This window comes from Pleurodeles waltl, chromosome 5, assembly GCF_031143425.1.
Source record: "Pleurodeles waltl isolate 20211129_DDA chromosome 5, aPleWal1.hap1.20221129, whole genome shotgun sequence".
NCBI lineage: Eukaryota > Metazoa > Chordata > Amphibia > Caudata > Salamandridae > Pleurodeles > Pleurodeles waltl.
In genome coordinates this window covers 327,326,417-327,470,595 of record NC_090444.1, presented here as the reverse complement: position 1 = coordinate 327,470,595, position 144,179 = coordinate 327,326,417, and positions in this window count along the sequence as shown.

Here is a 144,179-nt window from a genome sequence, read left to right as displayed (position 1 = left end):
GAAAGAGCATTTTGGCACTATAATTGCTAGTACACTATTTTGAATTCTAAGACAGATTCCAGATTGTTTTGTGCTGCAAGGGTGTTTATTTAAGTGCTCAATATTGGAGGTGGTTGTAAAATGGTGAGGGGTGATGGTGGAGGAATGTCCATGGCAGAGTCCAGTCTATTAGTCTCACAGGTGCATTGTCCAAAGGGGCACAGGAAGTGGAGCTGGGGCAGTTTAAGCATGGACAGGGTGACAAGGTGGGACAAAACGATGACAATCAGGGTGGTCTCAATTCTTGGCGGTGGTCTTGTCATCGTTCTCTGTCTTTGTCTTGGATCTCAGGGACCGTTTGCGGGGTGGTTCCTCCTGTCCACTAGCGCCGGCAGAGGTGGTGGGCAGCTCATCATCCAGGCTAGTGTCAGGGGCCCCTTGTTGTGCCAAAGTGTCCCTCCTGGTGTTGATGAGTTCCTTCAGCACCCCTACAATGGCGCCCAGGGTGGAATTGATGGATTTGATTTCCTCCCTGAAGCCCAGATACTGTTCCTCCTGCAGCCACTGGGTCTCCTGAAACTTGGCCAGTACTGTTGCCATCGTCTCCTGGGAATGGTGGTAGGCTCCCATGATGTTGGAGAGGGCCTTGTAGTGAGTGGGTTCCCTGGACCTGTCCTCCCCCTGTCACACAGCAGCCCTCCCAGTCCCCCTGTGTTCCTGTGCCTCTGTCCCCTGAACCTTGTGCCTACTGCCACTGCCCCCAGGTCCCTGTTGTTGTTGGGGTGGTGGGTTATCCTGGGTTCCCTGTAGTGGTGGACACACTGCTGATTGACGTGCCCTGGGGACAGAGGTATGGGCCTGCTGGGTGGGTGCTGTGCTGGTGTTTCCAGAGGGGGGAAGCCCTGTAGTGGCTTGTGCCAGTGTGAGGGGAACCGACTGTCCGGAGGTCCCAGATGGGCCGGGCTGGTCGTCTAGATCCAGTTGGATAGAGCTGCTGTCATCACTGTGGGCCTCTTCTGTGGGTGGAGTGGACATGTCTGGACCTGCCTGTCCGATGACGTTGGATAGGAGTCCTGCAGGGGGTTAAAGGCATGATTATTGCATCTGTGTATACCATGGTGTGTACTGCCAATGGAATACCGTGGTTGAAAGACCACTGTGTGGATTCGTGGGTCGGGATAGTGTGGGGTGGCGTGACGGTGGAGGATTTTGTATTGCCAGTTTATCACTGACCTTTGGTGTGGCGGACTTGTGTGGGTGTCCAGATTTTGGCGGATTCCGGCCTTTGGGTCATAATGGGCGTGGTGTAATTCCATGGCCGCTGCGGTGTGTTGGCGGTCGTCTGCACAGCGGTAAGCGGCTTTTACCGCCAATGTTGTAATGACCACCTATGTGCCTTGTTACTTTAGTAGTGGCACAAAAAGTGATTCAGTCCACCACTGACATTTAACTTACAAGTGCTATGTAGATTAAAAATGCCAATCAGCTTTTAGCCAATTATACAAATGATTTAGGGATCAGGGCACATACGCTGGGGCCTGGTAAGAAAGGCTCCATTGAATAGTCTAAAAAAAACAGCAGCATCATTCCAAATATTGGCGTAAGGGCTGATCAATCAAGAAGAGGCCTTTTTTTCTTACAGATCACAATTTCTAATTCTGGAACCAAGAAAATATTCACTTTTACATTTATTGATTTTTGTTATAAAATGTTAATTGAGTTACTATCTGCAGTTTAAATTTCATTGTCAGCACCTCACATATTTTATCCTAAACCCTTTGGGTTGGGTTTATGATTGGATCAGCCTGCCAATATAAACCATGTGAAAATGCTAGCTAAATAACAGGACAGGCTGATTTTGATGCAGAGTAGTAAAATCTACTCATATGCCCCATTTTAAAGGCATACAATTATAACAACCACCCAATAAATTACAATCTTGGTAGTATCACAAATAATTGGGAGTGATAATTATTCCCAGAAATTCCAGGGGACTCCAATCCAGGGTTCAACAGTTTTACAAACTTAGTTGATAGCTTCCATTTGGAAGCTATTTTATAAGCCTAAATATTGCTTTCAATACTAAGCCTGAGCCCGGGAAGGAAACCATCTGCCGTTTTGTCAAAGACTACTTGCCCATATTAAAATATATAACTCAAACCATATTGTATACATTTTCCTAACTGTTGGGCCATTGTAATAAGGGACAATGACCACCTATGAACTTGTACTCATCTAACATTTACCAATAAGTCCAAGATTCAACCCTTGTGAATAGTAGTTTCTATTACAGAGGTAGTTTACTGTACAGACTGTGGTACTGTGGCATACAATTCAGAATTGATTGTATTTTGTCATGTGAAAGAGAATGAAAAGCATTTATAAATTACTATTAGGCTGTGTTAATGGCTTCCTAAAGGACATCTCACATCTTAGAATATCCAGAGCTTAAATTGATGATCTGAAATGTTGAATTCTTCTGATATGCTGTATTCAAGAAGCGTTTTAGGTAAATGGTGGATAACCCTTTAGTAACCATGGAGTGAACAGTTTTATATCTTAAGAGAGACTACCTGTTAGGTTATGGATACTGTAACAATTGACAGAATGTGTCTTAGAATAGCCTAATGATTTCTGTGTGAGGCTTGGCGTGTAATAATTGAACCTTATTTTTCCTATTTAAAAATAGGTAAAAAATGTTATTGGTATTCTTCTTGCAAATGACTAAAGCCTCTTTAAAGTCAGAGTTGAATTTCCCCATGTAGGTTTGCACCTATTGAGCTGCTGAGTTTCGAGACATACTACAAGTCACTTCTTCATTGGTAGTTTTCCATCTCTTTTGATATCATGTAAGCATTACAGCATTAATACTAGAAAATGCTATTATATATTCAAATTTGCAAATTGGAAATACAAACATTTGGGTAACAAAGTTTGTGATTTTGAGACTTAAGGGGACACTTAGGGCCTGATTACAATTTTAGCGGTCATGGGACCACCATTGCTGCAGGGACATTCAGTCCGTTGCAGGGTTAGCAGTTGGACCACAGTATTATGATGCATGCGGTTACATAGATGAAAGACTGCAGTGGTCCCTCCAACACTGCCAGCAAACCTAGACCACAGTATTGGTGAGGTAGGCCAATGCACCTGTTGGAGGGGGGACCACTAGTGCAAGCACCGGTCCAATTATGATGTGTGTTCCACTGAGGTGACTGTGGTGGTCCAACCACCATGTCTGAGCAGGCAGAAAGGGAGGCATATAGAGCCGGAACTCACCTGTACTCAGATTTGCATATCCAGTGCTGCCATGCTGCTGATCACACATGCACTTCCACTGCTCGTGCTGCTAGATGATGCCAAAGCAGTAAGCCAAACACTTACCCATTGCCAACAACTCCACAGCAAATCAATGCCCCACCATGGACCTGGCATGGGGTGCGTGGTCCATGGGCCAAACATATTTTGTGTGCCCCTGTTCAGAGTACTACACAATGTATGACCCAATCGCAGCCCTATGATGCTCCCTTTGGCCAGATCACTGACAATGCACAGGCACACTCTTCCAACTTTTAAATGTGTGTACAACAAATATTCTGGGAAAGTCATGTGCCTGTAACATTGTGTCACACTACAGAAACTCATCATACAATATCATACCTACAAATCTAAGTGACATCCTCACATTTCCATGACCAGTTGTGATATAAAAGATACATTTATATGGATGTGTCATGAAACTGAATCCCATCTTCTCTGCTAGATCGCTGATATGGACTTCCACACATCACTCACATTTCATGATAATGTATGTTTAATGGGATGCCAAATATTCAGTGTGAGAAACATTCACACGACATGCAGAATAGGAATGCATCTAGGCCCCATACCACTTTGCACATCCACAAAACTACTATGTGCACAGGAACCTGGCTAGATGTATGTCAGGCACCGCCAATAGTACAAACAAGTGCCACATGTATGTGAGGAATGTGTTAGTGCAAGTCATGAAACCAAATACAGCAGTAACAGAATGGGTCACACGTTTAGATCATATAGGTGTAAGGTAAACACATGAAAATGGACACATGTACATTAAAATGTATACAAAGGTATGAAAATAGAACACCCTGAATTTGTGAGCAAACAAATCTCTAGCTTGCACACATTAAACAAATGTCCAACCTATTATAGCGAGAAAGGGAACCCAACTGATTTTGACATTGGCCAAGATATAATACTTATCATGTGAAATACCACCCAATAAAATTTCAGCCCCAATAAGATTACATCCCACATATCCATCATTGGGCATCTCCACTGTCCTGGGTAACTCCAGCACTGGTTCCAAGGTTACATCATAGCAACCACATCAAATGAGTCATCAATTAGGGTGAAACAAACATAGTCACACATCGCAAAATATCCATGACCATCAAAATGGTAGAAAAGTAATGGCAGGCCTATTGTGTAAGAAATTTAGCATTTTATTTTTATTACCAACAAATAAACAAATGTATGTGTGGCCAATGGCCTGTCACGCTTTAATTCTGGTTGTCCAGCACAATTATGTGCTACTTGACTGCCATGGGAATCTCACCATCAAAGGACATCTAGTGGGTAGTCCAGGTAGCTCAATAATGTCCTTTGGGGGGTCTGGTTTGGGATGGGTGGGTTTGGGAGTGGTGGGCCTGGGTGGAGGGATCAGGGGTCACAAAGGAAGACTTGAATGTGTAAGGGATGGGTTAGGGTGAACAATGCCCCTTTTGCTTTGGGAGGGGATGGTTTTTACAAGGGTAAGGCAAGGGCAAACAAAAAACTCTCTGTAGAGAAATGGGTTGGGTGTCAAGGAGGGATTGGGGTTAGGAGGTTGAGGAAGTTGAAGTGTCAAGTGTGTTTTGTTGATACTGATATCTGTGTGTCTGATGTATGATGTTTGCAGTTTTTAGGTGCATGTTGTGTGGGTGAGGTGCATGTTGTGTGGGTGTGAGTGTTTGCGTTTCTTTGTGGGGTGTGATGTGGATGTGCTGGGCATGCTGTCAGTGGGGGATGTGTCTGTTGGTGTGTGTGTGTGGTGTCTGTAGTATGGTGGGAGTGGTCAATGTGTCTGTGGGTTTGGTGTCTGGGGATATGGTGGGAGTGGTGCCTGTCTCTGTTGGTATGGGTGTAGTGTCTAGGAGTATGGCAGGAGTGGTAGATATATCTGTTAGTGTGGGTAGTGTCTGACAAAATTTTGGCGGTTGGTGGATGGGTCTGTGGGTGTGGTTTGGTAACTTAGGGTATGGTGGAGTGGTGGTGGTTCTGAGTGGGGTGAGTGTCTTTTGAGTGGTTGTGAGCTTGTGTGTTTTGTGGTGTTTTTATTTACATGTGCTGTGTGGGGCTGCTGAGGTGTGTGCATGATTGTGTATGAGTGTGCTTGGGACAGGTATGGGAATAGCAAAAGTGGATGGGGTAGAAGTGGGTGGTGAGATGTAGTATGGGATGGGTGGAAGCCTGTCATGAGGGAGGAGACCAGAGGCTGAAAAGTTCTCTGTAGGCCAGACATGGAACTGTGGATACCTTCCAGGTAGGCCACCTTCTATTGCAAATGGCTGCCCTGCCCCTGGATGGCATTCAGTGGTGTCATCTGACCCAGGGAGATATTGATCAGGAGGTCAATAGCCTCTTCACTCGGGGCAGTGGGGGGAATGGGGCAGAAGGTAGGGTACCTGGGGCAAAGGAGACAGCTATCCTCTAGGGAGAGCAGCCCCTTAGGAGCAACAGAGAGGGTGGAGATGGTAGTGGGGTGGCAGACAAGGATGGAGCAGACCTGATCCTGCATATACCACCACCAGTAGGACATGTCCACTGGATTTGGAGAATGATGATGTTGAGTCAGTCTCCTCTGTGGCACTCCCATCACCCTCTGGGCCACTGGGTCACTCAGTGTCTGTGGTGTCCCAACCGGAGGTACCGTGGCCAGCTGCTTCCTCACTGATATTGACCATGTCTCCTCCACTTACCTGGGATGAGGCTGAAATTACAATTATAAACAGGTTTATTGCATGTGCCAGAAAACACTTGACAAACAATAAGGATCATAGAACAATACTATAATTTACAGTAGATCCCAGCTACAAGGCCCACCAAAGTTGTTTCAACATTCGCAAGGCTACATGCATGCATGCTACATGAACTGTAAACAGTTGCACACTGACAAGTCAGAATCACAGACAACTCTGATTACATTAGTGAAGTTGTGCAATTACAATACCCATGTATCGAGCAGGATACCTTGTCACCTTGAATTTTCTGGGTCTTACAGCGTATCTCAGTAACCTGTTGTCATCAAATAGTATGGCAATGCAAAATATATTTCCACTGAATCCACACAAGGTCCTGCAATCTGCAAATTTACATATACCTTATACCACATCATGATGAAATGATGATGAACTAATACAGCTATGTTGCAGCAAGATGTAAAGTAGCTTGAAGAAGGAGACATGGATAAAATTGTGTCACACTGTAGAAACTTCCCAATGGTAACTTCTTAATATGTCCATTGTCAAAATAGTGTTATGAAGGAAATACTGATGTATCTTTGCAATTTACACTGGAGACAATCTGCTTAAACTGTTTGGAAGATTTGCCTACAAATATCTCCAACACAATGTATCAGCTAGGCCTAGGCTAATCACCAGTTGTGACAGGTACTAGTAGTTGTGTTAAGTCCATTCTAACATTGTGTAACTGAAAGCCAATAGTCAATTTAATGATTATGAGGCTCAGAGAAACTCCATTACCTGAAGAGGTGGTAGAATCTGTTTCACAATGGGAAGGAACATCACTGTACCTTATTTTCATGAAAACACAAATTCCAATGTATTACTGAGTGTACACACTCACATATGATTCACATATTTCTGCATGTCACTCCTTGATGCATGTCAACAGTCAGTTAATGATCTTTCATCAATAAAGATGTGCAAATCACAACACTTAATAATTTCACAATGGCATAGAAATGCACCCTGTGAATAAGTACTGTGGTCTACCTGTCATGTACTTCATTGCTTCAGCAATTAGATGTAGGAAAGTACCATCTTCCTTGGAATGTTACCCCCATTTTTACCTGTATGTCAGCATGTTTTTGCCTGTCTCACTGGGATCCCGCTGGTCAGGACCTCAGTGTTCATAGTTTATGGCCTAATGTGTGTATCTGTATGGTGCTTGACTGTGTCACTGAGGCTCTGCTAACATCAGTTCTTATGCTCTCTCTGCTTTTAAATTTGTCACTATAGGCTAGTGACTTAATTTACAAATTTTAATTGGTACACTGGACTCCCTTTATAAGTCCCTAGTATATGGTACCTAGGTACCCAGGGCATTGGGGTTCCAGGAGATCAATATGGGCTGCAGCTTTTCTTTTGCCACACATAGGGAGCTCAGACAAACCCTTGCACAGGCCTGCCTTTGCAGCCTTTGTGAAATAATGCACACATTATTTCACAGCCATTTTCACTGCACTTAAGTAACTTTTAGGTCACCTATATGTCTAAACTTCACTTGCTGAGGGTTAGGTGCAAAGTTACTAAGTGTGAGGGCACCCTTGCACTAGCAAAGGTGCCCCTACATAGTTCAGGGCCATTTCCCAGGACTTTGTGAGTGCGTGGACGCCATTACATGTGTGCACTACATTTAGGTCAATACCTTTATGTAGCTACACTATGGTAACTCTGAATAAGGCCATGTAACATGTCTAAGATCATGGAATTGTCCCCCCATTTCAAATCTGGTATTGGGGAGCCAATTCCATGCATTCTGCGGGCTCCATTATGGACCCACAGTACTGCCAAACCAGCTCTCTGAGGCTTGCACTGCAGCAACAGTTGCTGCCACTTCACAGTTAGGATTCTGCGCTCCTGGGGTCTGGGCAGCCCAGTCTCAGGAAGGTAGAGCAAAGCATTTCCTCTGAGAGAAGGGTGTTACACCCTCTCCCTTTGGTAATAGGTGTTACAGGCTGGGGAGGGGTTGCTTCCCCAAGCCTCTGGAAATGCTTTGAAGGGCACTGATGGTGCCCTCCTTGCATAAGCCAGTCTACACCGGTTCAGGGACCCCTTGTCCCCTGCTCTGGTGTGAAACTGGACAAAGGAAAGGGGAGTGATCACTTCCCCGTCCATCACCACCCTAGGGGTGGTGCCCAGAGCTCCTCCAGTGTGTCTCAGACTTCAGCCATATTGCTTTGCAAGTTGTGGGGGCACTATGGAGGCCTCTGAGTGGCCAGTGCCAGCAGGTGACATCAGAGACACCTCCTGATAGGTCCATACTTGATAAGGTAGCCAATCCCCCTCTCAGGACTATTTAGGGTCTCTCCTGTGGGTTCTCTTCAGATTATGCTTACAAGTTTCCTTCAGGAATCCTCTGCAACTACTTCATCATCCTCCGGCCTCCGTTCAACCGCAGCCTGCTCCAAGAACCGCTGTAACAGCAACAAAGTATCCACAAGGGATACTTTTCCTCTGCAACTTCAGCTCAAGCCAGCAACTGCCACAGTTTCCATGGTGTGCACGCTCTGAGGACTCCCTGTCTTCATCCTGCACCAGAAGGACTGAAGAAATCTCTCGTGGGGTGACGGAGTCACTCCCCTGCTCCAGCAGCCACCTTCAAAGATGGCAACTGATACCCTTGGACTGCTCTCACAGCGACAAGCGTGCTCCTAAGGGCACAGAGGGTAGACATCATCGATATAAACTGTCCTTAGGTCCCGCCGATGCAATTTGGAGGAGGTAAGACCTTGCCTTCCCAGAAAGCTATGGTACCCCTGTGTACTGCGTCTTCTTCAGTTCCTGAGGTCTCTGTGCACTATTTGCAAAATTCCTACATGAAAAGCCTGGCCCAGGTCTCCAGCACTTCATCCTACGACGCTCATCTTGGTGAGTTGTTCTCCGGCGGTGTGGGACCTTCCTTTGTTGTGCTGCACCAACCGCATTTTGCACCACTTTTGTCCCCGTGTCCTGGGACTCCCGTGGGTGCTGTCTGGCATCCTGAGGGCTCTCTAAAGTGAGGAGTGCCTCCTCTTCCTCCTCACACAGAGTTAAGGCCCCCAGATCCCTCCAGGGTCCATCCAGCGCCATTTTGATGCAAAACCCACTTTTGTTGTATCCAAGGGTTGTTGGTGACTTCCAACACAAAATCACATCTGGATCCATCTTCATACTGTGGGACATCCTTTGCATTATACAGGAACCTGCTGGCATCTTTCTAGTGTGCACTCCTGCAGTCTTTGGCTAACCAGGCACTCTTCTTTTGCACATCTTCTGGGTTGGCAGGGGTCCTGTCCTTCCTGGAACTTCTTTCGACTTCTGGACTTGGTCCCCTTCTTTTGCAGGTCTTCAGGTCCAGGAATCAGGCAGTTGTTGTTCGCAGACTTGGTTGGTTGCTGCAAAATCCCAATCACGAGGTGTAGTGTGACCTAAGGAAACTTGCAGTACTTTACTCCTGCTTTTCTGGGCTCTGGTCTTGGGTAATTTACTTACCTTTACTGTATTTTTACTCTCTCAGTGATTCTGCACATACTACAATTATCTAGGGGGGAATTTGTGATTCGCATTCCACTTTCTTAGTATCTGGTTTGTGTTTGTCAGGAATAAGGCTGTGCGCGGTCCAGGTCCCGCCCGAAACTCCGCTGCGCGTATTTGCAGCACTTCATGTGCACCACTTGTCATCCCCTCTTGTTCTAGAAGTGGCTATCAGCGTCGCCTGCCCTGTGGTAAAGCTCATGGAGCTGCAGGGTCAGGACATTGGTGGACAAGATGCACTTATAAGTGCTATTCTATGAATGGACTACAATTCCCAGGTTTTCAGAGGCAGCGGCCATCTTGGGGTGTGGCAGGCCTATAAAGCCCAGCCACACCCAAGCACATTGCTTACTATTTTGAAGACTTCGATGCAGTCAGATCTCATGGGGGTTCCTCGGAAGAAGAGCAGATTTCCTGCATGGCAGATTGACAGCAAATCGGAGTATCCTTGTTTCCAAGGTGAATTCAGATACGAGTAGGTCATACTCGTAGCGATAAGGTCTTCATGAGCCCAATCTTGTAGGGAGTCATTACTTCCAAAAGTCAAGCGCCCCTTAGCACAATGAGCAAAGCTCTTTCAGTCCAAAGGGTAAAGCGCTCCTGGCACGACAATAAAAGCACTTCAGGCCAAACGAGTAAAGAGGCCTTGGCGCGATGATCAAAGCGTTTCGGATCACATGAGTAAAGTGCCCCTAAGCACAACGAGCAAAGCGTTTCAGGCCACACGTGTAAAGCGCCCTTGGCATGACAATCAAAAGCGTTTCAGGCCACATTAGTAAAGCGACCTTGGCACAACGGTCAATGCGCTTCATACCACATGAGTAAAGCGCCCCCTAAGCACAACGAACAAAGCGCTTTCAGTCCAAAGAGTAAAGGACTCCTGGCACAACGATAAAAGCGCGTCAGGCCAAACGAGTAAAGCGGCTTTGGCGCGATGATCAAATCGCCTCGGATCACATGAGTAAAGCGCCCCTAAGCACAACGAGCAAAGCGCTTCAGGCCACATGTGTAAAACGCCCTTGGCAAGACAATCAAAAGCGTTTCAGGCCACACTAGTAAAGCGACCTTGGAACAACGGTCAAAGCGCTTCATGCCACATGAGTAAAGCACCCCCTTAGCACAACAAGGAAAGCGCTTCAGGTCACAAGAGTAAAGTGCCCTTGGCAGGACAATCAAATCGTTTCAGGCCACATGATTAACGCGGTCTTGGCACGAGGATCAAAACGCTTCAGGCCACATGAGTAAAGCACCCCTTAGCACAACGAGCATAGCGCTTCAGACAAAGCAAGTAAAAGCACTCTCTGGCATAATGAATAAAGCGCTTCTTGTATGATGATCAAAGAGCTTTATGAACAACAAACAAGGCGCTTCTTCCCAACGAACAAGCTCTTCAAGTTCAATGAGTAAAACTTTCAGGCCTTAGTGGTAAATGTGAAAACGTTTTGGAGATAAGCAAATTATAGTTTCATTGTTTTTTGGGAAGCATAATATGTGAGATACATATTTAAGTCTTTGAGAATTTCTAGGCTGAGATCAAACATTTATGTTATGAATGCATAATTGTTACATGATTGATATTCAGAGTATGACCATAGTCCAAAGCTCTTGCCATCTCTAGGTTAAGAGGTTGCAGTTTGTTCTTGTTCCATAATTCAAAGAAGGGGCTACGCCCAATTCACAAAGGGTCTCAATCTGATACCACGGAGACACCTTTATTCAAGAGTCTATTGGTGAGTTTATACTGTTATGAATGAGTATATGTGTTAGAAATGGGGTTTTTGGTTGGCAGTCAGGTTGCCCTCTGTCCAAGCAAGAACCCTCACTCTAGTAAGGGTAAGTCACACACAATCCAAAATCAGCCTGTGCCCACCCTCTGGTAGCTTGGAACGATCAGTCAGGCTTAACTTAGAAGGCAATATGTAAAGTATTTGTGCAATAAATCATACAATACCACAATATAGCACCACAAAAATACACCACACAGTGTTTAGAAAAATATATAATATTTATCAGGATAATTGCAGGTCAAAACGAATAAAGTTGCAATGTGAAATTGTAGTGATATCACTGGAAAGTGATATAAAAGGTCTTAAGTCTTTAAAAAGCAAACAAAGTCTCTTTCAAGCACAAAGTACCTGGTTTGGAGTGGAAAATCTCCGCAAAGGGCAACAGAAGAAGAGATACATGGAAAAATGGTGTGCGCGTCGATTTCTCCCCAGCACACACAGACTTGCGTCGTTATTTTTCACACGTGGAAGTCGTGCATCGTTTTCCGGTGCGCGGACAGTCTCTTTCTGTGGGTCGCGGGGATTACCAGATGTCCCGGGTATGTGCGTGGATTCTCCTGCTTGTTTTCCAGCTGCGTGTTGTTCTGCGGGGCTGCACGTCGAAGTTTCGCTCTCACGGCAGGCGTTGCGTCGATTTCTCCTCTCGAGGTCGGGCGGCGTTGTCCCTGCGAGGCCATGCGGCGAAGTTCTGGTCGTCCCGAAGGTGTCGCGTCGATCAGAGTCGGTGTGCAGCGTTTTGTTCGCCACGGAACAAGCTGTGCGTCGAAAATTTTGGCGCACAAAGCATCCAAGTGAAAAAGAGAAGTCTTTTTAGTCCTGGGAACAGGAGGCAAGCTCTATCCAAGCCCTTGGAGAGCACTTTCACAGCCAGACAAGAGTTCAGCAAGGCAGCAGGCCAACAGCAAGGCAGCAGTCCTTTGTAGAGAGCAGCCAGGTGAGTCCTTTGAGCAGCCAGGCAGTTCTTCTTGGCAGGATGTAGTTTCTGGTTCAGGTTTCTTCTCCAGCAAGTGTCTGATGAGGTAGGGCAGAGGCCCTGTTTTATACCCAAATGTGCCTTTGAAGTGGGGGAGACTTCAAAGAGTGGCTAAGAAGTGCACCAGGTCCCCTTTCAGTTCAATCCTGTCTGCCAGGGTCCCAGTAGGGGGTGTGGCAGTCCTTTGTGTGAGAGCAGGCCCTCCACCCTCCCAGCTCAGGAAGACCCATTCAAAATGCAGATGTATGCAAGTGAGGCTGAGTACCCTGTGTTTGGGGTGTGTCTGAGTGAATGCACAAGGAGCTGTCAACCAAGCCCAGCCAGACGTGGATTGTAAGGCACAGAAAGATTTAAGTGCAAAGAAATGCTCACTTTCTAAAAGTGGCATTTCTAGAATAGTAATGTTAAATCCAACTTCACCAGTCAGCAGGATTTGCTATTACCATTCTGGACATACTAAATATGACCCTCCTACTCCTTTCAGATCAGCAGCTACCACTTCAATACTGTATGAAGGCAGCCACAATGTTAGCCTATGAAGGGAGCAGGCCTCACAGTAGTGCAAAAACTATTTTAGGAGTTTTACACTACCAGGACATGTAAACTACACAGGTACATGTCCTGCCTTTCCCCCACACAGCACCCTGCTCTAGAAGTTACCTAGGGCACACATTAGAGGTGACTTATATGTGGAGAAAGGGGAGGTTTAGGCTTGGCAAGTACTTTTAAATGCCAAGTCGAGGTGACAGTGAACTGCACACACAGGCCTTGCAATGGCAGGCCTCATACAAGAAAAAGGGGCTACTTAAGTGGGTGGCACAACCAGTGCTGCAGGCCCACTTGTAGCATTGAATCTACAGGCCCTAGGCACATATAGTGCACATTACTAGGGACTTATAAGTAAATTAAATAGTCCAATCAGGTATGATTCAAGGTTACCATGTTTAAAGGGAGAGAGCATATGCACTTTAGCACTGGTTAGCAGTGGTAAAGTGCGCAGAGTCTAAAAGCCAGCAAAAACAGTGTCCAAAAAGTGGAGGGAGGCAGGCAAAAAGTTAGGGGTGACGACCGTAAGGCTGTCAAGTCTAACAATATGCATATTTGTTCTAACCGTTTCTTTTCAGATCAATCTCCCTGCAGTTGCCTACCCTAATTCCCTTCCTCCCGCCTGGCTTCATCATAACTCTGTGCTCTGATAGTTTTCTGAGTTGGTGACGCCGGGAGGAGGGCCTTTTGTTCAACAGCGTGCAGATCCTGAGGAAAGAGCACTGTGACAGTGTTGCCCCTAGACCTATTTTCTCCCATTGCATTCTGAAGCATTTCCTATTGTTTGCATTGTTCTCTGACTATTTACTTGTCTAATTTTGGTGTCTAGTGTATATATTGCTTATAATACGTACCTCCAGAAGGAATATTGTCTCTAAGATATTTTTGGTACTATGTCACCCAAATTAATACCTTTATTTTTGGTAATACTGAGGATTGCCTTTACTTGTGTATAAGTACTGTGTAACTATAAGTGGTATTGCATGAGCTTTGCATATCTCACAGTTCAGCCTAAGCTGTTCTGCCATAGCTACCTCTATCAGCCTAAGCTGCTAGAACAGTACTTCATTTCACTAATAAGGGATAACTGGACCTGGTATAAGGTGTAAGTACCAAAGGTACCCACTACAAACCAGGCCAGCCTCCTACATTGCTGGTGCAGCGGTGGGATAAGTACTTGCAATTGCTTTACCACTTCGTTACCTGTGCTTTTCACAAGAAAAGGTTGCTCCAATACGTAAAGCATATATAATATATACCTAGAACACTTTTCTAACTTTCTAAAAAGTTCCTTAAACTTTGCAAAAGTTTGTACAAAGTCTTGAAATGTTTTCTTCTTTTTTCTAAAAAGTTATCTCTGTTATTCTACTAACTTTTTACTCACTTTCCTAAACTTTTTTCTTTCAATATGTCTTCTGTAGAAGCTACCCCAAGAGCTGTGATAACAACAGATGAAAATCTTAACTTTAAAAGTTGGAGGGGTCTCTGTATTGAAAGAAGTTTAGGGATTTGGAAGAACCCCAAGAAGGAGTACCTCTTAAATCTTCTTCTCCAAGATGACCATGGACTCAGCACTGGTCCAGATCAGACAGGGGAAGAGGTAGAGGATGACTCCAACCAGGAAGGCTCAGAGAAGCAAGATGACAATCCTGGGGAGGGTACTTCCACAAACCTATCTATCAAGAAGCCACCTAGTATAACTGGTAGTGGGAAGGGTTCACACACAAGTAGGGCTCCCTTCACCCCTAGAGGTCAGGACACGAGAGTGGCCCCTGTTGGCGATAGGTCTGCCTCTGCACACTCTCATGTTACCTCTGTTTCAGAGGCTTCACATAATTCTAACCCTGAGGACCAGTCCCTAGATAGGGAACTCAGAAAGCTGAGGTTAGAGGAGGCCAGACTGAGGCTAATGCAGCACCAGTTAGCCTTAGACAGGGAATCCCTGGCTGTGGAGAAAGAGAGGCAGAGTTTGGGCTAAGTTCCCTGTGGTGGCATCAGCAGTTTTAGAAATACAAATGTTAGGGAACCTTCATTTGATTCTAGAAATCTGCACAAAGTTGTCCCTACTTACAAGGATGGTGATGACATCTATAAGTGGTTTGCTGCACTTGAGAGGGCCTGTAAAGTTCAGAGGGTCCCTTGTGTACAGTGGTCTGCTTTCCTTTGGTTATCCTTCTCTGACAAGGGGAGAGACAGACTTCTTATTGTCAAAGAGGATGATGTAGATAATTACCAAATTCTTGAAGGTGCACTCTTAGATGGTCTGGGCTTAACCACTGAACAGTACAGACCTAAGGTCAAAGAGACCAGAAAGGAGTCATCACAGGACTGGACAGTTTTTGTAAACTGTTATGTGAAGGCCCTAGAAGGTTGGTGAAATGGCAGTAAGGTGACTGATAATGAAAGCTTATATAACTTGATTCTCAGAGAGCATATCTTGAATAATTGTGTGTCTGACTTGTTATATCAGTATCTTGTGGACTCAGATCTGACCTCTCCCCAAGAATTGGGAAAGAAGGCAGACAAATGGGTCAGAACAAGGGTGAGTAGAAAAGCTCATACAGGGGGTGACGAGGATGGCAAGAAGAAAGATGGTGAAAAATCTCAGGACAAGCATGGGGATAAAAGTAAACACAAGGATCCTTCTTCTGGTCCAAAACACTCCGCGGGGGTCAGGGTCCAGCAGGTGTCACATCCATGTTAGAAGGACAGCCCCAGTTGGATCTCTGTTATATTCCGGGCCCAGCGTCTCAGGCCCTCCTAACTCTTCCAAAAATAGATGCAGCAATAGGTCTGCACCTTACAAGCGATGGCTCTTCAAATGGCTTGCTTCTGATGGCCATTGACCTGTATTGATAAAATAGATGAATGATGACAGCCTAATTCAATAATTTAGGATATTTGTTTGGCTAACACACATTTTGTAGACACCTAGCACAAGCATTTCAGATTTGTTAACACACTTCATGTGGAAATTGCACATGTTGATCAATACAGGTATATACATACACACCAGTGTAGTCACCTGTAACTCTCAACAACCCTTCTTATGACCTACACTAACTAACCAACCCATTAATATAATGTAGCCCAGGGACAACTAACATGTAGTGTGATGTGAGCCACTATAAAACACAACACACCATTGTGACTTTCTGAAGGGTAACCTCTTTGTGCATGGCTGTGCAGACACATTTACATTCAGGCACATTGACTTGTTGTATATGGTCCATACAGGCTACTACCAAAGTCAAGAATTTACCTTAATACTTAGGTCACAAAGAAAGTGCTGGCATGGGTGTCAATGAGAGCTTCTTCTCTGTGGAATTGTGGACATGTAAACTATATAATGGAATCTAATGCTACATCTGATTTTGTGTGGTAGGTACTAGTATCACAGGATACACCATTTACTATGTGTAACACTCTTACAGAGATGACTTTCAACATATCAAGGTATGCTCAGTCTGTTTGGTTTAATATAACAAGGCTAGTGATTCACAAGAAAGGATCTCTCCCTCCAGAACTAACCAACAATGTGCACTGCACATATGTCACTCTTGCAGGATGCCAGTACATTGCAAACATGACGTAGGGAAAAATGACAGTAGACCTGTGGGTGTAAGGTGACTGTCAATAGTATATGTCACACGTTGACAGTGTGGGTCAGTGGGCAGATGTAGCAAGTCAGGGGCTCACTTCAGTCACCATTCCAAATCTAGTCAATCTAAAAACATTCAGGCCTACTATTAGTTCTGAAGACTATTTTTGGAAACATCCAAGGATCTGCAGGTCTACAGGAAGTTTACCATCTGTATCAGCTGTATTGCCACAGTAACTCTGCCCCAGCCTGGGCTATTGTTCCTAATGGGAAAAACTTTGACTGGCATTGTTCTCTGCCGGCTGAACCAGCATGAACATCACACTTTCTTCATTTCAATGCATAGCTGTCATCTTGTGGCCATCCTATATGTGAACTCAATGTTGTGTGGCACTCTGAAGCGGTCATAATGGCTTACCTAGCTCTCAGACAACAGTTTGCCAAGGCCTGATCAAGGCAGTGTGATATGTGGGACTGACACATTGCTATCATCCCCCTCACATGCCTCTAACAGCATACTTACACACTCAATTTTCTCATTTATCATCATCTGATCATCATATATATCATTGTTACCCTGGCACGTTTACTTGCATAGGCATGTGAATGCTACAGAAGGAGGATCTGTGGCTTATCACTCATTACACAACACAATGGGCATTTGAAATTCACAAAGTACAGATCTCCATAATACATGACATATACGTCCTATGTATGGACCACAAAATGTAAATACAGTCACCCAAAAACATTTGGGACTCAGAGGTACATTGTAGCTTGTAGGAATGGAAAGGAAAGGAAAGGATGGTGTTGAACAGTGTAATCTGTGAGATACTTTCCTGTTTCTCTGGTGAGCCATAAAGCTGACCCTACAGGAGAAGGACCTCATCAACAAGTTTCTCCAGTGACTCTGGAGAAAAGGCAGAGGCCCTTTCACATGACTGGCCTGGCATGATTGCTCCCAGAGGTGGCACACAGCAGCGTAAGTGGTAGAGGTATTGATGGCAGCAGTGTCAGGAGGGAAGTGAGGTATTTTTCAAACCACGCATAAATGTACACCACATATGCAGTCATCAGCATTGATGGGCACAACCAATGATCCATGACTGTCAACATTAATAATACTAGTCTGTGGCTGGGATTACCATGGATGAAACTGCCCACCGTGCAGTCAACTTCCGCCAGCAGGGATAGCTGCCAAATGTCCCATATACGAGGTCAGGCATGCGTCATTTTAGCGGTTGAAACTACAGTATTTCTGACTGATAAATGCACTACTACCACTGCAAATGTGTTGTAACATGTACACATATGTGATACTCCATTGATGTGTAATTTCTAGTACACAATCATCAGTGTAGTGCCAGAAAAAGGTCCTCATGGTAGTTGTACTCATGTCAGTCTGGACTCCCAACACATGGCGAACTCCATGATGAGTGAACATCAGTTGTGACATGGCTAACAAGTGTTTTTTGCGCAAGTGCTCAATGGCCTCTTTATTTGAGATACAGAAAGAGTGCCTCATGGCAGTTGTAATAATGTCAATCACAGGCTCCCAAAACTGGAAAAATGGTGAACTCCACAATGAGTGAACATCAGTTGTGACATGGCTAACAAGCGTTTGTCCTTCTTCACGGCTAACAAAGACTCTTATTTTGAGTTACGGAAAGACGTCTTCATGTCAGTTGTAGTCAAGCCACTCTCTCTACGTCCCAACACTTGACAAACATTTACCCTGACATACTTTTTGCGGTTAGGTTGGATCATACATTTACATGTTGATACTCACCATGGGTCCTGGGATGATCTTTTGATATTAAAACACTTACAGACTCCATTCCAACATATGACGTGTGATGGGGATTGATACATGTGATCTTATGTATGACAATACACATTGACAATCTACCATCTGTGAAACTTTAGGAAATGCAGGTTATGAAAGTTGATGAACAACACTATGCCAAAATCTGAGATGTGTGCTTACAGGACATTGAATTTTTGTGACATGTTTTATGGTGCTACTTACAAAAATACCCTCCCCTAGCTCTTTCTCTCAATCCCTCATGATGCATGATGGCCATAACCTTCTCCTCCCATGGAAAGGGTTGTAATGGGGTGCTAGGAGAACCACCGCCGGTCTTCAGAGACTCCAGGTGTTAACTGGAGGCCAAGGAATGCACCTTCCTCCTCAGGTCATTCCAACACTTACTAATATCCTCCTTTTAGGAGCATGGTGGTGCCTACAGCATTCACTCTGTTGACCATCCTTTGCTACATTTCCATTTTCCTACTGAGAGGAGTCTGTTGGACTTGTGCTCCAAATAATTGTGGCTCTACTCTTATGATTTTATCCACCATGACTCTCAACTCACCATCTGAAAAACATGGATTTTTTACTGAAAATAAAGTCGGTGACAGTGACAAACTAAATAAGACAAGTGATATTTGGTACAAAAACTAAAAAACTAAAAGAAAGGTTAAAAATTGGGGTGGAAAGAAGGGCTACGTTATATGACAAAAATTGCTAAAATTAGTGTGGTCTCTGTCTTGCTGTGCTGCAGTGGACAGGCAAAGGATCATGGACTGGGATGAGTTGCTTTTTATAGTGTGATTTACAGATATGTCCACTTGTCCAATGGTTTTCAGCTGTGTTGTTTTTGAATCCATCCAATGGCCACTGTCCTGGTGCTTTGCTGTGAGCAGTCTGCTAGGGCGAATTGCCGTCAGATAACCACTGCAAGAGGGCCACCATGTCAACTGTGTTTTTGTAATAGGCTTGGCAGTTGGACGCTGCCATGACAGTGATGAACTATGCTCTGCCAACATTGCAGCCCACCATGCCCTTGGTGGTCAACCAAATGTCTAGGCGGACTGTGGGTCAACTTGCTTACATCGTAATACGGTGGGCATGAAACCCCTGGTGCAGCGGTCTTCTTGGGACAGCTCCTATGGCGGGCTGGTGGTCTGACCCCCAAACTCATAATCAGGCCCTTAAACTCTGTCAGATGGTCATTCAATACACTATGGACCTCTGTTACCTTGCTGAAGGACTTTCAATTCTATTTAGAGAGCCTCCCTCAACCAGGTGGTATCTCTTTGATTTGAAAGGAGCTACTGTTCTGCATTTTCCCTCACAGAGCTAAAGGTTGGGACACGATGTTTAAAGCACCGACCTGGCCAACAAGAGACTTTCTTTTTTTTAAACAAAAAACAAGTGGCCAAATGCACAAGGCATTCTATGTTTCCTATCCCATTTCCATTATGCATTCTATGCAAACAATAGCTTGGAAAAGTAGTTATAGTTATTCATCCCTTAACAGGACAGATAGACCATCATTGTGACCTGGCAGTCTTTTTGTCAACAGTTTGCCAGGACTGAGGTTTTCCCAGGCAGAGCTAGCACAACAAAATCTAAGAGGCCTCTAGTTTGGAAAAAGCCAACTCTTTTCTAAGGTTGACCTTCTATTTTACATTTACATTTGTTGTAGTACTACAATGTTCTTTTTATTAAAACTCTGAATAAGATTACCTTTGTGACTTGGCCATGTTACATGCTTAGAAATAAAGAAAGGAGTATTATGTGAATGTACTTGTCTCGTATCAGATATCCCTCCATGCATGCTTTTCATTTCCCCAAAATATTCAGTTCTTCAAAAACAGATATTTTCAGGTTCTTACTTTGGAGTATGCAACTGAACTTTCAATCTTTATTCACACAGCCACAGTCTCCTCAAAGTACAATACTTTTATTTTATGCATGCATCTACAATTTGATGCAATAGTTACTATTAGACCTTGCATCATCGGTGTGGTTGCCCCCTAATATTTTGCCTTCTGACCTCCTGTTTTTGCTGACATTGTTTTTGCTGGACTTAGGATTCTGCACACTTCCCCAATAGCTAGTGTTAATGGACTTGATCTCCTTCCCTAGAACCTGGTGACATTGGTGTATACCCAATTGGTATAATTAATTTACTTACATGTCCCTAGTACAGTTCATTGCAAGTGTCCAGGGCCTGTATATGTAATGGTACTAGTGGGCCTACAGCACTAATTGTGCCACCCACTTAAGTAGCCCATTAAACCCGTAGGAAATTAACTATTGAGGGCCCCTGGTATGATCAGTAGCCCATCCAGGGAAATATACTTGAGAACAAGAAAAGAGAAAATGAGCTACAACCAATATTCAACACTATCAAAATAATATGCAGAACAAAGAAACAATAAAATAAATTCAAAAATGATATTTATTACATGTGTATGTACATGAAAACCAGCAAAAATACCTAGATTATACGAATATACAAATATTACACAGGGAAGTAAACAAATACCAATCAAAATTATCTATAAATACATAAACATATAAAAACACTAGTTGACAAAAATGAAGTGCCACACAAGACAAGACAGTGAAATAGTAAAACCATAACAGTTAACAAATATACAACTCTAAATTTCATAACTACATTTAAATACAATAGAATAGTACAACTCACAGTGATATCATCCTATTATTCCAATCATAACTATGTCTTGATCTTGTTTCATAATAACTCAGAGGAAAAAGAAATTTTGACACCATAAGTTCATAAATCATCAATACAAACAGAAGTAGGAACCAAGCCTACGTGCGTTTCGGCGGTAACCCTCTGATTTATGAGGCCACCTTCATCAGGGCAATTCCTTTTCAGTGCTTAACAATATAAAATGCTGCAGATTTTATCAATTCTATTATCCTTCCCAATGGTATACGTCCTAATACAAACAAAATATAACAAAGATAATTAATTCAATCTATACTCTTGAGATACGGTCAACCACCAGTGCCTACACCCATGTCAAAACCAATACCCAAAAATGAAAATAAAAATGAAAATGAAAAAATTGTGAATTAACTAAACAAAAAAAATCCATAAAGATGTGTTAAAAAAATACATGCATACATACAGACACTAGGTAAATATAAGATACCAACGTTCACTTCACTAGAAGTAAGTAACTGCATACCAGGGACAGATGTAAATGAGTTCCCAAGACATGATGAAAAAACTCAACTTTCTAGTTCCAATGTCGATTCACGGAAACTCCTTATACAAAGACACAACCAAATGTCCAGAATTACCACTCCACATTTTTACACAAAAGATTAAGCATTAAATAATCTCAGTCAAACCATAATTGAAAGAAAAAATGTAAAACACAATCTTCTATCAATGAGCACAGTAACTTTCTGCTTCACCTACCGTGCTAATCTTTACGGCAAGGAATACATCAGGGCATCCTTCATATAACTTTCATACATCATAGCCCTTCCATCTATAAAGAGAAGAGGAGAGACAGCAAGGAAAAAACATAATCCATAAGAACTTATTATCAATAATATTTTAACAAACTATCTATTAGCCCACCTTCTTTTCAATCAGTAAGTCTGCACAATTTAAACAAAAAGCGTCCTCCAAAAACTTAGGAACCCCATTCTCTCACAGTTAGACTAATTAGCCAAAGTGCTAAAGGGTAAACAACTTCATGAAAAGACTGTCACCCACTTTTCACGAAATAAAAACCAAATGCAGCAATATTGGTCTTTCCTGATACCGTAACACAAAAACGAACTCAATCTATTAACTGAACACACTTGGGAATATATGGCTTGCTGCAAATAAGAACACGGAAGCCTCAATAACAACACCAAATCTCAACATCTCAGCTTCACCACTCATCAGAACCAGCTCATTGCCTCTACTGCGCAATGCATCCCTGACACCAGCCTTCACATTGCAAGCCCCTTCGATGGGATCCTCAACTTTGTCACAACAGGACCTCGCACCGCAGCCTTGCCACATCTCAGAACCGACACATCACACCAGCTGCTCAACGCATGTTTGGCTCAGATCCTCGCAATGCTCTGCAACCAGGATTTTAAGTACTTTGTCAAACTGGCATAACTGAGTCCCTGTAGTGGACCCACTATCAATTGTAGTCGGCCTGAACTTTTGACTTTGTCCTGGGCTAGCGGTACCAGATTTCCCTGGTTGACGCGTTTTGCTTTTAGGTGCTATTCTACAATGTTTTAAAAAAAAATTAATAACTCAAGTTCTACTGATTGGATTTGTGCCTTTTTGGGCGTACTTAATATATTAAGTTCTATTGTTCTAACATGGTGTGGGATCCCCTTTGGGTGGTGTTTTAACTGAGTTACTCTTTGAAATGTTGCACAAATACTTTACACATTACCTTCATGTTAAGCCTGTCTGCTCTGTGCCAAGCTACCAGAGGGTGAGCACGGGTTAATTTGGGGTTTGCTGGTGCCTTAGCCTGACAAGAATTGTGGTTGTTGCTTGACCAGGGCTCACACCACAGTCAACCAACAACCCAATTTCTCACAGTTACTGATTGTGTTGCATTAGTAACTAAAAAGCAAAAACATACAAAAGCACTTTAAAGTGTGTAAGGGGGTAAAAGCAACAGGGACCATGGCTATGGGGGTGGAAAGAGAGAATGTGACAGAACCATCATGCATGGCTGGAGCAAAATGGTTAATGGGGTGGCGAAAGCCACACAAAGGTCACAGATAGATCAACCAAAATAGAGGACATGGGTCAGGGAAGCAGATAAGGCAACAGAGAGAAACTTAGAGCTGGTAGGAAAAGCACACATGTGAGAAAGCAAAGTCAGGGGAGTGGAGGTGAAGCACACTGGTAATAGGAGCAAGAAGAGCACCAGAGGATTAAGAGAAGTACATGTGGGAGACATCTGGAAACACATGCACACTAATAGAATGCTTATAAAAAAGTAGCATTTGAAAAGCTAGTGGTGGAAGGAAACTAGAAACTGCATCCAAGCTACAGACGAAGGACAAACGCTTGAGGAGAAAGTGAAGCCCACATGGTTTAGCAAAGAAGAAGCATGCAAATGAGACTGACAATGAAGCCAACCAATGGAAGGTAATGGGGAGCTATAATCCTACTGTAAGCTGACATTAAGCCTTGAAACAGACAGTGCATGCACTGTGTAGTTGGCTCAGCTGGAAAAGACCTTGCCACACATGCTAGTTTTATTCTTAGGAGGAATCTGCAAAAGGACCATATTGAAAGAGCGTTAAAAATTATTTGCTATTATAATTGTGTATTTTGTGCAAAGTATACATGGACTGTTGTTGTATAAACTGAGTCTTTGGCTCAGGTCTAAAAACTTTATTTTAACACCCATGGATGACACAGGTTAACTTAATTAAATGCACCAATCCCTAAATGTGAAATGCAGGTTTTTGTTTCCAGGCAGAACACCACCTAATAAATTGTTGAAATGGTGACAATACTTTTGGGATACTAATAGTCCCTTAACAGGGATCCTGGGACACAGTGGTGATTGGAAGCAGATGTTCCCTAGGGGGAATTTCGTTTTAATTTTGTTTAATACATAAAGGGATTGGGATTAATCGAACTTTTTTCCTCTTGTGGATTTACAAGTATTGGGGGCATATTCCTGTTTCTGTGTCTGTGTTTTTGGGACTTTTGTTGATTCCCTGCTTTTTAGCAACCTTGGGACCCGTGTTCAGTGGTTCCCGGTTGCTTACTCTTTTTTCGTTTTTTTCTTCTCCCCACTTCCTGGTTGGGACAAATCAGACCGCCATTTTGGGTCAGCGGTCTAGTCGTTTTCTTTAGGCTTTTCAGCCTCGTTTGGCTCCCCGGCTCATTTAATGCCGGAAGGATGCCGGATGCGCGCCAAAGGCAAGCCCGTCTGCGCCCGTCCGCGCCCTGAAGCGCCCAGAGCCCCTAAATGCTGTTCCTTTTACCACAGACAGGTTAGTTTATTCTCCCCTGCAGCTCCACGCACTTAGAGGGGCACAACCTGGACTACCTCCTTTAGTATCCCCTGGGTCCTCTGCCTCTTCTTTCTGCCCGACCTGCCCCAGCACCTGTAAGGCTGTCTCACCCCCCGCTTCTCTCCCATTCGTAACCTGTAAATTTCTGCTCCTTAACTGTCGGTCTTTACCAGCTCATTCCCTTCACATATATACCCTCATAGAAGATCTGTCCCCTGACGCCCTGTTCCTCACCGAAACCTGGTTGGGCAATGACTCAGCAGCAGATATCTGCAATTCTTTACCCTCCACCTACTCTATGGTGCATGTAGATCGTCTCCATGGAAGAGGTGGCGGCTTAGCCATTATCTACAAAAATAACCTTCGGTGTACCACCCTCCCCTCTGATATCCCGGAGTGTGAAAGCTTAATTTTCTCCCTCCACCTCTCCCCTACCTTTACTTTCTCAGGTTTGCTTCTCTACCGACCCCCAGGACCCTGCACCTGTTTTTTAGATTCCCTGCCGGAAGTTGCAGCGAGTCTTATCTGTAAATCCCCTAACTTTACTATCCTTGGGGATTTCAACATCCATCTTGATAATGGAAATTGTCCACACGCAAGGTCTCTACTTGCGTCTCTCTCTGCGCTTGATCTAAATCAACACGTATTAGGACCTACCCATACCAAATGCCATACGCTGGACCTTTTATTCAGTAATCTCCCTGTCCTCACCACTCTGCCATCCCAGCCTCTAACCTGGACGGATCATTGCCTTCTATCTTTCTTTTTCCCCTGCAATGTTACTCCAGTTGTGCAGTCTACCCCCCCCAACTTTTGGTCGCATTTGGTCAAAACTGGCCCTTGTGGAGTGGCGGGCTGCTCTCCAGACCTCCTTGGGGGCCAGCACCCCCTCCATTTCTGCAGATTCATTTAATAAATGGATTTCCTCCTCTTTGGATAGTATTCTGCCCATCAAATTGAGATCTAACAAGCCCCCCCATAAGGCCAAACCCTGGTTTTCACCTTGTCTGCTAGAACTAAAAAAAATGTGCAAAAGGCTAGAAAGAGCTTGGAGAAAGAATTACAGTCTCATTGATAGAGAAATATATAGGCAATCCGTCAGACTCTACCATCAAAACATCAAAGCCGCCCAGTCCTCCTACTATGGATTAAGAATAGAAAGCTCCTCCTGTTCACAAAAGGAAATTTTTCAGATTTTTAAGGAATTAACTATAACCCCTATGCCCTCTCCTCCCACAGAACCCTCCACTGAATATAGTAATCTTTTGGCATCTCATTTTAATGACAAAGTCATTAAGATAAACTCTGGGTTCCCTTCTCCTCCCCCCCCAGGTACAATAGAGCACCAAATGATGGATCCCTCCCTCTCCGGAACCACATTAACTGTCTTCACACCTCTTACTGATACTGCTGCCACTAAACTTCTTCTTCAGATTAAATCGGGCTCCCCCCTGGACCCCGCTCCTCCCCCCATCCTCTCGCGAGTTTCAGATATTGTTGTACCTCCCCTCACAGAAATACTGAATCGTTCCCTATCGTTAGGTCTTCTCCCCCCTCTTTTTAAGCATGCCATTATTAAGCCTCTGTTAAAAAAACCGAAACTGGACCCATCTCTGCTGGAGAATTATAGACCCATTGCTCTTCTCCCTATTTCAACAAAAAATTTGGAGAAACACGTTAATCACCAATTAACCAGCTACTTAGAGACCCATGAACTCCTCCACCCCACCCAAATGGGTTTTAGAGCCCATCATAGCACGGAGTCAGCCCTCCTTGCAGTGACTGAGTCAGCCAGGCAGCTTTTGGACCAAGGGTCCCATGTGGCCATGATCCTGCTTGATCTCAGCGCTGCTTTTGATACAGTGGACCACAACCTTCTCTGCCGCAGGCTCTCAGAATTGGGGATAGGAGGCCTGGCATTGTCCTGGCTGTCCGCTTTTGTCAAAGGCAGATCTTTTCAAGTCCTGGATCGAGCCTACTTCTCTGACATTTTTCCTTTGACTTGTGGAGTTCCCCAGGGCTCTTCTTTGAGCCCAACTCTTTTTAATGTCTATTTATCCCCGCTGGCTAAGGTGATCGCTCCCTACAATTTGTCTTTGGTCACCTATGCTGACGATACTCAACTTGTGATGTCCCTATCCAGCTCCGGGGACTCGTCGGCAGCTAACCTCTCGTGCTGTATGAAAGACATTGGAGCTTGGATGGTCCAGTCTAAGCTCAAATTCAATGACAGAAAGTCAGAAGTCATCGTACTAGGCAATTCCCCCCCAGCTCTTTCGCTTCTGCTGTACTCTGAGGCTTTCAATAATCTTCCTCCCCCTAAGGACCAGGTAAAAAGCCTTGGTTTCTGGGTGGATTCTCGTCTGACCATGGATTATCAAGCAAAAAGAGTCTCCTCTATGCTTTGGCATCTTAAGAGTTCTTAGGAAAATCTCGATTCTTCTTCCCCCTATGGCCAGAAGAATCCTCGTTCAAACTCTTATCCTCTCCCGGTTGGATTATGGGAACTCACTTTTTCTCAGCGCCCCGGCTTATGTTATAAAAAGGCTACAAACAGTCCAGAACGCAGCCGCCCGGCTTCTTGTCAATCTTCCCAGACATGTATCCGCTAAACCTGCTCTTTCCTCGCTTCATTGGCTCCCCTTCAAGCAACGTACCTATTTTAAGGCCCTATGCATTGTTCATAGAGCTCTTCAACATAAGGGCCCAATGTTCTTTAGAAAGCGGCTATGTCTTTATGTTCCTTCTCGAAGTCTGAGGTCCTCCTCCTCTCGTCTTGTGACCATCTTGAGGTCTAAGAGAGCTTGGGGGGCCAACTCCTTCCTTACCAAGGCCGCCCGTCTTTGGAATGATCTTCCTTCCGATCTACGTCAGGAACATTCAGAACTACTTTTTAGGAAAAAACTCAAGACTATTCTTTTCTGTAGGTAGCGCTCTCAACTCTCCTAGTGACAGCACCGTTCAGGTTAGGTTAGCGCTGGGATGCCTTCGGGTCACTACGCGCTTTATAAATTCTTAAACTAAACTAAACTAAACTATTGAGTTCTTCTGATGTATTGAGTTCTTCTGAATACCACACACATATGCTGCACAAACAAAAAGATTATTTAACTAAAAATCATGTTTATTTTAATGGATGCACCCTGTTCCTTACCACATCTAAAACAACCAAACAGAATATATTTAAAACAGCACACGTTTGTTGGGAGCATAGAAAATAAAATGAACGTTTCTGCCATAGTTAAAATATAATCTAAATATTCTATCAGCCTAAAACCTACTTCTGTGCACTATGCAAGTTGGCCATAAAATAGTAGAGCTTCCATATAGAATTTTTTAGGGCGACGCAGCACACTACCTGCCTGTTTACAGCCAAGCAGTGAAATTATTGGTAGTGAGGGAGTCTTGTTCTATGCGAAAGTCAAAAGTGTGTCTCATCAACATACTCAATTTCAGCATTTAGTGGAAAATGAGATACATCAGCATCTGTGGTAGTCAATGTTGTCTCTGGCAGTTTCTTGCACGATAATCTGGGTGAAGAAAGTCTGTTGACAAGTGTTAGCCCATATATTCTATAGTTTATCTAAGATGGAAATTCCAACATCACTTTCGGAATATCTGTCATAATCAAGGAGCATCAAGATGCTAGCCGAAAACACATTCTCATAGAGAAATAAGGTAAAACTACAACATTTGTACTACACTGTCTTGGCTATTGTTCTTGTTTGTCCTTGAAATAGAGATAACAATGCACTTGTTCCAGACTGATGTCGCATCAGGTGTCTTGTTGATGTCTAGGACAGAATGTGGCATAAAAGACTGAGCTGCTGTCTTCAGATCTGGGGGAACCAATTTTGAGTGTTGATGTTGGCTCAACGTCCTGTGATTCTTGGAAAATCACTTTACATTCCCAGTGCCTACAGTTCAGCATCTTGAGATCCTCATGGGTGACTTGCTGTGTTTTACAAAACCTGGACTGACACTTTCACAGTTTCTTGGGAAGATAAGCGCAGACAACATCTGCACCAAAGGCAGACATGTGGATAATTCTGTAAAAATACAGAAAATGGAGTCTCGGTCTACTTAAAATTCAGTTGGACCTTAGGATCTTTAACATCACTGTGAAATCTAGTACACTAAGTTAAATACAAATAAATAGTAAGCCACTCTTAGTTATAGCTAAAAGCAATTGAGCAAAGACCTTTCTGGCAGCCCTCAGTGGTGCAATTCACCAGAAATCATATGCTCCCTTTTTGTAGATTGAAACAATAGTGGTCAGCTTTCAAACTGATGAAAAAGGGAACACATAATGTCCATGCAAGGCAGGCCTTTCTGTTGTTGGGGTAGGGCAACATGACCCAGACAATGTTGGTATAGAGATACAAGGTCTGAAGCCAGTAACAACTTTTTTTTTTTTTATTACATACAATCTCTGCCAGTATATTGCAGAAATGTGGTGCAGGGGCCATCTTCTGTATCATTACTTAGGTTTCAGCAAGGACTGGTTGTCATGCAGGGTTCTCAGCTTGAAAGTCATAGTATCTTAACTGGTGTCTTTATCTGTTTTTCGATTGGTTGCTGTACGTCAGTAGATCACATGTTTGTTATCTGCAGGTTTCTGCCATTTCTGAATTCTTGGTTATGACAACTAGTAGCTCAATGGCCAGGTTACACTGCTGAGTCCACGTCTGAGGATGGTCTCTTTTTTCTTTTGGGCTCATGTATGTCAAGATTGTCTAGTATGTGGGTGAGTAAGGTGGTGTAACTGATAATCTAGTTTAGAGAAGATTATGTAACCCTTTCACATACCATTAGTTTGCTTTCGTTCAGCACTCTAATCTCAGGAGAACTGCATACTATTGTCTTAGGTTAAAGTCCTTCTCCAACTTTGTGGTCTGGTTACTACCTACCTTGTACAGCTAGCATCAGACATACTAGGAGGAGAAACTCTTCAGCTGCTCAGGTTAAAAGCCATGGATTTCTTCATTCATTTCATGCTTTGATAGGGATGCATAGTTTTCAGGAACACAGAATCAGTCTTCAACATGATGTGGTCTGCTATCTTAGTTGCTTTGTCTACCACCAAAAGGGTCTGTTCAATGAAGGGTACAGTTAATTGAGAAAATATGCTTCCCTCATTTGGCAGTGCTTTTATAGAAAATTGTCATAGGCAGTTTTGAGAAGTTCTTTGATACTTGTACATGAAGCCCAGCATGCTATGCATTTGGTGTAAGATTGTATTTTTAGAGAATAAATAGTTCATTTAGGATCAGTGGAGCTAAATATTTATTTATAAAATAAAATATGTGATGAGGAAGAATGAGGAGGGTATAATAGAATTGACCCCTTTCCATGCTAAGACGTCCTTGTGAAACATAACTGCACTTGAAGTTGGTAATGGGAAAATCCTACTGCAACATGGTTTAATCACCAGTGGAGCTGAACATCAGACTGGCACTTAGTGGTGGCTGCTGCCAAGAAGGGCTGTTGGGGCAGAAACGCGGACGGACAGGGGCAATAATAATTTTTAAAAAAACACTTACCTGCCGCCTCCACTGCTCCTGCTGCCTCAGTGCTTCTGTGCTTGCCCTGCTTATACGGCATGAGAGAAGAATCAGGATTGGCCTGAGCCGGCTGAAATGCCTCTCAGTGAGGGAGTTGGAGCCTGCGCTTGGTCTCCATCCGGCTTTGCAACACAGCCCGGGAAGAGAGTTCTAAGTGTGCATGTCAGTTTGGTCAGCCTTAGGCGGCTGTCCAACCCAACATGCATACTTAGGGCCTGATTTAGGAGGTCCTAGCGCCATCTTAGCCCCACCATAGTGTCATTTTGTTTACGCTAAGGTGGCGTTAATGTGTCTTTTTACACGTGCCATATCTACAAAGTTGTGCAAAGCATGCATTGTGCCACTTTGTAAACCCTTGTGTCACATTATGCCTGTGCCAGGCATAATGTATGCAAGGGGGGCGTTCCACCGCTGGGGTGGGCAAAACAATGGTGCAAGGAAATCTAAGAGATTTCCTTACACCATTTTTTCAGAACTTTAAATGTCTGCTCATAGGAGGCGTTAAAATGGAACATGCCATTTTATAGAAGGGGCCCCTATGCACTCTGCAGGAGTAGCACTAATATTTTGGCACTATTCCCACAGAGTACATCAATAGAGTCAGGAATTCTGATGCTATTGCCCCTACCCTGTCCAATGGTGCGCCATATTTTAAATAAGGCGCACAGATGGTGGTGGTAGGGCGGTGCTAAGGGGTGCAAGGAAAGTGGCACTGTACTGGGTACAGCACCACTTTCCTTAAAACAGCCCCTTAGAGTGCACAGACTATTCCTCCTCCCTGCTGAAGCAGAGGATGCTGGCCCCATCCTGCCCTACCTACGCGGAAAAATAAAATGATAATAAAATACTTTTACGTTTCTGCTGACCTTCAGCAGGGCTGCGACGCTCGTCTGCCATAGCGGAGGGGCCTTCCCTGCTGGCACTCCTCTCCTGCATTGGCCATTCTGGGATTACTTTGTGTTTGGCAAAGCTATTTTTCAATGATAGATGAAAAGCGAACAGAGTATATACCTAAAATAATCAACTCACAATCCCCATTTCTTTAATACCACGACTTCTGTGAAATTCAAAACACAATGATCCGGATTTACAAACATTTTCCTTTGATGTGACTTTTAGTCATCCTGCTAACTACTGAAATTATGGAATGAACAATTTGTATTCCTGGCTTAACCCTACCTTACAGCTGCAAGTCAGGATAACTACAAGTCACAGCAGAATAGTTGAGAATAAGAAACCCTTTTCCTGTGTACGTCATTGGTTCATAATGTCAATGTTAGCAGTTGTGTAGTTATCCTAAAGAGGCCAGCTTAATCGAATTTGCAAAGTAATGCCATATCAACTCTTTTTCGGCTCCTTTTTATAACTGACGTTTTTCAGTGAACCAAAGGACCCACTTGGATGACACAAATATTAAAATGAATTGCTTTGCATTTCGGTTTAGAAAGTATTGCAAATCGAAGTAATTTTTATTAGCAAGAATCCCGCCCTCTGTATTAAGGGGTACAAGCACTTCTGTTACCATTCAACAATTACTGTAAATCCCATTCAGAAAACTCACAGGTAATTCGGTGTTCTTGTCAACCCTTTCAAACAAAATGAAGAATACACACTCATCTGCATTGGAATGCACAAATCAGTGAAGCACACGATGTACTACTGTGCATGACCAGCAGATAAAAAATCAATATTATGATCAAAATGAGCCATGCCAAGGAAAGCAGTAAAACTTCAAGGTCGCCCAAAACAGTCGCAAATCCATTTTAGATGGAGACGGTGAAAACAAATCCATGAGGTAAAATTAACAATCATTTATCTCAATAATTGTACCATGAGATTGCTGTACATCACAACTTACTCCACTTGTTTACACGTTGACCTATTCAAAACTGTTTTCAATTTGGTCACAGTAAACGGCTAATTGTAAAGCGACCTAAATTCTGAAAGATAATTTAGTATGAACCATGAAAATGGTCTGGTTAAAGAAGTGGAGTTTAAAGAGACATCCAAACGGAAGGGCCGTTGCAGAACCATCACAATCTCACAGTCGGATCACTTTTTCCTGGTTACCACCCTATTAAGGTTCAGGTGTTCTTGCTGTAAATACGCTTACAGAACGAAAAGCCTGTTCATTAATAAGGCAGCACCACAGTGGCATAAGGAAACTTGAGGGGCCTCTCCTGCAAAGTACATGGAGGGCCCACCTCCCCCACCAAGTCAGGAGCTATCAGGCCAGGGACCTGCCGACCGTAGACAGTGTACTACTGTGCTTAGAGGGCCCCCTGGAGCTTCCCCCGTCCCGCACTTGGGGGCTGTTTATGCTATTGTTATGCCAGTGCAGCACGTTAGATGAGCGGCACGCCGCCTGTAGCCCACAAAGGAACTGAGCCAGCTATACTAACTGTAATGAGGGAACCTGCCAGACCCTATAGTAAGAGGTGAAGAGCCGGGTTCTGAGGTCACACCTGCATTCAAATCTTCGCACTGGCATCTCTAGAGTGCCGCAGCATCAGGGAAGCTGCCGCAGCCTGAGAAGAGAAGTGGCAATTGCACCATACATGCAATGTCCTGCTCCCTAGTATGAGAGAGCAGTCTGCAGGCTTGAAGAAGTCCCATAGCGTGAGCCTGATTCCTGCAGCTGGGTGAAGTATCCATGTGGGTGTGAGGAGAGTGGCCAGACCTGAGGGTGCATCCACCCTGGGAGGTACCTTTCCTGCACTTATTCATACAGTGCCCACGAGGGGTGTTCGAGAGGCTGCCTCAGACTCCTGCAGTGCTGAAGCGCCACCTAGCGAGCGTGTGTTGGCACCACAACTGGCAAAGCAAGTGGGTCAATAAATGAGGTGGTCCCAACCGGGAAACAACATTACAATCAAGCTGCCCTGCCACATCGTCCAAGGAACATAACCTCGCCCGTAAGGGAGAAGGTCATGGCTGCATCTCAACTATTCAAATCCCCCCAAATACCTTCATCTATGGACAGCAAGCAGTGAAGAGGATTGGGGCACCATGGACGTTGGTCAAACATCACTACTGTTACACCACCAATGATTGTAAGGCCCGCAGCATTAGAGAAGGATGCCACGGCCCCATTCCCGATTAAGTGTTCACAGTGCCACCTAGTGGCAAGTTGAAAATATAGCGCACTGGCAGCTTCACCCCTCTAAGTGGCCCATGAGTGCAGTGAGACTGCTGCCACAGGGTCAAAAGGAAAATGACAAAAGACTGCAGCACCTGGCATGAGTAGTGCGGCTCCGCAGTGTCAGCAAGGCTGCCCCCAACACCAGTGGGTATCATGGTTTTTAACTGCACCACTTAAATATCCCTGTTGACTCACCGACCAGAGGCATGTTAAATAAACATCAGAAAATAAAGTAAGAGACAGAACAGTCTTTTTAGAGGAGCACACAACTAGAGAACAAGGCCTGCCACATTCTCTCCATAGCAGAAGATACCCACCACAGCGCTGCTCCGTCAGCCCATATGAGATGGCATGAGCTTTGACCCATTGCCGCCATCATGTTGTAGCTCAGCCACTGAGGCTATTAGTCTGGGCTTCCCCACCCTATGCCCAAAAAACAGATGTTGCAGGGGAAGCCCATCCATGTGCATGATTCTCCAAAACAAAAATGCATACTAGAGTGCCAGGGCAACAGTTTTCATACTGATTTGGAGAACAATATAAGTACTCAGGACGAGATTTTATCCAAGTATGCTCATTTCACAGAAACAGAGCATGGTGAAAGTATAAAACACCAGGTTTTCCCATCAGAGTGTTGACACACTGGCTCATCGATTGTTGCATTCCCACAACACCAGACCTTTTCCAACCTCTGTAACTTTATGAAAGTAACAACAGATGTCAGTCCAGTAATGAAGTGTCATCTGAGGACTTAAATTCCAAATAACAACACCTACTCACAAGTCTAGGACAGTACAGCAGTGGTGCAGAACAAACCTGGCCCCAGCCATAGGGGAACTGGCTGGAAAAGAAAAGGGCTGAATTATATGCAGAGAGAATAGCAAGCAGTGATGCACACCTTGTCCCTGATGGTAGTGTGGTGCAGCAATAGTGCCAGCAATAGTGTCACCAGGCAACACATAGAAAATGTGGAGCTGCAGGAAAGAGACCGCAACAGCCAGCCACCCCAGCATCAAGTGTCAGACCGTTGGCCCATCAAGAGAAATGTCACATGGAGTGATCACCCCTGCCAAGCATGCATAACCCTAGGCAGGGCCAAGGGCCATGACGATGCAGCTTTGAGGTGCAAGCACTCCAACATCAAGTGAAGAGGAGACAGAAAGGAGGCTACCCACCATTCAAGGAGTGGAGTTTCAAGGAGATCCAGAAGGAGGGGCCCCATATGAACTGAAGCAGGAAGGAGAACGTTTGCACCCTAATTGCTGTAGCACCTCCCCGCAGTGGATAAAAGACTGTTCAAGGAGTGTCCTCCCCCACACTGCCTCAAGACAAAATCGACAGTGACTCACAACATGCAGGAGGATAGTCTCACACTCTGAGTGGAAAGCTGACACCACTGCAACACAGAGAAGGCACAGAGTCCTTGGACAGGACCCGACCTGTGAGAGGTCTGTACAAAAGGAAGACGTGGCTGGATGCCACATCATGGCAAATGAAAAGAAAGTGTGGTGCAACGCCACACCCTGAAGTAAATGAAAAAGAGGAGAGAAGGCTGCGTGGCAATACCTCCCACACTGTAACACCTGGCGACCACAGAAGGACAAGACCAGAAGATTGCAGGGTGAAGAGTTGGAGGACTTGTGCCACCAGAGAAGAGTGCACTTACAGACAAGCTATCCACTGGGGTGCAGCAACATCACTGGAGACAGCTCAGTGGGGGTACTGAATGTAAGCCTCCTGCATATGTGAACCACGTACTTGCCCCACGTTTCACAGTGCGACCATCCAGCCACCTGTCACCGGCTGCTTGAATCTGATGGCATCACTGCCAGTCAACCGCACATTGCCAACAAGGTGATGAGTTACATGGCTACGAAGTCCCTCCAATTTCCCTCATATAAGCAACATCAACATCTGTCACCCAGGTCACCTAACGGTAAATACCATCTTTACCAGGTGCATTACCGAAACCACCTAAGGAGCACTGCACCATTAGAGTGGAGTCATATGTTTACAAAATAACCAGATGTTAACAAGACATCCCTGGCACGGTCAGAGGCTGACCACCCAGAAACCTACTGTGAGCCCAGTGGACCTGAGGCCTGCCAAAGAGAGCATACTCAACGATTGGACCATCCACTCTTGGTGTTGCACATGGCTTGGATGTGGCCCTGCTGGGAGTTCTGCAACAGTCCCCCTTGGCACAGCCTATGAGAAGCCCTCCAGCCCATGCACTCCCGTGGCAATCCAGGGAGGGGGCTGGGGCCTCAAGAGAATTCTGGTCAGATGGGAATCCTCACAAAAGAAATGTGTCAGTAGCAGACGCAATCCCCTCAACCTCAGCCTATCCCAAGCACACCTTCAGACCTTCATGCACCCAAATCACCACACAAAAGTGGCTCAGGCAAACATAAGCACCACACTTCTTCTCACAGGCGCTCACACAAGCACCATCCCCATGCATACACACCAACATCCACTGCCTCCACTGTGTCCCCCTCCTCCTCCTCGTCCACCTCCCTCCCAGTAGCATCTACACTCACACCTGCATGCACTACATCTTCACCCACTATCACCAGCACCAGCACGCCCATCACAACTCAGCCCTCATGAGCAGTCACCACCCCCACAACCATGCACACATCCCCTGTGTCCCCTCCCAGTGTGTCTGTGACTCCTCCTCCCGAAGTACACAAACGCAAGCACCCACACACCCACCAGCCATCCACCTCACATCTTCCCATCCCTGTGTGTCTAAAAAACGTTTCCTGGCAAACATTGACCTCTTCCCTACACCTCCCCCCTCGTCCTTCCCCCTCAGGCCAGGGTGTCCAGATCCCAGACCAGCACCTCAGCCACCAAGTCGGCAGATGCTGTGGTACCTGCAAGTCCCAGAGGATCAAAGGGGGCACCTGTCAGGGCAGCCAGTGTGCCACCAACACCTACAAAGGACCAACCCATTCTGCCACCTGCCAAGGTAAAGAAGGGGCCAGCATGCAGCACAGCCAAGGTGCACGACCCACCCAGAAAGGCCTCCTCCAAAACTCAAGGTGCCAGTGCCAAGGTCCCAGCAGCATCTGCCAAGGTGAGGAAGGGGAAGAAAACCCAGGGCAAGGCACTTCAGGCCTCTGAGGCTCTAGGTGAGGGACTGGTGCCCATCACCAGCTGCACCGCCACCTGCACCGCTATCTGAACCACCACACGCCCAGCCACTGCCACAACAACTGTCAGCAGCAGCATCCCCAGTGGGCAGCCAACCGAGGTTGCAGGAGATGGCCTGGTGTCTCCCTCCACCACTACCAGCACCTGCACCATGGCCAGCACTGGCAGCATCCCCGCCACAGGCACTGCCGCAAGCACCGCCACCTACACTGGCACATGCCCAGCCGCTGCCACAACAACTGTCAGAAGCAGAATCCCCAGTAGCCAGCCATCCGAGGCTGCAGGCGACTGCCTGGAGCCTCCCACCATCACTTGAAGTACCCCCAGCAGCACCAGCACTACCACCAGTTTGCAGCGTTAGTCACCGCAGGATGGAATTTGGCCCTGCCTCCATGGAGTATCATGCTACCTGTTCCCTGAAAATCTCATTCCTCAGACACCCAGGTGAGGGAATGTGAACTGCCACACCCCAAGTGCAGCATCACTGGGCACAAGGCCCCTTCCAGAACCAGTGGAGAAATGCATCCACTATCCCTATCCTTGGCAGGATGAAGCAGACTGGGCACAAGGCCCCCTCCAGAACCAGTGAAGAAATGTATCTACTATCCCTATCCGTGGCAGAATGAAGCAGACTGGGCACAGGCCCCCCTCCAGAACCAGTGGAGAAATGCATCCACTATCCCTATCCTTGACAGGATGAAGCAGACTGGGCACCATGCACCTTCCAGAACCAGGGGAAGAAGCCATCACTCACCCCATCCTTCCCAGGATGAAGCACACTGGGCACCATGCCCCCTCCAGAACCAGTGGAAGAAGCCATCCACTCAGCCCTTCCTTGCCAGGATGAAGCAGACTGGGCACAAGGCCTCTCCAGAACCAGTGGAGAAGCCATCCACTTGAGAGACTGTGGCTTTGCACTCCCCAGGAGCAAACAGTGGGCAAACCACCCACTTGAGAGACTGTGGCCTTGCACTCCCAGGAGCAATCAGTGGGCAAACCACCCACTTGAAAGGCTGTGGCTTTGCACTCCCCAGGTCCAAGCAGTGGGCAAACTACCCACTAGAGAGACTGTGGCCTTGCAGTCCCCAGGACCAAGCAGTGGGCAAACCACCCACTTGAGAGACTGTGTCCTTGCACTCCCCAGGACATCACTGTGGGCATGTAGCCCCCTCCAGGAGCAGTGGCGTAGTACCATCTTCTGGCTGAGGTGCCCCGCTTCCCCCTGGGATGCCTGTGTGTTTATGACCTGATGTGCCTTTAGTGTTCTCTCTGTTTTGAGGCAGGAGTCAAGTGTGGGCTTTGCCCATGATTTTTGGCCCAGTGGGCCATGGACATTTGCAAAGGACAGTGTATGGCTTTCTGTACATATTGTAAATATTTGTATATACTGTTTTTCTAATCGTTAACTATATCTGCGTATTTCAAAATATCACTGATTGAACTTAATACCTTTTGTCCTTGCGTTCTTCCAGGGGGTAATTGGGTGTAAATGTAATGTTGGTGCATGTTTTTGTGTGTATGGTGTTGTGGGGGAGGGTGGGGGTGGGCGTGTTGCGTGTGTGTTTGTCACTCTCTTTTTCCTCCCCCTCCCCTGTGTGCTAGGTGCTGTACTCACCGTAGTTGTCGCCGCCGCCTTTGATATCTGTTGTGTATGAGGAGGTAAACCAGCATTGGCAGGACCTGTAGCTTGGGCTCCATGGTGTCCTGGTTCTTTGTTGAGTGTCGAGAGGTGAGTGGTTTCCCTTCCAAGTCCTGTTTCTGCCGTGCTTTTGATAGCGTTGGTACCACCCCGGAAAAGCTGGCGGATTGGCAGATTGTGATAGGGTGGGCGGTACATTGTCTTCGGCCTGTCTGTTGGTGGTGACCGCCGCAGTGTTTGTTGCTACCGCTGTGACAGTCAGTGTGTTAATGTGGCTATCTATGTTGGCGGTTTCCGCTGTGGTCGTGATCCCATTTTTTTTACCGCCAGCCTGTTGGCGGTATCACTGCCGCTTTATCACCGACCGCCAGGGTTGTAATGAGGCCCTTAGTGTTTTTTAGCACTGAGAAACATAAAGCACCAATCTGGTCATCTGGTCACACCTCGACTGGGGCAAAGTCAAAGTTTAAGGCCAACTGCGATGGAGCCCTGCTCGGCTATAGCAAGCAGGAGGCATTGGTCAAAAGTTTACCTTCGGGCTTAGCCGTTTTCTTGAAGATTTGACCAGGCCAAACCTGAATCTGACGTCCCTGGAGCCCTCTTCAGATACACTGCTCAGGTGGTCCTGGTCAACTTTCTACGTTTAGACTTAGTCACTGTTTCAGAGATTTTCTTCAGCAGGACGAACATGCAAGTCAGGCCGTGTCACGGTTGAGGCAAGCTGGCTATAGTTGCTGTGGCGGGTCGGTCCCCCTATGGAGCTATTTCCAAAAAGTGCTCCACTCTTCTCCAAACTTCTGTATCTTCTTCCAGAAGGTCTTGTAAGGTTCTTTTGGAGTCCACAGCTCACCCCAAGGTTCCAGACGCTCTGAGTTGCTTCTTGAGGGTGCAGACTACAACTCCCAGAATGCACCTGGCTCAGACACCAAAACGGCCACTGGGTGTGATCAGCTGGTCAGTTTCTTCAGGATCTGAGGCAGGGGACTCTGGTTAACAATTGTTCACCTGTAGCAAATAGGGAGTCCCTTCTTGAATGAGTTGAATTCAGGCAAAGTCCTTCTTGTGGTGGAGCCCAAGATTGCAGCTAGTGCAGTCCCTCAAAGTGCAGTGTCCAGGTGAAGGTCAGGAGTCCAGCAGGGCAGTCCTTCTTCTTCTGATGTTCTTCCTTGTAGGGATCTGGTAGGGATCTGAGGTATGGGTGCCGCTCTGGCATATTTATCCTTTTTCCTGGGTGAAAAACAGGCAGGGGTCCTGGTTCTCCAATCAGAATCAGAGTCCTTCCCCCTGTGATGACCACTTCCTAGGAAGTGGGGCAAAAATCATTCTCAAGGAGCAACATTCTTTAAAAATCCATCATGGCTGAAACTGATTTTTGGAGGTTACATCTGACTGAGCCCACCCACTGGTGTCCCTAAACTCATAAACTCAACCCTCTTTCTGTTCTCTCCCAATCTAATCAAGAGGGTACCTAATTGTCTGGGGCTGCAAGGATGTGAGGGAGGTGCTGGGTTGCTCAAATGTCCTTCCCTGTCTTTGAAGACCAGTTTGACAGCCCTCCTCCTTCCTGCTTCCACATCTGCTGAGATAGTTCTCCTCCCGATGTTCAGCCCAGGCCACTTCACACATCACCTAGGGAGCCTGGCCAGCCTGTGGAGGCTGGCCAATCAGAGAAGGGAACTACAGAGCTAATGTTGGCAACTTTTTAGGTAGAATTTATAGCTCTTGACCTGCATTAGTTATATTACATGCAACAACTGTAAGTGGGATTTATTATACCAATTAATTTTATACCAAACTCGAGGTATATGACACTTAAGGGGACTTTGTTCACCTTATCAGTGTTACGGGCCGATCTAATCGGCCCTGTGTTAAAACTGAAGGTGCTCAGGCCCATCTGATCGGCCTAGGAGTTAACACTCCCTTAGGAGGACTTTAATTCCTGCTCTCTCTTTTTAAAATCAATTATAGCCTCTAATGCTTACTTGTGACACCTCCCTCTTCATTTCCAAAGCAGTCCTTGCCTAAATTATGACACACTTGCAAGGATTTCGTCACTTAAAAGTAGTGGAGAAATCTTGTTGACAGAATGAAAACTAGAGCGCACAAGAAGCTGCAGAGGTCCTTGCTTGCCAGCAGAGGGCGCAGACAGCTCAAACTCATATTTCTGTAATCTGCCGTCAGCCCTAGTAACAGTGCAGCAAGAGTGTGCACCCAGTCTCACCAAATTGTGACCTCCATATCAGTTTGCACTGCAGACTCTTTTGACCATCGAGCTGAACACATCAAATCAGTATAGGTAAGGCTCACTAAAGAGTACATGTGTAAAACTGCACACCACTTTTCACATTTGGGCCATATTTATACTTTTTGACACAAAACTGCGCCGGCACAGTTTTGCACCCAAAATATTACCGCCGGCTAACGCCATTTTGGTGCGCCATGCGGGCTTCAAATTTATACTTTGACGCACGGCAGCACAAACCACAGGTGGGAGTCATTATTTTTGACGCACACCGCAGCGTCAAGTCGTAAAGCAAAACGACGTTAACGCGGCGGAAATGACTGTGGATTGATTTACCACCCCGCAAACCGGATATGCGCCGTTTTTTGACGCAATAGCGTAAAAAAAAAACGCAAACACTGCCATTTCACCAGAGGAGAGCCAAAATGGATCCCAGATTCCACTACAGACCCCAGGAAGATGACAACAGACCAGGAACCAGCCAGGAGGACCCACACAAGAACCAGGACACTTATAAGAAGAAAAGAAAGTGTTGCTTCAGTGCAGAGGAGCAGGAAATTCTGGTGAAAGAGGTGACAGAACACCAGCACCAACTGTTTGTCACCTCAAAGTTGCCAATCAGTAGGAGAGAGGCTATATGGCAACACATTGTCGACAAGATCAACAGTGTGGCTGAAGTACGCAGAACAGTCATCGAGTGCAAGAAACGCTGGCATGACTGCAAGCGCAGGACAAAGGAAAAGATGGCCAGGAACAGGAACGCAGCACTGCAGACTGGAGGTGGGAGTCCAGCACACCAGGAGGCCCTGGACCACATGGAGGAGATGGTCACAGCCGTCATCCCTGAGGAGATCGTCACAGGGATTCAAGGACAGGACAGTGCAGACTACCAGGAGACAATGCACATGCAGGGTAAGTCGCATGGGGAATTAAAATGCACTAATGTTAACCGTAAGCAGGGTGGGGATACCGACCACAAAATGCATGGAAGTCATCATATACATGGAGTGGCATGGGTAAAGGGGGATGGCATGGGGGCATGGTTCGCACAAACAGAAGCTGGGACACACCATTACACTACACCAACAACAGTCCCATGAGGGCATGCTGTCATGCCAACGATGGAGCAAAGGAAAAGCCACACCAGGAGGGAAGGCCACAACATCAAACTGTCATCCCGGCACACGTAAGCCACCATTCCCCAACATTAACTAGGGCCCTCTTAACAACCTCTAGCCATACCAACAACTGGAATGTAACTGCGACAACAGTTGCCACTACCACTTCCGCTCTGTGTGCAGCTCAAGTAGCCAATAGGAGTAACCTCCCCATGGATCATACACACCTAAATTAGGGGTTTGAGGATGACAACTTCAACAGTCCCCTGAAACAAGACAAAGGCCCCAGTACTGTCAAATGTCAATGCCCATAGTTGTTGCAAACATCAGCCAATGTAAACAACAATAGGAGCTGCACAGCACTAAGGACATACCCATGCTGCATATGTCAGGGTCCATCCTGTGCCTGGGTCACAATGTAACGTCCCAAATGTCATACTGCTCAGACAACAGCATTGGGGGGGGGGCTCATGTAACTGGTCACTGAAATACACCTGCACAGTCAGAGGAGGAAATAGGACACTGCTACGACAATCAGGGCAATCCAATGTACCACACATTCCCCAACATCAGCAGTACACATTACCAATGCCAACATCCATATTGTGTCATAACATTGCTATGCATAGGATATGCCACATGTCAAATACATTTAAGTGAATGTGAAAGATCAGAGATTGGGGCAGGTCCAGATTGTTAAGTGTGCTGCCAGTGCCATCAGAGCACCCACAGCCAGTGAAAGGTCTCACCATGAGAATGGATGTAGACGGAGGCTTGAGTAGGACAAGAAGGTGGCAATTCTCTATTTGGCCAAAACCAACACCTAGAAGAGATGATGCCGACAAGTCTAATAACTCAATAACATACATGTGACATGCAGGTGGGCCATAGGCCTGGGAGAATGCCCATCTGAAGGACTGGAGCAATGAACACGAAACAAGATCACAATGTGAATTCATCACAAGGCAGGCATGTCACATCACTCATGCCACAACACAGACACACTAATTGTACCCTGTTTCATTGCAGAGGAAGATGAATCTCCTGCGGATATGCCTGTCCCAGATTACCCTGATGACATGGATGACGAGCCGATAAACATTCCCCAGGAGACTATCCAAAAGGTCCTTGAAACCCTCCAGACCCCACCTTCAGTCACAGGGAGGAGCACAGAACAAGCAGCCATCGCAGAGGATCCACCCACCACCCCAATTGTAAGACCTGACAGCTCCAATACAGCTGAGGACTCAGACGACACTGGCACCAGCTTTGAGAGAACTGTAGTTGGAGTACAGCGGGAGCTGGCCAAGGAGGTGCAAGTGGGGATGCAAACTATGGCAGCCAGCCTTGAGGGGGTGGGTTCGTGCATGATGTCATCTGCAGATCAGGCAGCAGCTATGCAAGCCCTAACATCTATTTTGCAGGAACAGCAAAAAGCCCAGAAGGAAATCAGCACAGCTATAATACAGTTGTCCCAACACCTACAACTGCAATCCTGTCAATGCGTGCACGAATGCAACATTGAACCCCTCAGGGCCGACCTGGCTGCCTACCATCGTGATGTGGCTGCTATTCTCAAAAACCAGCAGATCCTCCTTTCTGCAATACTGCCCTTAAGAGCTTCACAGGGAGCAGCGACCGGGATGTCTGACTCCACGTCTTCTACCACTGAGGTGTGTCTTGCCCCTTCACAACCACCAACATCAAGGACACATCAGAAGAAGAAGACATGGAACAGATCACATTCACAAGGAAAAGTACCCGGAAGCACTAGTCCCTGCCACATGGCCAACTATTACCAAGGTCCTGCGCTTTGTAACATGCCAGTCTTGCAACAACTCCACTTAACAACTGTTCTGCTTACCACTGTATATCTTGTCAGCCTGCCCAGTGATTGTCTCTCTCCTACACATTGGCAAATCCTGTCCCCCTGCACTGTCTGAAACATCAACCCCAGCATGTCAAAACCATTTCTGTAACCCCTTGTGTAGGATCACAATGTAAGATGTCACTATAATGGACTCACAATCATGGACAATGTACAGATAGCACTACAGCACTTTTCAATAAATAACACTTACACAACAAATCTGTCTCTGGGTAATGTGGCATATCAACTGTGCAGTAGATAACTGAAATGTGCCTACTGTCAAATTACGTAGCTTGTCAATACAACTGTCCTGATATTATGTAGTCAGATAAATCTGCACAGTGCCCATGATTGCATCATACTCTGCCCATCCTGAGGGACATATCTGATGAAGTGAGAAACCATACACCATCATGCTGTGTTGGACAGAAGAATGCTTCCTCAAGGGATATCTAAGTCATCAAATAGTGGCCGCAAAATGTTTTCACCATGCAATACTAACACATAACAGTGCACACTAATCTAAGCAAACACTACAAAAACTGCATAAATGAAGGTGTCTGAGTTTACATACAAATAGGTAATCATGCTGAACTGTGTCACAAATGATGTATGAGAGTCATGAAGACAAGAATACAAGAGTGCCTACGAGAACTCATCTTATAAGGGTGTCCTTGATCATCACACTGCAGTCAGACCTAAAACTGTTCCCCCAATACCAAGTCTGGAAGCACTTTTTATGACGTAGAACACACACTTATCAACAGAAACACATTGTCATCCATATTAACTGTGATTGGTGGTTGCAACGAAGGGTGGAAACTTTGCAAGGTAGCTCTGGGGTAGCTGCTAATCGTACAGCTCAGATGGGATGTGTTTGTAGCATAGGACACAAATGTAATAGTACAAAATTCATGTACACTGATTCCAAACCCAGGATCAAGTACCATTTAACACATACTGTTAAGGGTTAACCAAATATTTATTAAATGCTAATCACAGAAGAGGAAACTGAGGGAAAAATCCTACCTACCCTAATCTACCCTGACTACTCATTACCCACAACTGTCCCTAACTAACCTAAGCTACACTTACTTATCACATGTAACGAAACGTTCTAAACATCCGCTTCCCACCCCTCTTGTGAGACGGGACACATGGAGGACAACACATACTAACCTAAACACATACTATACTATCCTAAACAAATATTTATATATTTTTTTTCTTTTTTTTTTCTTTGTTTTTTATTAAACACACAAGAACCCCAACATAGCCCCCCACCCACCATGTAATAAGAAAAAATAGAAACAATCAGAACCCCCCACCCACTAACACTAACTAAACTAACATCCTATACTAACCTAACACTAAGCCCCCTAAGCCCACCAACTATAAGAACAAGGAAAGAGGAGGGAGGGGAGGGAATCATGTCCATATCAAAAACAGTCTAGAGGTTGGCCCTGCGGAGGGTCCTCTTGATTGACTTCACACGCCGGTTAATGTAGCGCACATCCTGGATCAGGTGGCTTAACTTGCGCAGCACACGGTCCATCTTCCGTTCCATGTTGTGGAAGGCTGCAGGGTCAACAGATGGAGCTGGGCCAGTCTGGGTACCAGTGGAGGAGGTCTGTGTGTGTGTGGAGCCAAGGCCAGTGGGCTGTCCTGCACCTGTAGCAATGCTGGGGCCTGGAAGTCCAGCAGATGTAGGCACAACAGTCCCAGCCACCTGGCTCGAAGTGGTGGTTGTGCTGGTGGTGGCTGTGGTGGGCAAAGTAGGGCCACCCTGTGGGAAGGCCCTCCATGCCCCGGAGGCCCATTCATGGCGATATCAACGGGCCATCCTCCTGAACCCTGACTCCACCAGCAGGATGTGCTGGTATCTCATGGCCCGCCGCTGGAATTCACGGGCCTGGTCTGGAGTCATGTTTGCAGCTGTGAAGACAAATGCAAATATTCTACATTAGTAACTGCATCGTGTGAAATGGCACACGAAGTAAATCAGACAATACATCTACTGTACTTGTAACAGCTCATATCACAATACAGATCATTGAATGTCCCTGAGGAAGTACATGGCAGGCCAGCCTACAAAGGTCACATCACACATAGCACATCCATAACCTACAAGATGGGTAACAACTGGCTTTGACTTGCCATCTGAGTTCTGCCAGTTATCAGCTAACAATCATGCTGCATATCCTCCGCCAAGACCTGGGCTACAAATGTCAGTGTACGGAATGCAAAACTAAAGCCACATGGTCTGCAAGTTGTAACTGGACTTGCCAGTATAGTACCAAGTGCCAAACCTGAGTGTGTATACTAGGTTCCAACCAAACAGTCACTTATTCACATGTATGTGTAACATACTGGTAGCATCAGTACTAGGTACCCCATTCACAAACCCATGCCTGTGTTTGAGTGTGGGGGGTGGATAAACAACTATCAATTTCCAACAACATGTACACCGAGAAGTGTATAGAAAACTCCACACGTGTTTGGCTCTACACACACACCACAGGTAAGGTCTATCAACAATTAGGAGTCAGCAAACCCTAAACCAATCAAAGGGCCACACATGTCAGGAAATGCAGAACTTGGTAAACAACAAATATTTCCAGTAAGGCCTGACTTACATCAGACACAGAGTTGCAAGAACACCCATGATCATGATTAGCATGCACACCTAGGCCATTGCACTCAAGTTCCACATACTTGTAGCACTACATGTGGAAGTACATGCTGCTAGGAGGTTCTACCTACAGTTTAATAAGTACCTTGGTAAATAGGGAAACAGATGTCTGTTGGAAAGCAATTTGCTGTACCAATCTTGGAGAATGTGGGTCCTACAGGCTGACTAAATTTGAGCTGACTTCCAGTGCGACTCTTGTTGATACAAGTGTCATCCACATGACTCACCCCAGTACTCACTGTGGGGCCTACAGGAATGGCCTACAATCCCTAGATAATACCATAGGATACGCATTGGCCAACTCAAAACATTTGAGAAACTGAAATCCCACTCATGGAACAAGACAAATGATTGCCCAACGCATCACACCTTGCTATGCGTTCAACACACTCGAGTCCATAACCAGCAAACACTTACTGGAGTGGTCGGAGTCCTCAAATGTAGCCACCTCTCCCACAGTGTAGGGTGCCGGTCCACCTGTAAGGCATGGAAGGAAGAAAATTGCTCAAAATCTGTGCACAGGGCAACAATTTCATTAACATATACAATGTGTAGGCTGAATAAGGAAATGGCAGCCATTCAGACATGATGATACTGCATCTGATATATCACGGCCAACTTGTACATAGCATGGGTCTCCTGTGACAGTTACACACATATCTGCACACATGCATTGGCCCTAACTATCATGTGGTGGCAAACATGCCCCGTCATTGGTGACCTGAAAAAAATATGGAGTGTAATCGTCTCATCATGTGCATCCAAGAGAGACATCCAAAGCCTGGTTACTTGAGGACTGCATTAGCGGGTCAAACATGCTATGTGGCCATGACATATTTATGACACATAGGTACAATGTACAGAGGGAGGGGCAGGGACTTTTGTAAGCCCTCCTGTTGTTACAGTTTATTCAATTGATTTGGCCCAGCGATGGTGATTTGCACCAGCCATGGAGATGTGAACCCATGTGCATACCTTTGGACTGCCATCCCTAATTGGAATGTGGCACAACTAACTCCAACAAACATTCTAACATGTTAGCTGAGGGCACCTTACACCTTTTCACAATGTTTCCAAATCCAGATCTGACATGTATCCAAAAAGATAAAGGACAACAATAATCCCAAACATTAATAGTACTTCCGTGAACGCTTTCCTTCCACACTCACCAGACTCACATGAGACATATGCCTGAGCCACTTTGCTATAATTAATTGACGTGAAGCCAGCACTCATTTTCTGCATCATGTAGTGATTCTAAAGTCAGTTTAGCTATTGCGTCAACAAAGTTAGCCAATATGTTGGTACAGCTTTACTTCTCTGGCAAAGTGCCCTATATAGACATGATTGGCTCCTATTTTGTTTGGTTGTCTGACACAAAGGCCACACCAATTTACTTCATGGAAAAGTATCCTGTAAGTTTGCTGAGCACGTGCTACCTGACAACTAGCAATTGTGATCCTTACCATAGTGCATCAATTGTCCCTGTATGTTTCCCCAGCATTACACAAAGTCAGCAAGTTAGCTGGCAGACATAGTACAAATCATCTGATGTCACTACAGAGCATTTAATTGTGCACATTTACATGATAAGTACTCACCAACAGGGCCACCAAACACGATTCCCAGGTGGTCCAAGAGATCCTGCTCCCTGGTGATGAGGTCAGCCCACCGGTGGTTCAGCTGGTGGTCACTCCTCTGGCTGGCATACACACGATGCAGGTGATGCAGCACCTTTCCCCACTGGATTCTGCGCGCCTCTGTGTGATACCCCTGTATCACCCTGCCCACTGCCTCGATCATCAGTGGCAAGAAATGGCACACAAGCCATATGAAGCCCCCCAACTCCTCTTCACCCATCCTGCCAAGACGTGGCCTACCAGATATTGTACAAATGTGAAAGGGAATAGGGGTTAAAGAAATAGAAAGGGGAAAAGGGGGAAAGTAGGGGTACAAATACAGAAGAAAAGTAAACTTAACCACTAAAAGAGCCCAACTATTCCCAAACTACCACTACCCACAACAGACTCCCACAAACAACAAAAACACTAGGACAATTGACAAATGTACACAAAACACAGTAGGACAGTATACACCAACAATATTTATTTCACAAATTGACAATAGAGACAGCACACAGGACAAAAAAGCACAAAATCTTAGGACACCACTCTCTACACAGCCACACAGTCTAGAAGAATCATAGACTGCAAAGTGAAAGTGAAAGTACACCCACTGTACATGATCTGTAAACAGGATATCCTATTACATCCTTCCTGTTTGAAATGTCCGTCCTTTTTCGCGTTATGCATCATTTTTTGTCCACCAATACTGTATTTGCGTCATTTTTTGGTCGCACAGGAGTGAAAATTAGCCCGCATCCAAATAATAGTACATGGCATGTACAAATATCTGGATGCGGCCTAATCTTCACTCCTGTGCATAAAAAAAAATGACGCAAATACAGTATTGGTAGACAATAAATGACGCATAACGCTAGGAACGTCATAATTTCAGTGCATGAACTGGTTTGGGGCATTTTTTCTGTTTTTATGTTATGTTACATTTGGGAAACATCAGAAATAGGCTGATTGCACCCACTATGGTGTTGATGGTGTATGTTCACATGTGTGACATCATATTGCAGCGGACCATGATCCGCTACTTCCTTCACAGTATTTTTACGGTTGGCTGACGCACTAGATGGCCATATGTGTGGCCTACACATATGTGTTGCACAAATTGGGCATGTTTGGCATAAGGAGAGGATAGCAATGTGACGCACATATGTACAATACCTAAATGCCTTTGGCTCAATGTGTGTGCTTTGGCAACTAATGTATTTGTTGACCAAGTGTGTGTGTATTACATGACGCATTATTGCACATATGCTTGTATGAATGTGACGTCCATGTGTCCAATCCTTAGATGCAAGTCATTGTGGAAATGAGAGAGGACATGTGCTGGTCATACATGTAGCAACATCCGTAATGTGGACTTCCAAGAGTTAGGGTAACGTAGACACCACACGTGACAAAGCATGCACCAGATAGATGGCAGACGCTTTTGTATGTCAATGGTCCACATTTTCAACATCCTATGTCCTAGAGGTTTGGTAACAGCTTCCTAGGCACTAGTTGGTGAATCCCACAGTGAGTCATACACATGCATTGAGGAAGTGGGTACCATGTTGTTTGACCAGACAGACAAAGGTGAATCACAAATGTATGATGACACCACAGTTTAGGTCATAGAAGTGAGCCACAACTCTCAAGTGGCTGTGGTGGACCAGCAGACGAGGCAGCACGTGTCCACATATTTCCAGTGATCAATTGCACATAGGTGTCTTGTTCATGTGTGTGGTCCAATGATGATCCTGTATATTTTTGGGGGTGTAATTTGTCACAGTTCGGTCCAGGACTCATCATGAGTCAGTGGCAGCTATTCCTGTATCTACTGAGTATCCTTGGTTGATCAATGTGAGTAAAATGGATGAGGACATGAGAAACTACATGGGGATGGTCTCACCCTGTCACTATAGACGTGTAATGAGACAGTCAACAGAGCAACTTTGGTGTGCTGAGTGAGATAATGTCTCAGTTGTCATGTTCCGGCAGGTGTCATTACAACATTTGTACACAGGTTAGCCTCTGCAATTCCCACTGCATCTGGGAACATCATAGTCTCTGTGCTGATTATTCTCGCAGCTATTAACCACACACGGCCCATCAATATGTTGTGAGCACTGTGATTCTGTGTGTGAACTGTCAGGGTCCTGACATGTGTGGATTTTTCATGGACATTATCAGAGGTTGCTGGTTCTGCTGAAGGCCCCGTACCCAATCCCTGCATACGGCCCTGGACACTGTCACACTTTGTCATTCATGCATAAATGAGACCCAGACAAGGAATGGGCCATGGATTTAACTCAAATGATACAGTTAAAAGGCAGATGATGCTATACAATGTATTTGTGTATGCATTGAAGAACCCCATGCCCAATACCCCCTGATGAATGAGAGGTTTGCTAATGCAAGTGTGGTACATATGTAGACACAGGGATACTTCAGTGTGACGCACAGACAGATGCCAGTCAGGCTGACAGAAACCAGGGTGATTCAGGATCCAGCAATTTGACAAGTTACATAATCAGTGGTCTGACTCAGACTTTTGGAGGACGAACTAGACAGTTGACATGTCAAACTGTGTATGTCCTGTGTTTTTAAAGGTAACAAATTAACCCAAGTGCTGTGTTACACGGCTTAATTAGTATCAATGCTTAACGGTGTATTTGACATAATGGCAACTCCTATGCTGTTCCAGGCATCAGCATGGGCAGTGCTTGTTGAAATGGGTGGTGTGCATGGAGGTGATCACAGGTGTGGGCTGCATCTGTTTCTCACAAGTCCTGTAGGTGAGATTTGCATTCTAATGGCCAACATACTTTTTCACACGGGAAGCAATCTACAGGTGCTAACAGGGCTTAGAAACTAGAAACCAGTGTATTAATTGACCTGACGTCCATGCAGTCAGATGTTCTATGACAATGGCATACCATAGGAAAGGGCGTAGCACACTGGATTGCTATTGTTAGTCTGTGTGTGTAGAGGAGGGAATATCAGGGTACACATCTTAGTATTCTAGGGACCTCTTCAGACAGGTGGGTTGTGATCAGGTGCATGGGTGTGTCTGGAGTTAGGAAATGGGCTGACATGTACATGGAATGTCATGTGCGCAATGCTGCTCATATGAGTGGCGCTTGTGCTGTCTATGTTCTGCTTCTATGGAACTCTGGTCACAGATAGTCCTTGCAAATATTGGATGCAGTTGGACTTACTGCTGTCAAGGGTCTGGTCAGACATTCCTGTTACTGATGCAAAAGCACATCGACTGCCTCATGTATGAGGCTTGTTTTCCCCTCATTGAGTGATGGTGTCTTAGTTGTGTGCCATATTCTGCATTGGACCCTGATTTCAACATGTATGTGTGAAAGAGGTGTGGTCTTCTGCTATTGGCCTTCAAAGGAGAAATGTACATGATATATGTCATTAACAGTGTGTGTATGTGACCATTGTATGATACGCATCACATTAGCTCTGGGATTTTCAGTGTCCTAATCAGTATATCAGCAATGCTCCATGAGGCAACACTCTTATTCTGATAAGTAGAGGTGAAGGTGTGCAAAAATGATTAGCCAGACCATGATATGGTGATTATTATAGGTGTTTATTTAAATTAGTTCATTAAAGTGGTTATGGTGATTATATTTAAAAGAAATTGTTGACGATATGTTGCCGCCTGCATATACCAGCGGCCGTGTTCTGTAGTTCCCCCTCATGTTGCAGGCCACCATCCTCCTCTTCAGGCATGTGTGGCTCTGGTTCCAGGAGGGGAATGTTCCTTTTGATGCAAATGTTGTGCAATATTGCACATGTTAGGATGATCTTACAGACCATCTCCGGAGAATATAGGAGGCTACCACCAGTAATGTCGAGGCACCGGAACCTTGACTTGAGGATGCCGAAGGTCCTCTCGACTATGGTGCGTGTCCTCCAAGTGCGTCATTGTAGGCACGCTCTGCTGCAGTACTCGGGCTGCCAATAGGTGTCATTATCCATGGCTGGATGCCATACCCCTGATCAGCTGCAAGAGAAAATTAATGGGATCATGTTGATGTAGCTGGCCCTATTGAAATGACCTTTCATGGCAGTAGTTGTCTTGTGTTGTCTGTGACTCTTTTGTGTTATAATGTCGCATCCTAGGCTTCTAGGATGTACCATCTGCATTGTGTTGTTTCCATGGCTGAACGAGTGTTTGTCTGCTGACCATTTGTCAGCAGTATGTTTTGGGATTTGCAGTACAGTGTGCCCTCACTAGCATTGTGACTTGTGATACAGGTGTCCCTGTGTCTTCACTGGGGGTGAGATGATAGTTCCATACACAGGTTAAAATTGACAGTGTTGTTAACACATTCATATCAATGTACCCTGGACATCCCATACCTTTAAGACTTATGCAATGGATTAATGCAAACGTCATTGGGACACTTACAATTTGCAAGGTGACATTTAGGCAACCCACTCCACACGTTGTGATCATTGACGTCTTAACATTAGGCTGTACAGTAATTTCAGATGTGTGACAGGTTCACTGCAGACCTCTGAAACATGGCTAGTGATGTCACGACCTCAGTGTGTTCCTGTTCACATGTTGCTGTTGTGGTGTATGTGTTGTGTGTCCTAGAGGGTTGCTGTGCAGTATATATATAAGTAGGTTTTTGTACTTACCAACAAGTAGCCCATTGCCATACCGTCCATCCTGGAAGTGTTCATTGATGGTGCAGTGACGGAAGATGAAGGAGTCATGGACACTCCCAGGATATTTAGCCACGATGTTGGTGATCAATCCATGGTGATCGATAATGGCCTGCACATTGATGGAATGTGTGTGCTTCCTGTTGCGGTAGAGGTGTTCAGTTTCAGCAGGTGGCACAAGGCGTACATGTGTGCAGTCGATTGCACCAAGGACGTGTGGGAAGCCACTAATGAGGTAGAACCCCTTTTTTGTTTCCTGCTGCTTCTGCAGTGTGTTAGGGAAGCAGATGTGGCGGGGTGTAAGTCCAATGATGGCATCCAGTACTTTGGGCAAAAAGGCAGAGAATTATGGTTGTGATATTCGGGCAACCAGGGCCCCAGTTGTTTGAAAAGAGCCACTTGCCAGCATGTGAAGTACGGCAAGCAGCTTGGTTTCTGTTGGGATGGTGCAGGGTGTCAGCAAAGTGGGTGCCAACTGCGGTTCAATGTTTCGCAGCAGATGCTGAATGGCCTGCCAGTTCAGCCTGTATCTCTGGATGATGTTGTGTTCCCTGAGGCCATGAAGGGTTGTTCTGGGGTGGAATATCCTCTCCTGCCTTCTGCACTGCCTTTGGGGTCCCTGCTGGTGTTGTTGTAGCTGCTGTTGTAGCTGCTGGGATCTGCGTCTGCGTTCACACTGGAGAAGAATCACCTCCATGTCTCCCTTCTGCTGCTCTGCTGCTCTGCTGTTGCTTCTGTGTGTTCTTTTTAAATAGAGGTGTGTTTGCCCCATTTTAACGCCTGCCCTGACCCAGGCGTTAAATTTTGACGCAAATCGGGCTGTGCGTCATTTTCTGGCTCCGTCTCCCGGCCAGGCGTCATTTTTGCCCGAAAGCATAAGTACGACGCACGGCCGTTTAAGTCATTTTTTGGACGGGAACGCCTACCTTGCATATCATTAACGCAAGGCGGGTTGCCGCATCCAAAAAATTACGCACACGGTGGAATTTTGTCGTCTTCGGGCGTCAAAGTTTAAATACGGGGCAACGTTTGCGCTGAATGTGCGTCAAAACGTTTGACGCACATTCGGCGCAGACGGAGTATAAATATGCCCCTTTGTGTGACACTGTCACTTGTTTTAAACGCACCAGAGAATTAATTACTACCAGGTTTCTCGAGCTCTACTGTTGTTTGCGTTTCCCGGTTCCATTGGCCAGTGGTTTTTAGTCACACAGTAAAGGCTACAGGTACTTGTCGAGACCATTTTTGCCCTAGGTAAATGCGTTTTGTACTGGGCTCTTTTTCAGTGGGTTTTGGAAAAAACAGAAAGAGGCCTCTTTGAGCATGCTCTTGAAGCAAGCAACATCGAGTGGAACGAATTTTGGACCGATGTCTAGACTTATACAACTCATTTACAGGGCATATTTGTATTTATGTTTTGCTGATGTCATGGATATTCAACCACTAGACTCAGAGGAACTTTCTTTTGAACCAAACTTGTGCATGCTCCAGTCATTGAGACTCTGAAAAACAACGGTACATTTTATTTCTTTTGTATAGAGTCCTTTATGTTTTGGAAGAGGACACATGGCACTTTACAGCATATGCACTTGGTGTTGTATTTCTGGTACAGAATATATATTTTGTTGAGTTTAGATGTCCCTTTGTGTACGGCAGCTGCCCCATTTTGCACTGATTTCTATACAACAGTACTAAGGCCGCAGACTGCATTATTCTAAGCTAAAAGCATGAAGCAGGCAAACATTACAGCTGATTCATTTTGAAATTCTGAAATGTGCACCAGAGACTGGGTTATGTTGTTCTGTCCTGCGCCTACAGGTTGGGTGATGTGCTGTGTATTTATGTCATTCATATGGTTGTTCATGCTTTTTTTTTACATGCTTAGATGGATCCTGTGCAAAAAGCTGTCATAAACCACACAATTGGGGTGTCCATTCCACCCAGGAAGGAACAAGTGATCTCTTGCAATGGCTTCCACTTGGGAATGTTGGACAGCGGGGTGACAGGGTTTCTTACTTATATCTCCCTTCATGAAATTCTAACATGTTGTGCTCTCTCTCACCTGGCAAAAGTTATCAAAGTAACCAAATGCACTTTCAAAAAATATGTAATTGAGTCACACATTCATGGAAAATATGTATGTATTGTGCGACCTGCAATGTTTTGCATGTATTGCATAAAAAAGAATAATTGTACGGTACATATGTAAAATTATGACATGCACATTTTCCTAATTCTGCGTGATCTTAATGTATACAGTGTATACAGTGCACACACTACACATCCCTAGGTTTAGGGGTTTTACCTTTAAAGTTTGTTTCACAAAAGACAGTATTTTCTCATAACTCACCCCTTTCAATATTCAGCAGGCGTTTACTGGCTTGACTGGTGCACTACACCGCAGTTCCAATGGAGTGTAAATTAGGTGCTCAAATACTTTTAAAACGTTAATTCCTTTGGATTTGTACATCCCCCAAATTGCATAACATTGTATAACATTAGGCAACAAAGTAAATGTGCATTTCTGTGTCATTTGATACTGTTTTTAACAAGTCTTGAGGTACTCCCACTTTTTCATACCAATGTGGCATTTGCAAGTGCTAAATTCCGCCATGCTCCGTAGCACAAACTCACGTAAATTGCACTGTTTGTGTTTGATGTGAAAAAATCTTTCTGGGTTGGATTCTAAGTTTTGTGAGAAGACAAGTCATCATATTTTTCCCTTTTTACGTAGCAGTTAGCAGCCTATGTCCTGTCATCTTCTCTAGTAAAACTGAACATGCCCTTGATATTATGTAAAAGACCTTTGGGACGCACATTAGTTGCAAGCGCATTTAGCAACTCATATCTTGTTGATACTACCTCTGTTCTCCATTTTGCTCTCTATCTGTATTATTGATGTGCTTTTGACTTATACAAAAAAAACACATACCAAAACTCAGTTTCTGGACAATAATTTACTTGAGATTAAAGTCTTGTTGGTATGGTGACAAAGGGCCTTACTTAGAGTTGGGTAGCCAAGATACCCTGTCAAAACGTGGCTGATGTCCTGTCCAGCGTGTTACACGTGCCATAGACCATTAAGCACTTGTAATACAGTGAAAAGAACATCTGATACCAGGGTGGCTTTAGGGCTATGTGAGCGGTGCAGCCGCACTGGGTGCTGGCCTCGATTGGGGGGGTGCTGACCTCAGGGGAGCTCTGTATTTAGCAATAACTTATGAAACTTGCAATGCAAAAGCACCTGCTGAAAGTTCCTTGTGCGACCAGCCTTCAGGAAACAATTAAAATGTCAAGATACCTCTTGTGATTAATGTTCCTGCTAGAGAGAGCTCGGAGTTTTGTCTTGCAGCAGATTTGACTCGCTATAAAGTTGTACAGAGGGTTAAAATGCCTGCTGCAAATAACAGAACTATATTTTATGTGCATAGCTGAGTGAATTGAGTTCTTTACAAGCACTCTAAAACAAATGAATGTATGTGAAGAGGGTGCTATGGAGAGATCAATCAATCAGTGATTTCTAAAGCGCAGCTGATCACCGGTAGGGTCTCAAGGTGCTGTTTGTGGTGTGCTGCTCAGTCGAAGACCCAGGTCTTGAGGTCCTTCCTGAACTGCTTCAGTGATGTGGTCTGCCTGAGTTTGAGAGGTAGCGTGTTCCATGTCTGGGCTGCAAGGTAGGAGTAGGATCTTCCTCTTGCTGTGCTTTTCCAGATCTTGGGAACGGCTGCAAGGCTGGGAAGAACAGAGTTGTCTGTTGGTTAGTTAGAAGGTGAGGCGGTGGCTGAGGTGTGCCGGTCCTATGTCGTGTTGAGATGAGGGGCACATTTGCCCTGTGGTAGTGATGGAATCCGAGGAGGTGGTCATGAGGTGGGGGAAGCTCCAAAAAAGACTGCTGCACAGGGTGCCACTAGTGCTTAAGCCGGCCCTGTCAAATACGTTTGTGACAGAGTATCCCCTCCACTAAACTTTAAATAACTCCCAAAGTGTGCAAAAGTGTCAGCATCTAGGGTCCCTGGAGAGGTTTACAGTGCAGTGGCAGTACACCAACAGTCACTGGAGATATGAATTATTAAACAAAATAAACCATTTTCAACAGACTATGCTGCTAGTGGCTTAATGTAGGGTAGGTCACTTGGAACATCACCTTTCAACCAATAGAACTAAGGTCATAAAAAACAAAAAGAGCCCAAATGTTGGCAACCCTATTTCTGTTATTTACTTTTTACTATTACCTCTTTTAGGGAAGGCAGGTTTTAAACTTTTTTTCCCTAAAATAGATTTTTTGCAGCAAAATTAAATCAAGGAAAATTCCCTATTAAAAATTATAGCTCAACTTCTCACCAATGTAGATGACTTCATACAGCGTGTAAATACCCTCTGTGCCCTATTAATTAGAAAATCTTCGCATTAATGGTCCTCCTAAATTGACCACTAAGCTCCCAATTTGCTAAACGTATTCAAATATTTTGTCCAATCGGTTGCTTCCTAAGCTTGAAAGTACGTTTTTTTCTACAATGGAATTGACAAATAATTCCACAACTCTTCCTGAAAATGTAAATAATTGCAGATTGCCAGGAGTACTTGTTAAAAATTGTTTTCTGAATTCCTTTTTACCACTTGTGCTTTACTGTTTATGCATATGCGAATGGTGTACATTAATGCCTGTGTAACTATAAGGACCTTAGCGCATTTGCACTTTAAAGCTTCTTTAGTTTTCCTCTCTATGGGGAAATGTTGTTTCTCCATGGTTAACTTGTAAACATATAAGTCCCAATACTCAAAGTTGTTTCAAGGAAGCCACCTGCCATTTCCAGTACTGACAATCCCTTCTTCCAGCACTGGTGAGCGGAGTTGGAAACAAGTTTGCTGAGGCTTCAGTCACACCACTGACTATTAGGTCGCAAACGAGCCGTACAGTGAAACAACAAAGAATAAGTTCTCATTACCTCACCCGGCATCAAAGATCATCAATGTCCATGAGTCTGTCCTGCGCCTACAGGTTGGATGCTGTGTGGAGAAACTGGAAGCAGGTTACGCTGGTCAGCAGTCATCATTGGTAGAATCCCGGACTCTCCATTCCCCTGTGAGTCAGTCAAATTTAAGTCAGGCCTGGGAGCAGTGATTAATTTGTATATATATAAACGTGCCGGAGTCCAAAGCTCTCCTCTGAAGCTCACGGCTACTGCAATTAAATGTGCGAGCACAGAGTACTGAGTACTGAGGCAGTGTAATCCTGAATCCATCTGAGGCCTCTTTAAGTTATTTACAGCCACTCCCTACACTTCAGCTCTTTCTTACAGCTTTCTGCTCCATCCCTTTGTGATGCATTTTAATTTTTCTCTTCCTCCGTCTTTCCCATATGTGTCTTTTACTTGCAGTACATGATTGAGGCTTTATTGACACTGTTGATGGTTGCCATTGCAAGGGTTTGCATTATTGAATGTTGTCGCTATCCCCATTGATATTCATGATGTTATAGTGGTAGAATATAATATGTTTTCTGCTTTCACTATTGTAGTGACACTCTGACAAAGACAGTAGCCCTGCATTGTTGATACTGATACCCCCTTATATTGTGTTATTAGATCATGTATAGGCGGGGAAGAATTGTGATTGCAGGTTTGGGGCATGCTAGGGTGTAAACTGTCCTGAGGGTGTCGCTAAGGGTATTTTCATCTACCTGGTTGTTCATATTTGTAATTTAAATAACATGATACTACAGTTAACAGTTGTTAACTGCTGGCCCTTCTGTAAGCAGTTCCTTATTAATGGTGCCGGGATTGCAAAAGGTACACAGAAGATATGCTCATTATAACAACATTATGCAATAGAGGGTAGTTTTAAAACTGATTACACATGCTACTTTGTTGCGGTAATGCAGGCGTCCTGGAGCAGTCAACGGTCGATCCTTGGCAGAAGTCAAAGAGGGAAGTGCAGAGGAACTCTGGTGAGCCCTTGCATTCGTTATCTGGTGAGCCCACAGAGGAGGATTGGCTACTGAGAAAGGTAAGCACCTATCAGGAGGGGTCTCTGACGTCACCTGCTGGCACTGGCCACTCAGAGCTGTCCATTGTGCCCTCACACCTCTGCATCCAAGATGGCAGAGTCTGGAACACACTGGAGGAGCTCTGGGCACCTCCCCTGGGAGGTGCTGGTCAGGGGAGTGGTCACTCCCCTTTCCTTTGTCCAGTTTCATGCCAGAGCAGGGCTGGGGGATCCCTGAACCAGTGTAGACTGGCTTATGCAGAAAGGGCACCATCTGTGCCCTTCAAAGCATTTCCAGAGGCCAGGAGAGGCTACTCCTCTCAGGCCCTTCACACCTATTTCCAAAGGGAGAGGGTGTAACACCCTCTCTCAGAGGAAATCCTTTGTTCTGCCTTCCTGGGACCAGGCTGCCCAGGCCCCAGGTGGGCAGAAACCTGTCTGAGGGGTTGGCAGCAGCAGTAGCTGCAGTGGAGACTCTGGAAACTTAGTTCAGCAGTACCCGGGCTCTGTGCTGGAGACCCGGGGATGTAAGGAATTGTCCCCCCAATACCAGAATGGTATTGGGCGGACAATTCCATGATCCTAGACATGTTACATGGCCATGTTGGGAGTTACCATTGTGACACTACATATAGGTATTGACCTATATGTAGTGCACGTGTGTAATGGTGTCCCCTCACTCACAAAGTCCGGGGAATTTGCACTGATCAATGTGGGGGTACCTTGGCTAGTGCCTGGGTGCCCACACACTAAGTAACTTTACACCCAACCTTCACCAAGTGAGGGTTAGACATATAGGTGACTCATAAGTTACTTATGTGCAGTGTAAAATGGCTGTCAAATTACGTGGACGTTATTTCACTCTGTAGTGGCAGTCCTGTGTAAGAATTGTATGAGCTTCCTATGGGTGGCAAAATAAATGCTGCAGCCCATAGGGATCTCATGGAAAACCAATACCCTGGGTACCTAGGTACCACATACAATGGAATTATAAGGGTGTTCCAGTGTAAATTAGTCACTAGCCTGCAGTGACAATTTTAAAAGCAGAGAGAGCATAAACACTGAGGTTCTGGTGAGCAGAGCCTCAGTGATACAGTTAGGCACCACACAGGGAACACATACAGGTCATACTTTATGAGCACTGGGGTCCTGACTAGCAGGATCCCACTGACACATAGGCAAAAACAAACATACATACAGTAAAAATGGGGGTAAGATGCCAGGCAAGATGGTACTTTCCTACACTCTTCTGTCTAGTAGCATGCAGATGTCATCTCTGGTGGTGAGGGATTAGTTTCTTATTTTACGTAACCAACCACAGATTTATAAATACAGACATGGGCATAGTCATACAAGCCACATATTGAGGTTTTAGAGAGGCCATAAATGCGTTTCATATTTGGGACCAGCTGGAGACAATTCTGTCACTATAGTATAAATATCTGCAGTGGGATCTCAACATCTATGATTCTAAGGGCCTGATTTATGAACCCTTAGTGCCTCCTTAGCATCTCTTTTTGACGCAAAAGCGGCACAAACTTACAAAACATAGTTATATTTTGTAAGTTTGCACCGCTTTTGCATCAAAAAATGACATAAAAGCGGTGCTAACTTTTCATACATCAGGCCCTAAGTGTTTGCCACCTCAGCAGCACATTCAGATATAACTTTATTTACAAAGTTTTCTGTAACTGCAGTGATAATTGATAATTCATCCATCGGCGTAGGCGTGAATGAGGATGCTCACTGATCCATTTTGCCATTTTACCCATTTTACCCATCAAATCTCGTGCATATGTGTTTGTTTCACGAACAATGTGTACAAGCAGTTCCATGGTTAAAAACTGTTGCAAATATGCAAGTGAGGGGGAATTTTGTCGTGGAACTTTCCAGACTCCTGGATTTCTTGCAGTAAGCTCAACCCCATTATTGTTGTGATCACTACCTGGTGCAATTTCCTCCCAGAGAGTCTCATTGACATTGTCTTGAGATAATTCTTCATCTTCTTCATTCTCACTAAAGTTTTCATCAACTACAGTCTCTTCCCCACTGCTGGACTCCTGCACCTCTCCAGAATCCACCTCAATGTCACTATCACCCTCTGAATTTATATCTGGAGCTTCATCTAGAAATGTAAACAAAGATTCCTCTGTGTTGATCTTAAATCGTTTGCTGTTCATGTTCTTAATTTTAAAAAGAGCACAGGTGAAATATTTAGCACCCTCCCTCACCAGCCTAAGTTTTGTAACTTCCGTGAGGTAAAAGTTATTAACCAGCACGTCCTACAACCAAAAAAGTGGTGAGGACAATGGTTAATGTAAAACAAAAACAAAAAAAACACAGAAAAAAAAACCTGAATCCTACTTCACAAAAATGTATAGATAAGTAATTCGCTCACAAGCTTAAACAAACCCAACCTCTCTCAAATATACCCAAATCGCTGTGAGAGAAAATCCTGCCAGAGAGACGGCTGATGTATCTTTTTGGCTGCTCATGGCAGGAGTACACCGACAGAGAAGAAGGACAAGCAAACATAGTACACCGTTCAGTAGCTAGAGTCAGCCATTTTGTAATGACTGTCTGTGGTAAATTAGAAAAGCATTGCAGTCACTTATGCTTTTAGGTATTTTTTCACTAACTGAAAAAGCTAGCGTAAAACAAGTTCCTTAGCAACACAATTTTTTTTGGTGCTAATGTTTGTTTAAACAAAAATTTTATTTAGACCATGTACATCTATTTTTACTGTTAGATTTGAATACCCAATAATACTTTCAATATGTGGAGACAATTTTCACAGACAATAAATAAAACATAGCTTATCTGAAACATGATTAAACTAAATGTAAGACTTGGTACATGTGCTTATATTTTTGGCAAAAGTTGTTACTATTGTAACATGTATGTGTAATCCCATTCATGCTGCATAATTTTACAGTTTTTAAGTTACATACCTTCCATTGTCTCCAGCTTAATTGTTTATGAGAACCAGTGGTGTATTAATGGGCACGTTTTTTTCACAGTTCATTAGCTCTAGTTCTAGTCCATTGTATCCAGCTTTTCCCTTGGTGACAAGCAGTTGAACATGATTGAAAAGGGCTATAAGTACATGTGACACTGCCATTTCCCTGTGGCATACCTTAGTTATCTTGTTCCTTCCTTGTTTATTAATTGACCATAGACTAACCATAGTCTACAGCTTTATACTTTCATTCACGTAGCAGAGCATGATTGAAAAAGATTGTGTCTAAATATAATCCTACTGCACACACCCCATATACCTCAGACCACGCTGAATATCTCTTCACTGAAGGGCCCCTTTGACAGAACGTACGTTTTCTTAATCTTTTCTCTAATTGACAAGTTATAGGGCAGTGGTTCCCAACGTGTGGTCTGTGACACATTCCCACAGTGTATGCAGGTATCTCAAAGCATGGGCTGGCAGGAAAGCACTTCTCTAGCTGGGGCTTCTTGACAGAAACACACTTTTTTATATTTGTTACTTCATTTGTGCAGCAGTTTGTGAAGGCACTACAAGTCCCTGGTTTGTCCACCAACTTTTGGGCAAAAATAAATAAATGTCTGGATAACTCTAGTGATTAATGTACCTGCTAGAAAGATATGGGAGTATTGTCTAGTGGCAGTTTGACTCAACTAACGTAGTGCAGATGGTTAATATGCCTGCTGCAAATGAGTATCATGGTTACCAAAGAATAGTATTTTATATGCATTGCACAGTGGGTTACTGCTTTTGTCACAGAAATTGTTTGGTTACTGTGCAGTTCATAAGTTACAATTGTAATCTAGCACAGTGATCTATCTACTGCCATCCAAGAGCTACATTTAAACTGCATGGCACAAGTTACATGTTTTTCCCTATTCTTTTGTTATCATGATGCTGCTAATAAAGTGTGGGCCATATTTTTACTTTTTGACGCAAAACTGCGCTAACGCAGTTTTGCGCCAAAAAAATTAGCGCCGGCTAACGCCATTTTGAAGCGCCATGCGGGCGCCGTATTTATTGAATGACGTTAGCCGGCGTTAGCCGACCGGCGCTGCCAGGTGTGCGTGAAAAAAAACGACGTACACCAGGCAGCGCCGGAGTAGGGAAAAATGGCGTTTGGGCGTCCCAAAATGGGGCAAGTCAGGCTGAGGCAAAAAAATCATCTTAACCCGATTTGCGCCATTTTTTTGGGGCGCCCAGACGCCATTAACATGACTCCTGTCTTAGCAAAGACAGGAGTCATGCCCCCTTCCCCAATGGCCATGCCCAGGTGACTTATGTCCCCTGGGCATGGTCATTGGGCATAGTGGCATGTGGGGGGCACAAATCAGGCCCCCCTATGCCACAATTTTTTTTAAAAAAAATACTTACCACAACTTTCCTTTTCTTCCCTGGGATGGGTCCCTCCATCCTTGGGTGTCCTCCTGGGGTGGGCAAGGGTGGCAGGGGGTGTCCCTGGGGGCAGGGGAGGGCACCTCTGGGCTCATTCTGAGACCACAGGTCCCTTAACGCCTGCCCTGACCCAGGCGTTAAAAAGAGGCGCAAATGAGGGTTTTTTTGCCCCGCCCACTCCTGGGCGTCATTTTTGCCCGGGAGTATAAATACCACGCACATGCCTGGGAGTCATTTTTTAAGACGGGAACGCCTACCTTGCATCTCATTAACGCAAGGAAGGTGTTCACGCCAAAAAATGACGCTAACTCCATGAACTTTGGCACTAGACGCATCTAACGCCAAAATATAAATATGGAGTTAGTTTTGCGTCTAATTTGCGTCGAAAAAAACGACGCAAATTCGGCGCAAACGGAGTATAAATATGCCCCTGTGTTTGCACAGAAATATATATTTTTTAAAGTCAACACTAGCCACTCTATTAATTTCTGAAGCCAGAGTTTTTGCTTCTTCAGACCAAGCACTCTTAGTAAAATGACTAACCAGCATGGATGACATGCGAGTCCTATAACTTGTAGTTCTCTTTGCCTTATGTAACATTTTCTATATACTGATTTTCACATGTATGATGCATTGTCTCTGTATGTGTGTGATGAAAAGTACCCTATTACCCTTCACTAGTATGAGAGCTGCTGTAAAACTAATGAAAGACATGTGGCAGAGGGGCTATGGAGAGATGAGAGGCAATTAAAGTTTTACTTCCTTACCCCACCACACATTTATGTGAAGAAAGCTTTCTCAGATCTTATGTACCTAAGAATTAAATACAGACATCACTTGGGAAATGTAGAGTCTGACCTGAGGATTCAACTTTCCAAAATAAAACCAAACATTAAACAGTTAGTCACCCAGATACAGCAGTAACCTTCCCATGAAACTTTTTTAATTTTTGCATATTTTGTCAATATAAAATAATTTTACCTTTAAGTAATTTGAGTATTTGTTTGGTGCATACTTGTTTGTGAATTTTTTACTGTTTTATTGTTTGAAATTTGAATCGCACAAATTGCTTGGGTGTCCCCAGATTCCAATAGTGATTCATTGGGGGTCCTCAGGACTCAAAAGGTTGAGAACCACTGATATAGAGCATAATTGAAAAGGGTCTGAATCTGAATATCATAGAGCAACTCTTCACTATATACACCTAAGTCATGATGTCATGTTCCTTCCCTGACATTTCTTAGGCTTAGGGCCTGATTCAGATTATGGTGGACGGCTTACTCTGTCGCAATGCTGATGGATATCTCATCCACCGAAATCTAAATTACATTATATCCACCGGATTTAGACTTCGGTGGATGATGTAATCATCACCGTTGTGACAGAGTAATGTGTACTCTGAGTTCTAAATCAGGCACTTAACCACTTAGGAAAGTAGTATTTTAGGTCAAAGTTTAGATTAATCCCACCATCAGTTCGACCAAGTAAAATTCAAGAATTCACAATAATAGAAGAACACATTATGATTATTCCAATAACACTGCATTTTGAGAAACAGGATCAACAATAACAGAATCAAGTAATTTCAAAACATAAATAATGTGTCTTTTGAGGCCAGAGATCAAATTTCCCAATTTAACCAAGGAAATGCAACTAATTTTCAGGACAACATAAATAATAATATACTTGAGAGAAATGATACAACAGAAATTGAATAATGACCTTGAAAGACTTAGAAAATGTCCACTTATAGGTCAAAGGTCAAAAAGCATGACCCCTCCAAGATTTAACTAAGTAGAATGTAAATACTTATCATGACGCTTCCAATGATGCTTCAGTTACCCCAATGATCTAACGGTAATTGATTAATGACCATAAAACACAAGAGTATAATTAGAGGTCAAAGGTCAAATCGCATAAACCCCCCACTAATTAAACCAAGGAAAATTTTAGTATGTATCTTGACAATTCAAATGATGCAACACTTGTAACAAATGATCTAACCATAATTTAATGATCACCTTCAAACACTTAGAAAAAGTAAGTGTAATTAGAGGTGAAAGGTCAAATTTTATGACTTTTCAACCAGTTTGAACAAGGAAAATAGTACTTATCATGCCAAGTCCAACAATAATACACTTATAGAAATTGATGCAAGGAAACAGAACAAACACTAAAAAAACTTTTACAAAAAGTTTATTTAAAGGTCAAAGGTCAGGTTTTTGACCTCTCACCCAATTTGACTAGTTGACTTGTGAGTTCAGACATGGAACATTACAATGGTGACACCTCACTTTGGAAAAACAATTTTACTGTTACAACGATACATTCTTTGCACACTTTTAAAAGCTACCATTTAGGGTCAAAGGTTAAGAACTGGGTCCTTCAAGAGACTATGCATGAAATCATACACCTAAAAGCAAAATATATACAGTATTAATGCTATACATAAAAGTCAGAAAACAGATCTTGAGATGCTGAACATATTCACAATAATAAGATTGAGATGATTATATGAAAGACATCAACAGACAAAATAGCATGTCAGCCATTTTGTACTGCATAAAATGGTGTCAAAAGCAGCAAAAATGTGTATTTTCATATCTTTACTAATAGCACTCACTGAAACACTCATTATACTCCTGTGCAAAAATTTTACTAGACTGATAACTTTAGATTCTGCACAACAATTGAAACACATGAAAAATGTATTTGCGTTATATCTACGTCATAGTATGACAAATAGCCATTAAAAAACTCACAAAAAGAAAAAAAAATTCAAACTTTGCCTTTTTACCTGGTGAGCAAACATAGTAATACATTTTTCTGTGCAACTGCTTTTGGAAAATACCACTTTTTTTATTACCCTACCAACGCGGTCATTTACACTTACCATTTTCACAGTCATCTGTCAGCCATCTTGAATTGTTCCATGTGACATATCATAGGCCCTGGGGCTGGTTAGCAGTACCCAGGGAACCATCAGAGTCAGGAAAACAGCAGCAAAAAGTGAAAAAAGGGGATAAAAAGTTAGGGGTATTCTGCAATCAGCCCTGTTTTCTCACAGATCCATATAGTGGATATCTGGAATCGATCCGACAAATGCTGTGCGTTGTTCCTTGACTGGCTCTCAGTATCTTTCATGAAAAGAAATAGGCAATCAGCTCGGAAAAGGATGTGTCGGCTACAGGTTTTTCCACTCCAACCCCAGAAAAGATTCTCTGGAAACAATCGCAACCCTGAAATACTCCGCAGTAACTATGCATAAGAAAGCAAAAGTAAATCCCCTGCACAGGACATCTCGCCCAAACGAAAGTCTATAAAGAACCAAAGCAATGGCACACACAAACAAATAGGAAAAAAGAGGAAGTCCAACCTACGGGAAGGGCCGTATACAGCATATCACAAGATAAAACTATTAAATAGAATTAACCAGTGGAGAAACAGACAAAATGTGAGAAGCTTAGGAAACCCAAGGGCATCCTTTCATAGGTAACTGGAGGTAAAGACAGGCAAGGCAATAGTAAATCCTGTTAGAACCTGTTGGGGACTGAGGAGTGCCGAGGGCCAAAAGACATACATCTCACAACTGAAGAATTCATTCTCGATGTGCGTTGCCCAACATATACCAAGTACAATATCCACACTCATACAAGGTAATCCAACCAACACCCAGCATACGTGCACAGCTAAACACAATACTCTAAATCATGCCACTTGATCACTTCTTACAATAAACAGAGCAAGTATCTGTAACAAAGGATAATGAACACATACTATGCAGTGCACCATGCACCTGTATCAAAACATCACTGTAAATGTTCAACAGTACAAAGACATAAACTGGAAGCTCTCTTTGACACTGAAACCTGTATCAAAGCCAGTTTGGTATAAGGCACCCTACATATTGATCTGCCACAAAACATGGCAGGTATATTGCCAGTTAAACAATAGCCCACATGTCCATACACTTGCTAAAACATTCCCCATTTAAATGATTTGCACTCTTCATTTAACAATTTGCGGTGCAGATATTCACAGTAAACCTCCAAACATTCTGTTCCAGGCTAAACATTTGAAATGAAAACCCCCAATCTCATTGCTTCACTTGCAATCAACTACTCCACCAACATTGTCCTTGGCAAAGTCGAGCTGCTTGACCATAGATACATAACTTTTCGCCCCCTTGAATATGATCCTGGATATAACAAACATCTAAAACCACAACTCATTCCAACACCCTGTTGTTATCTTCTAATCCAAGCACCCCCATGTCAGTCAATTCACTACTACCCCAGATTTAGCTAGACTATTGTATCATTTGTCTTAATCTTGTCCATTAAAGACTAGCACGTTAAGGCAGGTCACGCCCGTCATTAAAAGACTTACAACAGTTCCACTCTTCCACTGTCGCAAAATCTAATAAAAAGTCACTTAATCAGAAAATTTCATACAATTTCAGCCTCAACAAGACATCCTCATCGACTTGCTTCGTAGGATCCCATGAAGACACACTCTGTGAAACAAAAGCCCTCCATGTTCTGGTAACTCAAGGAGGCCACAGACAATAAAATGTGCAATGTGCAATACAAAGTCAGGAAGTAAGGAAAAATAGTAACTGTCCTAGTGTCAGTACAATCACAAGACCCTGATAACTTTGCCTTACTGAAGGCAAACAGGTTACCTCACTTGCAGCATAAATGCAACTGTGTACAGGAAAGTGTTTTTCAAGTCCATCAAACATTGAATGAAACCTACCTCAAATACCCCAGTTACGCGTTCGACAGACAAAGCAAATGTGTTCAAACAATTCTTCAGATTCTAAATTTGCAAGATTAGGAAGACCATTGAGTATTTTGAAGCAGCAGGAGTGACCCACTAATTCTGCTCTACACACAAATGGAGACACTTCAATTCCCTCATGACTGAAAACCCGATGGCTCTTCCCAACTCTGCTAAAGCTACACCCTACAAGGACAACACCGTACTATCCATAATAGAGAAATTCATTAACAGTCACACAATTAATCCACTGCTAAAGAGTGTTAATATTTCTCAAGCAAAGGGCATCTTTTCAGAAGTATTCAATACTGAACCTTTCTCTATTTAAGAAAGCCCTTAACACTAACAAAATGTCCCACTGCTGCCAAATATACACCTTCTTCTTCCTTGACAAAGCCACCAAGAGAGCAGTTGAAAATAAGTTACATAATTGAATCAAAGCCATTGCAGTTTGTAAGAAACTGGGGGCTTCATTTACAAGGGTTGACACACTGCGGCAGCGATGCTTCAAAATGTTTTGATCTGTGGTAATACAGTTCACGACGCCTTTGATGCATTATATTTACAATTAGCGGCACTGAAGCGAAAGGACCCAAGGATGCATCAGAAATTCTGATGCATCAGTGTGAGCTCTGCCACAATGCATCAGCTTCCAAATGGGGTGCATTGCTGAAGTTCACCTCACAACCAGCACAGCTTCAGCAATGCTTCAAAAATCAAAGGTGATGCATCAGTTCTGATTGGTGCAAGTAGCCTATTCTGTGGCACCAATGTAAAAGACTGTGGTGGAATAGCACCTTGTACACTATTGCATTAGTTATGGATGTAACGTATGCAGTATGGTTCTGTGTCACATTATGGTGGGCATGGTCTACCTATTTGTATGTAAAGACCTGAGTATGTGTGACAAAGTGGGTGACAGAGTAATGTGAGTAAATTCAAGTATATGTTGTAATTTTAAGTGGCAATACATTTATTACTTACCTTGTTTTTGTACTTTCCTGTTGGCCATTGGTGTACACTGCCCGAGATTGAGTGCCCATTCATTCATGGAGAAGTGACAATCCTGGTCTGTCCTTTACAGGGAGTACACAACATCAAAAATCCTCACTGCAGTGGATGATGATATCATAGGTCCCATGGCCCCATGTTGGTCACATGTGTATAGCCAATATTAGCAGAGGGATGTGAAATCCAAACATATTCTGGGGTATAAGGTGAATTCAAATGGTATGATTCCTGTTAAAAAGCCACTGAGTCAATTTTGTATGCCTGGTCATGTAGGCATAGGAACTTTGATGCATTCTAGGCTTAGTGCAATGAATCTCAAAGTTGTGTCACACGTTGAAATTCTTGTAAATATCACTGAGTTAGTTCTAAGTGTTTTTTTTACGAGTAAGCGCCTACCCAGCATGCATTATAACCTGTGTGTTGCAGCCATTTCCAGCACAGATATTTTTTGCCAGAGGCCGTCAGAAACTGACACATTGGGCCTAGTGCGATGTTTTGTAAATATGGGGCAATATGAATCAGAGAATGCACGACCGTTGCATCAAAACAAATCATGCAATAGCAGAACAAGCTTCTTGTGACTAAGCCCCTAGGTTATTGGTTGGGAGGGATTTGAAGTTCCACTCAAGCAACAACCACTATTCTTATCAGAGTGAACCACAAAAGTCACTAAATAAAATATGCTTAATACTCTGGTAGCTTGGCAAAAAAGCAATCAGGCTTAACTCAGCGGGAATGTGTGAAGTACTTTTGGAGCACACAAACAGTAATAGTGTAAAATGCAACACAAGAAAAATCAAGAATAAAATAACACCAAAACAAATTAAATCCAATCAGTAGACCCTGCATTAGGAATTGGTAAATTTTTAAGTGCATTAAAGCACTTAAAAGATAAAGGTGCCAACTGAGTTATCCGATTGCTCAAGACCAGTGTACAGTCAGAACACACATTAAGGCTGACCACAATAGAGCTTGGGTTGGATGAATAAAGCAGAGGGGGGTACCACAAATTCAGACTAACTGGCGATGCACCTTAGGTAGATTGACTGGCAGATTGGTCCAGGTCTGCTGTTGGTTGTCTGGGAACTCCTTGGTGAACAATGTTGTTGGTACTAAGGAGCATATTTATACTCTTTTTGTGCCAAATTTGCGTCATTTTTTTTACTCAAATTCAGTGCAAACTTAACTCCATATTTATATTTTGGCGCTAGACCAGTCTAGCATCAAAATATAGGAGTTAACGTCATTTTCCAGATGAGCGAACCCACCTTGCGTCAAAGAGATGCAAGGTAGGCGTTCCTGTCCAAAAAGTGACTCTAAGCCTGTAGCACCATATCTATCCTCCCATGCTGAAATGATGCACGGATGGGAAGCAGACCCAAAAAATTGCATGAAATTTTGCATCAAATCTTAACGCCTGGGTCTGACCAGGCATTAAAATGAGGCACGTACACCACTACTTAAGGAAAAATCACAGAAGGAACATTTGCTACCTCTAGGACAACATGGAAGTTGTGCTGCTTCAGCTAGGCACATGTCGCAGACGTCCACAATTACAGCTACTCCGTCCACCTACTCAACAGCAACCTCAAACACTACCACAGCACCCACAAAGGCAACGCAGAAGGCAGGAGAGGATATTTCGACAGAGGACAATCCTCCTTGGCCTCAGGGAGCAAGACATCATCAGGATTTACCGTCTCAACCGGGAGCCATTCTACACCTCCTGAACCAGACTGCACCAGACATTACGGCCAGGCTGCAAACTTCCTACAACATACCACTCATCACAAAGCTCCTCACTGTTCTGCACATGCTGGCTTCTGGATCCTTTCAGACAACAGGGACACTAGTGGCTGGTGTCTCCAAGCCATCAATATCAGTTGTCCTACCTAATGTCCTAGGTGCCATCATTCACCTCACACCCCACCACATCTGCTTCCCAAACACCCACCAACTACAGCAGGAGGCCAAGCAAGGATTCTATCTAATTGCTGAGTTTCCGCATGTGCTTGGTGTAATGGACTGCACCCATGTACAACTAGTGCCACCTGCAGATACAGAACACCTATACTGGAACCACAAGCACACCCATTCAATTCATGTGCAGGCCATTGTGGACCACCGTGGGCTCTTTACAAACATCTCAGCCAAGTATCCCAGCAACATCCCTGATTTTTACATATTTCGGCACTCCACCATCAATGAGCAGTTCCAGGATGGACAATATGGCAGTGGCCTACTTGTTGGTAAGTCAACCAACCAATCAAAACATACACACCACCCCCGTAGGACAAACAACATATATACCACAACAAAGATGCATGGACATGGGACTGCAGATCTACCTGCAACAACACATATGCAACATGCTGCAGTATACCACAGTGGTTGGACATCACAAACTCAGGCACCCACATGTACATAACAGACACAAACCAACAGCCACACCACAGGAAGGGCAGGTGGAGCTATGTCCCCTTTGCATACCGAAGAAGACAAACAAACCACTACAAGTGTCCACTGGTTGACTACTAAATATACTTCACACATATTAGACCAAACCAACAATAGCTCTGCCATGTCAATGGCGTATGGCATGGCCATGTAAAGAAAGTCACACCTAGGCACATCCCCACCTCATTCATGTTGTGCAAGACTCAGGCACAATCTACATCAAATGCCACCCAAGTGGTGCCAACAACAACTACATCTCATCTACACATACCTGATATACTTGTAAGCTGCACGTACATCTATTGAACGCATTGTATTGCACACATAGGAAGACTTGTGTACCTGCCAATAAAGGCTATGGAGCAGAATCATGAGAAATGGTGCCACAACTACTAAACTGACACCTCACATACCCCACTTAGCGCCCCCAGTACCGTCATGCCTGTACTGTAGACGATCAATAGTTCACCATGGTGCTGATCTACTGTTAAACTGTAATGTAAATGGATGCTATAGTAGGCCCCTGTAGGAGCATGGAGGGCAAGACTGTCCAGACATGCACTGTAATAAATGACACTTCAGAAAAATAGCTGGGCCCCGTCCCAAAGTCTGCACTGTGCATGTGTAGTAAATCTGGATGAAAATCCAATTACTAAGAAGCTAGGACATACACCTGTACCAAATGTGATCATCATACCACTGTTGTCTGGCAGAGGCCGCTCAACAAACTTCCACCACCGTTAGACGCCATTGTGGTATAAACCCTGCCGTCCCTATTAGGAGTTCACTGCTGGACCTGTGGGCAAAAACATTATTTCCGCCCGCCGAGCCCACTGGGAAGAGGGACAAAACATTGCAACTTGTTCGTAATTGGTCCAGCTGCAATGTGGCATTGGAGCGGGTGCAGCAGCACTGGTTGCGCTTTCTACTGCATGTAATTTATGCAGTGGAAAGCACTACAGGTCTGTCCATGGGGGCCCCGGCACTGCCCTTGCCAAGTGCATGGCCAGTGCAGGGGCTCCAGGGGGCACCTGAGACCCCCATTTTGCCAGCCCTTGCATGGCAGTGGAACCGCCATGTAAAGGCTGGCAGATTGGGGAGTCGAAACCCAGAGGGCAGCGCTGCCCTGGCAGATTAAGACCACTAGGACTGCCAGGCTGCTGGTTGGTGGCAACCTGGTAATGTTGGAGGTCCAACCGTGGTGGGTCCACCACGGTCATAATGTGGCAATCATACTGCCACAACCACATCAGTCCAACTGCCACTGTGAGTCTGGCATTCTTGAGCCCGCCAGATTTGTAATGAGGGCCAGGATGGCTGACACAACCATCATCATGCCACTAAGGCCCACTAGGTTTTTCACTGCATGCGTAATGCCACCTGCCAACATCGACACAATAGGCTGGTTTTGTAAAGCAACTATGCTGGCTACACATCTGTAGTGTTGGTGGTAGCCTCCATCTAATAAAAGGACCCTGCTACTAATAGGGACTACATAAAATATGTTACATACATGATGAGCATACGTATTGGAATCCTGATGGTCATACATTGGTCTGTGAGTCAGTACTTAAGAATGTCATGTACATCAACACAGTCAAATCGAACCATATTACAACACCAGAAGCATACACAACACCACAATCACCTCTGATTCACCACTCAAACTGAAACCAGCTACTGCCATGGAATACTCCAGATCCCTCTCAAGTCTTAACTAAATTTCACCCTCTTATTTTTGCAGAAGATCAAGGTTATGGCATACAACTATGGTTCATGACCCTATTTACACATCCATCAACCAATGAAAAGCATGCCTACAATGAAGCACACTGGAAAACACGCAATGTGGTGGAGAAGACCTTAGGCCTTCTCAAATCCAGGTTCAGGTACCTGGACATGACAGGAGGAAGCCTCCTGTATGCTCCCCCACCAGTATGCATGATTATACTGGTATGTGCAATCCTGCACAACATGTGTGTTAGAAAGAATGTCCCCTGGGATGGACAAGTTGAGGAGGATGAGAATGATGGGACTGAGGACCTTGAGGGGGAACAACCAAACACAGTGGCAGGAGTTCGCAGGAGACAGGCCATTGTTGAGAACTTTTACACCTAGTTAACCAAAAAATTACTTTGTAAATACCTCCAATAAATTTTGCTTTACAACATAATCCTTGGTCTACTCATTGTCCAATACATATATCATTGGAATGTGATTCTAACCTCAGGGAGTGTTTCAGAAACACAAATGGTACACACATCCTAGGTGATGTAAGGGGTTCTACAGACTCCATCTCACATCAGTGACACCCAAATCCCTGACATGTGACTTCTGAAGGCCAAGATCCATGCACCACTACATATATTGTACCATCATGTGGGCAATGTGTAATTTCATAGGCCATTCGCCACCACAACACCATGCCGCACAGATTTTATGCAAGGGGGCCACACATAAGGTAGGGGCTGTCAAGAAATGGAAGCTAAATAATGTTAAAATTGAACACTGTCACTACTCTGTGTGATTGTAGCTTTGCCTGTACCGTACATGTGTATAAATGAGGGGACATCATAGGTAACGATACTTCTTCAGTAATTGCCCTTGGAATTTAATCAATATTGGAATTTAGCCTGCACAGTGTGGCCATGGGAATATGTTCTGGCACTGCAATTGGCTACATCCCTAAGATATGGGGGATTGTAAATCATGTACGGCATATACACAACGGCTGGGGAATGGCCAATGGCTTGGCAGTGACGTAAGGCAGTTAGGGGTGTTGAGTCAATATACAAACACATAACAGATTATATGGTTTGATGATTTTTAATGGGAGAATGAATCATCCAAATGATAGCCAGGCTGGAATGTAGGCAGAGTGTGTAACACACCCTATCTACATATGATGCACATGTGTCACGCAAATTTACTTGATTCACACATGCCTACTGCTTATAATGAGAAATATGTGAAGACAAATGTATGATGCTCCGTCCTAGGTAGCAACGGGTATGTCTTTATCCACAATGAATGACCTCTGTCTGTATGTCTACACAGTATGCCCCGTATAACAACATTACACAGCACATAGCAATACAAAACACTTATTGTTACTTACATGACAGATCCATTTCATGGTACAAAAAGTAGCTAAATAGCTCATACATGTAATTGGCCTCCAATATCACAATCAGGTGTGGCATGTGTGCGAACATATGCAGCATTGTCCTATAGTGTCAGAGTCCCACATCACACTAACTGGGAATAGACATAGCCATATTGTTAGCATCTGGCAAAGGATAAATACAGCAGTAAGATGATGACACACCTTAATATCATTCAGTCACGATAAGAGTCAGCTAAGTTGTGGTATGCTGGGAGAATTGCATTGCCATGCTCAATGGTGGATGGAGAGCTCTGAGATACCCACAAATTCTTGCTGATACAACACTCCATTTCATGTGGAGACTACTCAAGTGCTGTGGTGTATTTAATGTCATGTGTGTCTGGCACTCATTACATCTCACTAAAATCACCAATGGGACATTAACTACTAAGTTGACAGTTGTAAGAGAAGGGAATATCTCCATATTACACAAGTCACATGTTGTATCTTGTCCCTATATCACCTGACAATGTTGCTTTAGAAGATGTGTACAAGGTGCTAGCATACAAAAGACTGTGAGCAAAGGAGAACACAATACATACCTCACCAGTTACAGCAAAAAAAGGGATAATGAGCAGACATACACCAAAACAGACACAATAAGACATCAATGTCTACATATAAAACTTTAACTGATTTACAGAGAGGGTGGGCACATGTGTTTATGACCTAGACATGTTTGCCACTAACATACCATGGTATTTTCCCTTTGCATCGTACCAGAACAGGAGACAGTCACATACAACTCCATCTGTACTATGTCATTTGTCCAACCTTTTAGTCACAACAAATATACAACCCCTAAGAAGGCTGAGCATAGACACAACTTTGAACTCAAAAACATTCATACATGTCCTACATGTGACAGCACATGAGCTCTGTACAAGAGAAGGGAAGGCTGACATCAAGTACTGCATTGGAATTAATTACAAACAGGTCTGAATGACCACATTTGTGCATGTCTCCATCTACTAGTGAGTGTGCAAAGGCCTGAAAGTAGCTATCATAAATGGTAGAGATCCCAGCTCCATAAACCCACGCACCACTGCTCTGACAACATGATCGTATGATAATGTCAGATGCTTGATGCAAGTGCAGAGGGGGCAGAGTGAAGTGGAACACCATTAATCTGCACCTTCACATGCAACCATGGGTTTGTGTTGCCACACAAACTCAGACATTGATGAAGATGGGTAGGACTGCCATCTATGCCACACTGCAACACTCAGTGGTACGGCATTGTATGTGATAGTCATGACTAATATGATGTTGAAAAATCTGAATATACATTTGGAGGCAGGCACACATATCCCAAAGATCTCTGCACACATGTACTACCATAAGGGGCCCCATAACGGTAATGTGAATGGATTCAGTACGAAAGCTAGCCTATCAGCAACATAATGGCATAAGTGTCACAAAACCTGTGAGAGTAAAAATGTTCTCATCATTTGTGTAGTGACCTACAGAACATAGGTGCCAGTGATGTGACTACACAAGCACGAGTACAAAAAAAAAAAATCGGTCTATGAAGGAAGATATCAATGTGAGCTTGCACATCCCCTTGACCAGCAATGTTGTGATGTATGACACAAATGACACAACAAATGTCTATACAGACACATAGCATATAGCATTGTTCAGCAGCACACATGTCCATAACATCTGCAGCAACTAAGATGCATGGGAAACTACATGGCACATGTGTGGCTAACCTATAACTAGTTAAATATGATAAGTAACCAGTGAGTAGACACACATGCACATTAAACTTGATAAGGGATACGTGATGTCAATGCAGACCCACTTCACTGCATACTCTGGGTACAAAATGTAATGGTTGACACATGCCTTAGCATATGTTTGAGACAGGGCCTAAATACAAATATGTTTGTAGGTATATAGACATATATTGCCCACAGACATAACTATGTACTCGGCCTGCTACTCACTAGTCATACACATATGTAAACACATAGCACACATGTGCCAACATACATGTGGACACAGTGTAGGGACACATGCACATATGCACAAATTATGAGTGAGTGCCTTTAGCTGAATCATGGATACACTTATTGGTTGCACATACCAATGACACCGTAATGACATTCATGCATAGACGTGCACATGTAGCCAAAAAACATACACCACATTGTAGGACAGTCCATGTAACATGTGAAATGAATCAGGGTGCATTGAAGGGCTAGAATGGGAAAAATGACTCTATTCCGATATGCGTTAAAAAAATGACACAAATGCATCAAAACCACACCGCAACGTGGAGAAAATTACGCCTGGGCAGCAATTCAACGTTACCACTACTCTCAGTGCACCATGGAGAAAGATTGACATATGACTCTCATGCATCCAAAAAAACATGCATGACACTAAAGACGTGTCTTTCATGCTCAGGAAATGATGTACCAGGATATCCTGCCTGCAAGCATGGTACAGTAAGTGAGGTTTCACTTTCACTTCACAGTCTGTTGCCCTGTGACTGTCTGTGGTTGTATTTTGGAGGTGCTGGTGGATTTGTGGTGTGTTTGGAGGTCGTGTTGTGTCCCTTGTGTGGTGTCCTGTGTTTTTGGTATTAAACTGTCTATTTACTTGTGATTTGTATGGCAGTGTACTGTTCTTGTCATTGTACTGTAGGGTGTCTGTCTGTGGTAGTTCAGCTGTTCGGGTAGTTTGGGGAGTTTGGGGTAATTGTTGGGCTTAAGTTTCCTTTCTTCTATTCTTTTGGGTACTGTCCTTTCCCCCATGGAAATGTCTGGGAAGGGTAGGATGGGGAGAATGTCATCTGATGAGCTAGGGGAGTTCATATGGAGGGTGGCCTATTACCTGCCTCTGATGCTACAACTGGGTGGCTGGGTGATCCTCGGCTACCCCAAAGGCGGCTGCGTTGGGGCAAGATCGTATACCATCTGGCACACATTTTGAAAACCAGACTCAATGAGTACTAGCTCAAAATCAGTGGAACTGTTGATAAGTCTCTCATTGCCATACAATCGACTGCATTTAACATTTGAGTGACAGTTGCAGATAAGTCTGAGTGCTTCTTGTAGTGGTTCTGAACATGTTGTATGCAACCTATATGAAGAGTTTCTGTGCCATTTGAGGCCTGCAGTTCAAATGTAGAACAATACCGCCAATACAGAACACAGGTATGATGAACCCTGTATAACCATCATGAAGGGGCATATGTAAGAGCCCCTACCGCAACCTTTGCACTGCCATAGTGTCATATTATTGATGGTACGGTGGTGCAAACCTGACATTTACCCCACATTGTCTTAACAAAGTGGTGCAATGCATGCAATGCCCCACTTTGGAAAGGCTTGGCAACATCTTGGCTGCACAAGCCATAATGTATGCAAGGGGGCCGTTCTGGTGCAAAGGGAGTCTCAAAAATAACACAAAGAAATCAATGAGGTTGCTACACCCCATTTGTTGCTGATTTCTTAATGCCTGCTGTTTGCAGGCATTAAGAATATGCTCCCATCATAATCAATCAGCCCCTGGGTGCTTAGCAGGACTACCAAAAAAACTTGTGATGCTAATCCTGTTGAGCGCCAGACTACTGCCAAACAAATTTTGATCCTACTCCCCCTAACTACTATAGGAAAGTATCATCTTCCTTGGCATATTACCTCCATTTTTCACATGTATGGCAGTATGTTTCTGCCTGTCTCACTGGGATCCTGCTGGTCAGGACCCCAGTGCTCATAGTTTGTGGCCTAATGTGTATGCCTGTGTAGTGCCTAACTGTGTCACTGAGGCTCTGTTAACCAGAACGTCAGTGCTTATGCTCTCTTTACTTTTAAATTTGTAACTGTAGGCCAGTGACTTCATTTAGCAATTTCAATTGGCACACTGGACCCCCCTTATTAGTCCCTAGTATATGGTACCTAGGTACCCAGGGCACTGGGGTTCCAGGAGATCCATAGTGGCAGCAGCATTTCTTTTGCCACCCATAGGGAGCTCATACAAACATTTACACAGGACTGCCATTACAGCCTGCGTGAAATAGCGCAAACACTATTTCACAGCCATTTTCACTGCACTTAAGTAACTTATAAGTCACCTCTATGTCTAACCTTCACTTACTGAAGGTAAGGTGCAAAGTTACTAAGTGTGAGGGCACCCTTGCACTAGCAAAGGTACCCCCACATAGTTCCGAACCATTTCAACGGACTTTGTGAGTGCGGGGTCGCCATTACACGCATGCACTACATATAGGTCAATACCTATATGTAACTTCACAATGGTAACTCCGAGTATTGCCATGTAACATGTCTAAGATCATGGAATTGTCCCCCCATCCCAAATCTGGTATTGAGGGGCCAATTCCATGCATCCTGGGGGCCATGGACCCAAACCAGCTCTCTGAGGTTTGCACTGCAGCTACAGCTGCTGCCACCTCACAGACAGGGTTCTGCCCTCCTGGGGTCTGGGCAGCCAAGTCCCAAGAAGGCACAACAAAGAATTTCCTCTGAGAGCAGGGTGTTACACCCTCTCCCTTTGGAAATAGGTGTTACAGGCTGGGGAGGGGTAGCCTTCCCATGCCTCTGGAAATGCTTTGAAGGGAACAGATGGTGCTCTTCTTGCATAAGCCAGTCTACACCGGTTCAGGGACCCCTTCTCCCCTGCTCTGGTGGGAAACTGGACAAAGGAAAGGGGGTAACCACTCCTCTGTCCATCACACCCAGGGGTTGTGCCCAGAGCTCCTCCAATGTGCCCCAGACCTCTGCCATCTTGGATCCAGAGGTGTGAGGGCACTGTGGAGGCCTCTGAGTGTCCGGTGTCAGTAGGTGACATCAGAGACCCCTCCTGATAGGTGCTTACCTCACTAGGTGGCCAATCCTTCTCTAAGGGCTATTTAGGATCTCTCCTGTGGACTTTTCCTCAGGTAACGACTTGCAAGAATTCACCAGAGTTCCTCTGCACCTCTTTCTTCAACTTCTGCCAAGGATCAACCGCTGACTGCTCCAGGACGCCCTACAAAACTGCAACAAAGTAGCAAGAAGACTACCAGCGACATTGTAGTGCCCAATCCTGCCGGCTTTCTCGACTGTTTCCTGGTGGTGCATTCTTTGGGGGCTGCCTACCTTCATCCTGCACTGGAAGCCACAAAGAAATCTCCCGTGAGTTGACGGAATCTTCCCCCTGTTCCAGCATGCACCAAACATCAGCGTCACTGGTTCTCTGGGACCCCTCTTATCCTGACGAGCATGGCCCCTGGAACACAGGTGGTGGACCCAAGTGACCAATGACTGTCCAGTGGTCCAACTGTCCAAATTTGCAGGAGGTAAGTCCTTGTCTCCCTTCCCCAGACAGTAATCCTGTGCATCCTGTGAACTGCAGCTACAAGGGCTTCTGTGTCTATTTCCATGAAATTCTTCATATACAGACAAACCTAGGTCCCCAGCACTCTGTCCTGTGATGCTCAGCTCCCTGAGTTGATCTCCAGCTTCGTGGGGCCCTCTTTTGAAGTGTTGAAATGACCATCATCTTTAGACTTCTTGAACACATGTTCAAGTACTTCTGCAGGGACTACGTTCTTGTGCATGGGCTCTCTACGTTGCTGAGGGCCCCCTCTGTCTCCTCTCCCAAGTGGCGACATCCTGGTCCTTCCTGGGCCCGGGCAGCGCCCTTTTTCTTCCACCACAACTCTTGCAGCTAGTAAGGCTTTTTTGCAGTATTTCACCAAGCAAATAAGTCTGCATCCTCCAACACTCTGTGGGACATCTTCTGCACAAAAGAGAAGTTCCTAGCACCTTTCATTGTTGCAGAATCTTCAGCTTCTCCCATCCAGAGGCAGCCATTTTGCACCTTCATCCGGGGTTTAGTGGGCTCCTGCTCCCTCTGGACACTTTCACGACTCTTGGACTTGGGCCCCTTCCTTTGCAGGTCCTCAGGTACAGAAATCCATCTTCAGTGCTTTGCAGTCTGTTGTGGTCTTTGCAAAATCCTCTATCACGACTTTAGCGTGTTTCTGGGGAAATAGTAGTACTTTACGCCTACTTTCCAAGGACTTGGGGTGGGGTATCTTAGACACCCTTAGTGCTTTCCTACACTCCCAGCGACCCCCTACACACTACACTAGCCTAGGGGTCCATTTGTGGTTTGCAATCCACTTTCTTAATATATGGTTTGTGTTGCGTCTAAGCCTATTGCATCCTAATGTATTCTACAGTGTTGCACAACTTTCTGACTGTTTTACTCACCTAATTTTGGTTTGTGTGTATATTTTGTGTATTTTGCTTACCTCCTAAGGGAGTATATCCTCTGAGATATTTTTGGCACATTGTCACTATAGGAGGCTGGTCTGGCTTATAGTGGGTCCCTTGTGGTACTTACACCTTGTGCCAGGTCCAGTTATCCCTTATTAGTAGATTAGAGGTGTTCTAGCAGCTTAGGCTGATAGAGGTAGCTATAGCAGAGCAGCTTAGGCTGAACTAGGAGACAGGCAAAGCTACTACTATACCACTTATATCACTTAGCACTATATCATAAGAAAACACAATACTAAGAGTTACTAAAAATAAAGACACTTTATTTTAGTGACGATATGCCAAAAGTATCTCAGAGGATATACTCCCTTAGGAGGTAAGTAATATACACAATATATACACACACAAACCAAATCAGGTAAGTAAACAGTTAGAGAAGTAGTGCAAACACTGTAGAACACAATAGAATGCAATAGGAGACAATAGGCCTAGGGGCAACACAAACCAGATACTCCAAAAGTGGAATGCGAACCTCAAATGGAGCCAAGGCCTAGTGTAGTGTGCAGAGGGTCCCTGGGAGTGTAAGAAAACACTAAGGGTGTCCAAGATACCCCACCCAAGACCCTGAAAAGTATGAGTAAAGTGACCCTACTTCCCCAGAAACAAACTAAAGTCGTGATAAGAGATTCTGCTAAGGCAACAACTGACTGCAAAGCACTGAAGACAGATTCCTGGACCTGATGACCTGTAAACGAAGAGGACCAAGTCCAAGAGTCACGCAAGTGTCCAGGGTGGGCAGGAGCCCACTAAACCCTGGATGAAGGTGCAAAAGTGCTGCCTCTGGGTGGAAGAAGCTGAAGATCCTGCAACAACGGAAGGTGCCAGGAATGTCTCCATTTGTCAGAAGATATCCCACGGCGTGCTGGAGGATGCAGAGTTGTTTCCACGCAGAAAGACTGCAAACAAGCCTTGCGAGCTGCAAGAGTCACGGTTAAAGATTTGGGGTGCTGCCAGGGCCCAGGAAGGATCAGGAGGTTTCCCCTTGGAGGAGGAGACAGAGGGGGCACTCAGCAACACAAGCAGCCCATGCGGAAGCAGACAGCACCAGCAGAAGCACCTGATCAGGCATTCAGAAGATCTGAGGATGACGGTCAACTCAGAACAACAAAAGAGCGTCCCACGATGTCGGAGTCCAACCCAGTGAGTTGGGCAATGCAGGATGGAGTGCTGGGGACCTGGGCTAGGCTGTGCACAAAGGAAGTCTTGCAAAAGTGCACAGAAGCCCGAGCAGTTGCAGTTCACGAAGTACACAGGATTACTGTCTGGCGTGGGGAGGCAAGGACATACCTCCACCAAATTTGGACAGAAGGGTCACTGGACTGTCAGGGACACTTGGATCCAGCTCCTGTGTTCCAGGGACCAGGCTCGTCAAGATGAGTGGGGACCCAGAGGACCGGTGATGCAGAAGTTTGGTGCCTGCGCTGGCAGGGGGAAGATTCCGTCCACCCACAGGAAATTTCTTCTTGGCTTCCAGTGCAGGGTGAAGGCAGACAGCCCTCAGGGCATGCACCACCAGAAAACTGTCGAGAAAGCTGGCAGGATGAGGCGCTACAATGTTGCTGGTAGTCTTCTTGCTACTTTGTTGCAGTTTTGCAGGCGTCCTGGAGCAGTCAGCGGACGATCCTTGGCAGAAGTCAAAGAGGGAAGTGCAGAGGAACTCTGGTGAGCTCTTGCATTCGTTATCTGGTGAGATACCCACAGGAGAGACCCTAAATAGCCTACAGAGGAGGATTGGCTACAGAGAAAGGTAAGCACCTATCAGGAGGGGTCTCTGATGTCACCTGCTGGCACTGGACACTCAGAGCTATCCATTGTGCCCTCACACCTCTGCATCCAAGATGGCAGAGGTCTGGGACACACTGGAGGAGCTCTGGGCACCTCCCCTGGGAGGTGCTGGTCAGGGAAGTGGTCACTCCCCTTTCCTTTGTCCGGTTTCACACCAGAGCAGGGCTGGGGGATCTCTGAACCGGTGTAGACTGGCTTATGCAAGGAGGGCACCATCTGTGCCCTTCAAAGTATTTCCAGAGGCCAGGAGAGGGGACTCCTCTCAGTCCCTTCACACCTATTTCCAAAGGGAGAGGATGTAACACCCTCTCTCATAGTGTAGTGTGGTTAGTTTTATGTATCCTTTGCACATTAGCTTCAGGCTTTAGGCCTTTGTGCACTTTGCCCTGGATGTATTTTTATTCATTTTCTTGCAGCTTAGAGCCTCTGTGCACTTTGCTCTACATGCTTTTCATTAGGCTTCGTACTGTTATTTTTCAAATAGCCAGTTCTACGGTCTTGTTTTATATTCATATCACACTGTTTAGCCTACTTCAGCACTGGAGTTCTCCATAACACATTCTTGTTCACTCTGTGCTTCAGTCAAGGATACAGTCTGGTACATTGCCGATAGACGTGGTAGGAGTTTAGTCTTTGGCATTCCTGCGTAGGGACATTTTGTGATCACGCTGACATGTTAGTTATAAAAACACTTCCTTTTCCCAATACACGGAAGAGGGAGATTCCGACCAGGGAACCACAACTAGACGCTGACTGCCTCGTTGCAGATGCTGAACCAAGATCACAGGCCTTTGCTCAGGTATGAGGGCTGATGTCACCCCAGGGATTCAGAAAGGCAAGTTAGAAGCTTAACATGCTGTGCTCGAAATAGACCAAGCAGAGGGAGAGTAGAAACTATTAGACACCATGATAGCTTTGTTCTTATGTTTTACTCTCCTGGTGACTATTTCAATCCTACTGTGTTGTATGGTTCTGGTTATTGCGGCTCACGCCTTATTATCTAAAATGCAGTCGTTTTATTAAAACATTATATAAAACTTATACTGCCTTTGTCATTTGTATATGAGATCATACTGTAAATGAGAGAATTGGTTTGGATCTGAGTGACCACAACTTCCCTGAGAAGTTCCAAAGATGTCGTGCGCTCGGCTGCCCAATCATCTCTTCCCCTTGGGAGAAATGAGGCACTGCTAGTTAGCCGGAGCAAAAACCGGATTTAGGATGACAGAGTTCCTTACACGTGGGTCCGACACAGTCCCCCACACCGTGATCGATCCTGCTGCCTAGAAATCCAGTAGTCTCATTTAGGATAATGAGAGCCCATGCGACAATAGGACATCCTTTGTTCTGCCTTCCTGGGACCAGGCTGCCCAGGCCCCAGGGGGGCAGAAACCTGTCTGAGGGTTGGCAGCAGCGGTAGCTGCAGAGAAAACCCCGGGACGTTAGTTTGGCAGTACCCGGGCCCTATGCTGGAGACCCGGGGATGCATGGAATTGTCCCCCCAAAACCAGAATGGTATTGGGATGACAATTCCATGATCCTAGATATGTTACATGGCCATGTTCGGAGTTAACATTGTGACGCTACATATAGGTGTTGACCTATATGGAGTGCATGTGTGTAATGGTATTCCTGTACTCACAAAGTCCGGGGAATTTGCCCTGAACAATGTGGGGGCACCTTGGCTAGTGCCAGGGTGCCCACACACTAAGTAACTTTGCACCTAACCTTCACCAAGTGAGGGTTAGACATATAGGTGACTTATAAGTTACTTAATTGCAGTGTAAAATGGCTGTGAAATAACGTGGACATTATTTCACTAGGCTACAGTGGCAGTCCTGTGTAAGAATTGTCTGAGCTCCCTATGGGTGGCAAAAGAAATGCTGCAGCCCTTAGGGATCTCCTGCAACCCCAATACCCTGGGTACCTAGGTACCCTATACCAGGGAATTATAAGGGTGTTCCAGTGTGTCAATCATAATTGGTAAAATTAGTCACTAGCCTGTGGTGACAAATTTAAAAGCAGAGAGAGCATAAACACTGAGGTTCTGGTTAGCAGAGCCTCAGTGATACAGTTAGGCACCACACAGGGAACACATACAGGGCATTCTTTATGAACACTGGGGTATTGGCTAGCAGGATCCCAGTGACACAGGCAAAAACAAACATACATACATTAAAAATGGGGGTAACATGCCAGGCAACATGGTACTTTCCTACACAATCCCCCGCAAACAAGGGACAATAAGGCTAACCTTGACCAGAATAGTCTTCATTGTCTTTGTGGAAATATCTGGAGAGTCCATCTGCATTGGAGTGGGTACTCCCAGGTCTATGTTCTACTGTATAGTCCATTCCCTGTAGGGATATGAACCACCTCAACAATTTAGGGTTTTCACCTTTCATTTGTTTTAGCCAAAGTAGAGGTTTGTGGTCTGTCTGAACAATAAAGTGAGTACCAAACAGGTATGGTCTCAACTTTTTCAGTGCCCAGACCACAGCAAAGGCCTCCCTCTCTATGGCAGACCAACGCTTTTCTCTAGGGGTCAACCTCCTGCTGATGAAAGCAACAGGTTGATCCTGGCCCTCAGTATTAAGCTGTGATAGCATTGTCCCAACCCCCAATTGAGAACCATCAGTCTGGACTATGAACTTTTTGGAGTAGCAAGGGCTTTTTAGAACAGGTGCAGAGCACATGGCCTGTTTGAGCTCATCAAAAGCTTTTTGACAGCTTGCTGTCCGCAATATCTTTTTAGGCATCTTTTTACTAGTGAGGTTATTAAGAGGAGCTGCAATGGAGCCATAATTCTTAATAAACCTCCTATAGTACCCTGTAAGGCCTAAAAAGGCTCTCACCTGGGTTTGAGTTGTAGGGGGAGCCCATTCCATAACGGTCTGGATCTTCCACTGCAGTGGTGCAATATGTTTACCACCTACCAGGTGGCCCAGATAAACCACTTTCCCCTGCCCTATCTGGCACTTTGAGGCCTTGATAGTGAGGCCTGCCTTTTGCAGGGCCTCCAAAACTTTCCACAGGTGGACCAGGTGATCATCCCAGGTGGAGCTAAAGACAGCTATATCATCCAGATATGCTGCACTAAAAGCTTCCAACCCTTGCAGGACTGTGTTCCCCAACCTTTGAAAAGTGGCAGGTGCATTCTTCAGACCAAAGGGCATAACAGTGAACTGATAGTGCCCTCCAATGGTTGAGAATGCAGTTTTAGGTTTTGCATCTTCTGATAACTTAATCTGCCAATACCCTGCAGTTCAGTCAAAAGTGCTCAGATACTTGGCAGAAGCCAGTGTATCAATCAGCTCATCTGCCCTGGGTATAGGGTGAGCATCTGTCTTGGTTACTTGGTTGAGCCCTCTATAGTCAACACAAAACCTCATCTCTCTTTTACCACACTTACTGTGAGGTTTAGGGACAAGCACCACTGGGCTAGCCCATGGGCTTTCTGAAAGCTCAATCACTCCTATGTCTAACCTTTTCTGAACCTCTTGTTTAATGCAGTCCCTGACATATTCTGGCTGCCTATAAATCTTACTCTTGACTGGTAAACTGTCTCCAGTGTTGATTGTATGCTCACACCAAGTAGTGGTTACTGGTATCGGTGAGAAGAGTTCAGAAAATGGACTTAAAATATTTACACAGTTATCTATCTGCTCAGCAGTAATACAATCTGCCAGTACTACTCCCTCCACTAAGCCATCAGCTTCAGTGGTGGAGAAGAGATCAGAGAGAGGGTCACTCTCTTCTTCCTGTCCCTCATCAGTTGCCATGAGCAGGGTGAGATCAACACTGTCATCGTAGGGTTTCATGCGGTTGACATGAAGTACCCTAAGGGGAATCCTGGCAGTGCCAAGATCCTCCAAGTAGGTAACCTCACCCTTTTTCTCAACAATGAGATGGGGTCCACTCCATTTGTCCTTGAGTGCTCTTGGGGCCACAGGCTCCAATACCCACACCTTCTGTACCGGGTGGTACTGTGTCAGGACAGCCTTCTGGTCATGCCATTGTTTTTGCAGCTCCTGGCTGGCCTTTTTCATGTACTCAGCCATTTGTGATCTTAGGCCAAGTACATAATCTACAATGTCCTGTTTAGGAGCGTTTAAAGGTTGTTCCCAACCCTCTTTAACAAGAGCAAGGGGACCTCTTACAGGGTGCCCAAAGAGGAGTTCAAAGGGGCTAAAGCCCACTCCTTTCTGGGGTACCTCCCTGTAAGCAAAAAGGAGGGAAGGTAACAGGACATCCCATCTCCTTCTGAGTTTTTCAGGGTGTCCCATTATCATACCTTTGAGAGTTTTATTAAACCTCTCAACCAGACCATTTGATTGTGGATGATAAGGAGTAGTGAACTTGTATTTTACACCACACTCCTTCCACATTGCCTTGAGGTATGCAGACATGAAGTTACTACCTCTGTCTGACACCACTTCCTTAGGGAAGCCCACTGTGGAAAAGATTCCCAGGAGGGCCTTTGCCACTGCAGGAGCTGTAGTGATCCTTAAGGGGAAGGCTTCAGGGTACCTAGTGGCATGGTCCACTACCATCAGGATAAACCTATTGCCTGAAGCTGTTGGAGGGTCAAGGGGACCAACTATGTCAACCCCTAGCCTTTCAAAGGGCACCACAACCACAGGAAGTGGGATTAAGAGGGCCTTTGGAGTGCCACCAGTCTTGCCACTGGCTTGGCAGGTCACACAAGAGCGACAAAACTCTTTAGTGTCCTCTGACATATGAGGCCGGTGAAACAGGGGAACAAGTCTGTCCCAAGTTTTACGCTGGCCCAAATGCCCAGCCAAGGGAATGTTGTGTGCCAAGGTAAGGAGAAAATCTCTGTAATGCAAGGGAATTAGCAATCTCCTGGCAGCTCCAGGTTTAGGGTCCTTTGACTCAGTATACAAGAGGTTGTCTTCCCAAATCACCTTATGGCTATCACTGACATCCCCATCCTGCTGTTTGACAGCTTGCTGTCTCAAACCTTCTAGTGTGGGACAGGTCTGCTGTGCCACACTCAGCTCTTCCCTAGCAGGCCCCCCTGCACCCAAAAGCTCAGCACTGTCTGCTGCCAGCTCCTCTGGTATAGGTTCTGCACAGGGAGAGGATTCCTCTTCCTCAAAAGGGGAATCTTCTGGAGAGGGAGGGATAGTGGGCAAGGATTTACCATTCCTACCCCTAGTTTTTGGGAGCACTTGGTCCATTGTTCCAGGATCCAAGTTTCTCTGTCCTTTTTGCTTTTTGGCTTGAGCCCTTGTTAAAGCAAACATATGCCCAGGAATGCCCAGCATTGCTGCATGAGCCTCCAACTCCACTTCAGCCCAACTTGATGTCTCCAAATCAATAATATCGAAAAAGGGGTACACTGTTCCATAAGCGAGAGGGAAGCGAGAAAACTAATCAAATAAGAAATTGGCGAATCTATACTGGGTATTCTTAGGAGGGCCCTCAAGCACCCACTAGGGTGACAGGTATCATCATCGGGCTCACTCCTCGCCAGACTGGTGCTGCAATGCCTGGCGGGCCTCCCAGCATTCTGGGTGGCACTCAACCATTGTAAAATCGCTAGCAACGAGGGTCTGGGAACAAAACTGAGTAAGGAAAGGAGAGTGTAGAATACGACAGAAAAATCTTAAAATTAGCTCTGAACCTGAGCCATTATTTTAATGTGATAGAAATTGGGTTCAGGCCAAGATTAAAAACAATAAATATAAGAGTGTTTACTGGAAATAATGTACCGTCACACTCTATATTTCAGGGAAGGTAGTTAGCCTAATCCTGCATGGTCAACATGTTTCGCGTCTGTAGTTGGTCACAAAGTGATCCAGTGACGCTTCTTCAGGACCCACACAAAAAAACTATTGATTATTAAACTACTTCTCCTATGTGTCAATAATAAATTAAGTGCATATCAAGTCACTTACAGTGTAGAAGACAGAATATGTCTAAGTCAATTGGTCAGTACAGTCGCCCTGCATGTAATCAAAAAGACACGGAACAATTAGTGCCAGTGATCAAACGCAGAAAAAGACACAATTACAAATTATTATAGTGACAACCACCCTAACCTGTGTGTAAAAAATATATAGATATCAAGGTATTGCAATGCTTACCATCCCATGTTAGAAATTGGGCTCCCTAGGTCTGCGCTAGCATCAACCAAGGAGAACAAACTGAATGGAGATAATAATGATATGTAATGATGTGAAACCACATAGTAATACATAATACTGAACAAGTCTAAGAATGCCTGTCTGACTTCTATTGTTAAATATGGTATGAGACACACTTGTGCAAAAAGGTGTGTGTCTTCACATTTCTAGAATTTGGTAAAATGACATTGACATGGAAAAGAGAAAGTATTCAAATGTGCTTGGTAGCAATGTCTCTAACCTAGAGAATGTAGATGTTGTAAACTGAACAGTTATCTTCAAAAAAGGTTGCTTTGTCAATAACTAAAAGTCATACTGTCATCAAACATATATGGCAGACACACACGTATTATATCTTGGCCCTTAATGACCTATATTACGTGGATGATGTGTGCTAAGATAGTCCCTGGAGGGCCTCATGTATGTATCACATATCCATTCTTGCTTCAAAAGATGAAAAAACATGAAAAAACATGAAAAAACACACAGTGTCCAGCAAAGTGCGGCAAGATCTAAGCTGAATCAAGGTGGTCGCCCGATTGAATTAGAGACACCATGCAAACGTTGAATCAAACAGCGTGAGGGATAGGTAATACCTTATGCTAAACACACCACCACACATATCGCCGTAGTCCCGTGCTTACTTGGTTTTATCCTTGATTCATCGGGAAAACCTATCCCCCTGCCGCGCGCCTGTAGACAGCGTGTCAAGGCGGTAGGGGGTTATTTAAGCTCGCGCTGAATAGCGTGAGCAACCCGGAACAAACCGGCCGGTTGTTCCGGGTACTAGAAATCGAAAACGGACTCGTATCTCGGCGGCCATCTTGGGGAATCATAAAGATGTCGAGTGGTTGTCGCATATAGCTAATCCTGTCTAGACTTCAAAGACAGGTTACTATAGCGGCCATGTTTAATCAACAAAAACCGGAATGACACAAGAATATCCAGTCCATGTAAAGGGGCTGGAATGACACGGTAACCAGAGACACCTTTTCATTATAATTAAATAACAAAAAAGTCAAAAATAATTTAGTAATGAAAATATTCATATCGTAATAGATAGAGGGGGAAGGAGGAGAAATCATCCATGTTGAAGCTAAGATATATATATATATATATACCTAACGCCTGATCTGTAGGAATCTCTTAACTGGTAATGCTTATGGTGCTTTGCAAGAATGTCTAGACAAACTAGTGACTGTCACTCTGTCTAAGTTTAACGTAATGTCCTTGGAATATGATTTAGGGTGTTAATAAATTCCAAGGTATATCATCGTTCAATCCTTCATTATGGGTTTTTAATCGGAACACCCATCTCTGTTCAGTCTTAAATAGATAGTTAGGGTTATTGTTGTCACATCTTGGTACTTTTAGTACTATCCACCACATCTCGTCGGGCCATGTTTCGCCTCCAAAAAATGGGCACTCAGCTTTGTGGTAATGCGGGAGCATCTGATATTGCTCCGGTGTTCATTAATATGTAATTTTACTGGACGAGTAGTCATTCCGATGTAAATTAAGTTACAGGGACAGGAAATCAGGTAGATACATTGTTGTGTATTACAATTAGTGTGTTTGTTTAAATGCCAAATCCCGAAATGTTTAAGGTCAATGCTGTTTAAGCGTTTGGTAAGGGGACAGACATTACATGTACCACAGGGGTGATGACCCATCACTGGAGGTAGATTCCATAATGTCGTTTGTTTTTGTGTCTCGTTGGGCATGCGAGGGCGAGTATGAACAAGTAGGTCTCGTACGTTAGTTGACCTTTTGAAAGCAAAGAGGGGTTTTGGGATTCCCGTACCACCACTCTGTAGTATGTTCCATCGTTTGTTAATTAATTTTTTGATGGTATTTGACAATGGAGTAAAGGTCGAGACACATGTCAAACGTGTTTCAGGATTTTTAAGTGTTGGAGATAACAGAGCCTCCCTATGGTTGTTGCGGGCTCTTTTATACGCAGAATTGATAATCTTATCAGGATAGTGTCGGTCCTGTAATTTATGTTTCAAATCACGGGATTGGATATCAAAGGTTTGAGTAGTGCTGCAATTCCGTCGTAACCTCAAAAATTGCCCAAATGGAAGATTGTCCCTCAATGCTTTAGGGTGATGACTATCGTATACCAGTAAACTGTTACGATCAGTGCTCTTATGAAAGGTAGTGGTGGTAAGAACACCATTGTCAATTTTGATCACCAAGTCCAAGAATGATACTTGTGTGAGAGATGAGTGGGCAGTAAATCTCAGGAAGGGATCCAGAGAATTAATCCAAATGGTAAATTTGTCAATTTCATCATAAGGGCCATTCCAAATAATGAGAATATCATCAATGTACCTCTTCCATAAAGAAATCTTGTTATGGAATGGATTGGATGTTTGTAATATAAAGAGTTTTTCAAAATTATACATACACAAACATGCCAGACTAGGGGCAAAAGTACTTCCCATTGAGGTCCCTTGAATTTGATGAAATAAAGAATTTTCAAATTGGAAGAAGTTGTTTTTCATTGCAAGAGTGGCACACTGCATAATGAAATGGACAGGAGTAGAAGATGTCCATGTGCTGGCAAGTAGGGCAGATTCCACTACTTGTAAGGTCGAATCCTGTGGGATGTTTGTGTATAGAGCTTCCACGTCAAGTGTAATAAGAGCTTTTGCTTCATTGGATAAGTTAATGTTCTCAATCAAGTTAAGAACATGGGTCGTATCCTTCAAAAAAGTGCTTGATTCTTTTACCAGTGGTTGAAGAAAGAAGTCACAGAATACTGAGAGGTGCTCTAAAACAGATCCGATGCCGGATACAATCGGTCGCCCAGGAGGTGGGAGAGTCCCTTTGTGTATTTTCGGCAGACAATAGAAGTATGGAGTCCTAGGATGGATGGTGTCTAGAAACTCGGCTTCCTTAGGAGATATCCATGCGTTATTTCTAGCCTCTTCTATCATATTTCTGATAGTTTTCTGTAAATCAGCAGTAGGGTCATGAGTCAAATCGGCATAGTGAATCCTATCACTTAAAAGTCGTAGACACTCCTGTCTATAATCTTCGGTATTCATAATCACGATCGCTCCCCCCTTGTCAGCTGGTTTTATGAAGATGGATTGATCAGAGGCTAGATCTTTCAGGGCCTTCTTCTCGTTGGTAGGTAAATTCATGAACGGTCTGCTAGGACCGATGGTGGCTAGATCAGTCATGACTGCTTTTTCAAAAGTCAGTACTTCAACAGGGAGGGAATGTGAAGGGGGAATGAAAGTAGATGGTTTTTTGAGGCCCGTGTCATTGTATCCAGGGGGAACCGGCCTATCTAAGAAGAAAAAGTGAAGGCGTATTTTCCTGAAAATTATGGAATCTACCTCCAGTGATGGGTCATCACCCCTGTGGTACATGTAATGTCTGTCCCCTTACCAAACGCTTAAACAGCATTGACCTTAAACATTTCGGGATTTGGCATTTAAACAAACACACTAATTGTAATACACGACAATGTATCTACCTGATTTCCTGTCCCTGTAACTTAATTTACATCGGAATGACTACTCGTCCAGTAAAATTACGTATTAATGAACACCGGAGCAATATCAGATGCTCCCGCATCACCACAAAGCTGAGTGCCCATTTTTTGGAGGCGAAACATGGCCCCGACGAGATGTGGTGGATAGTACTACAAGTACCAAGATGTGACAACAATAACCCTAACTATCTATTTAAGACTGAACAGAGATGGGTGTTCCGATTAAAAACCCATAATGAAGGATTGAACGATGATATACCTTGGAATTTATTAACACCCTAAATCATATTCCAAGGACATTACGTTAAACTTAGACAGAGTGACAGTCACTAGTTTGTCTAGACATTCTTGCAAAGCACCATAAGCATTACCAGTTAAGAGATTCCTACAGATCAGGCGTTAGGTATATATATATATATATATATATATATATATATCTTAGCTTCAACATGGATGATTTCTCCTCCTTCCCCCTCTATCTATTACGATATGAATATTTTCATTACTAAATTATTTTTGACTTTTTTGTTATTTAATTATAATGAAAAGGTGTCTCTGGTTACCGTGTCATTCCAGCCCCTTTACATGGACTGGATATTCTTGTGTCATTCCAGTTTTTGTTGATTAAACATGGCCGCTATAGTAACCTGTCTTTGAAGTCTAGACAGGATTAGCTATATGCGACAACCACTCGACATCTTTATGATTCCCCAAGATGGCCGCCGAGATACGAGTCCTTTTTCGATTTCTAGTACCCGGAACAACCGGCCGGTTTGTTCCGGGTTGCTCACGCTATTCAGCGCGAGCTTAAATAACCCCCTACCGCCTTGACACGCTGTCTACAGGCGCGCGGCAGGGGGATAGGTTTTCCCGATGAATCAAGGATAAAACCAAGTAAGCACGGGACTACGGCGATATGTGTGGTGGTGTGTTTAGCATAAGGTATTACCTATCCCTCACGCTGTTTGATTCAACGTTTGCATGGTGTCTCTAATTCAATCGGGCGACCACCTTGATTCAGCTTAGATCTTGCCGCGCTTTGCTGGACACCGTGTGTTTTTTCATGTTTTTTCATGTTTTTTCATCTTTTGAAGCAAGAATGGATATGTGATACATACATGAGGCCCTCCAGGGACTATCTTAGCACACATCATCCACGTAATATAGGTCATTAAGGGCCAAGATATAATACGTGTGTGTCTGCCATATATGTTTGATGACAGTATGACTTTTAGTTATTGACAAAGCAACCTTTTTTGAAGATAACTGTTCAGTTTACAACATCTACATTCTCTAGGTTAGAGACATTGCTACCAAGCACATTTGAATACTTTCTCTTTTCCATGTCAATGTCATTTTACCAAATTCTAGAAATGTGAAGACACACACCTTTTTGCACAAGTGTGTCTCATACCATATTTAACAATAGAAGTCAGACAGGCATTCTTAGACTTGTTCAGTATTATGTATTACTATGTGGTTTCACATCATTACATATCATTATTATCTCCATTCAGTTTGTTCTCCTTGGTTGATGCTAGCGCAGACCTAGGGAGCCCAATTTCTAACATGGGATGGTAAGCATTGCAATACCTTGATATCTATATATTTTTTACACACGGGTTAGGGTGGTTGTCACTATAATAATTTGTAATTGTGTCTTTTTCTGCGTTTGATCACTGGCACTAATTGTTCCGTGTCTTTTTGATTACATGCAGGGCGACTGTACTGACCAATTGACTTAGACATATTCTGTCTTCTACACTGTAAGTGACTTGATATGCACTTAATTTATTATTGACACATAGGAGAAGTAGTTTAATAATCAATAGTTTTTTTGTGTGGGTCCTGAAGAAGCGTCACTGGATCACTTTGTGACCAACTACAGACGCGAAACATGTTGACCATGCAGGATTAGGCTAACTACCTTCCCTGAAATATAGAGTGTGACGGTACATTATTTCCAGTAAACACTCTTATATTTATTGTTTTTAATCTTGGCCTGAACCCAATTTCTATCACATTAAAATAATGGCTCAGGTTCAGAGCTAATTTTAAGATTTTTCTGTCGTATTCTACACTCTCCTTTCCTTACTCAGTTTTGTTCCCAAACCCTCGTTGCTAGCGATTTTACAATGGTTGAGTGCCACCCAGAATGCTGGGAGGCCCGCCAGGCATTGCAGCACCAGTCTGGCGAGGAGTGAGCCCGATGATGATACCTGTCACCCTAGTGGGTGCTTGAGGGCCCTCCTAAGAATACCCAGTATAGATTCGCCAATTTCTTATTTGATTAGTTTTCTCGCTTCCCTCTCGCTTATGGAACAGTGTACCCCTTTTTCGATATTACAGGTTTAGTTTGGGAGACCGTGCACTGGACCAATAATCTCCCAGTCCCTACCTTGTATTTATAGAGTCTCCAAATCAATGCCTAGTAAGCAATCTATAGGTAATTCAGTGGCTACCACAACCTTCTTTGGACCAGTAACTCCCCCCCCCAGTTGATATTCACAACAGCCATGGGGCGGCTAAGTGTGTTATTGTGAGCATCAGTCACTTGGTACTGCTGACCAAGTAGGTGTTGATCAGGGTGAACCAGTTTCTCTATAACCATAGTTACACTGGCTCCTGTGTCCCTGTAGGCCTCAACCTCAACACCGTTGATGAGGGGTAGTTGCTTGTACTTACCCATATTAAGGGGACAAGCAACCAAGGTGGCAAAATCAATGCCACCATCAGAGACTAAAACAGCCTTTGTGGTCTCTCTAACAAGACCAACCCCAAGTACACTGCCAAGAGTGAGCCCAGCTACACCCTTGGATTGGCTATTTGTATTACACTTCCCACCACCACTGCTATTACCAGGGGCACTAGAGGTTGCAGTTGGGGGTGTGGTGGTGGGAGGTTTGGTGTTTTTCTTTGGACAAGTGGAATCACTTGTCCAATGGCCCTTTACTTTACATAAATAACACCAAGGCTTTTTCTGATTGTTGGAAGAGGATTTGGACCCACCACCCCCAGAGGATTTGTGTGGGCCTGATGAAGACTCAGAATGTTTTTTATCTTTGTCCCCACCCTTGTCAGAAGACTTACCATCCTTCTTCTTGCCCTCCTTGTCACCCCATGTATAAACTTTTCAGTTCACTCTTGTTCTGACCCATTTGTCTGCCTTCTTTCTCAATTCTTCGGGAGAGGTCAGATCTGAGTCTACCAAGTACTGGTGCAACAAATTGGACAATTGTTCAAAATATGTTCTCTCAGGATTAGATTATACAGGCTTTCATAGTCAGTCACCTTACTGCCATGTAACCAACACTCCAAGGCCTTCATTGAACAGTCTACAAAGTCTGTCCAGTTTTGAGAGGACTCTTTTCTGGTGTCTCTGAACTTAATCCTATATTGTTCAGTGGTTAAGCCAAATCCATCCAAGAATGCATCCTTCAAAACTTTGTAGTTATTAGCATCACTTTCTCTGACAGTCAGGAGCCTATCCCTACCCTTACCAGTGAAAGATAGCCACAAGATAGCAGCCCACTGCCTTTGAGGAACCAACTGTACCATACAGGCCCTCTCAAGTGCAGCAAACCACTTGTTAATGTCATTCCCCTCCTTGTAAGGGGGGACTATCTTATGCAGGTTTCTGGAATCTTGCTCTTTAACAGGATTGCTATCAAAAACACTGCTGCTGCCACCATGGGGAACTAACCCCAATCTCTGCCTTTCCCTCTCTACATCCAGAGATTCCCTGTCTAAGGCCAGCTGCTGCTGTTTAAGCTTCAGCCTGGCCTCTTCCAACCTCAGCTTTCTGAGTTCCCTTTCCATTAAGTTATCCTCAGGGTGGGAGGCCTGGGGATTGTGAGACACAGAGGAGATATGGGAATTGGCAGAGAGACACCTGTCCCTAACTGGCTGGGCCCTAGTAACCTGGCCTTTAGGAGTGAACGGTGCCCTACTAATGAGTGACCCCTTCCCACTACCAGTGTCACTAGGTGGCCTGCTAGCTGGCAGGTCTTTGGAAGAACCCTTCGCAGCATCCTCAGGGGAGTCCTCTGAGTCTGGCTGGGTACCCCTCCTCCCCTCTTCTACCTCCTGTTCCTGGGATAGGCCACACTGGATCTGGTCATTTTCTAGGACAAGGCTAAAGAGGAATTCTTTGGTAGGATTCTTACCAATGCTTAAACCTCTTTCTATGCAGAGACCCCTCAAACTTTTAATGTTTAAACCCTCATATGTTGCCTGAACAACTGTGGGAGTAAGTTCTACTGCAGACATGATAGAAAAGGCTTAGGACAAAGAGAAAAAACATTTTTGGAACTTTTGAAAGCACAGAGAAAAAACGTTTTCAAACTTTTTGAAAACTTTAGAAAGTTTTCTGAAACGTTTTAGAAACATTTAAGAAAGTTTTAGAAAAGGAAAGTTAAACTGTTTAGTTCAATGTGTATATCTTGAAGTATTTGGTATATGTTTTTCCTCTGAAAAGCACCAATGACAAAGTGGTAAAGCAGTTACAAGTACTTATACCTTTGCTGCACCACCAATGTCAGAGGCTTGCCTGACTTATAGTGGGTACCTTGTGGTACTTACACCTTGTGCCAGGTCCAGTTATCCCTTATTAGTAGATTAGAGGTGTTCTAGCAGCTTAGGCTGATAGAGGTAGCTATAGAAGAACAGCTTAGGCTGAACTAGGAGACATGCAAAGCTCCTACTATACCACTTATATCACTTAGCATTATATCATAAGAAAACACAATACTCAGATTTACTAAAAATAAAGGTACTTTATTTTAGTGACAATATGTCAAAAGTATCTCAGAGGATATACTCCCTTAGGAGGTAGGTAATATACACAAAATATACACACACAAACCAAATCAGGTAAGTAAACAGTTAGGGAAGTAGTTCAAACACTGTAGAACACAATAGAATGCAGTAGGAGACAATAGGCCTAGAGGCAACACAAACCATGTACTCCAAAAGTGGAATGCGAACCACAAATGGACCCCAGGCCTAGTGTAGTGTGTAGAGGGTCACTGGGAATATAAGAAAACAATAAGGGTGTCCAACATACCCCACCCCAAGACCCTGAAAAGTAGGAGTAAAGTTACCCTACTACCCCAGAAAGACAGTAAAGTCGAGATAGGGGATTCTGTAAGGACAACTGCCTGCAAAACACTGAAGACGGATTCCTGGACCTGAGGACCTGCAAAGGAAGGGAACCAAGTAGAAGAGTCATGCAAGTGTCCAGGGGGGCAGGAGCCCCTTAAACCCCGGATAAAGGTGCAAAAGGGCTGCCTCCGGGTGGAAGAAGCCGAACATCCTGCAACAACGGAAGGTGCCATGAACTTCTCCTTTGGTCAGAAGATGTTCTGCAGTGTGCTGGAGGATGCAGAGTTGTTTCCACGCGGAAAGATCACAAACAAGCCTTGCTAGCTGCAAGAGTCGCGGTTAAGGATTTTGGCTGCTGCCAGGGCCCAAGAAGGACCGGGAGGTCGCACCTTGGAGGACGAGACAGAGGGGGCGCTCACCAACGCAGAGAGCCCACGCAGAAGCAGGCAGCACCCGCAGAAGCACCTGAACAGGCATTCAGAAGATCTGAGGACGATGGTTGACTCAGAACAATAAAAGAGGGTCCCACGACGTCGGAGTCCAACTCAGCGAGTTGGGCAATGAAGGACGGAGTGCTGGAGACCTGGGCTAGGCTGTGCAAAAAGGAAGTCTTGCAAAAGTGCACAGAAGCCCGAGCAGCTGCAGTTCACGCAGTATACCGGATTACTGTCTGGCTTGGGGAGGCAAGGACTTACCTCCACCAAATCTGGACAGAATGGTCACTGGACTGTCGGGGACACTTGGATCTAGCTCCTGTATTCCAGGGACCACGCTCGTCAAGATGAGAGGGGACCCAGAAGACAGGTGATGCAGAAGTTTGGTGCCTGCGTTGGCAGGGGGAAGATTCCACCGACCCACAGGACATTTCTTCTTGGCTTCCAGTGCAGGGTGAAGGCAGACAGCCCTCAGAGCAGGCACCACCAGGAAACAGTTGAGAAAGCCGGCAGGATGAGGCACTACAATGTTCCTGGTAGTCTTCTTGCTACTTTGTTGCAGTTTTGCAGGCATCCTGGAGCAGTCAGCAGTCGATCCTTGGCAGAAGTTGAAGAGGGAAGTGCAGAGGAGGATTGGATACAGAGAAAGGTAAGCACCTATCAGGAAGGGTCTCCGACGTCACTTGCTGGCACTGGCCAATCAGAGCTGTCCATTTTGCCCTCACACCTCTGCATCCAAGATGGCAGAGGTCTGGGTAACACTGGAGGAGCTCTGGGCACCTCTACTGGGAGGTGCTGTTCACGGGAGTGGTCACTCCCCTTTCCTTTGTCCAGTTTCACGCCAGAGCAGGGCTGGGGGATCCCTGAACCAGTGTAGACTGGCTTTTGCAAGGAGGGCACCATCTGTGCCCTTCAAAGCTTTTCCAGAGGCCAGGAGAGGCTACTGCTCTCATGCCCTTCACACCTATTTCCAAAGGGAGAGGGTGTAACACCCTCTCTCATAGGAAATCGTTTGTTCTGCCTTCCTGAGACCAGGTTGCCCAGGCCCCAGGGGGGCAGAAACCTGCCTGAGGGTTGGCAGCAGCGGTAGCTGCAGAGAAAACCCTGGGAAGTTAGTTTGGCAGTACCCGGGCTCCATGCTGGAGACCCAGGGATGCACGGAATTGTACCCCCAATACTAGAATGGTATTGGGGTGACAATTCCATGATCCTAGACATGTTACATGGCCATGTTCAGAGTTACCATTGTGACGCTACATACAGGTGTTGACCTATATGTAGTGCACGTGTGTAATGGTGTCCCCGTACTCACAAAGTCTGGGGAATTTGCCCTGAACATTGTGGGGGCACGTTGGCTAGTGCCAGGGTGCCCACACACTAAGTAACTTTGCACCTAACCTTCACCAAGTGAGGGTTAGACATATAGGTGACTTATAAGTTACTTAAGTGCAGTGTAAAATGGCTGTGAAATAACGTGGACATTATTTCACTCAGGCTGCAGTGGCAGTCCTGTGTAAGAATTGTCTGAGCTCCCTATGGGTGGCAAAAGAAATGCTGCAGCCCATAGGGATCTCCTGGAACCCCAAAACCCTGGGTACCTAGGTACCCTATACTAGGGAATTATAAGGATGTTACAGTGTGTAAAATTAGCCACTAGCCTGCAGTGACAATTTTAAAAGCAGAGAGAACATAAACACTGAGGTTCTGGTTAGCAAAGCCTCAGTGATACAGTTGGGCACCACGCAGGGAACACATACAGGGCATACTTTATGAGCACTGGGGTCCTGGCTAGCAGGATCCCAGTGACACAGGCAAAAACAAACATACATACAAGTAAAAATGGGGCTAACATGCCAGGCAAGATGGTACTTTCCAACACTCACTAAAATAAAGTACCTTTCTTTTTAGTAACTCTGAGTATTGTACTTATTATGATATAGTACCTATATGATGTAAGTTGTGTAGTAGGGGCTTTGCATGTCTCCTAGTTCAGCCTAAGCTGCTCTGCTATAGCTACCTCTATCAGCCTAAGCTGGTAGAACACTACTAATCAACTAATAAGGGATAACAGGACCTGGCACAAGGTGTAAGTACCATCAGGTACCCACTATAAGCCAGCCCACCCTTCTACAGCTGGGCATTTATGCCAGGGTAAAACATGGGACAGACTTGTTCCGCATTTTCACTGGCCCCATATGTCAGAAGACACAAAGGAGTTTTGTCACTCCTGTGTCACCTGCCAAGCCAGTGGCAAGACTGGTGGCACCCCAAAGCCCCCTTAATGCCACTACCAGGGGTTGGGGTGCCCTTTGAAAGGGTAGGGGTTGATATTGTTGGTCCCCTTGACCCTTCAACAGCTTCTGGCAATATATTTATCCTTGTGGGGGTGGACCATGCCACAAGGTACCCAGAAGCTATCCCCTTAAGGACCACTACAGCTCCTGCAGTGGCAAAGGCCCTCCTGGGAGTGGGCTTCCCTAAGGAAGTGGTGGCAGACAGAGGTAGTAACTTCATGTCTGCATACCTAAAAGCAATGGGGAAGGAGGGTGGTGTTACATACAAGTTCACCACCCCTTATCATCCACAATCTAATGGACTGGTTGAGAGGTTAAATAACCTTGCAAAGGTAGGATTATGGAACTCTCTGAAAAACTCAGAAGGAGATGGGATATCCTATTACCATGCCTCCTTTTCGCCTACAGGGTGGTACCCCAAATGGAGTGGGCTACATCCCCTTTGAACTCCTCTTTGGTCACCCTGTGAGGGGTCCACTTGCTCTTGTTAAGGAGCGTTGGGAACAACCTTTAAAAGATCCAAAACAGGACATGGTGGAATATGTACTTTGCCTGAGAAGTAGGATGGGTGAGTACATGAAAAAGGCCAGCAAAAACCTCAGCCCAGCCAAAAGCTCCAAAAGCAATGGTTTGACCAGAAGGCTGTCCTGACAGAGTACCACCCAGGACAGAAGGTGTGGGTTTTGGAGCCTGTGGCCCCAAGAGCACTCCAGGACAAATGGAGTGGACCCCATCTAATTGTAGAGAAAAAAGGTGAGGTCACCTATTTGGTGGACCTGGGCACTGCCAGTAGCCCCAATAGGGTGCTTCATGTCAATTGCCGAAAGCCTTACTATGACAGGGCTGACTTAACCCTGCTCATGGCTGCAGATGAGGGACAAGAAAGAGAGAGTGACCCTCTCCCTGAACTCTTCTCTACCACTGAAACTGATAGTTTAGTGGAGGGAGTGGTTCTGGCAGACTGCCTTACTGCTGAGCAGAAGGAAGACTGTAAAAATCTCCTTTATCAGTTTTCTGAACTCTTCTCACTCACACCTGGTATAACTACTTGGTATGAACATACAGTTGGCACTGGAGACAGTTTATCTGTCAAAAGTAAAATTTACAGGCAACCGGACTATCTCAGAGATTGCATAAAAGCTGAAGTTCAGAAAAAGGTTGGACCTTGGAGTTATTGAGCCTTCTGAAAGCCCCTAGGCTAGCCCAGTGGTGCTTGTCCCCAAACCTCATAACAAAGAAGGAAAGAGAGTAATGCAGTTTTTTGTGGTCTATAGGGATCTCAATACAGTAACCAAAACAGATGCTCACCCTATATCCAAAGCAGATGAGCTAATAGATACACTGGCATCTGCCAAGTATCTAAGTACGTTTGACTTGACTGCAGGGTATTGGTAGATCAAAATGTCAGAAGATGCAAAAGCAAAATCTGCATTTTCTTCCATAGGATGGCATTAGCACTTCACAGTGATGCCTTGTGGATTGAAAAATGCACCTGCCACTTTTCAGAGGCTGGTGAATTAAGTCCTCCAAGGATTGGAAGCTTTTAGTGCAACATAGTTGGACGATATTGCTGTCTTTAGCTCCACCTGGGATGATCACCTGGTCCACCTCTGGAACGTTTTGGAGGCCCTGCAAAAGGCAGGCCTAACTATCAAGGCTTCAAAGTGCCAGATAGGGCAGGGGAAAGTGGTTTATCTGGGCCACCTGGTAGGTGGGGAACAGATTGTACCACTTCAGGGGAGGATTCAGACCATTATGGACTGGGTTCCCCCTGCAACTCAGACCTAGGTCAGAGCCTTCTTAGGTCTCACTGCGTATTACAGGAGGTTCATTAAGAACTATGGCTGCATTGCAGCACCTCTTAATGACCTCCCCAGCAAGAAAATGCCTAAAAAGGTACTGTGGACAGCTAGCTGTCAAAAATCTTTTGAGGAGCTTAAGCAGGAAATGTGCTCTGCACCTGTTTTAAAGAGCCCAAATCATTTTCCAAACAGATGCTTCTGAATTAGGGGTAAGGGCTGTACTATCACAACTTAACTCAGCGGGCCATGATCAACCTGTTGCTTTCATTAGCAGGAGGTTGACCCCTAGAAAAAAGTGTTGGTCTGCCAAAGAGAGGGAGGCCTTTGCTGTGGTCTGGGCACAGACAAAGCTGAGACCCTACTTGTTTGGGACTCACTTTATTGTTTCAGACAGACCACAAACCTCTATTATGGCTTAAACAAATGAAAGGTGAAAACCCTAAATTATTGAGGTGCTCCATCTCCCTACAGGGAATGGACTATACAGTGGAACATAGAACTGGGAGTACCCACTACTGATGGACTGAAGGACTCTCCAGATATTTCCACTTAGACAATGAAGACTCATCTGGGCAAGGTTAGCCTTATTGCCCTTCATGTGGGGGGGGTCTGTAGGAAAGTACCATCTTCCTTGGCATGTTACCCCCATTTTTCACATTATTGTCAGTATGGTTTTGCCTGTCTCACTGGGATCCTGCTGGTCAGAACCCCAGTGCTCATAGTTTGAGGACTGATGTGTATGCCTGTGTGGTGCTCTCTCTGCTTTTAAATTTGTCACTGTAGTCCAGTGACTTCATTACCAATTTTAATTGGCATACTGGATCCCCCTTATAAGTCCCTAGTATATGGTACCTACGTACCCAGGGCATTGGGGTTCTAGGAGATCCATATGGACTGCAGCATTTCTTTTTCCACCCATAGGGAGCTCATACAAACCATTACACAGGACTGCCATTGCAGCCTGCGTAAAATAGTGCAGACACGATTTCACAGCCATTTTCACTGCACTTAAGCAACTTATAAGTCACCTATATGTCTAACCTTCACTTACTGAAGAATAGGTGCAAAGTTACCAAGTGTGAGGGCACGGTTGAACTAGCAAAGGTGCACCCACATAGTTCAGATTCATTTCCCCGGACATTGTGAGTGTGGGGACGCATTACACGTGTGCATTACATATTGGCCAATACCTATATGTAGCTTCACAATGGTAACTCAGAATATGGCCATGTAACATGTCTAAGATCATGGAATTGTCCCCCAAACCACAATCTGGTAATGGGGAGCCAATTCCATGCATCCTGGGGGCTCCACCATGGACCCAAAGAAAGGCCAAACCAGATCTCTGAGGCTTGCACTGCAGCTACTGCTGCTGCCACTTCACAGACAGGGTTCTGCCCTCCGGGGGTCTGGGCAGCCCAGTTCCAAGGAGGTAGAGCAAAGCATTTCCTCTGAGAGCAGGGTGTTACACCCTCTCCCTTTGGAAATATGTGTTACAGGCTGGAAAGGGGTAGCCTCCACCAGCCTCTGGAAATGCTTCGAAGGGCACAGATGGTGCCCCCCTTGCATAAACCAGTCTACACCAATTAAGGGACCCCTTCTCCCCTGCTCTGGCGGGAAACTGGACAAAGGAAAGGGGAGTGACCACTCCTCTGTCCATCACACCCCAGGGGTGGTGCCCAGAGCTCCTCCAGTATCTCCCAGACTTCAGCTATCTTGTTTTGCAAGGTGTGGGGGCACTCTGGAGGGTTCTGAGTGGCCAGTGCCAGAAGGTGATGTCGGAGACCCCTCCTGATAGGTCCATACCTGAGAAGGTAGCCAATCCCTTTCTCAGGGCTATTTGGGGTCTCTCCTGTGGGTTCTCTTCAGATTCTGCTTGCAAGTTTCCTTCAGGAATCCTCTGCAACAACTTCAGACTCTTCTGACCTCGGATAAACCGCAGCCTGCTCCAAGAAACGCTGTAACTGCAACAAAGTGTCTACAAGATACACTTTTCTACAGCAACCTCAGCTCCAAGTCAGCAACTGCAAGAGTTTCCATGGTGTGCATGCTCTGGGGACTCCCTGTCTTCATCCTGCACCAGAAGGACTGAAGAAATATCCTGTGGAGTGACGGAGTCACTCCCCTGCTCCAAGAAGGCACCTTCCAAGACAATGACTGGTACCCTGGGACTCATCTCACAGGGACGAGCATGCTCCTAAGGACAAAGAGGGTGGGCATCATCGACATAGACTGTCCTGAGGTCCTGCTGACGCAATTGGGAGGAGTTTAGACATTGCCTTACCCTAGAGCAATGGTACCCCTGTGTACTGCATCTTCCTCGCCTCCTGAGGCCTTTGTGCACTCTTTGAAAACTTCCTTCATGCTCAGCCTGGCCCAGGTCCCCAGCACTCCATCCTGTGATGATCAACACGCTGACTTGTTCTCTGGCGGCATGGGGCCTTCTTTTGTTTTGCTGCATCAACAGAATTTTGCACCTCCTTTGAATCCAGGTCCTGTGGCTCCTGTGGGTGCTGCTGGCATACTGAGGGCTCTCTAAAGTGCTGAGAGCCCCCTCTTCCTCCTCACACAGAGTTGAGGCCCCTAGGTCCCTCCTGGGTCCATCCAGCACCATTTTGATGCACAATACACTTTTGTCTTATCCAAAGCTTGTTGGTGCCTTCCAACACAAAATTTCATCTGCAATGATCTTCATGACGTGGGACATCTTTTGCATCATGCAAGAACCCACTAGTGCCTTCCTAAGGTGCATTTCTGCAGTCTTCAACTAACCAGGGACTTTTCTTTTGCACCCTCTTCTGGGTTGGCAGGGGCGCCGGTCCTTCCTGGAACTTCTTTCGACTTCTGAACTTGGTCCCCTTCCTTTGCAGGTCTTCAGGTCCAATAATCCAGCAGTTGTTCTTTGCAGACTTGGTTGGCTTCTTCAAAATCCCAAAAAAGAGAGGTATAGTGCATCCTAAGGAAACTTGCAATACTTTACTCCTGCTTTTCTGGTCTCTGGGGTGGGGTAATTTACTCACCTTTACTGCATTCTCACTCTCCCAGCAATTCTGCTCACACTACACTTGTCTAGGGGGGAATTTATGATTTGCATTCCATTTTCTTAGTATATGGTTTGTGTTGCCCCTAGACCTATTTTCTCCCATTACATTCTATAGGATTTCCTACTGTTTGCATTGTTCTATGACTATTGACTTGTCTAATTTTGGTGTCTAGTGTATATATTGTGTAGAATACTTACCTCCAGAATGTGTATTTTCTCTAAGATATTTTTGCTACTGTGTCACCCAAACAAATACCTTTATTTTTGGTAACACTGAGTATTGTCTTTATTTGTGTATAAGTACTGTTTAACTATAAGTGGTGATGCATGAGCTTTGCATGTCTCCTAGTTCAGCCTAAGCTGCTCTGCTATAGCTACCTCTATCAGCCTAAGCTGCTAGAACACTACTACATTTCACTAATAAGGGATAACTGGACCTGCTATAAGGTGCAAGTACCCAAGGTACTCACTATAAACCAGGCCAGCCTCCTACAACTAGCACCATGATGCACAGTCTATTGGAGACGGCGCACACATGGTGGTATCAGGAGTGCACTAGGGCCCCCACTTTAACAGTTCCATTTGACCTGTGCATTGTGCATCAGAGTCAGCATATACAATTGCCATGACAACACATGTATGTTCCACTGGCCTGCTGCTCCTCACTGACAGTATGGGGCTGCACTGCTTCAGCTCCATCACTGGCACATCACTCACTAGCCTGCAACACCAGATGCATTCTCTGACCACTGAGCAAGTTTCTCGGTGTAGAGCCATATTCCTATGCCCATGTACTCATCCTTCAATGGTTAAAAAATGGTATACCATGGCAACAATGGCAAGGCACACAATATTGGCAATACATCCATGTTTCTGATAAGTCAATGTGCAGGTAGTTACAGCTATCTTAACTGCCATTGCAATTTTTATAGTGTAACAGCCTTGTGATGGCACACATATTGCACTTACTTCTCTAAAGGATGTAGAATGTCAATCCTCAACACCTTGGAAAACCCACCCAACCCAAGGGTAGCAGTTCATCAGTTTGCTATGATCGTGAAATAGGTTTATACTATATCCGATGCAGGCTGACATGCTATGTTGGTGATAATGGTCCAGCCACTGCAACAACCATACCATGGCCCTCAGGTGGGATATACATGTTCAAACTGTCCCAAATGGTAATGGAGGTGTTGTGCTAGCAGACAGCTGCATGACAATGCCATGTAGACAAGGTGCTGTGAAATGCACCACAGGAGTGTCATGGACAGTTATGGTTTCTAGATGTGTGGGTCTACCTCATCAGAGAGTGCATGTGTTTGAGTGATTGTAGTTGTCTGTCAGATTCAATGATCTTCCATTAGGATGACTTCCTCACACAGCTTAACAAGTTTACACTGAATTATGATGTCCATTTGCATTAACTTGGATTTACACTAAGCAATGTTCAACATTCAAGTCTTACAGGTGGACCTAGCCCATACAACATCAGAGAGGTGGTGAGATTTGAAGACCCTGATGCATCCAGTAAGTATCATATTGTGGATCCTATTAGCTACTCCAGGGTTTGGTGTGAGTCAGTCAGAAGTGTGGAATACAGTGAGTGTTGTAGTTTTCTGGATCCATGATCAGAAATCATAGGAGGATGGATGGTAACATCATGGGGTCACATGTAAGAGGCCCAAGCACCACCAGAGCTTCAATATTTGTGAGGCTCCAGGAACGCTATTCCCTACACCATGTATACAAGGTGGGATTATGACACATTTTGTGACTTGACATTACCTTGTCAATATGGCCCCTTCACATGTAGAACTTTGCGTGGAAGGAGCGTGCAATGGGTGGTGCAGTGGCTGTGCCACAGCAACACCCATAGCAATTATACAGTGTCCCAGATCAACACATTTTCTTACACTAAAGGCTGTGCCACATTCTGAAAACACACCAAGGTGTGGTTTAGCAGGTCACAATGAGCTAACATATATGTTGTTGTACCTTCCATTTTTGATCTTTCAATGGGTGATGCATTTGACAGCACACATCAAAAGTGCAAAGACCCTTTGAAGATTTTGTTTGTATAGAGAGGCGTCCCTCCATTCACAATGTCTATCTCCCCCTCAATGCAGCCAGCTATGCATCATGGGGCAAGGGTTGCTAGGTCAAGTACAGGAAGCAAGACTAGTGCTGGCATAGGTGACAACAGAGTGATGTGCTGTCTATTATTTAATACGGTGCATCCCTGCTTTGTGAATATAGTGGAGTGCTATGCTTCCAATTGTCCATTAGCATGGTGCTCTGTCACATTCAGATCATGTCTGTTGTGGGGTTGTGCAATGAGTTTGGCTTGCATGTAGTTCTAAGAGCAATGTGTGCTGGAATGGACTTGTGTGTAAAAGGAATAGTAATGGCTGACCACATTGTCATGTATGTCTGCCATCATAGGTCTCAGGTCAGCTGTGTATGTACATAGCATGCCTGTTGTAAACAACCTTGTCACAGCCCTATAGCTCACACTTTTTTGACAAGATGGCACATATGTAGGGCTCCAACTGAGGTACTCTGTATGGGGATTTTGTAGGAGACATACACACACAACAGGTCGCCTCAGTACCCTCCGAAGATGATGAGGTAGTGGTACAGCAAGGAGCCATAATGTGCAGAACTGCAGACATCAGTGTACACAGTGTGTGGACAACTCCACTCATGAAGTTTCAGGTTAAAGTCTATCAACATATGCTAATTCCAGATGTCAGCAGTTTAACCAATATGGTGCAGTCACCATGTGAATTGTGACTAATGTAGGCCACATCACAGATGCATAAGAAGGCAATGCTGTGTGAAGCTGGTGATGTGAAGGTATCTGACATGCATCTGCTAAGGAAGACATTTCTCAATACAGTTGCAGCACCCAAAATTGTGATACAATTACTGTGGCCTTTAGTGCATCCATACAGCCACCATGTGTGTGCTATTGAAAACACGTAGGGCTACATTGCACAAAGAAGTGGGCTTCAACGCTATTACATTGTGACAACAGTGATGTGCATCTTAGGGCTTGCCCAACCCTTTTCTTGGCAAGATAACGTCAGTTGTACATGTGACCACAGCAAGGGTATGTTTTAGTTGTTTTTAAGTATATCATTTTCCTGATAAATATCTTGCTATAATTGCATACAGTTTGTGTAATTAGTGTGAGTCTCAGTGTTCTCTCTATGAGTGCCCTGGGCGAATTTTGGAAATGGCCTGTCTTCAAAACCCTCCTTTACCATGTGCCACCCCTATTGACAACAGAGCTGTCACATTGACTGCAACATCACATCTACTAGTCCATGCTTCTGCCATCCAGTGTGCTCACCATTCATGATGACTATGTATACTTTGTATTAGAAAGGTAAGTCTGGCACTTCAGCTGTTGGTGTTGGGGTCCCATAGTACCAATGTTGGGAACTATGACACATCTGCCAACAGCCACAATTGGAACTCTATCCTGCAACACTGACCGGTGGCTATCACTAATGCTACCTCCGTACCACACCAATGAGTTCTTCTGGTCTTTCCAGCTGACGATATTGCCCTACACTTGCTTTTCAGCCATAGCTGCTGTATATGTTGTGGAAACCATATATATGTCCTTCATTTGTGACATACTCAGTGAATTGCTTGTAGGAGATGAGACAAGCATACACATTTGTCATGTTAGAATCCTTGTATGTAGCTTTGTGCCCCCACTGTCCTTCACTCATGTACTGATATTCTGTGACCAATGACATGGATTCACACATTACAATCATTTCGCTGAGTAGATGGATCACAAAAGAATGTAGACATGCTAAATGTGTACAAGGTGTTTATTTGTAAGTGGAAGTGTGAAAGTGAGATATTTACGATATCCCGGCCAGAGACCCCATTTGTAAAATCCAGATATTTGTGACACGATACAAGTCCAGGGTTAGGGGCATGTCATGAGACATGCATCGGAGTAGTATCGATAAGTGTGGAGGAACAAAAATTGCCAATTAGTAAGTGAGAGACAATGACAGTCCATAGCAGACAGGTCAACACTAGGTGGGTGAACAGTGCAAAAATCCTACTGTGACAACACTGGCATGATCTTTAGCCCATAACTAAGGAGAAAGCTGCCCATGTGGCACAGACTGGTTCTTTTCTGAGTAATATGTTTCACATCTTCATCCTCTGATGTGTGCCTCTGGTGCCATTGGTGAAGGTGTTGGAGAGGTAGAGGGGGCCACACACACTTCAGGGGTTGAAGATGTGGAGTCAAAACTCCCAGAAGCTGCCATTTGTGGAATAACATATGGCATCACTGCAGCAAGTAGGAACTTCTGATTTTTCAATATAGCTGCAACATCCCGGTGGTAGGCAGCCGTCTCTTCCCTGAGGGAGGCCACTTAACACTGAATGGAGTCCAGCATGTTGTCTGTCATGCTGCTGCCAGTTTGGGAGGCAGTTATTGTGGCTTCTCCCTCATGGCATCAGCTATGTCTGCCAGATATTGCTGAACTCCATGCATAGAGTGTGTCCCTCTGATGGCAGCTGTCACGAGGCACATGCGCACTCCCTTTAGGATACCTGCCATGGTCTCCAACCCCACCCACATCAGCTTGGCCAGCTCCCCTGGATTCCTACCACTACCCTCTGGAAGCTTGTCTCTGGGTCCTCGGAGTCCTGACCTGTGTTTGTACTGGCAGTTAGTATATTTTGGGTATTGGGTGGGTCATCTGGGGAGGCCCCAACATTGATTGCCCTCCTTGCAACTTGAGATGGTGTCTGGAGGGATCCCAGGATATCCTGGAGAGTCTGTTGGCTGATGGTTGTCAGCTGGTCATCCAGATAATCTGTGAACTCCAGGACAGCCAAATCAGCAGGATAGCCATCATCCTCTGCAATGAGATGGTGTAAAATCAATCTTTCTATGTTGTGGCAGTTGACATGGCACATCATTAAATTGCTAATGGAGGCTCAGTGACAACGTACAGCCCAAACATTGTTCTTGTACATTATGGGTCCTATTTATCAGCCCTTTGGCCCACCTGAGTGTCACGTAAAGGGAAGCTCAGGTGGCACACTAAGCTGTGTCATATTTAGAAGGTGTGAAGTATTCCCTTACAGTGGCTTGACACAACCTTGTTATTCTGGCCAATAAATAATGCATGGGAGGGCCTTGCAATGGCTGTTGTGGTGGTCAAGCCACACCAATACACATTGCATTTTGCCCTGTCCCTGTTTTGCATGTTTTCATACACAGAAGGCAGCACCAGTGTCTTACACCACCCCAGGGATGGCATTAACAAGGTGTAATGATAAAGTTTACTTTGATTGCTCATCACATTTAAGTTTGTGTATGTGTGCTACATTCCACAGCGCACATGGACCTAACATATTGCCATTTCTGTTTCTGGTTGTGCTGGAAGGTGCTCCTCCTACACAACTATGATCTCCCCCTCAACGCAGCAAAACATGCCCTATGGTACAGGGGATGCAGCATTTTGGCAGGGCAGCTAATTTCCACTGGCACAGGGGTGGACCCAGGAATGGCTGGCATGGGTATCATTTATTGATGTGAACAGAATTTTGTACATGACAGTGCCTGATGCCACTAAATTATGGACATAGCTAGTTGACTTATTTTCAACTTTGATCATGACCTCTAGCTAGCTCAATGGAGATATTGCAGCTAGTTGTACAAGTGCACAGATGGGCCCTCATTACAAGTCTGGCACTCCAATGACCCCCAGACTGCCATTGGTAATATGACCATCACAAACAGCGCAGGTGGAACTGGCACATTTTGATGGTGGGGAAAATGGCCTGGCACTGGCAGGTTGCCGCCAGCTGACGGAGTGGCAATGCCACCTGTCTTGTGACAGCAGCCCAGCATTACAATCAGAGCGACCCTCCAGATTATGATCCCGCTTTTACACCAGCCTTTACATGGTGGTCCAGCCTCCATGCACAGGTTGGTGGTAATGTGGTGTGGTGTGCCCCTAGGTGCCCCTGCACTGCTCATGTACCTGGAATGGGCAGTACAGGGGCCCTCATGACCAGTCCCACCCACTGCACCCCAAGATTGGTGCTGGCTCTATTTGATCCAGCAAAAATGTTGTGGTAACATCCCCACATAGCTGACATGAGGAGACAGGTTTCCACCTGCCATCCCAGTGTGAAACTCGTACTGCCAACCATGAAGAGAAGACTGCGCTGGCAGACTTGCCTGTGCGCCACTCCCCACCCATCAGTGTGATAATGTGCACCATGATGTTCACAGATATACACCATATGTTGTATTTGTTTCCCCATTCCTATGTGGCTCACATGGTTGTGTCAGAGTTGGTGTGGGTTCACCCTGTATGTGTTGTGTTATACAGATTGCAATCTGTAGTGCAAATATTTCTCTAGTGGCGCAGTTCTGATCAATATGTGTGGCTCAACATTGCGCAAGGTTAGGTACGCAGGGTAGTGCCATGTTTACTGTGATACGGAACCATCCTGCAATTCCCCCAGTAGCTGCACAGATTAGTTCTCCCTGCACCCAGACAGGCATTAATGCAGTATTATGAAGAAGTGGCTGCCTTGTGGGGATGTCTTGTATATGTGCGGGGTGGTGTTCCTTCTTGCACATGTAAAAGTAATGTTAGCTACGGTGCCATTTGAATGTGTGCTGTAAGATGCAGCACACATGTGTTTCAGCAAAAGGACATGGCGGTCTCGAAGTGTTTCTGCAAGAGACACCACCATGATGTAACCCCAGGAATGGTGTCTGAGTTGTGTAGGTAGAGTAGGTTTGACTATATGCAAGGGGTATTGTGATGATACAGCCACAGGCACAGTAATTAGACGTGTCTTCCATCCAATGTGCTGCATATGTACATGTTGGTGTATAGCCCTGGTGATTGACGTATGTCCAGGGTGTGTATGTGTTGTGGTGCATGGCACAACAAAAGGCGTGTGTACATGTGTTGCTTATGTGTGAATTGTGCATCTGGATTCATGGGCAGTGCATCCCGCTGCAATCCTTCAGCATGCATTGAGTGTGTCCTATGTGCCTCCCCCTTCTGGCATTTGTAAAATTGTCAGTTATATACCCCATGCAACTTACCCTGCATTTGTGGTGGTTGTTGGAAGTTTGTGCGGTGCTGTCCTTGTATAGTAGTGATCAGCTGTTCCAGGATGACCGCTGCAACCATCTCCCCCATCTCAACCAGGTCCTTCTGTGGTGCTGGACTTCCACCTCCAGTTTGCAGGGCTGCCTTTCTGTTACTGGCCATCTTCTCCTTAGTTCTACGATTGCAATCATGCCAGCGTTTCTTGCGCTCCGTGACAGTTTGTTTCACCTCTGCCATACTGTTGATTTTGTCCACTATTTGCTGCTATATTGCCTCTCTCATACAATTGGCAATTTGGAGGTGACAAAGAGCTGGTGTTGATGCTCTGTCACGTCTGTGACAAGGATGTTGTGTTCCTTCTCACTGAACCAACACTTTCTCTTTTTCTTTTCCTTCTCCTGGGACTTCTGTTTATCCTCCTGGCTGGTTCCTCGGTGTGTAGGGTCACCCTGGGATCTCTCCTGGCCTGCTGCTTCCATCTTCCCTTTGAATTCCACTCTTTGCTGCCTGTGCATCTTGAGTTTACGCAAATGCGGTGTTAAAATGGGGCAAATCTATTTGCAACATGTTTATGTGCCGCAAAATGAGTTAGAGGCAGTTTGCAGCATTAACGTTATTTTGCCTTACGACAGGGCGTAGTATAAATATGCCGCACGGATTGCGCTGAAAAATGGCGCAAGGCATTGCTAATCTTTTTGACGCAAAACTTGTTTTATGCAGTTTTGCGTCAAAAAGTATACATGTGGGCCTAAATTTTAGTGTTAGGCAGGAACAGCACCTCTAACTCTACTTCCAAGTGTCCAGCATCACTTGGTAGTTAGTGCTCCTTCCAGCAGAGTCCAGGTGCAGGGTTCAAATTCTCTGGAGCATGCTATATCCATGTAGCTCACACAAGAAGCCAGTAACTAGCCCTTGGAGTCACTTCTGGCAATCCTGGGAAAAAGGAGATGGTCCAGTTTTCTTTCAAGAAGCAAAACAGGCCTTCAAGCAGAAGGGCAGTCCCCTGGTAGCAGCAGGGCAGCCCTATAGGGGTCCAGGGAGTCCTTCTGAAGACTTCCACAGGTCCAGGAGTATATTGAAGAGTTGTTCGGAGCGTCCAATATTTATATCTGGTGGCAGCATGTAAAGTAAGGGGGGGGCATTCTGGGCTACCCCACATCTGGTTCTGGAAGGTTCCTCCTTGCCCCAGGCAAAGCATCAAGAAGTCTGGGGTGAAAAAAGATGTGTGTCAGGTGTGGAGGGAAGCCCTTTAAAGTGTAAGTGGGATGGGGAAGAACTCTGCCTCCAGACATTTTGACAGGATGGTTCATCTTACCAACTCCCAGTTCAATTTGTCTCACTGTCTAGCAGGAATGCACAAATAGCAGAGCCATTCACAGTCATGTGACCCAGGCACTGGAAGCAGACACCAAATGAGGAAGGCAAGAAAGCGCCAACTGTCTAAAAGTGACATTTTCAGGATTGTGATGTAAAATCTGACTTTACCGTTAAAGAGGGTTTAGAATTACAATTTATTTTGGTGCAAACATGATATTTCTATTGTTCCCACTCAAATGTTAGCACTTATTGAATGTAACAAGGCAGCATAATATATGTCAAAGGGAGTGGTAGGATTTAAAGTAGTGTAAAACAAAAGTAGGAGTTTTTTTACTTCCAGGACGGGTATAACTTTAGCTCACATGACCTAATTTTTAATTACAATGTACCCTGCCTTATAAACCTTTAAAGTCTACTTTAGGGGTGTTAAAAGGAAGATTTAGGCCTGACAAAGTTGTTTTCCGGGTTGAATTGTTAATATAAAACTGTACTACAGACATGGTTTTAAAAGGCAACTTCAGTGGGAAGAACAAACAGTGTTGGAGTCCCACTGGTAGCATTTAATTTAAAAGCACTGGGTACATGCAGTGTCATATAATAGGGAATTATAAGTAAATTAAGTGTGCCAATTAGATGAAGGCCCATTTCACCAACTTCTTGTTATAAACGGATACCACAAGCACCTTACAGCCTGTAAATCCTAAGCCTCTGAGGCTGGGAATCTATGGCAGGGAGGGATGAGAAACTGACTTTGATGGGGAACAGGTGGTCTTATAGTAATGAAGTTACCAGTAAGTAACTGAGCATTACCTCCTCGCCCCTTTCCTTCGTCATATGCCTTACATGGATGAGCTGTTACCTAAGAATGACATCTGTTTCAACCAGACACAATGTGAAATGTGTGAAAGCTAAACTTTATTTATACAAAATAAAGTACACAGTATGATAACTTTATCATTGATTGACTACTGCACACAGCACTGTTGAACCAAAGTTAGCTGATTTATTTTACCAACAATATTCTTTGTTGATCCCTAAGGATGCATTGAGGGGCACAAGTGGCTGCATTACAAACATCCTGTATTGAGGTTCCCGTAATTGCACTCCAGGAAGGTGCCATGCCCCTTCTTGATCTTCCCTTAATGGAATTGGAGGCTTCTCTCGCCAAAATGATCGGTTGAAACTATAGCTTACATATCCCATCTACTTGAAGTAGAGCCAAATGGATTAGTCCTCTGTCCAGCAACCCTGAATGTGACAAACATGGAGTTTGTCTTTCTAAAAGACCCTGCTCTTGACAAAAGAATTGTTTTCTGTTCATCCAATGTGTGCATCGTATGCTCCTTCCCTGAACTAGGAGAAGAGCAGGTAAGGCTGGATCCTCCAGAACAATGAAAAGAGAACACAGCTTTGGGAAAAGAATAAGGACTCAGATGTTGAATTACCTTATCCGGGAAGAATCTAAAAAAAAGGTTCTGATACTAACAAAGTCTTAAATTCTCACACCCTCTGGCTGGAAAAATGGCTAACAAAAACACATTTTATATGTGAAAAAAATCAGATCCACTTGATCCAGTGGCTAAAAAGGGAGTGTTGTAAGGCTTATTGTAAATCCTTGATGACACAGGATCATGAAATAATAATAAGAAAAAAGTAATTAACTTAGAAACAAAAGACACCATAAGCTTCTGCTCAAGTAGGACATAGGATCTCTTCAGAACCTATTGGCTTGTCTGTGGGGAAAGCACCCTCCAAGATTATATTTCCTGGAGAAAACAACCTTCTGCGGTCCACTCAGACTACAGAAGGATATCCCTCTGCAAATCCATGTAATGGATATCTCTTTGAGAGAAAGCTAGTGAAATTATGTCTATCCACCTCTTTCCATTAAGTCTCCATTACCTTCTTACTGAATTGTGGAGATGTAAAGACTCATTGGTGATTACGATCTTAGAGGAGGGGAATTTTCTGTCCTCCGTGTTGCAATCCCATTATTTCCTATGGATATCGTAACACAGCGGCTCGGATATTCGTCACATTTGAGACAGATTATTCCATCCGCTGAGATCTAAATCAGGCCCTCAGTCTTGTTTTTTTGATAATGGGAAAAAGTCCTCTGATTCATCTACTACAGAGGGCTCTGGAAAAGCCATATTAATAGCCTGATTATGAGTTTGGCGGTCCCACCACTGGACCTCCAAACTTACGAGGAGGACGCCACCGCTGTAGCGACAACATTCCTGCCAAGCATATCATAATGTTCCCGCCGGCTACGGATCTGGAGACTCCATCCAGTGTTTTTTTCAGGGGAAGGAAGAGACTCTGTAGCCTTAAAAGTTGCAGCCACTGCCTCCAGAATCATAAGGTCAGGCATTGTAGAACAGCATTTTCCTCCACATTGTGTACACCTCTTAGGCTCCATGTTAACTCCCCACAGTATAAACACACATTAACTGACCTGGAGCATTTCCTTAAATGGGGAAACTATGGGCCTCATTTATGAGCTCCTAATGACACACTGCGCCACCGGAGCATCATTTGTTTGATGCTCCAGTGGTGCAGTGTGCCAGCCCATATTTACTATGCCACACAAAGCCACCATGCATGTGTTTGCTTGTAAATATGGTCCCCTTTCATGCATAACACCTCATGAAAGGGGTGTTCCCTGGGTGTTGCTTATGATGTTTCCATGCATCACCTCTGGAGCCCAAAAGAATCTGATGCCTTCCCATATTTACAAGGCTGGGAATGTGTCAGGTTCCTACGCCACCACAGGGGTGGTGTAAGAGTGAAGCAATGGGGAGAAATAACTTTATTTCTCCTCATATTGTCCTCTTTCAATGCGTGCTACATTCTGCAGCACACATAGGGAGAGGAAAATATCTCTTGTGATTGTTTTTATGCAGGGAGGTGTCCCTTCCTGTACAAAAATCAACATCCCTACAATGCAGGCACCCTCGCACTAAGGTGCAAGGATGCCTGTGTTAAAGCATGGCAGCAATTTGTGAACCCTTGCAGGGGGAAAGGACAGGAATGTGCTGTATCTCGTAGATATGGTGCATTTCTGCCCTTTCCTGGTGGTGCAGGGTGGCACAGAAAGGCCTTGCTGCACCACCCTGCACCACAGACCTTGTAATTGAGGCCCTCCCTACCCCAAAACTCAATGGGCTGGTCTCTACTCAAACTGACGAAAATGTTGCCCAATCAAAAACACCTAGATTTGACCAGAACCAATGAACTACAGAACCGGAAGACTTGTATTCTGCTGCTGTAGCTCAGCAGCACACAACAAATAAAAATGCCTTCATGTGCTTGCACCACTACCACAGAAAGGACACAGATCTTGTTGATGAGTGATGCCTCTACTACACGAGCAAACACCTTAGTGAGTTGGCAGCTTCTCTGCAGCAAAAGCTCTTATGTGCTGACCTGTACCACAAGGTCCCATTCAGTGTGACTTCTCCTGCGTGGGAACAAGTATGGGGTTGCTAAAGCATACCCTATGACAAAAAATAATAAATGTACATGCGGCAAGGCACCTTGTGACTGTCTGATGCAGTAAAAATGCACAGGATGTAAGGTGAGTGTGGGTGTAAGGTGAGTGTGGTCTCTCTTTATAGGAGGAAGTGGAAACTGAAAAGAAACTATCAGGAAGTGATCGGAAAGTTAGATATTTTATTCTTATCAACTGTTCATTCATCTATATAAGGATTATGGCAGAAACGAATCAAATCAAATCAAATCAAATCATTAGCATTTATAAAGCGCGCTACTCACCCGTGCGGGTCTCAAGGCGCTAGGACAAAGGGGGTGGTTATCGCTGCTCGAACAGCCAGGTCTTTAGGAGTCTCTGGAAAGCGGAGTGGTCCTGGGTGGTCCTGAGGCTGGTGGGGAGGGAGTTCCAGGTCTTGGCCGCCAGGAAGGAGAAAGATCTCCCACCCGCCGTGGAGCGTCGGATGCGAGGGACGGCAGCGAGTGCAAGGCCAGAGGAGCGGAGGGGGCGGGTGGGGACGTAGAAGTTGAGGCGTCTGTTGAGGTATTCCGGTCCCTTGTCGTGGAGGGCTTTGTGTGCGTGGGTGAGAAGTCGGAAGGTGATCCTTTTGCTGACTGGGAGCCAATGCAGGTGTCTCAGGTGTGCAGAGATGTGGCTGTTGCGGGGTACGTCGAGGATGAGGCGGGCTGAGGCGTTTTGAATGCGTTGCAGGCGATTTTGGAGTTTGGCGGTGGTCCCAGCGTAGAGGGTGTTGCCGTAGTCCAGGCGGCTCGTGACGAGGGCGTGGGTCACGGTTTTTCTGGTGTCGGCGGGGATCCAGCGGAAGATCTTGCGGAGCATGCGGAGGGTGAGGAAACAGGCGGAGGACCCGGCGTTGACTTGCTTGGTCATGGTGAGAAGGGGGTCCAAGATGAAGCCGAGGTTGCGGGCGTGGTCTGCGGGGGTCGGTGCGGTGCCGAGGGCCGTGGGCCACCAGGAGTCATCCCAGGCGGACGGGGTGTTGCCGAGGATGAGGACTTCAGTTTTTTCAGAGTTCAGCTTTAGGCGGCTGAGCCTCATCCAATCTGCGACGTCCTTCATACCCTCTTGTAGGTTGGTCTTGGCGCTGGCGGGGTCCTTAGTGAGGGAGAGTATAAGTTGGGTGTCGTCGGCGTAGGAGGTGATGATGATGTCGTGCTTGCGTACGATGTTAGCGAGGGGGCTCATGTAGACATTGAAGAGTGTCGGGCTGAGTGATGAGCCTTGAGGTATGCCGCAGATGATCTCAGTGGGTTCTGAGCGAAACGGAGGGAGGTAGACTCTTTGGGAGCGGTTTACAAGGAAGGAGGCGATCCAGTCCAGGGCCTGGTCTTGGATCCCGGTGGAGCGGAGCCGGGTGATTAGGGTGCGGTGACAGACGGTGTCAAAGGCAGCCGAGAGGTCAAGAAGAATGAGGGCGACTGTTTCACCGTTGTCCATCAGGGTTCTGATGTCGTCTGTGACTGAGATGAGGGCGGTTTCAGTGCTGTGGTTGGTTCGGAATCCGGTCTGTGAGGGGTCGAGCAGGTTGTTGTCTTCCAGGAAGGTGGTCAGCTGTTTGTTGACGGTCTTCTCTATTACTTTGGCTGGGAAAGGCAGAAGGGAGATGGGGCGGAAGTTTTTCAGGTCGCTCGGGTCAGCCGTAGGTTTCTTTAGTAGGGCGTTGACTTCGGCGTGTTTCCAGCATTCGGGGAAGGTAGCAGAAGAAAAAGAAGAGTTGATGACGGTCTGGAGGTGCGGGGCGATGATGTTGTCGGCTTTGTTAAAGATGAAGTGCGGGCAGGGGTCCGAAGGGGCGCCGGAGTGGATAGAGTTCATGATGGATTTGGTTTCTTCCGTGCTGATGTGGGTCCAGTTGTTGAGGGTGATGGTCGGGGATGTGGGTTCGGTGGTGTTAGGTTGGGTCTGGTGTCCGAAGCTGTCGTGGAGGTCGCTGATCTTGCGATGGAAGAAAGTGGCGAGGGATTCGCATAGATCCTGTGAGGGCGTGACGGCGTTGGCGTTGGCGCTGGGGTTGGAGAACTCCTTGACGATGCTGAAGAGTTCTCTGCTGTTGTGGCTGTTTTTGTCCAGTCTGTCGGTGAAAAAATTCCTTTTGGCAGTGCGGATCAGGTGGTGGTGTTTGCGGGTAGCGTTCTTGAGGGCGGTCATGTTGTCAGCGGTGCGGTCCTTGTGCCAGGCTTTCTCAAGTGCGCAACAAGTTTTCTTTGATTCTTTGAGGGTGTCAGAGAACCAGAGGGGTTTCTTGGTGTTGTTCTGTCGCTGCGAGCGTTTGAGGGGAGCAAGGTTGTCTGCGCAGTTGGAGATCCAGTTTGTGAGGTTGAGGGCTGCGACGTTGGGGTCGGTGGTGAGGGTGGGTTGGTTGGCGGCGAGTGCGGCGAAGAGTTGCTCTTCAGGGATCTTGTTCCACTGTCGGCGAGGGATGGGTTGAGTGCGGAGGTGGCGGGTCTCGCGTCGGAATGTGAAGTGGATGCAGCTGTGGTCGGTCCAATGAAGGGCGGAGGCATGGCTGAAGAAGACGTGTTTGCTGGCGGAGAAGATAGGGTCGAGTGTGTGTCCGGCGATGTGGGTGGAAGTGTTCACCAGTTGTTTGAGGCCGAGGTTGGCGAGGTTGTCGAGCAGGGTGGTGGTGTTGGGGTCGTTGTTTTGTTCCAGATGGAAGTTGAGGTCGCCTAGGAGGATGTAGTCCGGTGAGGCGAGGGCGTGCGGGGAGATGAAGTCGGCGATGGTGTCGCTGAAAGGGGCGCGAGGTCCGGGAGGACGGTAGACGAGGGATCCTCTGAGGGTGGTCCTCGGGTCGGTGCGAATCTGAAAATGCAGGTGTTCAGCGGCAAGAGGGGAGTCTTCAGTGGAGGTGGTGACGCTGATGGAGTCTTTGAAGACGATGGCGATACCTCCTCCTACTTGGTTGGTGCGGTCTTTCCTGGAGATCTTGTAGCCTTCGGGGATGGCGGTGGCGATGTCTGGAGCAGAGGAGGCGTTCATCCAGGTCTCCGTGATGAAGGCGACGTCCGGTGCTGTGGAGTCTAGGAGGTCCCAGAGTTCAACGGCGTGTTTGTGAACGGAGCGAGCATTGATTAGGATGCACTTGAGGTGGTTGATGGCGCGTGGGCTTGTGGTCGTAGTTGTTGCGTGGTGGAAGATGCGTTTGCAGGAGTTGCAGGCAAAGGGTCCATGGGTGCGTTTGGGGTGAGCTTGGAAGCAGGTGTTGGAGCGTCCTGGGTTGAGGGCATGGAGGGTGGTGGGGTCATAGCGGATCATCGGGGCTTGGGAGCGCTGGGGGGTCGCGCAGCGGCCGCCATATGAGGTAGGAGGGGGGGAGGGGTCAGCTGGGGACGAATGGGAGCTGGGGGGCGGGGGCGTGCAGGAGGTCGCGGCGGGAAAGCGCGAGGGAGGGGGGGACAGGTAGAGTGAGAAGAGCTGGGGGAGGGGGGTTTAAGGGTGGAGGGGGGAGAGTGTTAGGAGGTTTAGGAGATTAGGGAGAAAGATAGGTGTAGGGTTGTGAAGATAGGGGAGGGGGGGTTGTAGAGGTGGGTGAGGGTGAGAGGTAGAGTGAGGGGATAGGAAGATAGGTAATAGAGGGGGTGGCGGGAGGGGGGAGAGATAGAGAAATAGGTAGAGAGAAAAGGTAGATAGAGAAATCGATAGATAGGGAAAAAGATAGAGAGATAGGAAGATAGGAGGAGGTGGAGAGTGAGGGAGTTGGATAGTGGGATAGAGAGATGGAGAGATAGGTAGATAGGAGGAGTGAGGGAGGTAGAAAGTGAACGGGTTAGATAGGGGAGATAGAGGGGGGGATGCGAGTGGGGGAGGGGGATGAGGCAGGAGCAGGAGGGCAGGCGCGGGGAGAAGAGGACGGAGGAGGCAGAAGAGCCGAAGGCAGAAGACAAGAAGAAAAGAAGAACAGAAGAAAAGAAGAGCAGAAGACCGGAAGGACTGAAGACCGGAAGAGCAGAAGACCGGAAGAGCAGAAGACACACAGAAGAACACAGAAGAACACAGAAGAACAGAGAGGAGTACAGAAGAACAGAGAAGAATACAGAAGAACACAGAGGAAGACAGAAGAAGACAGAGGAAGACAGAAGAACAGAGAAGAATACAGAAGAACACAGAGGGAGACAGAAGAACACCGAGGAAGACAGAAAAACACCGAGGAAGACAGAAGAAGACAGAGGAAGACAGAAGAAGACAGAGGAACACAGAAGAACACAGAAGAACACGGAGGGAGATACAAAAAACGAAGAAACAGAGTGCAGAATACCACAGCAGAAGATGAGGAAGAAGAGAAGAGGAGAGAAGACGGGTAGAAGAGGAGTACAGAAGAAGAATACAGACGAGGAGCGAGGAGGAAGAACAGAGAAGAAGGAAAGAGGAAAAGAAGCAGGAGCAGGAGAGAGGGTGAGTAGCGCGGGGCAGAACGAGGGGCTGGGAGGTGGGGGGTACTTACTGTGGGGTGGGTCTCAGGAACTCAGGAACCTGGAGGAGCTGCAGCGGCAGGGGGAGCGACCTACCCTTGGGTCAAGGGTCGCTACCACTGTCGCGCAGCGGCCGCCATATGAGGTAGGAGGGGGGGAGGGGTCAGCTGGGGGCGAATGGGAGCTGGGGGGCGGGGGCGTGCAGGAGGTCGCGGCGGGAAAGCGCGAGGGAGGGGGGGACAGGTAGAGTGAGAAGAGCTGGGGGAGGGGGGTTTAAGGGTGGAGGGGGGAGAGTGTTAGGAGGTTTAGGAGATTAGGGAGAAAGATAGGTGTAGGGTTGTGAAGATAGGGGAGGGGGGGTTGTAGAGGTGGGTGAGGGTGAGAGGTAGAGTGAGGGGATAGGAAGATAGGTAATAGAGGGGGTGGCGGGAGGGGGGGAGAGATAGAGAAATAGGTAGAGAGAAAAGGTAGATAGAGAAATCGATAGATAGGGAAAAAGATAGAGAGATAGGAAGATAGGAGGAGGTGGAGAGTGAGGGAGTTGGATAGTGGGATAGAGAGATGGAGAGATAGGTAGATAGGAGGAGTGAGGGAGGTAGAAAGTGAACGGGTTAGATAGGGGAGATAGAGGGGGGGATGCGAGTGGGGGAGGGGGATGAGGCAGGAGCAGGAGGGCAGGCGCGGGGAGAAGAGGACGGAGGAGGCAGAAGAGCTGAAGGCAGAAGACAAGAAGACAAGAAGAAAAGAAGAACAGAAGAGCAGAAGACCGGAAGGACTGAAGACCGGAAGAGCAGAAGACCGGAAGAGCAGAAGACACACAGAAGAACACAGAAGAACAGAGAGGAGTACAGAAGAACAGAGAAGAATACAGAAGAACACAGAGGAAGACAGAAGAAGACAGAGGAAGACAGAAGAACAGAGAAGAATACAGAAGAACACAGAGGGAGACAGAAGAACACCGAGGAAGACAGAAAAACACAGAGGAAGACAGAAGAAACGAAGGGTGAGGAGGTAATGCTCTTTAAATAACCAGTAGTCTAGTCCTTTCCGCTTCATCCTGCTAGCACAGTCTTCAACATTCAGTATAGTCAACCATCTCTTAAAATTTGATGTGTCAATTTGTGACATTTTCCATTTAACATTTCACAAAATGTCATTAACATTCTTGAATTACTCTTTCAGTATTAAATATGGTGATGCTTTGTGTTTATCTTGGCAAGATGTTTTCTTTCCAAACTAGTCAGCCATGGTTAACTCAAGAAACCTTTTAAGTAAGCTGCATGGTTGCTGAAAGAAATGTAGGCAAAGCTGCAAAATTTGAGATTTCAAAACAAATTTCCGATTGTAATGCAAAATACATGAATTTCACAAATGTTTCTCAATAATTAGTAGATCACCCGGGACTGGTCTAATGCATCACCCTTCAGAAAAGTTGTATTCTACTTGGCTACCAGATGCTAGGATTTCAAAATAAACTCCTTTAGATCAGAATGTTTCCTGTTGGTCTGCAAGTACCCAATGGCTCTTTCAAATCACCAGCCATCTGCAGTTCACCATTTTCTACATTAAAACTTTGGGTCTACTCCAGCCTCCATTGTTTAAGAAGGCTAACATTGCAAAATCCATTTCGTTCTTGTAGGTATGAACGTAGATTTCCATATATGCAGCAGGGCCAGTCAAGCGCAATCAGGCATCACACAGCAGTACAAGAGAAGGTTGTATTGTCAATAACAATAGTAACAACATTTATTTAAAAAGTGCAAGGTACAAGGCAAAAGAATATGATCATTAAGCTCTGATGTCTAAATGTACTCTTCCTCTTGGAACATTTGCACAAAGAGGCAGGGACATCAAACATGAAAACATGATTCTTACATAGTACCTATTCACCACAAGCAATCAGAAGCATATCAAAGCGCATATTGCACAACTTTCAATGAGAGCTCAATCTGCTTAAAGAAACATACCATTCAGCAGCATCATCAGGTGCATGTAGGATATACTACTGCAACCACTTTACACACAAGTAGCGTAAGAGACAAATAGTTTGAGCAATCCTATGATCAAGTCTCTTCCTAAAGGCCAGGGTGTTAACCTACCTCGAGAAATACGTCCTTTCAGTGGAAGAGTTCATAGGTCAAGTTCACATCATTCAAGAAGAAACCGATTCCCATTTGACTCTAAGTCATTACAGGAAGTAAGCTAATTAGAAAAGGTCTGGTGAGGCAACCTAAGTAAAAAAAAGTGTTTCCACATGTACTAGTGAAAATCACTTTCCAGAAGTTTGTGAAGTATTTCATTGTCTCTTTAATACAAATAAGCTAATAGAAGCCTAACTGTGGAATCACATTTTTCCAGGATTCCTTTTGGGCCTGGTCGGCCTTATGATACCCAATGACAACTAGGCCTGTTTTGTTGAACAACTTCTATAACTATTATTGGCTATGGTTTTGATATACTTTGATACTGCTGAGAACGCATTACGTTGCGAGGCTTGCTATTTCTACAGCCATCATGAGATATCATTGCATGCTAGCTGAAGCAATTTTCCTGATCAAAAGTACTATAATGTGCACTTATTGTTCCTATTTCTGTTAATAGATGTATCACGCAATATTAGACACATGCCATATTATGCAAGTTCCTGTCCATGATTTGCTATCCATATATGGTGTTTATTATGAAGGATTGAGGATTGAGGATAAACAACTTTAGCAATTATATAGAAATGATTATACATCAATGGCAAGAGCCAATGAAATGTGTGAATTTGATTGTGGTTTAATGATATAAAAGATCATTTATTACTTCCTTATTCAGACTGTTCGAGCTTGATCTCTTTGACTGTTCGGTCTCCGTGTACACATATTCAAATACTTTCCTTAACAGAGGAGCAGGCTGGTGATTTGATTTTATCTGATTGAGCTGAGCCGATTTCGCTTCAACATGATGAAGACGCAAGTAGACCACAATAAAGAGTTTTAGTTTTTAAGATTTGATAACTTAATGCAATCCGGACTTGGCCAACAACATTGTTGGGATAGAGGAAGGTCCCATTATTGGTTCTGGAGAGTTTGCCTCCCTGCTTAAAATTCCATTTAGCAAGCAGTAGGGTTCTTTATCCCCACCTCAGTACACATGAAAATCATGCATTTGTAGTGAATTATTTCCATGGTCTACAATGAGACACAGAGCAGGGCTCTTCGGGTTGGATTATGTGTCATGTGCATTTACTTTTATTAGGAAAGTGAATACAGGCATCTTCCTAGTCTGCAGAGGACTGACAATGGGGGGAACTGAAGTAATTTTGTAGCAGGGCATTTTTTTTCCCATGTTACTTGAATGAGAGGGGAGCATATCTGTCAATGCAATTTTTTAAAATTGTTCCACTAGGCTCTTATGACTGGGGCCTTCGTCCATTGAGGAGGTGTATGGTTGATGCATGCGTTTGCACAGGATGCATAGGTGATACATGTGCATGCCTTCCTTGTATGTGAAGGATGCATGTGGAAAGCAAATAATATATGTGGTTATAGCCACCACTGGCTCAATTTTGTATCAGGCTTACTTTGATGGTCCAAAGACGATGGTATGAATGGAAAGCTTAGACATCAGATCTAAATTGCAGTCCTCCCTCTGATAATTCCTGTGGACTCTTTCTGTGTGTCAGACACAGGAGTGTTGCAGAAATTAGGAAGAGACAGAGGGCCCATTTGAAACTAGGTAGTTCCTCCCATCCCCTTACTACCTCATTGTTATCTGGAATAGTATATTCTCCTCAAGTCAACATATAATTGGGTTAGTTAGCCTCATTTGTCATCGTGGTAATTTTGGCTTGACCCTGAGAAAGGATTGTGAAAAAGGCCCTAGCGTGACCAGTCTGAATGTAAATCAAAAAGGTGCAGAACTGCTCATTCACCAAACTACAGTGCTTGAATACTCCAGTACTGTCTACAACTTGGGTATAAACAATGTAAATAAATGTACATTCAGTGTACCAAGATTTCCTACCAGAAGCCTTGGGTCCCATTCTAATGATGACCAGTGTGTTTGTGCAGAATATTGAATAAAAATATAATGACATACAAAAATTATGTCAACAATTTCAGGGGGTCAAAACTGTTGTCCACAGGAATGTCAAAAGAAAGAAATAATTTTTAGTGTTGTTTTTATTATTGTTCTAAAAAATATTGAATTTGAAAATACTATTGTATATAATATCGTTCGTAAGTGTTATTTGATATAGTATGTTTTATTTTATCTGTGGTAATAATTCTTTTAATTGTGTGTTTAGTAAGATAATCTATAACATATAACATTTTTGAAATTTGTATTTTTGACCTGGCCCCAGACTCACTATAGGGGAGTATACAGTCCTTTATGTGAGAACAGGGCACAGCCTATTGAGGTATGTCAGCTCTTCCCTCCCATTCTGCTCAGGATGGTCCATTAGACTGTGGATGGCCCATCAGTCACACCTAAGATACCTTTATGTGTGGCTGTCTGGAGGGAAAGCACAAACCCTGCTGTCACTCACCTCAGACATGTATTCAGGGAGAGACAAAGGGTACCAAGGGGCACATTTATACTCCATTTGCACCCAATTTGCATCATTTTTTATGTAAGTTGTGCACAAAAATAACTCCATATTTATATTTTGATGTTAGGTACGTCTATCGTCAAAATACTGGAGTTTGCACCATTTTTTAGATGTGTGAACCTACTTTGCGTCAATGAGATGCAAGGTAGGTGTTCCCATCTAACAAATGCTGCTAACCCCATATCCCCATATTTATCCCATGTCTTTAAATGATGCATGGGTGGGAGGAGGGGTTCAGACCAGGTGTTAGGGAACCTGTGGAACCATTTCCCTGGTTACACTCTCTGGGATGGGTCCACAGGTGCCCTCCCCAAGCCCCAGGAACACCCCCACCGACACCAGAGAGACACCGGAGGATGGGGGACCCTATCCCAGGTAAGTAGGGTAAGTATAGGTAAGTCTTATTTTTTTAAATTAAAGTGCCATTGGGGGCCCAACTTGGGGCCATCTGCATGGCACAGGGTGCAATGGCCAAGACCTGGGGAGACTGATCCACTGTGCTGGACATTGGGGTGGTGGGCATGGCTCCTGTCTTTTCCAAGACAGGAGCCATGTGCTATAGATGGTTTTGCAAAAGAAAATGATGCTAGGCTGGTTAGAGGCATGGTTCTTTTGCCTCTAAACAGCCTAACGTCATTTTTTGGTGCATAACTCCCTTCTCTCATATTGCTACCCCAAACTGGCTAACATCATTCTTTTTTTACACTAGCCCACTATTTGCACCGGCTTGTGACATTCCATAAATATGGCTCTCGGCTGGAGCTCAGGTATGACATAAGCCGGTGCTAAGCTTTTTGATGCAAAACTGCATTAGAGCAGTTTTACATCAAAAAACATAAATATGTCCCCAAGTGTCTAAAGTAAGAAAATGCCAACTTTCAAAAAGTAGCATTTTCAGAATTACAATTTGAAATCTGACTTAAGTTGTTTTTTCAAATTGTGATTTCAGAGTTACCGGTCATGGGGGTCTCCTCTCCTCCGAATTGGAAATGACACCTATAAAATGTAATAAGGCAATCTCAATGTTATCTTTTGGAAGAGATAGGTCTTGCAGTAGTGAAAAAATAATGTAAGTACTTTTTCGCTATTAGGACATGTAAAACTTAAAACTACATGCCCTACTTTTTAAATATACTGCACCCTGCCATTGGGCTGTCTAAGGCCTGCTTTAGGGGTGACTAGTATGTATTACAAAGAAGGTTTATGCCTGGCAAGATGGCTAAGTTCGACATGGCACCTTAAACCTGAGACATGTTGAAGGGCTACTTAAGTGGGTAGCAAGATCAGTGCTGCAGGCCCATTAGCAGCATTTAATTTACAGGCCCAGGGCACACGTTGTGCAGTTTACTGGAGACATATAAGTAACTGAAATATGCCACTGTTACCATGTTTTAAGTAGAGAGCACACACACTTTAGTACTGGTTAACAGTGGTAAAGTGCCTAGAGCCCTAAAGCCAGGTTGACAAAACAGGAAGGCTAAAATGTCAGGGGAAACCACACCAAGAATGCCATGTCTTACATTATGAATCTTGCTTTTTCTGTCATTGGCCTGAAAGTAATCTAATAGTATAAATAAGTACCACTGTAGAATGTTTATACATTTTTAATTTTCCATATAAAATTATGCAACTAGTTTTATAATTTATACATACAAGGATGTTCTTCTCAGATATTTCAAACGTTTTGAAGCTTTTATGTCAGGGGTGCTGTAATGTGGAACAGGTTGTACTTTCTTTTCTGTTGGAAGAAAAAAGAACATCAATTTACTTTTAAGCATTTATTTGTTGGTACTTTGTGTAGCTTGAGAGTGTTAGGTTTGTAATCCCTTTTGGGGTGAGTTTCTATTTTACAAGGTGGCGGTCTGACCGTCATTGGTTGGTGGTCGGACCACCTTATTAAGATGCATGCGATTCCATAAACTAAAGACCGAAGTGGTCCTATCGGCACTGCCAGGCAGCGCAGACCCCCACAGCTGCAAGATAGGCCAATGAGGCTGTCAGGGGATGGATCTTTAGTCTTTCCAATGGACAAATTATGATGTTGCATTCCACAGACATCAATGTGGTGCAACAACCACCACGTCTTTGTTGGCAGAAATGGAGGCATACTGGGCAGGAACTCATAGATAGTACATGTCCTGCCGCTGCTGCTGAATGTAGCCCAAAATCAATGCTGACGTGGATGCAACTGTCAGTAAGACCACACACTAACCCAAGTTCCCAAACTCAGCAACAAATTAATGTGCCACCATTCTCCTGGTATGGGGCCTGTGCTCCATGGACCAAGTACAATTTTGTGTGTCCAGGGTCTGAGATGAACATACCATATGACCCAATCACATCAACATGGCGTCCCCTTTGGGCAGGTCACCACTCTCCACAAAACTACACATGTGTGCACATCCTTGTTTCAGGGACAGTGAAGTGTACAATACATTGCGTCACACAACAGCAAAACCACATCAATATCACATCCTACTATTTGTACTGACGCCCTCACATTGCACACATTTAATGGATTGCTTGTCATATTGGAGACACATATGCGCGGGTGTGTCAGTTAAACCAATCACCCCTTCCATGCAGCTTCCCTGTAATGGACCCACACATATATGGACCCACACATATCACCCATATTGCAAGAGAATGTAGGGTAAATGGGAAGCACAATATTTTGGGTGAAAAATATCCAAAGCTCACAAAGTAAGCAATACCTTAGAATAGGGATGGCAGCATCAGGGTGACCCCAGGAAGGATGCAGTCCTGGGACACATTTCACATTGCACATGCCCCTAAAATACTTTTTGTACAGGAACTGTGCCTTCATGTATCACAGGGACAACCAATTGTATTATCAAGTGCAATGCCTATATGCCAAATGTATAAGTACAAGTCAAGAAAGCAAATACAACAGCACCAACATAGATCACACATGTAGATGAAGTATCTGAAAGCTACACACATGAAATTGGACACATTCTCAATCAAATGTATAGGAAGGTAGTACAATTGTACACCATCCATGTTCGGACAAACAAAACTCTAGTTTGCACACATGATACCAATTTCCAATCTACATAGGGGATAAATGCAACTCAACAGATGTTGACATTGGGCAAACCAAAACGATAATACTTATCGTATGAAACAACACACAATGTAGTGATACCGTTATTGGATTACCACCCACATATTCATCGATTGAACATCTCTCCTTGTCCTGCTTGACATTAGCACTGCTCCCAAACTCATATCTTGATAACCACAGCAAATGGATCAGCTATTAGGGTGAATCTAACACAACTGAAGGCATACATCACAAAATACTCAGTAACAACAAAAAGGTAGCAAAGCAATGGCAGGACAAATGTGTAACTAAAAAAAGGCTGGTTTAATATATGTCAATAAATATGAGCAAAGGCCAATGACCAGTTGAAACATAATGGTGCTTGTACACCCATATGTACCATAACATGACTCACTGATCACTGCCATAGGAACCTCCACAGGAAGGGGCATCAAGTGGGCACGCCAGGCACCTTGGTTATTAATCTTGGGTGGAGTGGGTTGGAATTTAGAATGGGTAGTTTTCTTTTGGGTGATGAGCTTAACTTTGGGAGGGGTGGGCTCCTTCTTGAGGGTTTGAGGGGTATGGCTGATTGCTGGTTGGGCAGGGGCATGTGTGACAGGGGATTACTTAGATGTGGATGGTATAGGTTGGGATGTGGGTGGGGTCCTTTTGGGGGTAGATGGGTTAGTTTCACAGGAAAGGGCAAAAAGGAAACTCTCCTTGTGAAAATGAGTAGGCTCTGGAAAAAAGAATAGGGGTTTGGAGGTTAAGGGAGTCCTTGTATCAGCTGTGGGTGTTGTTGGTGCTGGTGTGTGCATATATGAGGTATGCTTGGTTTTGGGTGGTGTCTGTTGCATATGTGCTTGAGGGTGTTTGAGTTTCTTGGGGGCTGAGAGATAGAGGTGATGGCTGATGTGGGAGTGGTAGATGTGTCTGTGGGGGTAATGGTGGTGTCTGTGGGTACAGTGTGTGCGGTATGTGGATATGTACGTGTTGGGGATGTGTTTGGAGTTATGGGGTGTTAGAAATGGGGTCTTTGGTTGACAGTCAGGTTACCCCCTGTTCAAGCAAGGACCCTCACTCTAGTCAGTGTAAAAGAGAATCACCCTCAGCTAACCCCTGCTTACCCCCTTGGTAGCTTGGCAGAGCAGTAGGCTTAACTTCAGAGTGCTAGGTGTAAAGTATTTGTACCAACACACACAGTAACTTAATGAAAACACTACAAAATGACACAACACAGGTTTAGAAAAATAGGAAATATTTATCTAAACAAAACAAGACCAAAATGACAAAAATCCACCATACACAAGTCAAGTTATCAATTAAAAATCAAAAAGAGTCTTTAAGTAGTTTTAAATACACCCTAGTGCTGCTAGAGTGAAAATGTACCTGGTGTGCGTCAAAAATAACTCAGCACGGCGGTCTGCGAGTCAAAAATCCAGCTGCACGATGATCCAAAAATCCTGCAGCGCAGGTTATGATCTCCCAGCCTCTATCAGCGTTGCTGCGCATCGTTTCTCCTGCTCCGTGCGTCGATTCTTCGGTCGCGTTTCCTGCGAGCGTCGTTTCTCAGTTGCCGAGCCGGCGGTGCGTCATTTTTCTCAGCTGCGGATCTACAGAGACTCCAAGTGCTGGCAGAGAGAAGTCTTTGCTGTCCCTGAGACTTCAAACAACAGGAGGCAAGCTCTAGATCAAGCCCTTGGAGATTTCTTCTCAAGATGGAAGGCACACAAAGTCCAGTTTTTGCCCTCTTACTCTGGCAGAAGCATCAACTGCAGGATAGCTCCACAAAGCACAGTCACAGGTAGGGCAGCTCTTCTTCCTCAGCTATTCAGCTCTTCTCCAGGCAGAGGTTCCTCTTGGTTCCAGAAGTGATCTAAAGTCTGTGGTTTTGGGTGCCCTTCTTATACCCAATTTCTCCTTTGAAGTAGGCCTACTTCAAAGTAAAGTCTCTTTGGAATGTGAAATCCTGCCTTGCCCAGGCCAGGCCCCAGACACTCACCAGGGGGTTGGAGACTGCATTGTGTGAGGGCAGGCACAGACCTTTCAGGTGTGAATGACCACTCCTCCCCTCTCCCCTAGCACAGATGGCTTATCAGGATATGCAGGCTACACCCCAGCTCCCTTTGTGTCACCGTCTAGTGTGAGTTGCAACCAGCCCAACTGTCAAACTGACCCAGACAGGGAATCCACAAACAGGCAGAGTCACAGAAATGGTATAAGCAAGAAAATGATCACTTTCTAAAAGTGGCATTTTCAAACACACAATCTTAAAATCAACTTTATTAAAAGATGTATTTTTAAATTGTGAGCTCAGAGACCCCAAACTCCACATGTCCATCCGCTCTTAATCTGAATCTACACTTTAATCAGATTTAAAGGTAGCCCCCATGTTAACCTATGAGAGGGACAGGCCTTGCAACAGTGAAAAACTAATTTAGCAATATTTCACTGTCAGGACATATAAAACACATTACTATATGTCCTACCTTAACCATACACTGCACCCTGCCCTTGGGGCTACCTAGGGCCTACCTTAGGGGTGTCTGACATGTAATAAAAGAGAAGGTTTAGGCCTGGGAAGTGGATACACTTGCCAAGTCGAATTTACAGTTAAAACTGCACCCACAGACACTGCAGTGGCAGGTCTGAGACATGATTAGAGAGCTACTTATGTGGGTGGCACAACCAGTGCTGCAGGCCCACTAGTAGCATTTGATTTACAGGCCCTGGGCACCTCTAGTGCACTTACTAGGGACTTACTAATAAATCAAATATGCCAATCATGGATAAGCCAATTACATACACATTTTGTAAAGGAGCACTTGCACTGTAGCACTGGTTAGCAATTGTAAAGTGCCCAGAATAACAAAAACAGTAAAATCAGAGTCCAGCACACATCAACAACCTGGGGAACAGAGGCAAAAAGTTAAGGGAGACCACGCCAAGGATGAAAAGTCTAACATGGGGTATGTGTATTGTGTAGGTCTGTGGGTGTTGCGGTGGTGTCTGTGGGTATGGGGTGTGATGTATGGGTCTGTGGGTGATGGGGTGGTATCTGTGGGTATGGTGTGTCTGATTTGTGGGTCTGTGAGTGTTAGGGTGGTGTCTGGGGTATGGCATGTGGTGTGTATAGTCCTGTGGGTATCAGCATGTATCTGTGGGTATGGTGTGTATGGTATGTGGGTCTGTGGTGGGGCAGGGGTGTTATCTGGGGGTATGTTGGGTGTGGTGTGTGGGTCTGTAAGTATTAGGGTGGCATCTGGGGGTATGGCATGTGTGGTTTGTGGGTCTGTGGGGGTGGGGGTGGTATCTGTGAGAATGGTGGGTGTAGAGGTGTGTCAGTGACTGTTGAGTGCTTGCATGTCATTGTGTTTATTGATGCTTGTGGTTATGTGTGCTGCTTGTGTGAGTTGAGGTGGGTATGTGTGGATGCGTGTGTGTGTGTTTAGGACAGGCATGGGATGAGGGAAATTGGATATCCATTGTGCAAATAGACTCATGGAAGGTGTTCTAATGGTGCTCTTATACATAACACATCTTGCACAAAAAAGTAAACAGGAGACAATTTGGCCAAAATGTCTGGGATATTTGTCTACAAATAGCTGCACCACAATGAATCAGCTTGCATCAGTAAAATCACCTGTCTTGAATGATACACCTTTAAATAACCTACTCAGATTACGTAAGTAAAAGCCAAAAAGGCCATTGAATGTTGTAGAGACTCAGGGAATCTCCAGTACCTTTAGAAGGTCCTTACATGTTGCTCAATGTGAAGGCACAACACTGTCCCTTTTTGTCATACAAACACAGATTCTCTTGGTTGAATGAGTGCACACAACCACATATGATTCCCACATCCCTGCAAGTCACTCCCCGATGCATGTCAACAGTTAGGTAATACACCTTCATCATAAGCAGTGTATTACTGGGGTACAAGTTATAGTTCGGTCAGGTAACTATAACTACTGATTTTCACTGGTTTTGTATGAGTGAAATATGAGCAGGGACATTATAGTTAGGTTCACATTTTAAACATACAAAACCATAGATATTCACCTGTTAAAGTTATCACAAGTAACTATAACTCATGCACTAAGGTAACTATAATTTGTGCACGCACCATGCACAGTTTCTCATCAAAAATGGTACTGCCAATAGTACATTGATATTATCGGTGGTGTTATCAAAGATGTCATGAGTACTGTAACTTGTTGGGAATTTAGCAGTGCATGGTGAGAGTGCAAGTTATAGTTACCTTAGGGAAAACTATACAGTAACTTGAGATAACTCTCACTGAAACAAGTGAATTTCTATGTTTTTCTACCTTTAAAATGTGACCCTACCTATAATGCCCCTGTAACCTTTGTTTCTTTAGTGATTTTCTATGTTGTTTAATTATGTTTCCTAACTATAATATCCCTATACCGTTAGTTTTTTTTCAGTGAATTTCTATGTTTTTTAATGTACAGTAATTTTCATTAGTATACATTAATCCAACCACCCTCACGCATGGCCTTTGGCTGTGTATGGTGGCTGTGAGTCACAGGGCCTGGCATGTGGCCAGGTCCTGAAGCTAACCCCATATTGCTATGCACGGCAAGAGTTGGCCACAACCTGTTTCTCTGGATGTGAGAATAGGTTTGAGAGGGTGTATTTGGGGATGGGAGTGGCTGCGAGAGTCTCTTTCTGGGTATGAGAGTGCATGCATCAGTGTTTTAGTGGGTGTGTCATTGTCTGGGCAGATCTGTGAGTGGATGCATGAGGGTATCAGTGGGTCTGTAAGTGGGTTTGTGAGAGCCTGAGTGGGTTTGTGAGTGGGTGCGTGAGTGCCTGAGTAGGTCTGTGAGTGGATGCATAGGGGCCTCAGTGGGGCTTTGAGTAGGTACACAAGGGTCTGAGTGGATCTGTAAGTGGGTGCATAAGGGTCTGAGTGGGTGTGTGAGTGAGAAAAAGAGATTGAAGGAGAGAGAGCGAGAGAAAGATAGTGAGAGGGAGAGAGATAGAGAGTTTTTTAGGCTTTGATGGATAACATACTTTGAATTATATATTTCTGGACAAATTGAAAATAATAATTTATTTGTCAATTAAAAAGAATTAGATCACCTTTCAGTATGAACCATAAAATTTTGAAGTTTAAAAATTTTTTAAGGATGGACTTGATTACAGACAGACCTGGAGTAGAACCCTTAATTATTAGTGTCTGAGAACGTAACTATTATGCCATAGGGGACTCCTTAGTGTGCCTAATCCAGGCATAACTATGACATTCAACCCACACACTTTGAGAGGAAAGAGACATTAACGCTTCATTACTAGGAAGGGTTAACAGTTTAAAAACTAGCAAATAAATTGACCCACTTCCTTGAGATACTAGGCTTTGAACCATCAACCTACTTAGTGACAGTCCAAGAGCTTTACCAGTAGGTCAGGAAAGAATGTTTTCTACTTTGCTTCAAAACCAAACTATAACAGTTGAACCACATATTTTACTAATCTAACTCTGCATTTATTGCATGGGGAGACCATGCAATGAAAAGTTCTCTCACCCTTCCCATTATGGGATGGAAGAGAGAGAAAGAGAGTGACAGGACCATGTGGGGGGGCCTCAACGCACCTGTGGTCCTAGCCGGCTCCACGCCTCCTGCAGGAGCCGGCATTGCTTCCAGAAGCAGGAAACTGCTTTTAATAGCAACTCCTTGCCTGTGGAAGCAGCGTTTCAATCTGTGTTCCCTGCATGCATATTTACATGCAAGTAAGACAAATGAAAACTCTGCTTCCTGACAGCGGGAGCTGTTTGACAGCTCCTGCTGGCAGAAAGCAGAATTTGAGTTGTTTGCTTTTGATTGCTGGAAGCTGTCAGCTTCCACCAAGCAAAAGCAAACAGCTATGTCCCGGGAGTGGGCAACCCAGGACATAGCAGGAGCTAGCCCTTAGGGGTCCCCAGGGCCATCATTGGCTCCTTGAGGGGTGCGGTGTGGCCCACCTCCAATGTTACACAGCCCTGAGGAGGTGGTGGTTCCTGTGGCTGGGGGGTCGAAAACAGAAACCATTCATTGTTTTTTTTAATAGCTTCTGGGAGATGGTGGTTCCTGGGGCTAAGGGGGTCCATGTATCCCCCTGCAACATATTTCTCTAAAGCCCTGGAAAGGTGGTGGTCTCTGGAGCTGCTGGGGGGGCCTCATGCCCCGAACAATATTTGTGAAAAGCCCTGAAGAGATGGCAGTCCTGTGGCTGAAGGGGGACCATGCACACCCCCACATCAAATTAGCATTGCCCCCGGCACTTGGCCCACCCAGGGGCTTCGGAATAAAGAATAGAGGGAGCTCGCTCTATGTTTTCATTGCTGGATTCGTCGATCGGCTGTAAATCAGGATGAGAAAAATAACAAAATGCTTTTTAGCACAGGGGGTCCCTCTGGGAACCCAGCACCAGAGCTAAAGGGTCAGGGTGACTCTACCCTAGCCCCTTGCTTTTTTTAACTTTTTCTGTGGGACTTGGCAGAAGCTGAATCCCACGATGGCTGCCAACACTTCCTGGCTTGGAGTGTTGGCAGCCAATCAAAACTGTTTTTTTCCCTTCACAAGCTTGTCATTATTCGCGAAGGCATTGAGGCCTGAGATGTACAAATGTATTTCCCCTTTCGTTTTAATATCACCAAAATTACTGGATGGAGTTACACCAAGTAAGCAAAAGCTCAATCTGCATACCAAAAGATAGCATTCTGCCAAATTTTGGTCCTCATTACAACCCTGGCCATCGATGGTAAAGCAGCGGTAATACTGCTAACAGGCTAGTGGAAAAAAAATGGAATCACGACCATGGCGGAAACCGCCAACATAGACAGCCATTTAAACACTCCGACCGTCACGGCGGTAGAAACAAACACCGCGGCGGTAACCACCAACCGACAGGCAGAGGACAAAGTACTGCCCACTGTGTAGCAACAGGCCTATCCGCCACCTTTTCCGGGGCAGAGCCAACGCTATCAAAAGCACGGCGGAAACAGTACACAGAAGGGAAACCCCTCACCCCTCCAAGCAAATTCACCTGCCTGCCCATGGGGGACAAGGCCTAAGCCCAATTGCTGCACACCTGGAAGTCACAGGAGCCTGACTAGGTATAGATGGCTATTACCAGTATTGGGGTTGGGGTGCCACAGAGCCTGACTAACAAGGGACCTTGTCTACCAAGTTTGCCCTGGTCTAGGGGAACCCACAGCCCACCTCCTCCACCCAGACACCTCGTAATGCGCGCAGAGTCAGCTGAATTAGAGTGTACTTCAGCACTGGCTGCTGTGATGCCCTCAAGCACCAATCCAACTCCGGATAGGCCACCGACAGGATCCGCCACATTAGGGGGGTCATGGTGCGACGGGCACCCCTACCACGTTGGAAGGCCATCCCCAGCTGGGCCTCTGCCGTCTTCTTGCTCGAGCGGCTCAGGTCCTCCCATCTTTTACGGCAGTGGGTGCTCCGTCTATAGTAGACCCACAGGGTCTGGACGTCCTTGGCGATGGCACGCCAAATACCCTTCTTCTGGTGGGTGCTGACCTAGATTTCAATTAAATTGAAATAAAAATGGATGTTTCTAGCCCGTACATTTCCTCTCACGCATTGCCAAACACCTCCCACACTGGCCCTGCCATACATACACACAGAATCCTGACACGCTGGCCTGTCCCCATCCCCACCCTCTTCCATCCACGACACTCCATACACTCAGGTGCCATCCACCATGCTCACAGTGTACTCACCTGTTTGTCTGGAGGACCGTACAGCTGCATGTACTGGGGGAGGACCCCATCCACCAGTTTCTCCAACTCCTCCGAAGTGAAGGCAGGGGCCCTTTCCCCAGACACTTTAGCCATAGTTGCTTCCAGACACAGGTCACAGCAGCACTTGCAGTGTAGGTCTTCTCCTGTTGAAGGTCAGGTATCAAGTGAGTGAACAGTAAGAAAATGGCGGTCACGTCCGCTGCGGTGTGTACCGTTACCGCCGGCATACATCGTCATTGGCTCCTGGGACCCATAGGTCCCAATGTTAACCTATGCTGAATTGCGCAGCAGTCTTCAACCGCCCACCGCGACAGTGTACAACGCCAGCGCAGTTACTTCATTTCCCCTTGTCCCACCTTACAGGTCAGGCAGCCGCGATTTCAGGGGGCCACATGGGATGGAAAAAAACTGTGTCACACCTATCTAGGCCTGGAATACAGACAGATACCGGCACATTGCGATATTCCAATGTTTTTAGCAAATAACACATTGTGATACCTAAGTGTTGGATGACCCTCTGCTCGCTGTTCTCCTCCATAGGGCATGTCTGCTGGGGCAGGTGATGAGATGGCGGCATCCTATGGTGTACAGACCCCTGGTGGACCTGTTGACAATGGAAGAGAGACACATTATTATCACATACAGGCTTGATCTTGCAAGAATCCTGGAACTGTGAGTCCAGTTGGAGCCAGACCTGATTTCAGCTATCTGCCATCCCACAGGAATCCCCCCTCTAGTGCAGGTTCTGTCTGTACTTCATTTCCTGGCAGTGGGTCTTTTCAAACAACAGTGGCCATGGCATCAGGGATGTCCCAGCCAATGTTCACTAACTTGTTGTCCAGGGTGTTATCTGCCCTGCTGAAACACATGCGCAACTACATTGTTTTCTCTCCGTCTGTTGCCGACAGTGAAAGGTGACTTCTATGCCCTGGGGCATATCCCCAACATCATTGGTGCCATTGATGGTACACATGTGGCATTTGTCCCCCCCGCAGGTATGAACAGGTGTACAGAAACCAGAAAAGCTACCATTCGATGAACGTGTAAATGGTGTGTTTGGCAGACCAGTATGTCTCCCATGTGAATGCCAAGTATCCTGGCTCTGTGCATGATGCTTACATTTTGAGAAATAGCAGCATACCTTATGTGATGGTGCAACTCCTAAGGCACTGTGTGTTGCTACTAGGTGAGGCCAAGGTCCCAACACAGTTGACATTGGTGTCTGGGTATGGGGTTGTCCCTAAAGGTAAATGTGTGTCTAACAGTTGTCCCTCAACATTTGCAGGTGACTCTGGTTACCCCAACCTATCATGACTACTGACCCCAGTGAGGAATCCCAGGACAAGGGCAGAGGAACACTACAATGAGGCACATGGGTGAACTAGGAGGATTATAGATTGCACCTTCGGCCTCCTGAAGGCCAGATTCCGGTGCCTCCATCTGACAGGTGGCTCCCTAAACTACTCACCGAAGAAGGTGTGTCAGATAATCGTGGCATGCTGTATGCTGCACAACCTGGCTTTGCAACACCAGGTGCCTTTTCTGCAGGAGGATGGGCCAGATGGTGGTCTTGTGGCAGTTGTGGAGCCTGTGGGCAGTGAAGAAGAGGAGGCAGAAGAAGAACTGAAACAACATCATCATGCAATACTTCCAGTGAGACACAGGTAAGAAGATGTAACTGCTTCCCACATCTCATACTATTGTTGGAGCTAGCATAAGTCTGTCATTTTCATTCAGTGTATGGACCCTGACTTGTTACTTTGCCTTTCCATTTCACAGATCTGGGTCCCACTTTGTGCCATTGGCTATGTTTACTGCTGGTCTACAGCTGTGTTATATTGGTATGTGAACAAGTACATTGACATTGCTATATTCCAGAGGTTTTGCAATTACACATTAGTGAAAGCACAGACAGACTCCAGATTATTTTGTGATTCAAGTGTGTTTATTTTTGTGCAAATAAGTGGAGGGGTGTGTGAAATGGGCTGGGGTGATGGTGGAGGAATGTCCATGGCAGAGTCCAGTCTATTTGTTTCACAGGTGCATTGTCCAATGGGTCATAGGAAGTGGAGCAATGGCAGTTTAAGGTGGACAGGGTGACAAAGTGGGATAGAAGGGTGACATTCGGGGGGTCTTATTTCCTGGCGGGGGTCTTGGCAATGTTCTCTGTCTTGTTCCTGGATCTCAGGGACCGTTTGCGGGGTGGTTCTCCATCTGCAGGGGGTGGAGTGCTGGTGGCCTGTTGTTCCTGTGGTGGTGCCTCCTGTCCACTAGCGCCGGCGGCGGTGGAGGGCTGTTCATCATCCAGGCTAGTGTCAGGGGCCCGTTGGTGCACCACTGTGTCCCTCCTGGTGTTGACAAGGTCTGCCAGCACCCCTGCAATGGTGACCAAGGTGGTGTTGATGGACTTCAAGTCCTCCCTGATCCCCGGGTAGTGTTCCTCCTGCAGCAGTTGGGTCTCCTGAAACATGGCCAGTACCGTGCCCATGGTCTCCTGGGAATGGTGGTAAGCTCCCATGATGTTGGAGAGTGCCTCGTGGAGAGTGGGTTCCCTGGGCCTGTCCTCCCCCTGTCGCACAGCAGTCCTCCCAGCTTCCCTGTTATCCTGTGCCTCTGTCCCCTGAACCCTGGGCCCACTGCCACTGCCCCCAGGTCCCTGATTGTGCTGTGTTAGTGGGGTTGCCTGGGTTCCCTGTAGTGGTGGACACACTTCTGATTGACGTGTGCTGGGGACAGAGAGATGGGTCCGCTGGGTGGGTGCTGTGGTGTTTCCTGAGGGGGGGGGGTTCAGTGGTGGTTTTTGACTGTGGCAGGGGAACTGACTGTCCCGAGGTCCCTGATGGGCTGGGCTGGTCATCTTGATACAGGTGTGCAGAGATGCTGTTGTCACTGTGGACCTCTTCTTTGGGGGGACTGGACATGTCTGGCACCTCCTGTCTGGGTACGTTGGGTATGGGTCCTGTTGGGGTATAAATGCATAGTTATTGTATCTGTCTGTGCCATCTTGTGCAATGGGTGAATTACCCTCTACCCCTGTGCTTGCATTATTGCAGTGGCCCTTGTGTGATTGGTGATTTTGGGGCATGAGTAAGTCTCTCTACTGGACATGCTTTGGTGATGGGTGTCCATGCATTGGTGTTACATGCAGGGCTTGAATTTGGGATGTGTGGGTTATGTGAGTGGGGTATCTGTGGGTTGTTGGGGTGATGGGTGTGAGGGTGAGGGTGGGAGTATGTGATGGCATGCAGGTGGGGTGGGGGGATGAAGTAGTAAAGATTTGCCTTACCAGAGTCCAGTCCTCCTGCTACTCCTTCGAGGCCCTCAGGATGCATATTGTTAGTCTGTGTGTGTGTGTAGAGGAGGGAATATCTGGGTACACATATTACCATTCCAAGGACCTCTTAAGACAGGTGGGGTGAGACCAGGAGCATGGGTGTGTCAGGAGTTAGGGCATGGGCTGACATGTACAAGGCATGTCATGTGTTCAATGCTTGTCATAGGTGTGGCTCTTTTGCTGTCTATGTCCTGCTTATATGGAACTCTAGTCACAGATAGTCCTTGCAAAGATAGGTGCAGTATGACTTACTGCTGTCAAGGGTCTGGTCATACATTCCTGTTACCAATGCTGTAGCACATCCACTGCCTCATGTATGTGGCATTTGTTTCCCTTATTGACTGTTGGTGTCTTAGTTGTGTGCCATATGTTGCGATGAACCATGTTGCCAACATGTATGTGTGAAATAGGTGTGGTCCTCTGCTATGGCCCTTCAAAGGTGAAATGTACAGGATATATGTCATTTACAGTGTGTGTGCATGCCACTAACCTCCACTAAGGTCCAGTTAGGTCTCAGTAAATTAATCCCAGCTCAAACCTTGGTAGCTTGGCAACGAGTGTCAAGGCTTAACTTAGGAGACAGAGGCGGTCATTCTGACCCTGGCGGTCAAAGACCGCCAGGGCGGAGGACCGCGGGAGCACCGCCGACAGGCCGGCGGTGCTCCAATGGGGATTCCGACCGCGGCGGTAAAGCCGCGGTCGGACCGGCACCACTGGCGGGCTCCCGCCAGTGTACCGCCGCCCCATAGAATCCTCCAAGGCGGCGCAGCTTGCTGCGCCGCCGAGGGGATTCCGACCCCCCCTACCGCCATCCAGATCCCGGCGGTCCGACCGCCGGGATCCGGATGGCGGTAGGGGGGGTCGCAGGGCCCCTGGGGGCCCCTGCAGTGCCCATGCCACTGGCATGGGCATTGCAGGGGCCCCCGTAAGAGGGCCCCTAAATGTATTTCACTGTCTGCTGCGCAGACAGTGAAATACGCGACGGGTGCAACTGCACCCGTCGCACAGCTTCCACTCCGCCGGCTCGATTCCGAGCCGGCTTCATTGTGGAAGCCTCTTTCCCGCTGGGCTGGCGGGCGGCCTGAAGGCGACCGCCCGCCAGCCCAGCGGGAAAGTCAGAATTACCACCGCGGTCTTTCGACCGCGGTATGGTAACCTGACGGCGGGACTTTGGCGGGCGGCCTCCGCCGCCCGCCAAGGTCAGAATGAGGGCCAGAGTGTAAAGCATTCAAATATCACAAAACAGTAATTAAATAAAACACAGGAAACAGTTTAAAAATCCAAAACCAATTTATAAATATAGATTATATTTTTATCTTTAAAATGACACCAAAACGAATAAAATCAGATAAGGGGAACCGGAGATATGAATTTTTAAAGAATTATTTTTTTTTTAGCGCCTAGAAACAAAAAGCGCCAATTGGGTCATCTGGTTGCACCTCAACCGGGGCAAAGTCAAAGTTTCAGGCCGACTGCGATGGAGCCCTGCTCGGCTGCAGGCCGCGGGAGGCCTCGGTTAAAAGTTTACCTTCACACTTAGGGCCAGATGTAGCAAAAATCCAATTTGCGAGTTGCAAATTGCGAGTCCTTCCGACTCGCAATTTGCAACTACCAAATTGGTATCCAGAACGGTGTCTCAGACACCGTCTGCGAGTCGGTATGGGGTCGCAAAGACCCACCTCATTAATATTAATGAGGTGGGTCGCAAATTGCGGCCCCATAGCAACTATGGGCACTCACAAACATCGAGGCCTGCTGTAGTCAGCAGACCTCCATGTTCGTGACTGCTTATAAATAAAGCAGTTTTTTTTTTTAAGTGTAGCCCGTTTTCCTTAAAGGAAAACGAGCTGCACTTAAAAAAATATCCGAAACCTTTAGTTTTGGTATTTTTTCAGGGCAGGTAGTGGTCCCTTGGACCACTACCTGCCCTGAAAAAATAGTATTGGGTCCATTCGCAAAGGGGAAGGGGTCCCATGGGGACCCCTTCCAATTTGCGAGTGGGTTACCATCCACTTGAAGTGGATGGTAACTGCGACACCCTTTGCGACCGCATATGCGGTCGCAAATGGTATTGCATGCCACTCCGAATCGGAAATAGGAAGGGAACACCCCTTCCTATTTGCGATTCTGAAATGCATATTGCGAGTCGGTCCTGACTCGCAATATGCATTTCTGCATAGCAAAGAGGCATTTGCGCCTCGCAAACGTCGATTTTCGCCGTTTGCGACACGCAAATCCTTTGCTACATCTGGCCCTAAGTCATTTTTTCGAAGATTTTCTTCAGCGGGACGAACCTGCCAGTCCAATACGACCTCCTGGAGCCCTTCTCCGGATACGCAATGCTGTAATCCTCGGTGGAGATTTTTACCTTCGGACTTAGTCGTTTTTTCGAGGTGAAAATCCTTCGACCAGGGTAAACCTGGATCTTGATCTGACGTCCATGGAGCCCTCCTCGTATATGCTGTCTGGGAGGTCCCGGTCAACTTTTTACCTTCGGACTTAGTCTGTTTTTCTGAGATTTTCTTTACCGGGATGAACCAGCAAATCAGGCCGGGTCGCGGTTGAGGCAAGCCGGCTTGAGTTGCCATGGCGGGTCGGTCCCTCTATGAAGCTTTTTTTCAAAAGTTGTCCAAACTTCTCCAAACTTCTGGGGCTTCTCCCAGATGTCCTTTTAAGGTTCTTTTGGGGTCCACAGTTCACCCCAAGGGTCTAGAAGTTCTGAGATGGTCCTTGGGGGGTGCGTACTACAACTCCCAGAATGCACCTGGCGCAAACTCCTTTTTGGCCACTGGACAGTGGTCAGCTGGTCGCTTTCTTCAGGAGTTGGTGCAGGGGACTCTGGTTAGCACTTTTTCACCTTTAGCAAACAGGGAGTCCCTCCTTGAACCAGTTGAAGCCAGGCAAAGTCCTTCTTGTGGTGAAGCCCAAGTGTGCAGCTGGTGCAGTCCTTCTGAGTGCAGGTTCCAGGTGCAGGCCAGGGGTCCAGCAGGGCAGTCCTTCTTCTTCTGTTGTTCTTCCTTGTTGGATGTGGTAGGGAACTGAGGTTTGGGTGCAGGTCTGCCAGTTTTATCCTTGCTCCTGGGTGAAAAGCAGGGGGGTCCTGGTTCTCCAATCAGGTGCAGGGTCCTTCCCCCTGTGATGACCACTTCCTGGGAAGTGTGGCAAAAATCAATCCCAGGAGGCAACATCCTCCAAAAATCCATCATGGCTGAATCTGATTTTTGGAGGTTACATCTGGCTGAGCCCACCCACTGGTGTGGCTAAAAATCATAAACACACCCCTCTCCTGCCCTCTCCTAATCTAATCAAGGGGGTACCTAGTTGTCTGGGGTTGCAGGATGTGGGGGTGTTGCTGGTTGCTCCAAATGTCCTTCTCTGCCTTTGAAGACCAGTTTGGCAGCCCTCCCCCTTCCTGCCTCACCATCTGCTGAGGGGAGATTCCCTCCCACAGGCACATTCCTTTGTGTAAAGCCAGGGCACTTCACACCTCATCAAGGCAACCTGGCCAGGTTGCTAAAGGCTGGCCAATCAGAGCACAGCAGCAAAAACAATGCAGGGCTGAAATTGGCAACTTTTTAGGTAAAGTTTAGAACTCTTTACCTGAACAAGTTATATTAAATCCCACAACTGGAAGTTGTGGGATTTATTACAACAATTAATGGTATCTTGGTATGCATCATTTAAGGAGACTTTAAAAATTAAAATAAAGTCTCCCCATTCTAGCCTATGAAGGCCATTTACTACAATGAGGGAAACACGAATTTGGCTGTTTGTACCTCACCAGGGCTTATAAAACTATTTTTATAAAGTCCCTGCTTATAGTTATATGGCACCCAGCCCTAGGGGCACATAGGGCACACCTTAGGGGTGACTTATATGTACAAATAAGGTAGTTTAAGACTTTGGAACTACTTTTAATTCCAAAGTCGAATTTGCATATAACTCGCAGGCCTGCCTTTAAAATGACACTGGGCACCTCAGCAGTACACCTATGGGTGCACCACCTATGCTGTGGTCCCTAAACCTACATGCCCTACCATATACTAGGGACTTATAGGTAGGTTAACTTAGCCAATTATAATTAGCCTAATTTGCATATCCATTTTACACAGAGCACAGGCCCTGGGACTGGTTATCAGTACCCAGGGCACCATCAGAGTCAGGAAAACACCAGTAAAAAGTCGAAAATGGGGGCAAAAAGTTAGGGGGCCTCTGCAATCAGCCCTGTTTTCCCACACTGTTGTATAATACTCATCACAATTGCTTTGGAATTTTCTGTGTCCTGATCGGTACATCAGCAATGCTCCATGAGGCTACACTCTTATTCTGATAGTTAGAGATAAAGGTGAGCAAAAATGATTAGCCAGACCATGATATGGTGATTATTATCGGTGTTTATTTACATATGTTGCTACAGTGGTGATGGTGAGTTGTTTCAAAAGAAATTGGTCAAAATATGTTGGTGCCTACGCAATCCAGCAGCTGTGTTTTGTTGTTCCCCCTCATGTTGCTGGCCAGCATCCTCCTCTTCAGGCATTTGTTGCTCTGGTTCTAATAGGGGAATGTTCCTTTGTATACAAATGTTGTGCAGGATGGAACATGTTAAAATGATCTTACAGACCATTTCTGGTGAATATAGGAGGCTGCCACCAGTGATGTCAAGGCACCTGAATCTCGACTTGAGGATGCCAAAGGTCCTCTCGACTATGGTGTGTGTCCTCCTATGTGCCTCATTGTGGGCACGCTCTGCTGCAGTGCTTGGGTTGCCAAATGGTGTCATAATCCATGGCTGGATCC